Source organism: Schistocerca serialis, chromosome 7, assembly GCF_023864345.2.
Source record: "Schistocerca serialis cubense isolate TAMUIC-IGC-003099 chromosome 7, iqSchSeri2.2, whole genome shotgun sequence".
Lineage (NCBI taxonomy): Eukaryota > Metazoa > Arthropoda > Insecta > Orthoptera > Acrididae > Schistocerca > Schistocerca serialis.
The window spans coordinates 376,909,167-377,053,345 of NC_064644.1; positions in this window are offsets into that span (position 1 = coordinate 376,909,167).

A 144,179-nucleotide genomic window follows, 5' to 3' on the forward strand; every position below is an offset into this window, starting at 1 on the left:
TTTCCAGTACGCGCAAGATGGAGCACGTATATCCACGTAGTCTAAGTGTCAGAATAGATAAAAAGGAGAGGGATGGGTTGGGGGACATAGCTCACTATTAATGTTAAGCAAGCCTCATGTATCTTGACGAAGAGGAATCTTCAGATGTAAATGTAACTTCGGACGTAACCCAAGGGAGTCTTATAGGATCATTAAAAACAAAACTCCGTCCGAACAGGGATTCGAAAGCCCAACAGTACCGACCGGCCGCCGTGTCATCCTCGGCACACAGGCGTCACTGGATTCGAATATGGAAGGGCATGTGGTCAGCACAACGTTCTCCCAGCCGTACGTCAGTTTGCGAGACTCAGTCAAGTAGCTCCTCAGTTTGCCTCGAAAGGGTTGAGTGCACCCCGCCTGTCAACAGCGCGCGGCAGACCGGATGGTCACCAAGCCCGACAGCACTTAACTTCGGTGATCTGACGGGAACCGGTGTTACCACTGCGTGAACGCCGTTGGATAGGACCAGTACTTTTCAGAATATTAACAAATCCCCTACAGAAATGAGGTCTGTCGCGAATGATGCTGTTATATACAGAGACCTCGCAACGCTAGAAAGATGTAGCTAAAATCAAGTACTCCTGCAGGGCATCAACGAACGCTTGGTGCAGGGCTTGGCAGTTGACAGTCAAACACATGTGCATAAGCAGGTACAAATATCCATTATTGTATGAGTACACAACTGTAGAACAATCACTGGAAACAGTTACATACATTAAATAACTAGAAGTGTGCGTACACTGCGATATAAAGTGTGACGACCACATACAATTAGTCGCAGCTAAGACAGATTCCAGATTCAACCATCACTGAACAACTGTCAGTGTCATCCTCAATAAGGGAGATACAAAACCATAGGTTGATCAATACCTAAATAATGCTCGTCAGTCTGGGAACCATGCCACACAGAATAGATGCAAGCAGCAGAGAAGGTCCAAAGAACAGTTGCAAGTTTCTTTACAGGTTTAAATGGTAAGCGCGGAAGCGTCACAGCTGTGCTCGTCTAGCTACAAGTAGCAGAAGCTATAGGAGTCATGCAGTATATTACTTTCATCTCGCAGAAATACGATTAGGGTAATATTAGATAGAGTTTGAAGGGCGGCTTCCCATCAGTTGTTTTACACGCGTGCTATTTGCAACTTGACGAGAACACATTCCACCAAACGAGAGACCAGTTTGTTGATTCCGTCGTTGTAGAAGCTACGCTTTTTTGACGAAGCCACACCACCACCTCTGCTTGCACTGCTTCACTGCTTCATCACTATCAAAATGAAATGAAGTCATTTTGGAAACGATGAAAATAGGACATGGCCAAGTCAGGATGGAATGGAGAATGATCGATGACAGTGATGCGAAGGCGTCGATGCATTACAAACGTCGCTGACCACGTGTGTGGTTTGTCACTGTTTTGCTGCTAAAAATGGAGCTCTAAATCTAGATGCTTAGAAACTCGATTACAACACACTGTTTCTCACGCGACTGTATTACTCATCCCCATTTTACGTGATATAATTACGTGGAACAACTCTTGTAAAGAAATATACAAATTCCGTTTATTCTCTGGGTTGTGATGAATTATTCATGCTATAAATGAGTTATGTCGTGGAAGATATATGTAATGGTAATCTGAGAAGAGAAAATATAAATTTAAATTCACTGACTGTATTGTTGTTGTTGTGGTCTTCAGTCCTGAGACTGGTTTGACGCAGCTCTCCATGCTACTCTATCCTGTGCAAGCTTCTTCATCTCCCAGTGCCTACTGCAACCTACATCCTTCTGAATCTGCTTAGTGTATTCATCTCTTGGTCTCCCTCTACGATTTTTACCCTCCATGCTGCCCTCCATACTAAGTTGGTGATCCCTTGATGCCTCAGAACATGTCCTGCTAACCGGTCCCTTCTTCTAGTCAAGTTGTGCCACAAACTTCTCTTCTCCCCAATCCTATTCAGTACTACCTCATTAGTTATGTGATCTACCCATCTAATCTTCAGCATTCATCTGTAGCACCACATTTTGAAAGCTTCTATTCTCGTCTTGCCCAAACTATTTACCGTCCATGTTTCACTTCCATACATGGCTACACTCCATACAAATACTTTGGGAAATGACTTCCTGACACTTAAACCTATACTCGATGTTAACAAATTTCTCTTCTTCAGAAATGCTTTCCTTGCCATTGCCAGTCTACATTTTATATAATCTCTACTTCGACCATCATCAGTTACTTTGCTCCCCAAATAGCAAAACACCGTTACTACTTTAAGTGTCTCATTTCCTAATCTAATTCCCGCAGCATCACCCGATTTAATTCGACTACATTCCATTATCCTCGTTTTGCTTTTGTTGATGTTCATCTTATACCCTCCTTTCATGACACTGTCCATTTCGTTCAACTGCTCTTCCATGCCCATAGCTGTCTCTGACAGAATTACAATGTCATCGGCGAACCTCAAAGTTTTTATTTCTTCTCCATGGATTTTAATACTTACTCCGAATTTTTCTTTTGTTGCCTTTACTGCTTGCTCAATATACAGATTGAATAACAATGGGGAGAGGCAACAAACTTGTTAGACTCCCTTCCCAACCACTGCTCCCTTTTCTTTTCCCTCGACTCTTATAACTGCCATCTGGTTTCTATATAAGTTGTTAATAGCCTTTCGCTCCCTGTATTTTACCCCTGACACCTTCATAATTTGAAAGAGAGTATTCCAGTCAACATTGTCAAAAGCTTTCTCTAAGTCTACAACTGCTAGGACCGTAGGTTTGCCTTTCCTTAATCTAGCTTCTAAGATAAGTCGTAGGGTCAGTATTGCCTCACGTGTTCCATGATTTCTACGGAAAACAAACTGATCTTCCCCGAGGTCGGCTTCTACTAGTTTTTCCATTCGTCTGTAAAGAATTCGTGTTAGTATTTTGCAGTTGTGACTTACTAAACTGATAGTTCGGTAATTTTCACATCTGTCAAAACCTGCTTCCTTTGGGATTGGAATTATTATATTCTTCTTGAAGTCTGAGGGTACTTCGCCTGTCACATACATCTTGCTCACCAGATGTTAGAGTTTTGTCAGGACTGGCTCTCCCAAGGCTGTCAGTAGTTCTAATGGAATGTTGTCTACTCCCGGTGCTTTGTTGCGACTCAGGTCTTTCAGTGCTCTGTCAAACTCTTCACGCAGTATCATATCTCCCATTTCATCTTCATCTACATCCTCTTCCATTTCCATAATATTGTCCTCAAGAACATTGCCCTTGTATAGACCCTCTATACACTCCTTCCACCTTTCTGCTTTCCCTTCTTTGCTTAGAACTGGGTTTCCATCTGAGCTCTTGATATTCATACAAGTGGCTCTCTTTTCTCCAAAGGTCTCTTTAATTTTCCTGTATGCAGCATCTATCTTACCCCTAGTGAGATAAGCCTCTACATCCTTACATTGGTCCTCTAGCCATCCCTGCTTAGCCATTTTACACTTCCTGTCGATCTCATTTTTGAGACGTTTGTATTCCTTTTTCTTGCTTCATTTACTGAATTTTTTTATTTTTTCCTTTCATCAATTAAATTCAATATTTCTTCAGTTACCCAAGTATTTCTACTAGCCCTCGTCTTTTTACCTACTTGATCCTCTGCTGCCTTCACCACTTCATCCCTCAAAGCTACCCATTCTTCTACTACTGTATTTCTTTCCCCCATTCTTGTCAATTTTTCCCTTATGCTCTCCCTGAAACTCTGTACAACCTCTGGTTTAGTCAGTTTATACAGGTCCCGTCTCCTTAAATTCCCACTTTTTTGCAGTTTCTTCAGTTTTAATCTTCAGTTCATAACCAATAGATTGTGGTCAGAGTCCACATCTGCACCTGGAAATGTCTTACAATTTAAAACCTGGTTCCTAAATCTCTGTCTTAGCATTATATAATCTATCTGAAACCTGTCAGTATCTCCAGGCTTCTTCCATGTATACAGTCCTCTTTTATGATTCTTGAACCAAGTGTTAGCTATGATTAGGTTGTGCTCCGTGCCAAATTCTAGCAGGCGGCTTCGTCTTTCGTTTCTTACCCCCAATCCATATTCACCTACTACGTTTCTTTCTCTCCCTTTTCCTACTGACGAATTACTGTCATCCATGCCTATTAAATTTTCATCTCCCTTCACTATCTGAATAATTTCTTTTATTTCATCATAAATTTCTTCAATTTCTTCAACATCTGCAGAGCTAGTTGGCATATAAACTTGTACTACTGCGGTAGGCGTGGGCTTCGTATCTATCTTGGCCACAATAATGCGTTCACTATGCTGTTTGTAGTAGCTTACCCGCATTCCTATTTTTTTTATTCCTTGTTAAACCTACTCCTGCTTACCCGTATTTGAGTTTGTATTTATAACCCTGTATTCACCGGACTAGAAGCCTTGTTCCTCCTGCCACCGAACTTGACTAATTCCGACTATATCTAACTTTACCCTACTCATTCCCCTTTTTAAATTTTCTAACCTACCTGCTCGATTAAGAGATCTGACTTTCCACGCTCCGACCCGTAGAACGCCAGTTTTCTTTCTCCTGATAACGACATCCTCTCGAGTAGTCCCCGCCCGGAGATCCGAATGGGGGACTATTTTACCTCCGTAATGTTTTACCCAAGAGGACGCCATCATCATTTAACCATACAGTAAAGCTGCAGGCCCTTGGGGAAAATTACGGCCGCAGTTTCCCCTTGCTTTCAGCCGTTCGCAGTACCAGCACAGCAAGGCCGTTTTGGTTAATGTTACAAGTCAGATCAGTCAGACTGTATACCAAACAACAATAAAAGGCTATACTTAAATTTTCTCCATTCTGTAAAACAAAAGAAAGAAAGGGTAATCTTCCTCTTCTGATGTAGACTATGTCTGGTGGTTCCTTAGCGAACGGAAGTATGTGTATTTACTGAGGGTATTTTTTATTATTAAATAAGAAGTTAATTCCTTACAAATGTGTCTGCAGTCATTTGAAGAGTCCTTTGGAACCACATATTTTAATCGGGTTTAGAGTTTAACATTTAAGATGTGTGTACCAGGATAGTGTACGCATTGTTTTTAAGTAAAATGGCCGATAGCTTACCGCGTTGGTTCGTACTACCATTACGTATATGAAAAGTAGAAGCTTCGCATCATTTTTCTGCAAAGTCCGATTTCATATATGTTGTCCATGGAAGTCAGTATAATACAGGGTGATTCAAAAAAAATACCACAACTTTAGGAATTTAAAACTCTGCAACGACAAAAGGCAGAGCTAAGCACTATCTGTCGGCGAATTAAGGGAGCTATAAAGTTTCATTTAGTTGTACATTTGTTCGCTTGAGGCGCTGTTGACTAGGCGTCAGCGTCAGTTGATGCTAAGATGGCGACCGCTCAACAGAAAGTTTTTTGTGTTATTGAGTATGGCAGAAGTGAATCGACGACAGTTGTTCAGCGTGCATTTCGAACGAAGTATGGTGTTAAACCTCCTGATAGGTGGTGTATTAAACGTTGGTATAAACAGTTTAAAGAGAATGGGTGTTTGTGCAAACGGAAAAGTTCTGGACGGCCGAGAACGAGTGATGAAAATGTAGCACGCATCCAGCAAGCATTTGTTCGCAGCCCAGGAAAATCGACTCGCAGAGCTAGCAGAGACCTGCAAATTCCACAATCAACTGTATGGAGAGTCCTACGAAAAGGGTTAGTTATGAAACCTTATCGTCTGAAATTGGTTCAAGCACTGTCTGCAGCTGATAAGATTAAAAGAATCGATTTCTATGATTTTATCCTTGCTCAAATGGAAACAGATGCATCTTTCGTTTCAAAGATTGTGTTTAGTAATGAAGCAACTTTCCATACTAACGGGAAAGTCAACCGTCACAATGTCTGTATATGGGGCACTCAGAATCCGCGGGAAACAGTATGAACGTGACTCGCCTAAGGTGAACGTTTTCTGTGCCATTTCAGCCAATAAAGTTTTTGGTCCCTTTTTCTTCGAAGGTGCTACTGTAACTGGACTACAGTATCTGGAGGTGTTAGAGAATTGGCTGTTCCCTCAGCTCGAACAAGAAGCACAACAATTAATATTTCAGCAGGATGGAGCGCCACCACATTGGCACTTATCTGTCCGTAACTACCTGAACGTCAACTACCCGAGGCGATGGATCGGCCGCCAGGCAGCCCGTGACACAGCACTTCATCACTGGCCTCCAAGAAGCCCTGATCTTACCCCCTGCGATTTTTTCTTATGGGGGTATGTTAAGGATATGGTGTTTCGGCCACCTCTCCCAGCCACCATTGATGATTTGAAACGAGAAATAACAGCTGCTATCCAAACTGTTACGCCTGATATGCTACAGAGAGTGTGGAACGAGTTGGAGTATCGGGTTGATATTGCTCGAGTGTCTGGAGGGGGCCATATTGAACATCTCTGAACTTGTTTTTGAGTGAAAAAAAACCTTTTTATATACTCTTTGTAATGATGTATAACAGAAGGTTATATTATGTTTCTTTCATTAAATATACATTTTTAAAGTTGTGGTATTCTTTTTGAGTCGCCCTGTATATTCTCTCGGTCAATGGTATCAAAAAATGACTATGTACAATGGCGACCAGGACCTGGTACATCGGGAGGACATCAAAATCGCGATGCCTGAAATAAGGTAGTAACGTAATATAAGGTAAAAAAATATCAAATTTTGTAACTGTATCGTGCCATCGCAGCTGTGACGTGTATTATCTAAGCAACTGCATTATATACATTTTGGTAACAACTATTTTTGTCCAAATTTTATTCTGCCAATAATGAAAGATAATTAAAACTGGCAACGTGCATTACATACATTTTGGTAAGAACTATTTTTGTCCAAATTTTATTCTACCAGTAATGAAGGATAGTTAAAACTGGCGACGTGCGATTGGATTAATTGTATGTACATGCGATACAAATATTTTCTGTGTTACTTTTGACAAGGCAACAATTTGTGCGTACTGGAATTTAAAGAAGAGAATATCCAATATTACGATAACATTTTGCATTCATCGCTACAAAAACAAAAATGACAGGTGAGGATATCCTTTAATGTTTCGAATTTTGCGATTATACCGTAGACGTATCACACCCATGAATAATTGTTCCAATGGGTAATTCAAAAAAATTTGTAATTGTACTAATTGTTGTATGTTCAAGGTTCGTAGCACTAAGATGGCCACTATAGTAGAGCACGTAATTAAAATGCCGGCGTGGACTTTGTTTTGTATTGTGGCGCTCTTCAACTGCTAAGTTCCGTTAGAAAATTCATTATTGGTAACGACACAGCTCACACGCAACCTTGAGTAAAGTTATTGACCTTAAAATTTAGAATATTTGTTTTTATTGTGAGGAAAATTAATAGAATGGATACAATAGGGCACGTAGAGGATATACCAACCCAAGAACGTGTATGTCGAAAACTAAGATATGGCGGAATCTAACGTCGAAATTACAGACACGGCCGCCATTGGAACTGAAGTACAGCTAAACCGGCCACCACCCGAAGCAGTTAGACAACCTCCTACTGTAACAGATCCATTCACGATGTTAGGAACGTGATTACAAAATATGATGAAGATTAATACTGGACGTATTTCACAGGATCTTGACACGAAACTAACTGATCGTTCGATAGACAAGACGCCCACATATAAACTAATTTCGGAAATTTAGCAAATAGCTTCGATACGTGTTTGACAGAACATTTTGTCCGAGTATCCAGAGAACAGTCAGATCAGATTAAATTAACATTAGATCAAGTATCCATAGAACTATCAGAGCAGATAAAATTCAGTCTGGATCAGTTAGCAAAAGAACAGGCAGATCACATTAACGGAAATCTTACAGACATATGTTTTTGAAGTAACCGAGTTGAAAAACGTGTAAATAGTATACCGGAGACAGTACAGCAATTTTTCTTCGAAGTCCTTGAGTTAAAGATAGCATAGTCCGTGATGGAAACCTCTGTGCCTCAACTTTCAGGCCAAGACACGAACGCTGGACCTTTTTCGCGGGTAAATGCTCTGCCACCTGGGATACTTAAGCACACCTCAAAACTCGTCGTCACAGAAATTTCCTGGCAGATTAAGGTAGGAGACGAGGTACTAGCAGAATTGAAGCTGTGAGGGCGAATCGTGAGTCATGCTTGGGTAACTCAGATGGTAGAGCACTTGCCCGTGAGAGGCAAAGGTCGCCAGTTCGAGTCTCGGTCCGCCAACAGTTTTAATCTGCCAGTAAGTTTCATAACAGCCCACACTGCGCTGCAGAGTGAAAATCTCATTCTCGCCGTCACAGCGTTGTTTCCTCCAGTACCTCGTATCCTACTTTCCAAACTTTACAGAAGCTGTTCTGCGAAGGCCGGCTGGAGTGGCCGAGCGGTTCTAGGCGCTTCAGTGTGGAACCGCGCGACCGCTACCGTCGCAGGTTCGATTCCTGCCTCGGGCATGGATGTGTGTGATGTCCTTAGGTTAGTTAGGTTTAAGTAGTTCTAAGTTCTAGGGGACTGATGACCTCAGATGTTAAGTCCCATAGTGCTCAGAGCCACTTTTTTGCTCTGCAAAACTTCAGAGTCTAATCCTCATGGAGGAAAAGGTATCGCAGAGAAAATGCGGAATCATCAAGAAGCCTCATATCAGTGCACACCGTGCCACAATGAGAACATTTGACAGTGGAAACGTCCCGAGGTCGGAGACGACGTACCAACGGAAGTAAAGGTGTGAGAACGGGTCATGAGAGGTGCTTGGATAGATCAGTAAGCAGTCTTTCTTCAAGCAGCTGTCAGGCAGTACGCCTTGTTTCGCCCGGACTGTCGTGCAACGTGCGTAAGAGACTCGTCTTTACCTTCCCGCAGCACCAAGTACATCGCGTCCTTCTTTCGTGACGGCAATACCCTCGTGCTGCCATACCTGAATTAATTATTTTTTATTCTGGACGATGTTCATATAGTAGCTCATGCTACGCCACAATCTCACATTAACAACATTGTTAGTAAGATTAATATTCATATCTTAGGTCATGATCCCTGTGTTCCTCGGACCAAATTATGTTTGTGCGGATTATGACTTTTTTACATCAGGAAACTGTGGGCAGAATCATCCCATGTAGGCTTTCACGGCCGGCGTCTTCATCAGTAAACACTTCCGGGCAAAGTTGCCGTGGTCGATCTGTAGAACTTCTTCTCCCTGACGTTTCGTTCTCAACTATGGAGAACGTCTTCCGAGGTGAGTCAACGACTGGCTGCTAGGAGCTGGGGCCACAGCTTATATGGGTATCGTAGGGGGCGCCACCGCATCACGTGTCGTCGACGTGCAGCTATCTCTGGCTATCGTCTGTTCTCTCGATTGCAGGCAATCGATTGTCACGTGATTGATGCAGCGTCGACTGCCATACCTTATCCAATTTTAATCCTTCTTCTTTACGATTAAAATTGTACTGGTGTTTGTGGATTTCAATTGCCTCTCTATACATACGTGTATAATAGTGCGACGTCCTCGCTAGCACGCTTGTTTCACCAAATTTTATTTTGGTGATCTCCATCCTTAAAAACATGTTCCGCTACTGCCGATTTGTCGCTATGTCCCAAGCAACCGTGTATTGATGCTTCTTTTTGTAGTTCCTATGTAAACCCTGCCACAACTACACGGAATTTTATATACTCCTGGGGTGGCTAGGGGGTGACGAGCATCTTTTGTTGATCTTAGGCATTCACTAATTTTCTTAGTAGGTCTAAAAATGGTCTCTACCTGAAACTTGGCTAGTACTTTCCCAATGCGATCCGTGATATTATGGATGAACGGAAGAAATACTTTTCCAGCTGATGGTTGTTGCTGCCTCCTATTTTTAGGCATTTTTCTATTTGGGTGAAGTGCTGGGTTAATCTCGTTTTTCGTATAACCATTTTTCACAAAGGCCATTAGTAAATGATTTACTTCTTCTTGTAAGTAGCCTGGTTCACAAATATTATTGGCCCTATCCACTACTGTTTTTATGACCCCCCTCTTTTGCCTAGGGTGGTGGTTTGAGTTCTTATGGAGGTAGCGATCAGTATGTGTACCTTTCCTGTAGACCTTATGACCTAACGTCCCATCCGCTCGTTTGATAACTGATACATCCAAGAAGTTATGTTGTCCATTCTTCTCCTTCTCCATAGTAAATTTAATCTTTGGGTTGATGCTATTTAAGTGTACCAGGAAATCATTCAAGTCTTCTTCCTCATGATTCCATATTACAAAGGTATCATCCACATACCCATACCACTTCGAGGGGCTCTTTTTTGGCCGACTGCAGTGCTTGATGTTCAAAATATTCCATGAATAAATTCGCAATTGCGGGACTTAGGGGGCTTCCCATGGCTACCCCATCGATCTGTTCATAAAATTCACCATTGTACTGAAAATATGTCGAGGATAGACAGTGTTGGAACAAGGCTACTATATCAGTAGGGAACATATCGGCTATATGGGAGAGAGCTTAATCAACTGGAATCATCGTGATGTGGGCAGAATGTTCTTAAAACTGCATGTGTGTCGTGTAGAGAACTTGTATTCGAGGGGCCTTAGTGGAGGCGACAGAGAACAGGGAGAGAGATCGATTGGGGTCTACAGATTTTGAGTGCAACCATCAGGCTGTGTGGAGTGATTCTGGGAAGCAGCACTCAGTGAATCGTACCTGCAGAGGGACTTCTGGCCGTAGCACTCCCTTCCTTCCGCTTTGGGCGCCATTTTGCAAAACATTTGACCAGGGCCAGGCGGCAGTCCACTGCGAAGGCAGCCAGTTGGCGGAAAGTGTGTGGAGGAAGCCAGTTAAGAGAGACTGCTGTAAATGTAGCCGCTGTGCAAACAGTGGAAAGGTCACAAAACTCCATGCATTCTCATGTTAGAAGCTGGGACTATACAGACAGAGTGGCTGTTGCATGTGTTTAGTGGAGGCAAGACTGTAGCACCGCCGACGCCAAGAAGTCGTCAGGTTCGTCTGTGGTCCCATCTAGATAGGTGATATTTTTGCCCACACACAGCCATGCTTATCGTAGAATGACGCCTCCCTAGTCTAAAATCTTCTTTTTTCAGACAAGATAGATTAGGAGTCGCTTATTAGCTCCTGTCAGGATTTACAAGGTGGAGGCTTGCTCCCCCAGCGTGGGAACCCCGGTGCTGTGTCAGGATTGGCTACCAGGCTAACAGAACAATAAAGAGGATAGATTCAATGAATAGAGGATTGTTCGTTTGGTTTGTGCAATGTGACGGCAGTTTCATTTTGGCTAATTTTTCTCCCGTACCGAGGCTTTGTGAAAGTGGTAGTCGATCTCCGCCTTCTATGTCTTCTGGTGCTACCCTGGTGGAGAAGTTAGGGTCTTTCCCTAGTGGGTGAGACTTGTGGTCTTCATCTTGTGAAGCACTAAGGGCCACTGGGAGTTTCCAACTGCACCGACAGTAGAATAGCGTATCACCTCGGACACTTTGTGTGTCACAAGGGTGAATTTATTCGTCCTGAGTCGGTGGTCTTTCCATTTTTATCTTATTTATTTATTTATTTATTTAATCATCGGTCTTCTGACAGGCTTGATGCGACCCGCTACAATTTCTTTCCTGTATCAACCTCTTCATCTCAGAGTATCACTAGCGGTCTCAAACGCTGCAGTCATGGACTGTGCGACTGGTCCCGGAGGAGGTTCGAGTCCTCCTTCGGACGTGGGTGTGTGTGTTATCCTTAGGATAATTTCAGATAAGTAGTGTGGAAGCCTTAAGTCCCATGATATTTCACACACATCTGAACATTTCAGAGTAGCACTTACAACCTACATACTCAATTATTTACTGAATATTCCAGTCTCTGTCTTCTTGTAGCTTTTGCCCTCTACAGCTGCCTCTAGTACCATGGAAATCATTCCCTGATGTCTTTACACATATCCTGCATCCCGTCCCTTCTCCTTGTCAATGTTTACCACATATTCCTTTCCTTTCCGACTCTGCGCATACCTCCTTATTCCTTACCATATCAATCCACCAAATTTTCAACATTCGTACGTAGCACTCATCACAGATTCCTCGATTCTCTTGTGTTCCGATTCTACCACAGCCTATGCTGTGCTCCAAATGTACAGTCTCAGAAACTTCTTCCTCAAGTTAAGGCCTCTTTAAGACACTAGTAGACTTCTCCTGGCCATAAACGCCCTTTTTGCCAGTGCTAGTCTGCTTGTGATGTCTTCCTTGCTCCGTCCATCATTGGTTATTTTGCTGCCTAGGTACTAGAATTTCTTAACTTCAACTACTTCGTGACCATCAATCCTAACGGTAAGTTTCTCGCTGTTCTCATTTCTGCTACTTCTCATTACTTTCATCTTTTTTAGATTTACTCTCCATCCATATTCTGTATCATTAGACTATTCATTCCATTCAGCAGATCAAGTAATTTTTCTTCACTTTCACTGAGGACAGCAATGTTATCAGCGAATCTTTTCATTGATATCCTTTCGCATTGAACTTTAATTCCACTCCTGAACCTTTCTTTTATTTCCATCATTGCTTCTTCGATGTATAGATTGAACAGTAGGGCCGAAAGGCTACACGCCTGACTTGCACCCTTTTTGAACCGAGCTCTTGGCTCTTGGATGTCCACTATTATTATTCCCTCTTGGCTCTTGAACATATCGTACACTCCTGGAAATTGAAATAAGAACACCGTGAATTCATTGTCCCAGGAAGGGGAAACTTTATTGACACATTCCTGGGGTCAGATACATCACATGATCACACTGACAGACCCACAGGCACATAGACACAGGCAACAGAGCATGCACAATGTCGGCACTAGTACAGTGTATATCCACCTTTCGCAGCAATGCAGGCTGCTATTCTCCCATGGAGACGATCGTAGAGATGCTGGATGTAGTCCTGTTGAACGGCTTGCCATGCCATTTCCACCTGGCGCCTCAGTTGGACCAGCGTTCGTGCTGGACGTGCAGACCGCGTGAGACGACGCTTCATCCAGTCCCAAACATGCTCAATGGGGGACAGATCCGGAGATCTTGCTGGCCAGGGTAGTTGACTTACACCTTCTAGAGCACGTTGGGTGGCACGGGATACATGCGGACGTGCATTGTCCTGTTGGAACAGCAAGTTCCCTTGCCGGTCTAGGAATGGTAGAACGATGGGTTCGATGACGGTTTGGATGTACCGTGCACTATTCAGTGTCCCCTCGACGATCACCAGTGGTGTACGGCCAGTGTAGGAGATCTCTCCCCACACCATGATGCCGGGTGTTGGCCCTGTGTGCCTCGGTCGTATGCAGTCCTGATTGTGGCGCTCACCTGCACGGTGCCAAACACGCATACGACCATCATTGGCACCAAGGCAGAAGCGACTCTCATCGCTGAAGACGACACGTCTCCATTCGTCCCTCCATTCACGCCTGTCGCGACACCACTGGAGGCGGGCTGCACGATGTTGGGGCGTGAGCGGAAGACGGCCTAACGGTGTGCGGGACCGTAGCCCAGCTTCATGGAGACGGTTGCGAATGGTCCTCGCCGATACCCCAGGAGCAACAGTGTCCCTAATTTGCTGGGAAGTGGCGGTGCGGTCCCCTACGGCACTGCGTAGGATCCTACGGTCTTGGCGTGCATCCGTGCGTCGCTGCGGTCCGGTCCCAGGTCGACGGGGACGTGCACCTTCCGCCGACCACTGCCGACAACATCGATGTACTGTGGAGACCTCACGCCCCACGTGTTGAGCAATTCGGCGGTACGTCCAGCCGGCCTCCCGCATGCCCACTATACGCCCTCGCTCAAAGTCCGTCAACTGCACATACGGTTCACGTCCACGCTGTCGCGGCATGCTACCAGTGTTAAAGACTGCGATGGAGCTCCGTATGCCACGGCAAACTGGCTGACACTGACGGCGGCGGTGCACAAATGCTGCGCAGCTAGCGCCATTCGACGGCCAACACCGCGGTTCCTGTTGTGTCCGCTGTGCCGTGCGTGTGATCATTGCTTGTACAGCCCTCTCGCAGTGTCCGGAGCAAGTATGGTGGGTCTGACACACCGGTGTCAATGTGTTCTTTTTTCTATTTCCAGGAGTGTATATTACCCGTCTCTCCGTATAGCTTACCCGTATTTTTATCAGAATTTCCACATCTTGCTCAATTTTACATTGTCAAACGCTTTTCCAGTTCAACAAATCGTATGATTGTATCTTAAATTTTTTTTAGTCTCGCTCCCATAATCAACCGCAACGTCAGAATTGCCTTTCTCGTGCCAATACCTTATACAAAGCCAAACTGATCGTCATCTAACACATCATCAATTTTCTTTCCCATTCTTCTGTATATTATTTTTGTCAGCAACTGGGATCCATATACTGTTAAGCTGATTGTGCGATAATTATCGCACTTTTCAGCTCTTAAAATCAGATGTTATGTCGCCAGACTCATACATTCTACACACCAACGTGAATAGTCGTTTTGTTGCCACTTCTCTCAAACAGTTTAGAAAATCTGATTGAATGTTACCTATCCCAAAAGTCTTATTTGATCTTAAGTCATCAAAAGCTCTCTTAAATTCTGATTCTAATACTCGATCCCGTATCTCTTTTAAATCGACTCCTGTGTCTTCTTCCATCAAATGGGACGTATCTTCTCCCCCATAGAGGTCTTCAATGTACTCTTTCCATCTATCCGCTCTCTCTTCTGCATTTAACGATGAAATTACCATTGAACTCTTAATGTTACCAACCTTGCTTTTAATTTCAGGAAAGGATGTTTTGACTTTTCTGTATGCTAAGTCTGTTCTTCCGACAATCATTCATTTTTAGATTTCTTCAAATTTTCCATGCAGCCCTTTAGTCTCAGCTTCCCTGCATTTCTTATTTATTTCATTATTCAGCGACTTGCGTATTTCTATTACTAAAATTCCCTGAACATTTTTGTGTTTCCTTCTTTCATCGACCAGCTGAAGTACTTGTGTTACCCATGGTTTCCTCGCGGTTACCTTCTTTGTACGTATGCTTTTCTTTCCACCTTCTCTGATTGACCTTTTTAGAAATGTCCAATCCTCTTCAACTGTACTATCTACTGAGATATTCCTCGTTTCTGTGTCTAAAGCATTAGAGAACTTCAAGCGTGTCTAGTCATTCCTTAGTACTTCCGTATCCCACTTCTTTGCGAACTGATTCTTTCTAACTAATCTCTTAAACCTGAAGCTACTCTTCATAACTACTAAATGGTAATCTGGGTGTATATCTGCTCCTGGGTAAGCCTTACAGTCCAGTATCTGATTTCGGAATCCCTGTCTTACTATGATGTAATCCAAAGCAAATCTTTCCGTATAACCAGGTCTTTTCCAAGTATACCTCCTTCTCTTGTGATTCCTGAACAGAGTATTCGCTATTACTAGCTGAAATTTATTACACGACTCAATTAATCTTTCTTCTCTCTCATTCCTTGCCCCAGGCCCATATTCTTGCGTAACCTTATCTTTTACTCCTTGCCTTAGAACGACATTCCAGTCCCCCGTGACTGTTATATTCTCATCTCCCTTTACATAGTTGTATTATATTTTCAATATCCTCATACACATTCTCTATCTCTTCATCTTGAGCTCTCGACCTCTTCAGGTACACCTTTACTATCGTTGTCTGTGTTGGTTTGCTGTCGATTCTGACGACAAGAATTCTGTCACTGAACTGTTCACAGTAACTCACTTTCTGCCCTACCTTCCTATCCACATTGAGTCCTACTCCAGTTATGTCATTTTTTGCCGCGGTTGATATTACCCTACATGCATCCTACCAGAAATTCTTGTCTTCTTTTCACTTCACTTCACTGACCGCTACTGTATCTAGATAGAGCCTTTGGATTTCCCTTTTCAGATATCTATCCCTTTTGTGTGTTGTGTGTCTTATTTTTTGTGTAAGATTTATCAGATGGCTGTGGTTACAAAATGATTAATAAAAGTTGTAATCATTTTAAAACTTAAATACGCCACTGTTTTCATTCATACTCCATCAACCACTCACTGTTTATACAGTGTGTTACAAAAAGGTACGGCCAAACTTTCAGGAAACATTCCTCACACACAAAGAAAGAAAATATGTTATGTGGACATGTGTCCGGAAACGCTTACTTTCCACGTTAGAGCTCATTTTATTACTTCTCTTCAAATGACATTAATCATGGAATGGAAACACTCAGCAACAGAACGTACCAGCGTGACTTCGAACACTTTGTTACAGGAAATGTTCAAAATATCCTCCGTTAGCGAGGATACATGCTTCCACCCTCCGTCGCATGGAATCCCTGATGCGCTGATGCAGCCCTAGAGAATGACGTATTGTATCACAGCCGTCTACAATACGAGCGCGAAGAGTCTCTACATTTGGTACCGGGGTTGCGTAGACAAGAGCTTTCAAATGCCCCCATAAATGAAAGAGGGTTGAGGTCAGGAGAGCGTGGAGGCCATGGAATTGGTCCGCCTCTACCAATCCATCGGTCACCGAATCTGTTGTTGAGAAGCGTACGAACACTTCGACTGAAATGTGCAGGAGCTCCATCGTGCATGAACCACATGTGTCGTACTTGTAAAGGCACATGTTCTAGCAGCACAGGTAGAGTATTCCGTAAGAAATCATGATAACGTGCTCCATTGAGCGTAGGTGGAAGAACATGGGGCCCAATCAAGACATCACCAACAATGCCTGCACAGACGTTCAGAGAAAATCTGTGTTGATGACGTGATTGCACAATTGCGTGCGGATTCTCGTCAGCCCACACATGTGACGGTGAATCGAGGAAGTACAGTACATACTGACGAAACTAAAATGAGCTCTAACACGGAAAGTAAGCGTTTCCGGACACATGTCCACATAACATCTTTTCTTTATTTGTGTGTGAGGAATGTTTCCTGAAAGTCTGGCAGTACCTTTTTGTAACACCCTGTATTTTATTGTGGCGGTACATAGGTACAGCAGAAATTTAAGGTACAATCTCATTAAATTAATTTATTTAATCATTGAACTATGTTCTGAAACTGAGCATAGGCGTAGGCAACAAAAGTGCCATGAGTAAATTCACTGATATATGATGTATGTATCTCACGATTTGAAGGTTACTGAGAAGATGCCGGCCGCAGTGGAGGAGCGGTTCTAAGCACTTCAGTCCGGAACCGAGCGACGGCTATGGTCACAGGTTCGAATCCTGCCTCGGGCATGGAAGTGTGTGATGTCCTTAGATTAGTTAGGTTCAAATAGTTCTGAGTTCTAGAGGACTGATGACCTCAGATGTTAAGTCCCATAGTACTCAGAGCCATCTGAACCATTTTCGAACTCAGAAGATAATACTGTCCTTTGTGTAAAAATGATAACATTTAGCACCACTCAGACGTATATTTGTAATTATAGCAAGCGATGTCTTGCACTTGGCGTCCCTTGGCCAGGTAGTTAGTGCGTTATCCTGCGGAACAGGCACGTGATTTTTTTTTTTTTTTTTTTTTTTTTTTTGTTTTCGAAGTGGGACTGTGGTGTATTGCGAACATTTAGACTCAGATTTGGGGCTATGCGTCGTATCTCAGCAATTTTTAAATTCTGTAGTCATTTTATTTCAGGGTGTGTATTGTATGCGTCATTTAGTTTATTGTGCTTGTTCTCACTGTGTCTTGCCAGTGACTTCTGCATCTCTTCTTGTCTCATGTTGGGTAGTTGCTAACAGCGTTGTGCAAGCTTTTGTGTAATAGATTTTTTTATAGAGATGTGTACGACATTTGCGGGTGTTTCATTTTCATGGGCTTAGGCATAAATCTCCGCATTACTTGAAAGAAGATTAGAGTAGATATGTGGCGTGCAATGTTTTAGTGTCGGAAACTTGCGGAAATAGGAATTTATTTGAATGTTTACGAGTGGAAAAGCTCGTGAGTATAGTGAGAAAGGCTGCCCACTAATGTCGTCGAAAATGGAACACGAGCCAGCCACTGATGGCGAACAAGACAGAACGGTGGAAGAAGTTCATTTAAATAACTCTGCAAACACCGCACAAATGTCAAACGCAGAATACTCCGAGGGTTCTGTTCACTCAGGAAAGGAAAGTGAAAATTATGTCGAGGTGGCAGATCAAGTAGGTTCTGTAAATACAAAAAGATGTACAGACAGAGAAGGTAACAGTCCGATTACATGGACAAGGCGTCACAGAGCAGTTGAATCGCGTGTGTTTAGTCCTGGGTACGTTACTGCAAGTGCGCAGTTTAAGCAAGAGGCAGAGAAGAGGCGACAGGAAAGGGAAGAGAAGAGAATAGGAGCAGGGGAAACAGAGCAAGGAATGGGAAGAAAAGAGACGGCAGGAAGAATATCAAAGACAGTAGACCCTCATCAATTAAATTAGGTAAATTAGAGGAGGCGACAGGAAAGGGAAGAGAAGAGAATAGGAGCAGGAAACACAGACCAAGGAATTGGAAGAAAAGAGACGGAAGGAAGAAGATCAAATACAATAGGTCCTGATCAATTAGATTAGGTAAATTCAGAAGCGACAAGGTAAGTAGGAAAAGGGCAGAACGAAGTCATGAAAGAAATTAAGGAAATTGGAAGGTGGGCTGATGTTTGTCGAAACTATAAATCAGATCACGGTGTAAAATCAGAGGCTGAAGGCATTAGGAAAACGTCAGATCAGGCACGAGAAGTAGTGATGGATCCAAAGATGAGGCTAGTACGGCCAGATTAGTAGCACGTGGTGCTCGAAAGAAACGCCTAATTGGCGCGAGATCAGGCAGCGTAGGCAAAGGTCGAAGTGAGGAAAACCAAGAAGGTGATTTCAGCTCTTAAACAGCGGGGACAGAGCGTAGTTGAAAAAACCTGGGAAGAAATGTTAAAAATCAAATGCGAGAAAACACGTATTACCACCCAGCAGAATGAGCTGGCGTATGAGATGAGATAATTGTGCAAACAGCTTACTCGTGTAGAAATTCAGGCAGAAGCAATAGCACGTCGCTGTGAGTTCGTTGGTCACCAGGAATGTTAAAGAAATTTTTGCAACCCGATCTGGAGCCACATCCCCTGCAAAGGCACATAAGGGGGAGAAGCGCCCGCATAACGGTGTACGGCGCTCGGCCGAGCGAGCGTAGTCAGTGGCCGATAGTGTACCAAGTGCGGAACTGGACCACAATTACGCACCACCCTGACAGTTGGAATTATTACTGCATGACTCTGGTGACACGAAACGAGAGTACAACAGCATTCAGGGATCGGTCGGCCATAAAATCGTGGGCCCACGCACGCCAGAAATTAGAGAAAGTCCAGGGGAGCAAAATTATGAATAATTTGATTCCAAACTTTTTCTCTCATTTCAGAATTTTCAAGACATGGATTGCTCAGTACGACAGTGTATCAGTATGAGTGGGTACTACCCTAGTCATGGCCACTAGTATACAAATTGTAATAGGTTCAATAGCAGAACACATGCGTAGCGTTGCAGCAAAATGTAGCAGTTATGGTGAATTCAGAGAGGCTTTCCTAAATACCTACTGACCACAGGAAACCCAAGAACGGATTAAACAGGAGATTATGCTAGGGAAGGATTACGGAGCGTCGTGGTCCCGCAGTCCGATAAAGTTTTCCAAGACGTTTTTCAACAAGAACTATTACCTGGACCAACCATATAGTGATAAGGAGATAATGCGACACTGCTACATGAAACTGCCATTGAGGTACCAGGAACTTCTCATTGGCAAATGTAATTACATGATAGAGTCATTAAAAAGGACTCTATCAGAGTCAGTCTTTGCCAAGTAAACACTAAACTCTGGGGACCGAATGAGACACATTGAACGAAACGATAACCAAATCTAAAGAGTCCAGTACAGATAGAAAATGTTCCACGTTGTCTTCAGGAATGTGAAACAATTTCTCCTTTAGATCACGCGGTAACTTCTCCTTTAATATCTTTAAACATCACACTCAGGAATTGGTGTGGATAAATATTTCACTTTGACCAGATACTTTTCGAAATATTTCCGCAAAGTACCGCCTTTTCTATTAAATGGCTCAGGACTATAAACTTCTTTTCTTAATCGTTCTTGTACCCCACGTGACCAATACTTGTTTAGAAAAGCTTGTTCAAATTCATCGAAGGAGCTGCATTGTTCAGCTTTCTCAGTCGCGAACAACGCTGGCTCACCTTGAATATGGGTAATGGTAAAGACAATTTTCTCCCTTTCGTTCCAACGTTTTTGTCATTATTCCGCGGATCCATTTGATAAACACAATTGGATGGGGTCCGTTCTTATCATTGGTAAACTTCTGAAACTGTGAATTCTACACTAAAGCATCCTGAGTCACCAATGATTGTGTATGGTCCTGATAAACGGATGTTACTCCACGTGTTGGATTGAAATTATTGAGCGTCTGCCGCCTACTTTCAGTTAAAGGAGTTTCATAATGATCAGGGTGTGTTTCTGTGATACTAACACACTCTGGTGAACTGTTATGAGATGTTTGCATACGTGTTTCATTAAGCACTTTCTGCAGGTTTTGTAATTCAGTCAGGAGTTCATGAATCTTTGTGTTGTTTTCATGTATCAGTTGTGTTCGTGCTCGTTGTAACATCACAGGTAGACCTCTTTAACTTTCCTATAGGCAGTATCTATCTTACTCCTAGTGACATACGCCTCCAAATTCTTACATGTGTCGTCTAGCCATTCCTGCTTAGCCATTTTGCACTTCCTGTCGATCTCATTTTTGAGGCGCTTGTATTTCTTTTTCCTGTTTCATTTACTGCATTTTTTATTTTCTCCTTCCATCAATTAAATTCAATATCTCTTCTGTTACCCAAGGATTTCTATTATCCCTCGTCTTTTTACCTACTCGATCCTGTGCTGTTTTCACTATTTCATGTCTCAACGCTACCCGGTCTTCTTCTACTGTATTATTTTCCCCCATTGTTGTCAATCGTTCCCTAAAGGAAGAGAAGGAAACGTAGTAGGTTAATATGGATTGGGGGGAAGAAATGAAAGAGGAAGCCGTCTGGTAGAGTTTTGTACAGAGCATAACTTACTCTTAGCTAACACTTGGTTCTACAATCATAAAAGAAGATTGTATAAATGAAAGAATCCTGGAGATACTGATGGGTTTCAGATAGACTATATATAGGTAAGACAGAGATTTAAGATCCAGGTTTTAAATTGTAAGACATTTCCAGGGGCAGATGTGGACTCTGACTACAATCTGTTGGCTATCGAAGAGGACAGACACTATTTTGGGAATAATTCGTCGAATAATGCTAATGGTAATGGCAACGGGCGAAACCACAAGAACAATAGTAATATAAACACCTACTATGGGAATCAAAATCATTGGAATAGTCCGAATTACAGGATGGCAGACCCACAATATGAACACAAACGGACAGTACAGTAATGCACGGAATCATAAGTCGAAACAAGGCCCCGGGAGTAGACAACTTTCCATTACAACTATTGACAGCCTTGGGAGAGCCAGGCCTAACAAAACTCTACTATCTGGTGAGGAAGAAGTATGAGACACGCGAAATACCCTCAGACTTCAAGAACGATATAATAATTGCAATACCAAAGAAAGCAGGTGCTCAAAAATGGTTCAAATGGCTCTGAGCACTATGGGACTTAACTACTGAGGTCATCAGTCCCCTAGAACTTAGAACTACTTAAACCTAACTAACCTAAGGACATCACACACATCCATGCACGAGGCAGGATTCGAACCTGCGGCCGTAGCGGTCGCGCGGTTCCAGACTAAGCATGTGCTGACAGATGTGAAAATTACTGAACAATCAGTTTAGTAAGTCACGGATGCAAAATACTAAATCGAATTCTTTACAGACGAATGGAAAAACTGGTAGAAGCTGACCTCGGGGAAGATCAAGTTGGATTCCATAGAAAAGTTGGAACACATCAGACAATACTGACCCTACGACTTATGTTAGAAAATAGATTAAGGAAAGGCAAACCTACGTTTCTAGCATTTATAGACTTAGAGAAAGCTTTTGACAATGTTGACTGGAATACTCTCTCTCCAATTCTGGAGGTAGCAGTGGTAAAATACAGGGAGCGAAAGGCTATTTACAATTTCAACAGAAACCAGATGTAAGTTATAAGAGTCGAGTGGCATGAACGGGAAGCAGTGGTTGGGAAGGGAGTCAGACAGGGTTGTAGCTTCTCCCCGATATTATTCAATCTGTATATTGAGCAAGCAGTAAAGGAAACAAAAGAAAAATTCGGAGTAGGAATTAGATTTCATAAAATTTTTGAGGTTCGCCGATGGCATTGTAATTCTGTGTCAGACAGCAAAGGACCTGGAAGAGCAGATGATCGGAATGGACATTGTCTTGAAAGGAGGATATAAGATGAACATCAACAAAAGCAAAACGAGGATAATGGAATATAGTCGAATTAAATCGGGTGATGCTGAGGAAATTTGATTAGGAAATGAGACGCTTAAAATAGTAAATGAGTCTTGTTATTTGGGGAGCAAAATAACTCATGATCGTCGAAGCAGAGATGATATAAAACGTAGACTGGCAATGGCAAGAAATGCGTTTCTGAAGAAGAGAGATATGTTAACATCAAGTATACATTTAAGTGCCAGGAAGACGTTTCAAAATGATTCAAATGGCTCTGAGCACTATGGGATTTAACATCTGAGGTCATTAGTCCCCTAGAACTTAGAACTACTTAAATGTAACTAACCAAAGCACATCACACACATTCATGCTCGAGGCAGGATTCGAACCTGCATCCGTAGCAGTCGCGCGGTTCCGGACTGAATTGCCTAGAACAGCTCGGCAACCCGTCCGTCTCGGTAAGTCGTTTCTCAAAGTATTTGTATGGAGTGTAGCCATGTACGGAAGTGAAACGTGGACGATAAATAATTTAGACAAGAAGAGAATAGAAGCTTTCGAAATGTGGTGCTACAGAAGAATGCTTAAGATTACGTGGGTAGATCACATAACTAATGAGGAGGTATTGAATAGAATTGGGGAGAAGAGGAGCTTGTGGCGCAACTTGACTAGAAGAAGGGATCGGTTGGTAGGACATGTTCTGAGACTTCGAAGGATCACCAATTTAGTATTGGAGGGCAGCGTGGAGGGTAAAAATAGTAGAGATGAATACACTAAGCAGATTCAGAAGGATGTAGGCTGTAGTAGGTACTGGGAGATGAAGAAGCTTGCACAGGATAGAGTAACATAGAGAGCTGCATCAAACCAGTCTCAGGACTGAAGACCACAACAACACAACAGGTTCTAGGGGACTGATGACCTCAGCAGCTAAGTCCCATAGTGCTCAGAGAGATTTGAACCATTTGCAAATGTTTATGTTCGGCTAAAAATAGACCATTTGCAGCCATACATGGACTTTATGTTCCCAAACAACTATGTAACTTCTATTGATTACAATGCCTTATGTCAGTGTGCCACAACTGTTCACGACTGGTTTGAAGAACATTCTGAACAGTTCGAGTGAAACATTTGGCCGCTCAGATCACCGAAATGATTTCCATCGAAAATTTAAGGAACATAATCGGGAGGTCAGTTCGTGCACAAAAGTCGAGCACCGGCAACACTCTCGCAGTCATGGGTGGCTATAGAGGCAGCATGGCTCAATATTTCTGCAGGGGACTTCCAACGACTTGTTGACTCCCAGCCACGTCGAGATGCTCAAAATGGCTCTGAGCACTATGGGACTTAACATCTGAGGTCATCAGTCCCCCAGAACTTAGAACTAATTAAACCTAACTAACCTAAGGACATCGCACACATTCATGCGAGAGGCAGGATTCGAACCTGCGACCGAAGAAGTCACGCGGTTCCAGACTGAAGCCCTTAGAACCGCTCGGCCACACCGGTCAGCGTCGAAATGCTGCTGTACGCCATGCAAAAGGAGGTTCAACACGATATTAGCAGCTATTATATGATTTTTGCCACTTCAGTGTATTATGCATACTGAAATTCACATAGCGAAATGAAATTCCCATTTATTAACACGGGTAGAGTAATGCAGGCATATAGAAGCAAACACACTAAACTATTGTTAAATAAAGATCTACTTGTTGCAACTACTGTTTTTCCCTCTGAACGGTAAGATTCACTATGTAATACAGGGAACTAGTACTGCCTTACAGTTGTTTCATGTAACCAACGAAAGAGTGGTAGTTCAACCTGATGGAGACGAGCAAGCGTACGATTCAGTCAGCAGTGGAGCATGGCTCCACTGTACTTGTCAACACGAACCTATGATAGCAAGAACTTATACTGCAAGCGCAATATTTGTCTAAATAAAAATTAAATGCCGAATTGAAAAAATATATTTTAGTAAATCTTGTTGGTAAAAAGTATAAAAACATAATACCAGCAATAGACAGTCAATTGGAATTGATACACGTGAACACTGAAATGCAATTAAATTTGTTAATATACTATTAAAACCTAAGCAAGAAATAATGAAGACGTTTAATAACCAGACTATTTAAACCATTCTCTATATTCAAAAAGCTGAGAAGTTATTCAGAATTGTTCATCATTTTATACAGTTATATCAGTTGTAAAAGAACGTTTGATTTCAGAATTTTAAGGGAATATGGGAGCCTGAAGGTTCAGATTGTAGTTTTTTGTCCGTTTTCCCTAATCCCGCGCCTCAATAAGTGAATGAAGCAAACATTCGATCGGACCACAGCTAAAACATTAATGTGACGACCAATCATAATCCTGAATAACCACCTGTTGGAGCGTGTTTCTGGTGCGAGATGTGTAGGAAGAGAGTCACCGACATTCTGGAAGATGCTGACAGAGATGTGAAGCCATGCCGAGTCTAGTGCCGCGGCTGGCTGCGCTAGGTTCCTCGCATGAGGATGCGTGACGCGAACAGCCCGATCGAGGTGGTCCCACAGATTCTCGATTAGCTTTAAATTCGGAGACTCTGGCGGCCAAGGAGTACGATAAACTCATGCTGCTGCTCTTCGAATCACGCACGTACACTGTGAACTGTGCGGTTCGTTGTATTGTGTTGCTGGTGAATGCCTTCGTGCTGAGGAAAAACAAACCGAATGTAGAGATGGACGTGGTCCCCAAGTATAGATACATGCTTCTGTTGATCCATTGTGCCTTCCAGAACGGAGAGATCACCCAGGAATGCCACGACAACTTTCCCCAGACCATAAGATCCCCTCCATCGGCCTGAACCGTTCCGAAAATTGTGCCAGGGTGTTTCCTTTCAGACGTTTCACTCCGTACACGCCAACGGCTATCTGTTCGACAGAGCATCAGATGTGATTTATCTGAAAAATGGTATAAATTTTTAAAAGAAAAGAAAGGAACGGTAGTGATCCTCTTCGATGTGGCCTGCTCCTTGTGTTTCCTTAGCGAGCAGAGGTAAGTGTATTTGCTCGATGTGTTTAGTACTGAATACCGCAGTCATTTGTGGGGTCAGTTGGAACCATATACTTTAATCTGCTTTACAGATGTAACTTTTCAGATCTATGTATCGGGATTTTGCACGCGTTGTTTGGGAGAAAAATGGCTGATAGCTTATCGCGTCGGGTCGTTTTACCATTACGTTCATACAAAGTCGAACTTTCACATTATCTTCCTACAAAGTCAGATTTCGTACTTCTTGCCACTTTGTGAACGGAAGTCAATACACTATATTTTCACAGTCAATGTTTTCAACCAATGACCATGCACAATAGCCACCACGGCCTGAAACATCGAGAAGGCACGAAAATCATATCAGAATTAAGATAGTAAAGTTGATGAAAGTTAACAAAATAAAATTAAAGTTTGTGATATGCGTAAAACTAGTAACCGCATCGTTCCATCGCATTTGTGACGTGTCTTTCGAGGCTAACGTTTCGTAGCTACTAATTTTTTTCCAAATTTTTTCTGCCAGTAAGAAAACATGCGCTACAACCGAAAATACGTAGACTCGAAGAATAAAGATGTAGAATTTTAATAACGTTTGTTTTATTTAAAAAGCCGTAAGTTTTCAGATAAAAAAATCGGAACAATTTTTCAGCACGCCCTCCTACATAGATGGTATTCGTCTAGCATGCTGAAATAATGATCTTTCGTACGTGATTTCGCAACGATTTTCTTGTAGGTGTTTTGTCATTGGTGCAATCTCGAATAACTGTACTTGTCGAAATACGTAGTTTCGAAATTTGGGTGTTACTCTAGTGTATGCCCGTTGATAAGCACAAATTCAGTTAATCTCTCTCGCTACTTCGTCACATAATCACTACAATCCATGTTGCACGTAACACTGGCTTTGCATGCCCGACCTGCGTCGTTGCCCGCCAAATACAGAATTTATAAATTCGAAAAAATTGACTAAATGGTATTAAAGATATTCTGGCAGCCCACTAAAAGTTGGCTGAGTTGCCTTTAGGTCCGATAATACACATTTGTTGGACTAACTTTCAACATGCTGTAGTGTTACGTCAGCTTTCAGCAGGTTGAAGCAGGTTAAAGCAAGGATACCCTGCCACTAACGATACAGCCCAAACAGGAAAGCCTTTAGACAATAGTTACACGTGCTTCAAATTTTCTTCGGTGAAGCTCTTCAGGGAATGCGACGTCATCCAAGAAACACAGGCGAACACTTCGTAAAGGAGCACGTTTACTTGATGGCCGCAGGAGAGCCAAGACCTACATTTTATTTTTATGTAGTCAATTTTACTGCACGCACGTGGGGCGATATACTGGAAGTACTACATGTTTCTTGCTTCTTCACACCTATTTTTGTTTTAATTTTGTCAAAATTATGGCCACACATTATGTTCATTATGGTCATTGAGTTCGAAAATTGATTTTCATGGTTCCCGCACTTGAATCGTAACATGTATAATGGCAAGTGGGTACTTCGGCAAATGGTAATGTCACAAGGACGTTCTTGGTTCCCATATTCTTTCTTTGTAGGATTTTGCGCTCTTTCTCGATGTCTTTTTCAGTAATTTTTATAATTACAACAGTGCATGAACTTGCAAGGCTTGCGTGGTCGACCATTTTGATCCATTACTACAGTATTTGACCATGTACACGCATACATTTCCTGTTATTGGAAACCCTGTTGTTTTTGCTAGTTTCCTCAGATAATAATCTACCTGACAGAAAAAGAATAAGAAATGCCCGTAGGAGGAGGATAGTAAATGGAAGTTCAGGCATTGAGAGAATATGTGACGTTATTTCTATTATTTCAAAACACCGTCAAATTTGTAATGAATTTAGCAGTATGACCGCAGTTATCAGTATGAAGTTACACAGTGCTATAAATTAGTGTACCAATTTCTCTCTCAAAGATCTGATTATTTTTTGGATCTTTATTAATGTTTAGCAATCTCTTGTTATTTCTTTTGTCATCAGTCCGCCTTCATGTAAGGCAGCATTTTCTCTATTAATAACAATGATAGTTTTTAACATTACTTATGGTAAAAATACATTGACTAATAACGCATTCAGAATATGTTTGTCTTTCAGCTAACTAAACACGTTGGGAAGCGATTGGTTTGATGACGTTTCGATTTCACACTATTATTGCGAGATCATACGCATATTTGCGTTTCCTGCTGGTCGAAATACGTAATCTAATTTTTCCATTACGAAGTCCGATTACTGATTTTGCATTATGCATTTCATTTGAGTACCTTAACTCCCATATTATGACGGTCTACCGTCACAAACTTTTCTGTTCCTTCCCAATAACGAGTCTGCACGTGAAACTAAAAGAAAATCCGAAAAATGCAGGTAAATGATCCGTCTTTGACCAACTGAGAGTTATAGTAGAATCGAATACGGAAATTCTAAGTATTGTCCACAAATTTTAATGTGCTCCTGCTATGGTCACTATGAAGGATCGCACTTACGAACAATTAGCTTTCGGTAGATTATAAGTTCAATCGTTTCATGACACATTTATTCCTTTTCATGGGATGCGTTATAACCGCATCTGAATTGGTTATACTTATAAGTATATAATGATTCGATCGGGAAGGCCGAGAAAGCCGTTGTCTCCTGTGCTGAGGGAAACTGGGCACAACTATTGCAATTGGTGCCTGATGTCCTGAATATCCTGAATGTGAACTTGGACTTGACGCCAGAGTCGGTCCCAAATTAAGTATCAGGGACAGATTTTCGGATCCTGCTGCTCACGGGAGTACCTCATCATCACTCAGACCGTAGACACACGTACCATGTTACAATATCTCTCTCTTTACCGAAATACAAATGGATGTATGTGTCTAATTATTTATTAGTTTGTTGTTTGGTAAACGAACTTTAGCCATCTATTACATTTGATGCGTGGGGGCATTAGACAGCGTAATCTAATGAGTTAGGACTATACAGCCCACACTCATACAGATCGCACCAATCTAATCTTGAGAAAATTAAGAAGTCTGAAGTAGCTGGACATTCAAACCCTTAAATCAATATGTCAGTAAGCGGTACTGGCAGATAACAGATTTGACCTTTAAAGTATCTCTTGAGTGTGAACTTGGCCTTTAAGTGATAGCAACCATTTTTATGAGTCACGTATAATTTCACTGAATGTTCAAAGATAAAATTCTGATCTGATGTAAATCTCCAATTATCGACCTTCAATTAAGAGCGAAAGAATGATATATCTGCATAATATGTAGATATAGTTTTCACTCATGGACATTCACAGTATACACACAATTTTCATTAACCTTATGACATTCAGTCACCTTTTACGTTGATCTGAGGAAGATGCTGCGTCCTCTGAAATTCCTTAGCACGTCACACACGAACAGTTTCTGCGCCATGCAGATAGCTCACGGACTCATGTACGTGTACCAGTGAACTGTCACACATAAATTCGGAGTTCACGGAGGAGTGAATGCGATTTATAATTTAGATTTTCCAACTATGTCAAGAGGAATATTATGGACATGTACAATTTGTACGTCCATCTACGCAACCGAATTATACGTATCCCCAGTTTGTAGCGTAGCAGTCATTCAATGATAACGTAAGTGACGGTAATTGGTAACTCAAAAATTAGTTTTGAAGACCCACCTTAATTTCATACATGTACTGAGTAATGTTACAGCACTCTCCGTACATCTGTCATCACACTTTCATTTCCACTTAACTTCAAACATTAAAATGCACGACAATTAAAGAAATACTCCAGTGTAGAACACGTCAGTCTTCATGAAAAGCCAGTCCATTTTCTGAGCCTTATTACACTTAGAAATTACGTAAAAACTAGAATAGTGAAGACGTCACAAACAGTATTGCTCGGAGGAGCTTCTGAGTAAGTATATCGTCTCTGTAGCTTGCAGTTTACAGTTCGCATTCCACTGCTCAGTCGCGCGTTAGGCAAGAACACGAAACGCAGCACTCAGCGTCACATATCGCACCTAAGTCCAGTGTTATTTGCACTTGTTATAAGTTTACCCATGAAATAATAAAATACTGCACATTATGTGGACGAACATAATTTTGTTGAAAAATGACACCACCAAACTCACTCATGAGAGGTAACACAAGTAGCCGCAGAATGTCGGCGACGTAGCGTTGTAACACCAGAGTGCCCTCAGTCACTAGCAGCCGTGAGTAATACCCGATGGTTTAAAAAAATGGTTCAAATGGCTCTGAGTACTATGGGACTCAACATCTGAGGTCATCAGTCCCCTAGAACTTAGAACTACTTAAATCTAACTAACTTAAGGACATCATACACAACCATGCCCGAGGCAGGATTCGAATACTCGATGGTACCATGACGCAGGAAGTAACACCGATGTGCCTGTTCAAAACGTTGGAAGAAAGGTATGGGTCTTCATGTCGCTGCTATACTCAGTGTCGATGCTCATGTAGGGTAGGGCAGAAGTGCGATTCACCTCTGAACACGATCTGAAGCCGTTCATCAGCTGTACATGCTTGTCAGTCACGGCACCACTCCAAAAGCAGCCGTTTGATATGGGGATACGTCGCCGTCTCGTCCGTAAAGGACTAGGTGAGAGGACTGCACTTTGGGGGGGGGGGGGGAGCTTCATTCACCTTCTATTGCACATAAAGTTTCATTCATATAAACAATTAAGGCAAATAATGATTATAAGGGAAGTTTTGCCAAATGAGTGGTTACCAGAAATCCAAACAGGCACAAGTTTGTCCTTGAGACAGTAATTCTCGTGCAGATACAGTCAGTAAAAGCAAGAAACTAGGATTAAATAATAATTCTCAAAACAGCTTGTCATTATAGTGATTACTACATCAGTAGGCAGCATCCGTTTTACGCTAATGGAACTTGCATGGGATTATGTACCATGATGTACCATGCTTAACAGTAGAATGATAGGGAACAATCATTGCAGCTCAAACGATAGAAATCGATTTGCTTTAACGCAAATTACATGGGATTGCAGTAATGAGATTGCGATAAAGTGCTTTCAGTGTTAAGTATCTCTAGGTCTAGACTGATGGCAAACTGAACAGTGGTAAAATTGACTTATAGACAGTAAATGTGACGCTTGCAAAATACATTCGTAACCGAATAAACACAGTAAGAAACTTTAAACATGTACTCTCTTTCATCTGAAACACAACTTAGTTAAAGCCTGAAAAAGACACGCAGTAATTGCTTATACAGATATTCTTTATAGGTTTCTGAAACCTGGACCAGAAATCGACACTTACCTGATACATATATCTGAGCTCCAGGCGCCAACCAGATGCAGGCACGAGCGCCGTACACAACAGGTAGCGTGGACAAATGTCCCACTCAACAACCAATTGTCGGCCCGGCCAACGGCGCGAGGCCGACCGATGTTATCTCACATAAACTCCCTCAAACAGTATTAACTTCAAAACCGGCGACTGTTATTGGGCGCACCTGGAGCATAAACGGAACGTCATAATCTACTAAACAAGAAAAGCACGCAAGGTCCTGAAGGCGTAGGTGAAACCCACAACCCAGACTCAGAGGTACAACAAGTCGTAAGAAATTACGATCCAATTAATCGTGCGCCCCAATACGATAACGAAGACGCTACAACTTAAACTCCTTAAATAAACAATCCTATCCTAAAAAACCCAATGCAGTGCACTCAGAATAATATCCTATAATACAATATCAAATTAATACCAAAACACGATAAACAAATTTTCACTGCCTGCAAGCAATAACCCTATTACACTCAAACTCTAGTTATTTTAAACAAGGAATTAAATCCACGCTTACATAAGATTACCTCAAGGAAATGCATAAAATTATAAATTAGCCTTACAATAATTACACGCCTATGATGGATCCAAACATTCAAGACTCCGCAAAAATACCTGGCGGAAGGATCATACCCATGGAGCATCGGTCTGATCAGAGATACAGGGTACGCTCTGAAACAGACTAAACGCTAAGATAAAGAAATAATACCCACCAAGCCCCACAGGTTCAAATGGTAAACCGGAATATTGACGGAGTCAAATGCGAACACGAATTACTACAGTCAGAATGGCGCAGCAAGTTCTCAGCGACGAACCACAAGATAAAACTTCGTGATTGAGAATCAATCTTTCTCAGGTTTATCTCACTTGCAACACGGGGGGGGGGGGGGGGCGGGGGGACATAAAACGAATGACATAAATACAATGATACCACCCTTTTACGCCAGTTGAGTTCCGTGTGCAACAGTATCGGGAAGGCAGGTCGCGAGTCAGGACCCGCAACAACATATTATAATCCGATAATGACCACCAAACTTCTTCGCTACGCAGTCCACCCCAAAACACACCCAATAGAGCCTGCCCTGAATGTTTTCATAGTGACAGTCTTCGCCGCCAAGGATGCCTATCATGCCCACTACCAACCACACCTTGTTACTAACTGCTTCTCACTCCGCACATTTGCTTGGTCGATCACCTCTCTCGCGCGACCGCATCACTCATTGAGGTTCCTGTCCAACAGCATCGAGAGTGTAGGTCGCGAGTCAGGACCCGCAACAACATATAATTGGCTAACGACCACGTCACGAGTACCGAAAGTGTACCATCTCCGGAGGAGAATCGATAGGACGGAAGCTGGCACAACTCACAGTTTGTGTTGTAGTGTTAAAGACAACTTACCCATGGGACGGTAATCCCCTAATCTGGATGCTGTTAGTCTCTGACTGGTGGTGCGTGACCTCGCAGAATGTTACAGACAGAGAGTATCATTTATTCATGGATAGCAGTCACAGATTACGTGGTTACGACTTTCTTGGCACACAATGCAGCCATCCTTCATTTTGGGGGTCAGACACTGTTCACCGGAACCTTGACGACGGTTCTGCCTGCCCCTATGCATCCATGCAATCCAACATCAGACCAGTGTCACATTTCAATGGCCAAAACATCTGGATATTGCAGAATTTGAGCCGTCAGTTAAATGGAGACCGAAAATAAAACACCTTTGCAACTCCGTCAAGCGCTGATAATGCATGTTTACGCTAGTATACAGCATCTATGTTTCTTTCGCAGGGATCGCTCAATATCTGACGCTGGTCACATCACATATACACTCTACCACGTTTGGTAACAAAACTAAATGCTAACAGCACTAATGCCCTCTGATAGCCTCTCTACCTGTTACATAGAATCACAACGCTAACCTTTCACAATCCAACCGATGATGTGTAGCTGTATAAAGTTATATCGACAGCCAACCATTTCATCTGGGTGATTCACTTTTTTGTCAGGCGGTGTAGGTTTATTCGAAAATGTTGTCACTGATTTTACACACGCTTAGCACAATCTTCCCTAATTCTCAGCCTGTCTTTCCCAAGGTCACGGTCACAACTTTTTGTAGCAGACTGAGTTACGCACTGTGCACACACAGTTACATAGATGTGTTGCCTCTCAGTATTTTGTGTACGAGCCCAGACAATAGCCTCGTTCTTCTTCCTCTCGTTGCTCATTTTCTTTCTTCAAGTGTTATTCGTCTGGCTATTACGGCGTCTTGTTCAGTGACTCTGATGAAAGAGGCCTCCCCTAGGAGCGCTCCGCAGGCGCTAGCGCTCCGTCCGCGCTCCACTCTGGCGCCCCGAGCGCAGCAGCAAGAGGGGCTGGCAGTGAGGGCAGAGCAGGGAAAGAGTGCTACGTACGAGCATAAGGTCGTGCTCATACGACAGATGTAAACAGGCCCTATATTGTGTTTGTGGGGCGTCGTCTCCATGTGGTGATTTGTTTATGCTGTTGACAAAACTTGTACTTTTAAAAAAGACACTTTTTACCTTATCACACGATGGTTCTCTTTTACTACCGTTACTGGCTTGTTGTGGAGTGTTACCACAATATCGTAAGCATTCAGTAGGTATGAGCTGCGAGCATCGGCATGGTTCCTTATTTTAGCATCATACATGCACTTGGTCCATTCTTTCGTGGGTGTAATTTTATACGTTTGGCTCCTAATTTCATGAGAAGATTGTTTACCAAACGTTCGATTGTCTGAAGATGCCTTTCGATAGAGGCGAAACGCATCGTAAATGAAGAACTAATAAATCCTGCTCTATTGCAACCAGGAGAGTGAATTCTCTCTATACGAAGCACTTGTCATCTGACAAACGAGACTGAATGGTGACTGAGCTGAAGGCGGCAATTATAGAAATAAATCTGGGTTAAGGATCAGTATGGCAATGACAAAATCTTTCATGGTCAACATCACCAACTATTTGAATTCATTAAGTCTCTTAATGCAAATGGTGAATCATTTAGTAACAGACATGGTGGACGGGATTGATGTCGCGAAACGAAAATTACATCCATGGGAATATAAATTTCACCTTCATCACATGGAACACTTCCCAGGACTCATGGCAGTCATTTCTAGAACAGACATGATTGAATAATTTTTAGTAATGAAAAGAATTCATTATGAGCTGTGAAAGAAATTTCAAGTGCTTGCATGAATTACCACTGATTGCGATTATTTGCTAGACTGTTTACGGTTTCTGCTCATTCCTTCCAATGCGAGGTGATGGACGTACAGTGTAGCACCCGGGCAACGACCTTTTTATCCACTCCACGAATTTTCAACGTTTTTATAAAGTCTACTCCAAAACAATATCCTCGATTGACAAATTGCTAAGGTTATGTCAATGTCTGGTTCAACATGAGTGCCAACGCTTCTTTTTTTCTGTTATGAAATGGACGAAGTCCCACCAACGTTCTGGAGTAACAAATTTAAATCTACGTAAGTCCGTGTGTTTGTCTTTATAACGATCCAGACTTTCACATAGAGTATACATTACACAAACGAAATTTTCTAGCACCACAACTTTAATTTATACAACGAGCTCCTCTCTAGCCCATGAAGAGCCGACGGTTGTCTATTGGCCACTGTAACATCCTCTGCACGGAAGCGTCATGCGGGCGCTGATCACAGGAGTTTGTGGCCGAAACACCGCTCTCCCGGCCGTTTTGCAGAATTTCCAAACAGTGGACCCGCTGCAGCTCGATCAAGCAGCTCCTCAAATAGCATAACGAGGCTGAGTGGGCCCTTCACCAGTCCTCTAACCAAAGAATAATCCTTAGTGGTAGCAGGAATCGAACCCGGATCCTCCAAATGGCAGCCATTCATGTTCATCACTCAGCTTCAGGCGCAGACTTCATATAAATTGCCTTTATGTGAAGGTTTTTGTAGTTCCATTCACTCTATTAACACTATCTAACACACTTATTTATTCAAATACTGAAGGTTTTGTTTTGGAAGAAAAAGGAGAAGTTGGGAATAAACACCACAGACAAAATCTTGTTTATGAAAGTGTGCTGCAAATAATGACATCTTTAAAGTTATCAACTGCGTTGCAGAGCCGTGTGCCTCAGTTTCCCATGTGTTTAGAATACAACATATATCCGTCACATTCACACACCTGCTTGGAGTAGCGCATTGGTGTCGGAAGCCGGAATGCTTAGCAGCCAGGGCTGCGCTTGCAGAACGCGAGCGCAAATCGGGACCAGGCATGGTCTAGCGCAGTAACTGTTCAGGGGGCGGCTAAGCGACCACGAACGCTCACGGTCGCTCGTGCAAGTGCAGTGAGAGGACGTGATAAAATATAGCTCTCAGAAGTCATTACGTAGCGCAGGAGAAGTGCAGTCTGTGCGCTGTTCTCAGGAGAATGACATTAGGTTAAAGTTGCTGCAGTTTTAAATGCATCCAAAATGATGATAAATTAAAACATATATACGTAATGGTGCAGTGCTTAATGTATGCAATTAGTTCTTCTAAATTCGATTAAAAACGGTACTATATCCGGGGAGGGGTGGGGGCAAATTCATGAAAAACTGATCAAAAATATCATTTTCACTTGATTTTTTATTTAAGAATGGAACACAAGGACAATAATTTCCCAAAGTTTCAATCATGACATCGTATCCGAAATGCCTGAAAAATAATTAAATATGTGATATGACATTCCTCCCATGCCCACTTTTTAATGGAACACTTCAACACTAACTCGGTGAACAACAATTCCGTGGGTGACTTGGAAGAAAAAGAAGAAGTTGGGAATAAACACCACAGACAAAATCTTGTTTATGAAAGTGTGCTGCAAATAATGACATCTTTAAAGTTATCAACTGCGTTGATAACCCACGGGCATTCTTTCCAGACAGAAGTGATATCGGTACCAAGTTTGGATGAGATCTGACTTGTGGTTTACTGCGAGATGTATATCGTACTTTATGTATGTATGATTCACATCTCCCCCTAAATTACTACACTAAACTCAACCAAACTTACATATTGTATACATACATCCATTTTTCTAATACGTAGGGAGTACGAATTAAACATAGGATCACTACACGTCAATAAATACCAATTAGTTTGCTTTTCACTCAAGCATCAATGTCTGGCAAACGTTCTTAGAAAGATAAGCTTTTAAACTGAAGTCCGTCAGGGAGCTTCCGTGTATACATTCTGTTCTCTTCAGAGTGAAAAAAAGTTTCTCGCACAATTATGTAGATTGAAACATCGACGTAATCGTAGCAGCAAACTTGTGAAGCTGTGGAAATTGGTGTTAAAGAGAATTTTCATACGAGTCTACAGTACTCATTTTATTATGAAACATATCAATCAACTTTCTGTCACGCTGCAGTTATACTGTAGCCGGCACGGTAGCTCAGCGTGTTCGGTCAGAGGGTTATGTGCCCTCTGTAATAAAAGAAAAACTGAGTTAATCGATCAACAACGAACTTAAACGGATGTCTTACGACGTCCGCCCCGAGCAGACACACACACACAAAAAAAAAAAACTACTGTAGTTGGGCATTTTGCATTGTCTTCTTATAAACCGACTCTGTGTGTCTGACCTTTACTTGAAGTTCAAGGACGGATATCCACGAAACAATACCATTTAAAGGATCCACCAACTCCACAATTTTGAATATACAGCAATGAAATTTTGTACAATGCTTTACATGAAATTAACACATTTTCTGTAAATTACCCTGGATTGCATTGATTTAACTTGTTTATGGAATTTAAGAACTATATTTTGGGAAAACAATATGTGTACCTATTTCCCAAAAACTATGAAGAGAATTCTACAAAACTTTCCCTGTTTAATCTCTTTGCAAATGGTAAGTTTCAATAATGAGGTTTCCTGAATATGTAGAGTAGGAGAACGTTTTGTAAGTTTTTAATTATGATTCTGTAAGTATAATATTAAATTAATGCAAAATTCCAAGCACTTCTCCCTGTATCTCAACTTATATTGCGAATTTCCAAATTTGCTCTTGAGACAATATTTGTTGGATTTATAGAAATAAGTGTACATAATTTCATAATTACAGCCTTCATAGATTCTGAGAAAAAGGTCCACACATTTTAAAAACATAATTTTCGGGAAATGCAATTTAAAGTTCAACCTAACGTTTCATGTTACTTGATCTCTTCAGAAAACTTCAGATTTGTACTCGGGGTCCACTTATCTTTCAAACTTTCTGGTCTGGTATCTGGTTTTCTCCTTTTTTCCTCTTCCATGTCTTAAACTGACTTTTCAGCTGCACAAAGGCGCTGTAAATTTATTTTCCTCGAGACGTCTTGAGTGACATTTCCCATCTCAAAACCCGTTCCCTTTACTACCTTCATATTCCCATGTTCCCACCATAAATACAAGAACTGCATCCTAAGTTGTTATTCTGACCATCGGTAGCGAATGAAAATGTGGTATTATGCCATCGTTTATATATGAGTGAAATTAGAGACACAGCGACACGAGACGGAGACACAGCTGGTTTATAAAACCAAAGAGTATGTATCACATTATTCTTGATGTATCCCATACAAGTTTACTCCATACATATTAGAAAAATGGATGTATGTATACAATATGTAAGTTTAGTTGAGTTTAGTCTAGTAATTTAGGGGCAGATGTGAATCATGCATACACAAAGTACGATATACATCTCGCAGTAAACCACAGGTCAGATCTCATCCAAACTTGGTACCGATATCACTTACTGTCTGGAAAGAATGCCCGTGGGCGGGGTAACAAACACCTGTCTATCACACAGGTTAGGATGGAGGTGAAAGTGCAATGTAGTCCACGACACACGAATATCCACACTTTATTTATCCATTATTTGACATTGAGAGAACTTAGCGACTTGCAACAAACATCACACAGATTGAAACACTTACGAAACTTTTACGTGCTGATGATACCCATAAAATGATAAAAGGAGAAAAGATTACCACTTACTACATTTTTGCTGTTCATTCTGTAAAACTCCAGCATAAAGCATTAATGTATTACTTCTTTACTACCAACTGTATTCGTAACACATTTTATAGACAGTACTGACATTTACTCGGAAGAATTGCTAGTCTCATAGGGAGTTGCTAGTCTCCTACCGATAACCTGCCCAGTTGGCGGATAGGGGGATTCTCAACAGATGTGGTGGGTACCAGGGAAATAAAATACCCAGGGTGGACCATAACCAGCACCAAGGGCACGGCGGTTCCACATGTCAGTGGCGGTACCTCAACAGCGTCTGTTCCACGTGTTAGTGGCGGCTGATAAAATATCCCTCAAGGCTAAAAACCATGAACGTTAACTTCGTCACACACTAGGGTGACCCCATACACACACTCGTTGGACTCAACATGAAGAGAAATATCAACAGGAATAATACCACAGGTGGTAACCAATCCACCCCCAGTCATGATGCATGGTGGAGCAATCAGGTCATCGGATTATGGGGAGCTTGCACCTTCATGTACACCACCACAACTGACCTCACATAAACAAGAACATAAATAGGAAAGGAACATCACTTGCCTAGCTACAGTGACCATGAACTCCCTGTTAATGGTTGGCAAACTCAAACACACTCTTGATGTGTTGAAGAGTATAACATCAAGATAGCGGCACTACAAGATACTTGGTTCCCAGATGAGAATCCAATGGAATTCCGAGGAAACTGGATCTATAAAGGAAAACCAAGTGAAACAGTGATGAAGACGGTACCAACCTGGGTACTAGCTTCGCTGTACATCATAGAATGCACGTCCATGTTTTAAGATCCTCAACCCCCAATGGCAGAACTTCCTCGTCATCTTTAAGGTCCTGCAATAGAGCATACACAATGGTTAAGTTCCATGCACCTACAAATGACACTAATAGGAAAGATCTCGAAGCAGTAAAATACTACTGGAACACCCTTGAAGAGACCTTAGACAAGATCCCCAACCACCACACCATAATACTCATGGGTGACTTCAACGCACAGGTTGGCAAGGAAAATAAGTACCACAGGATAGCAGGCGGTTATCCAACCCACAAGAGGACCAACAGAAATGACAAGCGTCCAATAGACCTTTGTGACAACTACAACCTGGTCCTAAAATCAACTGCGTTCAAGCGACTACCAACGGAGGCAATGATCGGGAGGAATCCCAATCACATGCTGGGTGAACTTCAGATAGACCATGTGACTATTGACAGGAGATGCCACAAGGAAATACAAAATGTCAAGGTATTGAGGGGAGCAAAACTCGACTCTGACCACTATCTCTCCCTGGTTAAGATCAACCTACAACTTTTGAGAAGAGCTAACAATACCCCAAAGGTTCCGTGAATACCATGGCTTAACACCCACTGGCGGAGTGATAAGGATCGCGACTTCCAGACCATCGTTGAGAAGAACACACAGAAACAAGGGTGGCCTACTCTTCAAAAGGCCCTACTGGATGCCGCTCATGAAACTATACCCGCTTCATCGAAGAAAGTCAAGCTATCTGATCAAGCTATAGACGACGGGTGTAGATCCTGGATCAAGTGGAATCAGCGCAAAGATGAGCCCAACCATCAGGCTTTCATGGCGCAAAGAAAAACAACAGCAAGCATCATCTGCCAAACCAGGAGGAACTGCAACAGGCCTCAAATAGTACTGGCAGACGAAGACTTCAAGAAAAACAATTCAAGAGATCTCTAAAAGTGACTCAATAAACAGACTACTTTATAATTGGCCCCAACCCCACACGTCAGAGGGCCAGGTGGGAAACTCCAAATGAATAACAGGGACTGCACAAAAACCTTTGCCGAATACTTCCAGAAACTACTCAGTGCAGAATAACCGAAAGAGAGATTGCTTTTGCCAAGTCCGCTGTCCGGAGCCAGGACTCTATACCACCCAACAGGCAAGAAATAAAGACCTTAAGAACAACAAGGTCCCAAGTGAAGATGGTATAGTTGCACAAATATGGAAGTACATAGATGACCATTCCCTGCAGAGTATCACCCAGATCATTCAGGACATTTGGAGAACGGAGGTCTCGCACAGAAGGATGGACCTCAGCCGTGATCCATCCACTACACAAGAGAGGAAGTAAGACTGACCTCAAGAACTACAGAGGCATCTCTTTGTTGCTTATAACCTATAAGATCTTCTCAAAAGCCCTTCAAAAAAGAGTCACCAAACAGCTACACTCCCAACTAGGTGAGCACCAGGCTGGTTTCTCCTGCACAGATGTTCTAACCCCCCCCCCCCCCCCAAAAAAAATGGTTCAAATGGCTCTGAGCACTATGGGGCTTAACTTCTGAGGTCATCAGTCCCCTAGAACTTAGAACTACTTAAACATAACTAATTTAAGGACATCACACACATCCATGCCCGAGGCAGGATTCGAACCTGCGACCATAGCGCCTAGAACCGCTCGGCCACTACGGCAGGCCAAAAATTCAAGACCATCCTCTCATATAGGAGTCGAGGGGGTAGGTTTCCAAAAGGCACATGAGTCAATAGATAGACAGACCCTCTTCTCTACCCTGTGGGAATTAGGCGTAGAAGGGAAGACTACCTGACTGGTCCAAGCTACCCTGAAGAAAACCCCCTGCAAATTCAAGTTCAGGGGTGAGCTCTGTGTGAGCTTTCCCATCCACACAGGAGTCAGGCAGAGAGATGGCCTCTCTTGCATCCTCTTCAACTGTGTTCTGGAGAAAATCATCACAGAATTGTCGCCAGAAGCAGGGCTGAAGCTTGGGTATAAGAAAGACAACCTCAGTGTACCCTGTCTATCCTTTGGTGATGATCTCACCCTACTGGCCAACAGCATGGAGAAGGCTACTCACCAACCACGGAGCCTCTACAGTATTATAGCAAAAACTGGCTTGAGGGTCAATATACAGAAGACTGAGTTCATCACCAATATCAAGCAGGCTACTTTCACAATCCCACTAAGAAACAGTGCCATCTGTAAAGTTCTGGTAGTCGAGTACTTGGGAGAATCGATCTCAGTAAGCAAGAGCGAAACCTTGACCAGGTGCACCATGTTAGAGAGGGCCTATCATTCCTTTAAGAACATCTATACCTCCAAGTACCTATCCAAGAACATAAAGTTGAAGCACTACAACTCGGTAGTAAAACTCTCTGCATTCTATGCCTCTGAGTGCCTCTTGATGAATCGAAAGGGCCCACTCAGGAAACTAGAACTTAATGAGAGGAAGATCCTGAGGAGAACACTGGGACCCATAAGAGAGGGAGACGGTACCTACAGAATAAGGCAAAATAACGAGCTCTACGAATGTCAGGAAGACTCAGTCACATGTACAAGGAAAAGACGACTGACTTTTTATGGGCACATGACCCGCTTGAATCACTCCAGGCTCACCAACAGGATCCTTACAGTGACATGCAGGGGAAAGGCGTTCAAAGCCAAGTGGATCACCTCTGTTAAATCAGACTTAGAGGAACTACAGATCCCATAAAGACAAACGAGAACCGAACACAATACGGACAGGCCATCCCGCAAGGAATAGCAGACCTAAGTGGTCCCTAGTTGGCCGAAAAGAAATAAAAAAGAAAAAAAATATGTACATATATAGTATTCAGTGTATCAGAAAAATTGTATCACTGAGCGAAACTTAGATTAAGAGCTATTACTTCATAAAGAACCGCAAGCCATCAGTAGCTTTAATCATAAATATTGGTCTGAGTGATGCTAAATATTATTATTATTACATAAAGAGAAGTATTATCTTTTCAATAACCTTCAAATTGTGAGCTACACCGTTAATTTTTGTATATGAAATTAATGAAGTTACTCTTGGCATTTCTGTTGCTTATGCCTGCAGCCACTATCAGAACTCTAATAATCAAATTAATTCATTTAATTAGATTGAATCTTAAGTTGCTGGTGTACCCATGTACTACCAAAATAAAAATAAAAACAATGAATATTTGAGGGAGTGAGAATGAAAACAGTGGCGTATTTAAGTTTAAAGAATAATGACAAGTTTTTATTAATCCTTTTGTAACTACAATGATGTGATAAACCATACACAAAAATGACAGTCACATAACAGAAAAGGGATGGTGCTTGATTGAGAAATCACACTTTAGGGTGGCAGCTATATAATTTCCTTTTGCAATGCAAACCACTGCAAGGCGTAAGTCTGTTCCAATGGAATCGACAACGACGAAAAACTATGGTTCACCTGAGAACAGGAAGCTGTGACTGTCATTTAAAAATCCTCCGCCGGCGTAGCAATACTTTACCCTTTCACCTTGATGTAGGTGGCAGGAGAAGAAGGCGCGCTGTGGGTGACGAGTGCGCGCTGCAGCAACTGTAATGTTCTGGTGCGTTCACGAAAACTTGTAAACTAAGCGGACTGGAGTTCTGATTATTAGACTGCAGCGAACGTCTCTCTCAGAGCCCTGAAATCCCGCAAATATCAGTGTGAGGTGCAACTGTTCGCTGGTCTGGCCACACCAATTTGACTCATAGGCACGACAGTCCATGCTGAAATTGTCGAACGTCAGACGGCCGACTCAGGGTGAATAAGTTCACCTCACGACAAACGATATCCGAGATGATACACAGTTCCACTGTCAGTACATTCGTAAACTGGAGATATGGAGGTGGAAAATATTTTTTTTTAATTTGTCACTATCACATTTGCACCATATCCGCCATCTTGAATTATATTAATACAGTGTTATTTTGGCTGGAGCTAATGAGAGCGAAGAGGAAGCGATCAGGAACGTGGCCTTCCTCTGATAAGGATGACGACGTCACTAATAATAGCTAACACATCACTATTAAGAAAGGTAATGTCACTGACCTCGATGGGACAGAGTCGCCCATGTAAGCAGAGTAAAGCAAATAGAAACCGGTTACACTGCCATAGATTGTTAGAGTAACCGTAGAACATAATACTGGAAAGGGTTGATAAAAGTAAATCAGATCATAGTGCTAAGAGAGCCACCCTAATACTTGTTCACTCCTATATGGTATAACCAAAAGCTGCTAAGACTTGATTGATGCATACCAGTGAAAATTATGAGCTGAGATACTTTGTTGGTACCAATTACTACAGAAGCAATGAAGAAAGTGTAAATAGCATCACATCAAAGTTACAAATGCTAAACTGAAAATTGAATATAGGCATACTGATGTAATAGATATACAATGAATGTCCAAAAACGCGTCAAGAGACCAAGTATAGAGAACCATCTATGTCGTACCAAACACTGAATATGTAGAACTCAAGATAAGGTTCAGGATGAACAACATCTAAACATCTGTGAGAAACTAGCTGTTGCTGAAAGACAACCTCAACAAAATCGAAATATCAGTACAGTCAGCTGTCAAAATGACAATACAAATATATGTATGTGTCGTGCCAAAGTATAAAATGCTGAGGTATATAACGCTGAGGGGCATTCTTATCATATACATAAAATGAATGTCCAAGAAGTGTCAAACGTAAAGATAGTACACCATCTAGAATCATATTACATATAGAACATATGAAAAACCTCCAGAAGAAACTATTCATGGTAAACAACATTCATGTTCTAACGCATCCTTATATCATGTACTGCCATGAAACAATGACACACAAGGCACTATCTAACTAGCCCGCAAGGATGCAGTGCACGATAAAAGCTAACTCAACAGTATCTGTTCATGAAGTATCAGAAAAGCTTTCTGAGCAGCAAACCACTATAAAAGTACTCATACATATTAGACACAAGTGAAAACAAAAAATAAAATGAAATCTAAAATTACATGTACCTATGAATAACTGTACCGTAACATTACCGTACATTAAAACCAAAAGCCATATTTAATTCATGCAATAAACATTTCAAAAGAAACATACCGGCCATACAAACGTCTAAAAGACAAACCACACAACGAGCCAGTAGTTAAATCACAAGTAAGTATAAAACGTCTGTTTAATGTAGGACTATGAACACCTGACAGCAGTCTGTAAGTGCACAACACGTACACTGTTTCAGCAAAACCACTGGCAATACCACAAGTCGTGTCCAACTTAACTTACGTTAGGTTAATGGAAATTCATGTAAAACTGAAAGGAGTAAAAGCACTAAATGTGTCACATACGACTTAAATAATTGCATATTAAAGAAAAGGAGACATTCAAAGATACCCTGTTATAATTCCGGGGTTAAGATACGTAGTTCTACCACCAAGCACCTAATTAGCGGCGATGGCAACAACGTTCACGTCGGCTAGCTCCCTGACTAGCAAACCACTCAGTAAGTTCTCAGATGTATTAGACACAAGTGAACATACAAAAGAATAAAATAAAATTTAAAATTGCAGTACTCTTCCGTACAATTGTTTGACACTTTAAAATGGTTACCACAAATGAGAACTAAAAAACACTGCCCTTTGCTAAAGTAAATGCATATGTAAATTAAAACCACGATACCACTAATATCACGGAACAACTTGTTAGAGACAAGTCCTTACAGATCGTGAACTCAAATTTATTGTAATAAGTTATATTTCAAAAATGTTATTACTCGTATTGGTGTCTGAGACAACTAATCCCCGCAACTGAACACATACATAATTCCTTAGCCGTTTCTCAAAATTAAACGTTTCTTTCGAATAAGACATTTTCCAAGAAAACGTGAACTCTCAAATTTCGATGATGATTCGAAGTATATTTACCTTTTAAAAGGATTTCCAACCGCCCATTTTCCACCGTTGCATAACGTAGTTAATGAACTAAGCGATTAGAAAACCGCGATTAACAGCTTCAGGTGCTTTACGGAAACCTCACCATCAACAACGTTTCACTTACAGTTCCGCTATATTCGTGATGTCACGTGGATCTTTGTGCACTCGTAAACTCACATATCTCCCTTGTTATTAGCACGAAGTGATCTTAAAAATTCTAAAGCAGTTACGCACACGTGAGAACTTTAAAAGATATGGACAAATGTTACGTTCTGGGTATGGAGTCCAACACAGTGTGTATGGGCAATGAAAATTAAGCAAAGCCTAACCGAGACACGAACACATTGCTGATCAGTTGCAAAGAAATGTTATATACTTCATTTCTAACTAATAGTAGTAAGTCTGAACCTTAAAATACACGACAAAAACCTTTGTGGAATGTTTGTAACAAACCACGATATATGTTAAATATGCTTTCATTCAGAAGTAACCATCTTGAAATTGGGAGACGTGAAATTATGTGTTGGCCGTGGATTCGAACGCAGCACCTAATCGGATTGTTAACTAAGCACAATCAGATGTTAGATACAGAACTTTTTCTACTGCGGCGAGATGTATGAAAATGTTATGACGAGATGAATGAATAACTTTTGCCTTCACTGGATTCAAACTCTCGCCGCTGTTTTCCAGAGAAAATGGACGTTCTACAGCATGTCCTAAAGAAACACCGACAACATATCTGCTCGGCTTAATCGCTGCAGAGCGTCAGTGTCTGATATGGGTGTGCGTTCCACATTACGTTTATAAACCCAACATGAGTAGCACGTCGGGCCGGCTTCATCAGTAACGGAATTCGAACTGTGTACTTCAAAGCGTACTTCAAAGCAGAGCCCACGGTGGTGGTTCTGATCACCACGCACCTGAGCCAATATGTGCAGTTGTCTCTGAACTACTGCAAACGCTCCGTGGTCTCGAGCAATAAGGTTCTTCCGTGACAGGTGTATCATACACCATACTCCTCATATTATACCACAGAAAATAGACCAGAGGTGTCAGATCTCGCGACCGTGCTGGCCATGGAACTGGTCCATCCCTAGAAATCGACAGATTGGGGAATGCAATGTTGAAGTGATTCCACACATCGACATCAAAGTGTGCTAGAGATCCATCGTGTTGCAGCCAAATTTTCGTCCACATACTGAGTGGCATTACATCCAATAGGTTGGCAAAACTTCGTCAGTAAATGTGAGACAGATCGGTCCTCTTAGTTACATTGGCAGTAGATACGGCCCAGTTATGTGGTCACCAATTATACCAGCCCATATGTTAATATCGATCCAGTGTTGCTGATTTTGAATCACCTGCACTCGCAGATTTTCGTCCGCCTTAGCATGTATGGTGTGCAAGGGTAATACGCTGTCTCTAGCAATCCTGCATCCATTCATGAACAGCACCAAGCTTGGAATTGTGACTGGAGTATACATTGTTTTAAATTCCACTTCACAGACAGTTCCTGTCGTGGGCAGCCCTCTTCCCATAATGCGTGGACTATCTGTAGATGATATGAATGAAACTGGTGATCGTGGATAACACGTCACACGTCACTTCGGCTCGCATGCAGCCCCTAATACCACCTTCCGACTGCTGGTGGTTGGCTGCTCTTCGAACATTGGCAGCACCTCCTCCTCCACCTGTAGTGTCCGATTCGAGCGTGGACAACCCGAATCGTTTTTCAGCACCTACCAGTACACTGTGAATAATAATCACAACTACCAAGCCACAGTGTACTTTACTGTACAGTGGACACACCTCTGGGGCGCCTCTAGATGGCCGCGAATGCGGAATGATGTGAGATACGTTTGTCTGGGAAACGTTCACCATACAGTCTTGCAGCAGCTCTCCCACCGAAATCCACTTTGCCGTATACAAGCAGCATGTCGGTCATTTCTGTAACGGTGTACGGGTACAGGTCGCACCGCTGTCAACAACGATACTGCACGGCCGCATTAGGAAGCACACTAAGGCAGGGTCGAAGAATTTATCGCATGCACACGAACATTATTAGGCTCATTCGGAAAAAGAATTGCTATGGCGACAAAGGGAAACCAATGACCATAGAAGAATTGGAATATACGGCTTTCGAACATAAGAATAAAAAAAAACAGAGATTACAGGTAATGGATCAAACTTATATGACTGATAAAGAGTAGGAATGTAATAAGAATAAAACCATAACTGTAGCAAAGGTCGTAATAGGGGAATCTAGAAGACTTAGAAATAAGGAATGTTATGACGATGAATGTAGACATGTGGCGCAACAGAAGAAAGACGTGAGATTAAAATGTCCCGAAGGAGAAAAGGAATCTAACCAGGTTACCTTTAAGAGAAGAGGATAGTGGCGGCAAGAGCATGCAGAAAAAAAAGAAGGATAAAAAAGGAAAACTGACGATATGAAAGAGCGTTATGATAGGAGTTAGACGTGGTAATGCTCTTTCCATAATGGTTCTTGTTTTGACCTTAGAAGCAATTATAAGAAAACTGCAAATACCTGGGCACACAGGTATAAAGACCACATAGTTTACTGCAAATGCTGATAACGTTGGAGTTATTAGTAGACAAAGAATATCATTAGAAAAAGAGAGTATTGATGGAACTGAAAGAAGACACACAGAATAGGCGACTGGAAATTAACAGATAAAAAACTAAATATACGTACCTCTATGGAAGAGGGACAAAACCTTGATAACTGCTCAGTAGCAGGTTTTAATTTTGAGAATTTAGACGGTTTTAAATTCCTAGGGGCTAATGTTAATAACGTAAATTCCATGTCCACAGTAATAAAAGCTACCCTTTTAAGTGATAAATGGGTGTTATCACAAATTTAAGATGCTAATGGCATCTTCTTTTTTAGCTTATGCCTTTGTCCCGCAGTTTTCGCAGTGTCGGCATTGCATGGTTAATCTGAGGGGGTGATTGGATGCCCTTCCTCTCGTCAATGTCTGTGTCAAATGTCTGAGAATCGTGTAACTGAGACGGAAATTGGGGACCATCCCGGGATTCACCTACTGGGATTTGGAAAACTGCCTAAAAGTCACATGCAGGTTGGCCGGCGCGCCTACCCGAGTCCAGAAAGCAGTGCATTAGCTCTCTCGGCTAACCTGGTGAGTAAGAAGCTAATGGCACCTAGGATAGCAAATCGACAGCTCAAAGTGAGTATATCTAAAGTACTGATTAGGCCTTTGGTTACATGTGGATGTGAAACATGGATGCTAAGTAGAATTGATCAAGAGCAACTCAAAATGTCTAACGAACAATGCAAGGAAAAAATTATGGAGGGATCAGAAATAATGATGGTACCGGAGCGCAAGGATCAATTATGAATCCGATCGTCTCATACAACGAGTTGATATTTTAGGGCAAATTAAAAGTGAAAGAATAGCCTGGCTAGGGCTTTTCCTTTGGATGGACGACACAAGAACTAAAGAGAGGAGCGAATAAAAGTGGCCAGGACGAGTGGATAGGATTGAATGAATGTATGCATATGACTACATCCCGTGACGGGCACAGCACTGTATGTCAGCCACGTGATCTACACTGATTCACAGCATAGTGTGGAGTGCGAAGGGGACGATGGTACTCATAATGGAGCAGCGGGCGTTCGTTGTGGAAAGTTACGTGACAACAAAGTCGTGATCAGTTGTTTAGTGAGAAGTTTAATGGTGTCAAAGTGCCAACAAAGAGTGCCATGCAAGCTTAGTCGGAAACGGCGTCGGACAGGATGTGTTTTGAACAAGTCTAAAAGTGTTCCCAAACGGGCCTACACACCAGAAAATGTGGCTGCACTTCACCAGAAAATTCTTCAGAGTCCTACGAAGTCAAACCAACATCTGTCGCAAGAGTCCAGCATATCAAGTCGATCGTGTGGACGAATACCCCATCTGACCTGCACATGCATCCCTACCGCATTAAAACCACAAGGTGCTCCTCAGCGTCTCCAGTTTTGTGAGTGACTGTTCACTTAGGTGACAATGAATGACTTGGACATGGATGTTTTCTTTATGTGTGGCGAAGCCTGGTTTCACATGACTGAATATGTCAACTTACGGAATCACAGGCTCTGGGCAGTGGAGAATCCGTATATCTTCCACGAAACACGATTGCATGATCAGATGATTGGGGTTTTGTGTGCAGTCCCCGCACGCCGCACTATTAGTCCCATGTTCCTTCGTCAGACGCTGACATTCGGTGCGTTACATTCTCAACATTTTGAAACCATTTGTGGCAGCGTTAAAGGAGGAGGAAAAGATGTACAGCCTGTTCTCCACCCTAGCTTTCCACCGAGATCATCTGATCCGTTAGTGTGCGATTACTTTGTGTGGGGAGCCCTCAAGTCTACGATGTATCGCCACAACTATCAAGGTCTCCAAGGACTGCAGCAGAACATTTCGGATGATATTGTGGAGTCCAATTTCGATCCGGCTTCAGCAGCTTACTGACCAGGACCCAAAAATGCCAAGAGATGAATGGTGGTCACTTTCAACATCCGATATAATCAGGTTAGTACCGAATTTTCTTTCCTCTGCTGTGTTTATTTGTAACTTGGAAACCGACAGGAAAATATTAAAACGAAGACAATGTTCATGAAAGCTAGACAACGTGCTAGAAAACGTAAGAACGCTGGGATTCGGATGATAGAGAAGGAAAGTAAACGACAGGGCAGAACGGAAGCATACTGTTAAGGAGGCAAAGATCCACGCAGCATTGTAAAGCCACAAGAAAAGGAGGAAGAAGGAGAAAAGGAAGAAAAAGAAGAAGAAGAAGTAGTTATTTGAGTGATAGGTGTTGCACTTTGATTGTTGTTAATTTGTACATGGGGTAAAGCCATCACAAAACAATGACAGTTCTGAATGACGATAAAGTCTTATTAGACAGGCGTTAGAATAATGTTTGCAAATAACTTATGTCGTCTCAAAGAACAATTAAATTGAGCCACAAGTTGGATTACAGTTTTTCCTTCCTTTTCTGAAATAAGACTACGTGAATCTATAGTGGTTCAAAAAATTAAAAAAAAGTGCAATTTGTCGTGTTAAAATAATTCTTGTGTAGCAACGTGTCTACAGCAACTGAAACGTTGGTGTTAGTTTTTTAGTGGTAGCTCATCCTCTATGAACTGTCCCAATAGGATAATACCAAAAGTAACGCCTCCTATTTTCTTATAAGTACATAGACCTGTTTATTTCTACGATGATTTACATCAGTTTACAGCTTGAACATTTAGCTACTTTTCGACATAATCACCATTTCTGTCTACGCATTTTTGTAGACGCTGTGGCAGTTTTTGTATGCCCATATCATACCAGCTCGCCGCTATGCTGTTCAGAAAGTTATGAACCTCTTCTTTCACCTCGTCGTCGGAGCTGAATCGCTTTCCGGCCAAATGTTCTTTTAACTTAGGGAACAGGTAATAGTCACTGGGCGCCACGTCAGGACTATAGGGTGGGTGGGTGATTATGTTCCACTGAAACTGTTGCAGGAGAGCAGCGGTTTGCCGAGCGATGTGTGGGCGAGCGTTGTCATGGAGAATGTGTAAGCCCTTGCTCAACATTCCTCTTCTCCGGTTCTGAATTGCCTGTTTGAGTTTTCTCAGAGTCTCATAGTACCTGTCAGCGTTAATTGTTGTCCCAGTGGGCATAAAGTTGACCAACAATTCCCCTTTCCGATCCCAAAAAACAGTTGTCATGACCTTACCGGCAGACTGTTTGAATTTCCGCGGCTTTGGCGAAGAAGGAAGCCGGCACTGGCTTGATTGTTGTTTGGTCTCAGGTGTAAAGTGGTATGCCCAGGTTTCGTCACCAGAGACAATTGAGTCCAGAAAGTTGCCCTGTTCGACGGCAAGCCGGTGAAGAAATACGCGGGAAGCATCAACTCGTTGCCGCATGTGGTCCTCAGTCAGCATGCGTGGCACCCATCTTGCACACACCTTCCGGTAGTTCAAAGTTTCCGTTAAGATTCTGTGAGTGGTGCTTCGGGAAACCTCAGGCACCAAAGTGCAGGATCATCCAGGGAGATCCGCCGATCTTCACGCATGCTTTGCTCAACCTTCAACTCTCGCTCCTCAGAAACTGACGGTCTCCCGCTTCTTTGTTCGTCGTGAATTTCCGTCCGACCAGCTGCAAACTCTCTACACCACTTACAAACATTTTTGACATCCATGCACGACTCAGTCTACACTTCCGTCAATTGGCGATGGATTACAATCGGCGCAGTGCCCTTTGTGTTAAAATACCGTATAATAGCGCGCAATTCGCACTTGGTGGTAACATCCGGCGGGAGCTCCATTCTCAACGGCTGCCAAGCCAAGACCGAGTGCCTCAGCGCGGCGTGCGCGTGAAGCACTCTTCGTAACACTCTGACCAACTGCCACACAAACAGAGTTCTGTACTTATAAAAAAAATAGGAGACCTTACTTTTGGGATTACCCTCGTATAATGCAATTTTTCAAATCTAATAAATCACTTTCTGCCTGTGATACTCTTGTTACGAGGTAGAATCGATGTAATATATTCCGTAGGTACGAGGAATAAAATTTTCCCTAAAATTGGTGTCTCGTAAACCGAAGGTCTAGCAAGATTTGTATAGCTGCACTAGTGTTAGATTTTGAAAGCCACACAAAATTATATTCCTACTGCTGGGGAAGCTGAGGCTTCGAGAGATCACAAGGTTGTGTGGCAAGGCTGTGATGGTAAACATTTTTTCAAGATTGGAGCTGAATTATCCTTCCATTTTCATTGGATTTTTATTATGAAATATTTTGAACTATTCGTATGTACTAAGTTACAATGAGGGAGTTAAATATGCCATTTAATTCGCAAAATTACATTAATATCTCTCACGTTTCACTTTGTGAGCAATCTGTTATTCATTCTGCATTAGCTGCTACTACAGCAGTAAGACAATATTCCTGGTGTCGGGGCAGCACCAGCACTTTGCTATCACGCTCGTTTACTGATGATATTTCCTTTGCTATCATAGGGCCGAGTACAGCTTTGAAAGTGTTATATGCAAGGTCAGTTGTTTTCTTCCTTCTCTAATGCAGCCGTACAGGAACGTACTGAAATTAAGTAACGCCATCTTAAGGTAAACTCTGAGTTCGTGTTGCATAGACTGAATAGGAACTTTTGATAGTCAACTGAGTGATGGAATGCCGTAACTTTTTTGGGAGGTGGGGGGTGGGATGGGGTGATCATCAGTCTTCTGACTGGTTTGAAGCGGCCCGCCACGAATTCCTCTCCTGCGCTTAACTTTTCAACTCATAGTAGCACTTGAAAACTATGTCCTCAGTTATTCGCTAGGTGTATTCCAGTTTCTGTCTTCCTCCACAGTTTTTACACTACACAGCTCTCTCTAGTACCGTGGAAGTTATTCCTTGATGTCTTAACAGATGTCCTATCATCCTGACCCTTCTTCTTGTCAGTGTCTGAGTATATTCCTTACCTCGCCAATTTTGTGGAGATACCCATTCCTTACCTTATTAGTCCACAGAATCTTCCTGTAGCACCACATCTAAAATTTTGGTCTTTCCAAAGCCCATGTTTCACAATCGTGCAGTGCTGTGCTCCAAACGTACAAACATATGCAGAAATAACTGCTCATTATTTTTAATTTCACTTCGTAACAATGGCGATTGATGACTTGGGAGGTGCACATAGATGCCGTGTACAGAGCTAGGTGTCGCAGTGATTAGCACACTGGACTCATATTCGGGAGAACGACAGTTCAAACTCGCAGCCGGCCATCCAGATTTAGGTTTTGCGTTATTTCCCTAAATTGATTCAGCCAAATTCCGGGATGGTTCCTTTAAAAGTGCACGGCCTGTTTCTTTCCTTCCCCATCCTTGACAAAGTCCGAACTTGTGCTCCTTCTCTAATGACCTCCATGTCGACGGGACGTTAAACCCAATCTTCCTTCTATCAGATACCGTGCTATCATGAATATAGTGTCCAGTTGTTGATGGTGAAGTTTCCACAGAGCACGTCACGCTATTAGTAGAGGATATCAAACTAGTTACTTCAGTAGTTAATTTATACATACGGTTAATAGGTCGCTGGAAAACATTTTAGAAAACAGGAATACTTCGAACTGTCACTCAAATTTGAGAATCCAGATACTCTGGAAATATGTTAATTTTCGAAGACATTTAATTTTGGGATACTATAGCTGAAAGATTTATGTGTTTGATTTACGGGCATTAGTTAACTCAGATACTAATAAGGAGGGTTCCCTTTCAGAAACGCCACTTACCGTAATAAATTTTAGTTTATAAAAGTTATTGATTATTTCATCTCTAACAAGGTATCCTCCCATATCTACAGTATCGTAGTAATTTACGTCTAAAGTTATGGCCTTGCTAGGGATTGTCCTCTGGTGATCAGTTGTAATAACCATTTTGCGTAGTAAAACGACTGTATGAAAGTAGATAAGACGACCTGCAAGACAGTTACGTTTAGTGGGCTGCTTGAAAATCAGGTTGAACGCAATTCTGGAGGTTCCAATACTTTTTAGCATTCCATACTTGTGCTCCAACTCTAAAGAATTTGTCCTTGACGCTGCGCTAAGCTCTACTCAACCTCCTTACTTTTCAGTAGTCGATCAGTGTTTGTGAAGTTGAGAGATTTTCATATTTACAATTACTTAAGTGTAAAGGAGTTATATTTTCAGATAGACCCTGCTGCTGGAATTTTGTTGATACTGACATGCCTTAGCACATAATTTTAGTTTACTTCGCAATTTCTTAGAAATAGGTGTCAACAGGAATAAACACTTCATATTCGAAGCCGTTAATGCCAACTCGTTAACATGTTTCAAAAGGAAGTAGCCCGCTCTGCCTCTCCACCCACACCCGAATCAAAAATTAATCAATTGTCTCATCCAAGGCCACAGAAATGTTTGTATGAATACAATTGTACATGCTGTCAGAAAAATGTGTTATTAACTATGTTCAGCAGATTAGATAACCGGATATCGTCAATCTATAAGGGAGCTGTAACCTTTCTATCTATGCTGGCACTTGAGCGTTCAGATTACAAAAACAGGAAAACCACTCTTCAGACGTAGATGGTTGATAATGTATATTTCCCGTCGCACTTTACAAAGACGTCAACTAAGGTACTCGTATAACGGATGCTGTGTACTGAAAGATAAAATGGCACCTAGGAGAGGTTAAACACAAACATGTTAAATTTCCACACTTAGAGTGAAAACTACCATTAGGCACAGAACGTTCGTGGGCAGTGAACGGTGAATGTTCTCGGAGAAGACTTTCCCTCAAGAGAATTACGGTATGTTCATAATTTTTATTTTGGAACCGTCTAATTACAACTGACAGAGAAACAGTCTTTGTGCCATATATGTTTCACCTCTATTCTTTACAAGCCTCTTAAATGGCCTGCAAAATGTAGATATTTCTGTTTATAATTTTTAGTTTACATTTTGGACACTGTATGTATAGATAATAAACAATTCTGACAAGTTTGCCTTTCTGTCATGCTGTAATAATTTATATTTCTTGGATGTTATTATACGTGTTGTGTTTTTCATCCTGTCTTATAGCTGTGCTGCTCTTTATAAATACCATCTGAAATTCTATTTTCAGATTTCGCAGCAGTTAGAATTGAACACTCGTTCTGTGTACTGTTTCGGTTGGTGCTGCATACCGTTGAATGGTATTGCCAACTCTGGAATGTTATTGTCAGCCAGTGAATCTGCGGTCTGTGTATGTGTGAGTATTTATGTCTCCATCTGGAAAGGGGGGAGGGGCAGAGATGTATAATTGTTTTGATAGGGCTGCATGTACAAATGGAATGACTTTTATCTTCTTTTTTCCCTGTTATTAAGTTTAGGACGGAGTCTACACAGATGTGTGTTTGGTCGTTTAACACATTTATCTCAGCAAAGGCTTTCTGGATGTAATAGTTTTCCTGCATTTGCATATTTGCCATGGTTGTGTATTTTTATTATTTTCATATTTTTTGCTGTGTTTGAAGTATAGTAGCCATGGTGTTTTGTCTAGTAATGTGGAATGATTTGTTGCTACTTCCAACAGTTAATGTGTTCTTTGTATAGTATTATTGTTTTATTCCAATTAAAGTAACTATGATACTTATTTCACTAACTCATCAGCTACTGAGTACCTGATAGGATAGTAAATATCTAAGTTTCATGCTTAAATTTGACCGCTTTAAAGACATTCATTAATATTCGGCTTACAGAAACACAGCATTGCTTACTGAAGAGTAATTTATTTCAGTCTGAATTACATGCAGTACCCTGTACACGCTAGAGTCCTTTGTACTCATTACTATCTAACTGTGACAGTAAATAAACTGTCCTGCTCAATGAGCGAAGAAAGCTGTCTTGACATTTCGAACCAAATACACACTGTACTACGGAGCATTCACATCACTGTGAGCAAATACTGTTTATTAGGGTACGTTCCGTATCAAAAGAATACGGATCATGGAAACGATCTGTGGTGTATAGAACTGCTATACTAAGAGAAACTGTATATTAGAAAATAGAACAGATGCGTATCTACGAAATATGTTTGTTAGTATCATGATATTAATCATAATACTTTGAAAGGGACAGATACGAACGACAAGCTAACAGCGTCACCAACGGCGAGAAACTGGCCAACGAAAGATACAGGACATGTACATTAGTATATTCTGCAGAAATTATTAGCATTTCAGTCACCTCGATTCAGCAAGTGTCCTGTTGCTTACTAGGCACACTGCCCGCGTCCGCCGTGAGCCCGCGCAACAGCATCGACGCGCATACGGTGCGAATGGCGTCCTGTGGTGTGGCCACCCATGCTGCATTCACCTGGTTCCAAAAAAAGGTTCGTCTGTGGTGATTGACACTGGGTCACTGCGCTGTACCTGCCGTTTCATCTTATCCCACGTATTTCCGACTGCGGATAAATCTGATGTCTGATGATTGGGGAGGGGGTGAGGGGGAGGCTGACATTCTGTGACAACAAGAAGGCACGTGTTCGTGCAGCAGCATGTGGTCGTGCAATGTCTTTCTGGGAAATGGCACCCATGGTGTTGTGCAGAAGGGTATGGCTATTGGTCGCAGGATATTAACATAGGTCACACCGATCACAGTGCCCTCGACACGCAGCAACTGTGATTTGTGGTTGTACAGTATAGCACGTTGTACCATAAGGCATTGAGCTGGCGCTGTACGTCTTGCACGAATTCTGTTACTGTGTTACCCTTCCCCCTGTCTGCGGAGAACCAAAATGCGGTCATTATTTTCAAACAAACAGAAACCGGATTCGTCCGAAAACACTATCTGATGCCATTCCTGTCCCCAGCAACGTCGTTCCATAAACCATTGGCGTGTAGCATTTTTCTGCACTTTCGTCAGTGGTAGGCGGAGAAGAGGAAGACGCCCAAGTAACCTCTACCGAGATAAACGGCGACGGACTGTCACCCCTCATAGCGTACGATGTGTTCCAGTGTTCCACTGTTGTGCCAGCGCCGAGGAGAACGCAGATCTGTCCTGCAATGCTACTCGCATGAGGGTTCAATCTTCTCGATGGGTGATGAGGGTGGCGCGACCTAGCCGGCCAGTGTGGCCGAGAGGTTCTAGGCGCTTCAGTCTGGAACCACGTGACCACTACGGTCGCAGGTTCGAATCCTGCTTCGGGCATGGATGTGTGTGATGTCCTTAGGTTAGTTAGGTTTAAATAGTTCTAAGTTCTAGGGTACTGATGACCTCAGATGTTAAGTCCCATAGTGCTCAGAGCATTTCAACCATTTGGTGCGACCTAACCAATGTTATCGTATTCTACGACATTCCGTGAACCATTCTGCACACACACGTTGCACTGCCGAAACACTTCGTCCCGCATGAACAGCAGTTTCTCTCATGGATGAATCACATTCTCTCATGGCAACAACACGCCCTATTTCAATCTCACTGATTTGACGTGACGGTTCGCTCATACGTCTGTCAGGCATCCTGCACGTCTGCTCACGTCACATTGATCCTTTACAACGAGAGTCGCAGGCACATTTACCGGCCCGTGGCGTTGCACCGCGCTATCGATGTTGACGTTGAAGCCGCGGATCGAAATGTTAATCATTTGTACAGAACATACTAGTAATGTACATGTCCTGTGAATATGAACGTCCTATCTCTTATCGTCCAACGTGTTCTATTTGTTCTGAACACAAGTGTATTTCATTTATGGTATTTTTCTCTGTAACTTACAAAATAATAAATGAAAATAATATATATAAGGTGCAATCAAAAATTTTTCGTTAGAAGATCGTACAGTCCAGAATTGGATACCTATCAGGCAAAATCGCTGTGAGCGTTGAGGCAGTTATCCTACCAACACACTAGCCTGAAGATACCCGTCTGGTAAGTCACCGTGTCCTGCTGCGTGAGGAAGTCTACCACACATCCTCGCCCGACTGGAAATCATCTACCCCTCAAGCACTTTTTTTAAGGGATCGATAGCTTGACAACAGGTTGAGAGCAAGACTATTGGGAGCGTGCTCGGATGCCTCACACTTGCGTTGATGTAACTTCTGGTTAGCCTCCCAGATGGACCAGCGCCTTGTGTCAAATAACAACCAGCACGGAACCTGGAACACAATTTCACAACGTAGGTTTTCCACGGATGTGTGTCGGTTTCTGTCCTTTGGCAGCCAAGGAAACAATAACAAGACGTTGGTCCGGTTTGGACGCATTTGGTAACTACTTCGCAATAGTTCACGTTTCCGCATATACTGCACACGCGTTGGAAAGATACGAATGGTACACTATCCCTTGACTACATGTCTTTGCTTATATATCCACACTGAAGTCGCTCCATGTTCATTATACGCTGCAGCAACGCCATCAAACCGAAAACTTTTGAACGCTCCTCATACGTATTTAGACAGGTATACATAGGAAATGTAACTCTTTCTGCGGAATTATGAATATATTTACTGTCCAGAGAGTTACAGTAACGAGTTGTAAATTGTTAAATGTAAAGTTAATTTATTCTGTAATATAGATGATATGTGTAAAGAAATTATGTACAATCAATTTAAATAAAATTTTTATCAGTTTTAGGCAGAGAACTTAGACAACTGATGGTTTTTTGATTAATGCGGCATGCTGTAGTAATAAGCTGAGTTGAGAACGATGCACTGATGTCGAAATATTTAGTGAAGTGAGGTGTTCAAATGAGTGCCCGTTTTCGTGATAAAACTACCTGTTCTAAAACGACCTGTTGGTGTCATGTAGCTACTAGCTTCTCTTTGACAAACCGTTGGCGAAAAGAGGACGAGTCATCATACCGGATCTGTTAGGTAGCCATTGCTGATAATTTATATTTCTACTCATAATGTAAGCTGGGATCGAACCCACACTCGGTGACTGAGAAGCGCTATTGAAAGACTATCCACTTACTGACCACCATTCCTTTGTATTTGGTGCGCTCTATTTAAGTCTCCTTTTAGATCCTATGTCGTTGATAATTTGGCGACAGGCATTCAGCTTTTGGAATATTTTCCGGAAAAAAATACGATTCTCTACTACAAAATTAGTACTTATAGTTTCTCGTACATGTTGCAGTTCCTTTGTAAGGATTTCCCACAACAGTCATCGTTGCTCCGTTTGTATACCTCATTTACATCCTGATATTCATTTGCAACCATATGTAAGAAATTTTCTGTAGTAGGATTTTTCATATATTCTTCATCATGTTTTAGGTACGTTGCCGAAATTCTTTTCTTTGCATGTAACATCTGTGCTCTTCCGCAAGTGGTTCAGTTACAGGTCCGTATCTGTAACACATCGATTAATCATTACCGTGATTTTATAGCAGGGTATCTTACAGGTCATTTATGCTGGATGTCCATGTTTACCAAGTGGTCTAAGCTGTTTTTCGAGCTTCAGAAGATGTTCTTTTTCACATCAACGGATGTTCGTATCGAGGACATTCTGTTAACGTTCCAGTCATAAATTCAGAAACAGTAGACTGCCTCAGATGAATATCCATTTTTCGCTTGAGGACTGGCTTCTGTGGTATACTGACACGAACTGTACTGCAAGTTGCAGATCTGGTGTACGCACAGTCTGCAGTTTCCCTCCATGTTTGTCTATCTGGAAGGACCCATGATCACATAGACGACCAAAAAGAGCTTGAAACGGTGCCCGTGAGGGTAATTGTTTTGGTTCAGCCATGCAGATTATCAACCATTTCCATCTAATTGTCCATGCACAAATATCACCTTGGCTTGTTCCTGACATGAATACTGGACCATTCTACTGCTTACAGCATGCTATATCAATCACACAGCCTGCAACACACAAGGAATACATGACAACTGCTCAGAGCAACTGTCATTCATTAGCATCATCAACCATGGCAACAATGCATTTCCAGACAAATCATCCTATTAATAAATAAGATGAACATCAATAAGACCGACAAACTGCAGGGACGGATTTGTGACTATAAATGGTACATACTGCAAGACTACATGTGTGGAAGGTGAAATATGACTCAGAGTTACCATGTTGACAGCAACCACTTTAACTAGTAAACCTTCCACTGCCCGTCCTGTGCATTTGCTAAATTGATTTTGCCTGTTAATTTTTGTTGTTGTTGATAGCTTGCATTAGAGATTATCCCAGTTATCAGAATCTAAGTGAACCTGACTGTTGAAATAGTGTTAATCATATGGCGACCCTGCTATTATTTAAACTTCATTGACCCATTATGGACCGTGGCACAACGGCTGGCATGTATTTCTTGATGCAATAATTTACCAACAGCCATATGTATTGTAGAAACTTATTTTATGAACTTCTTACGTGCTACCAGATTCGGCATTATATTTATGCCATCTTCAGGTTCCACACGCCATAGTCGTAAAAACGCTATACACGGAAGGAGGCATATAACTGGATCCGTGAATCAAATCGTTATGCAACTGCTCGTGGTGGCCAGGTGGCAATTGGTAGTGGGTGATTAATATATCAGCACTGGACTGAGATTTTATAAAAGTTATGACACTAGCGCATTGATTAAAATTGGTCAATAATACACCTTAAGCATTATGACAAAAATAAAATATGATCTGATGGCAGCACAAATGTCCAATGAGCATTTAACGATCCTGTGTGGCAGCTTGTTGGCAAAGACTAAGGTTTGACTGACCTTACTATTTACTCCGAATCAAAATATGGATATCACACTGAATAGACCTTCCTGGTTTCATTCTACACAAGTTATACTACGTTGGTGCAACTGAGAACAAGTGGCGAGTTTGTGATCTGTTTCCCCTAACAAGCTGGAGCAGCAATACAATACTCCTTTACTCATAGCAAAAGACAAGACCAGTTTCGTCTCCTGACCGAAGTCTGCATCTGACGCTTCCTTCCAGAGAGCAGTCGGGATCAGAAGACCAAGTACTAACTCTCCTCCTTTTCCACCAAACCTCACTAAATTCCTAAATGCACTCCTGCAATCCACCCCACAACTGTCTTGTGCCAATCACAAGACTTCACCACTAGCTCCACGTCTCAACTCGTCTGCTATACTCACTGGCCAATCCTACTCAATGTTGACAACATTCTTCTCTTTTCTGGAGAAGCAGCCAATCTCTAACTCGCAAATTCCCCCATAGAGATGGAGGTGGTGTGCTTCCAACATGCTTTTTTTTCGTGGCCACATGAGGCAGCGCATTTTTTTGAGTTTCTGTAAAGCTGTAATGTGAACAACACATTTGCCATGGTGAACATTGTCAGGACAGCCTGGACTTTACAGTGTATCAGACCAGGGGCCCAGCTAAACCAAGAGAAGTGCTTTTGTGTCCCAACATAAATCGTTTCAGAGCTGCCATAAATCTTGCGTTCCCTCTAAAAAAGTTTTGCAGGACTGAGGCACAACAAAAAACTCTACAGGCCATGGGACAGCGCCACTTGACAGCTTCCTCGATGGCATCATGTCCGCGGTGAACTTGGAAACTCACTAATTTTTATTGTTGACATCCCTCTTCACAAAGGCCATTTAAGACACTATCGTAATGCATTGGCTGGCCGACCTACATTTCTCTTGCACCCCTGGCCTCTGCTGCGGCAGGGGGCACCTAACAGGTAGGACCACGTAAGCTGTTTTTCTGCCCCTTCGCCCCAGCATTCTGTACCAGCAAATGCCTCATGATTTTCCTTCTCTTAATAGCTGTATGTGGCTTTCAAGCCCCAAACGATCACCGCAAAATTTACTGTTAAATGACACTCTGCCTGTTTTTTATCAGCTCCAGAAAAATGCTATTCGATGGAGAGTCACCTTGAAGACACCACAGGCTGATAACTTCCTGTCGTCTCACAAACATGATGTATTGGGTGAAAAATCGATATTAAGTTGTACCCTTGAATGTGGAGAATAGTGAAAGAGTGACTTGTACTCAATGTCCAATGTGTCTGCAAATGCATTGTTGTCATGGTACGACAGCAGGAGTCCTATCAAACTTTCTTCGGTACCCCAAATTTACCACTTCATCTGTCGATTTTGTTCAGTTAAGAGCGTTGTTTTGAGTTCTATCTACAAGGAAGTCTTGAATCCATTCCCAAATCTAGTCTGATACGTGACAAGCTCATTTTTCATTTTCCAGTGAAAATGAATGGCATTGCGTGACTGTATCAAATGCTTTCCTGAAGTTTAGGAACATGGCATCAACAAGAGCACCAGTGCCTCCAGTGCTGTGGATCTCTAGGAGGAATAAAGCAGGTTGAGTTTTGCAAGATATCTGTTTGGGAATCCACGTTCATTTTCATAGAGAATACTTGAACACAAAACATGTTTTGTAATTCTACAATTTATTGACACCTACGCTATAGATCTATAATTATGTGGATCTATCCTACGCCTGTTCTAGAAATCTGTGCATTTTTCCAGTCGCTAGGTACCCATCACTGCTCCAACGAGCTACGATAAACTACTGATGAAAGGGAGACAACTATTACGCGCTCATTCACCTCTATATTTGAACATCTGCCATTTCAATGTTCGTGCGTTAGTTAAAATGAGGGACTGAGTTATGATCTTCCTTGGTGAAACAGTTTCGAAAAAACGAATTCAGCATTTCGGACTACTGTCTGTTATTTTCCTTTTCGGTACCATTGCGGTCACTTAGTGACTGAAGAGATGATTTCAAACCGCTTTATAATTTTATGTTTGGCGAAAACCTCTTACGATTTTTAGGCAAATCGGTTGACAAAATTTTACTTATGAAGTCACTGAACGCTTCTTTCATTGCTCTCCTTACATTCATTTTCGCTTCGTTCGTCTTCAGCTTGTCACCTAGGTTGTGACTTCTCTCGAATCCGTGATGAAGCTTTCTTTGTTTACGTAACAGTACTCTAAAACAGCTACTAAACCATGAATGTTGTTTTTATTTTAATTTTTTGCATTTGGGCTCCACATCATAGTTCCCAGCACTGAATATTTGATGTTGACTACTCAGATATTCTGCAGTTTGTATCCTTTAACGAAGTACAGGAACACAGTAATCAATCAAAATACCACTGGATTATTATTATTCTTGAATATCCAGATTTCAGCTACAAATAACCATCTTCAGTGTTAAAATACAGGGAAATCACAGTATCAGAACTGATTTACGTAAAACTCTAAAACACCACGTACAATTGCAATGATCCTTTTTAGTCAACATACCATTTGAGTGAGGTATCATCCAATAAATTCGCAGCACTACTTGTTACCACATGACTTTACTGATGGACAGGCAGGAGGAAAATGAAGTTGTTGTTGTTTGCAACAAACACAGCAGTATCAGTTTGTGACATCATTATAAGTAACATCCTCTTCATTAAAAAAAAATAACTAACCCAGTTTCATTCCAATAAGCAGTTTAAAACCCTTTTTCAATAAATAAAATCATCAAATGTATTTCCGTATCCCCTTTAAAATACATTAAGAAATGTAGATTTACAATGTGTATGTTCATGCATTAGCGGTGAAGCCGTCCACCGAATTATACGGAAAAGATCATTAATAGGTTCGTATAACTGTCCTATACAGAGTTGTTACATAAAATTAGAAATTCTTTTAAAGATCGTCATGATAAAACATAGTTCCATACAAATCTGAAAATCGTTAAAAGCTAGAATTTAGCGTAGTCGCTCGTATCATAGTGGTTTAGTGATCCACTAAATAATTTATACAAAAGAAACTTAAAAAATTCAGACAGATCTTATTTATGAAGATCTATTAACATCATAGTGAAATATGAAGATCAAGGCAAATTTAACCAGTTACATTTAATACGAACGTACACACGTCTTCCACTGATGTAAATTTCTTACGAAACTTGATGTAACTCAAACTGCAGTACGCTAACTGCTTTGTGTCTAGCCCCTACTGCTAATAGTACAACAAAGTTTCACTTGTTTGATGGTATATTTCTTGTATTTTAGCACTGAAGATCACTTTTTTAGCTGAGATCTGGATATGCAAGAACATAAAAACCCAATGGGACTGCGACTGATTGCTGTGTTCCTGTCCGTTCTTAACTGATCAAAATTCCTTAATTTGTGTCCTGTCACTCCTACTAAGAAAAAATATTTGCTACTTTTCTTAATATTCCTTATAATACCCGTTGTCATAGATTCAATGAACTTTGACACCACCCTCTATGTTAACTGAACCGAAATGTTCCGGTTTATTTAATGCTAAGAAGCCTAGAGCATTACTTTTATGAGTTAGTTCTCTGAGCATCTGTTTGAAGTGATTTTCGGACAAGGTATTCAGAATAATGTCACACCAATCCCTGTCTTTGGCACCACTTTTGATTCCATGACTCTCCCAGTCTATACCTGGCAAACAAGTCACCCACTATTACAACAGCATGATCGAGGAACTTATTCATTATATTCTACAAGTTCTCTGAATTACTTTGTCAGTTTAGCTCCTGAGCAGATGGTCTATAAAACACCTGATTATCATTATTGACCCTTCCTTGATGGTCAATTTAACCCAGTTTCATTCATATTCGGAACCCGCGAAAACCTCGCTAGATATCAGCGAATTCTTTACTGCAATAAATACGTACCACCATTGTTGACTGTCCTATCCTTACGACAAATAATCTAATCTGAATTTATGTGTTCGTTGCTGTTCACTTCCAGTTCAACCAACATTCTGTTCCTAATAGTATCTTGGCATTATAACCTTCAATAAGCGATACTAATTCTGGGCTCTTAGAATAGACGCTCCTGCAATTTATTGATATCATATTCATCTTTTACTATTTCTAATATGTGAGGGTGACCGTTCCCTGAAAACAATGTGATATCTGTATCTTCGATTTACACAGGCAGTTCGTCTCTGATACCAGTGAGGGCTTCCTCTAACCTAAATAACCCTCATGTGCACGCCACACGTAATCTGTTACCCAAATAGCTGTTTCCTGTGTAGGGAAACCTTTACCTATTAAGGGAAACCCCACAACTCTCAGCCGAAAGCAACGGTCAAGAAATCCGCATCCCATACTATCGCAGAATGGCCTAAGTATCTAGCTAAGACCTTCCACTCTGCTCCAAACCACAGCATGGGTACGATGCTATAAATGGTGAGCTTATCCTGGCTACGTGTGAGATACTAGATTTCATCATATCAGCCACCCGCCTGTAGAAACAGAGGACAATATAGAATCCAAGCGGCAGACGTAATTCGTGACGAGATAGCCACGATCTGCACCCAGTTGCACCCCATGTGCTCGATAGCCGCTGGCAGACCCCCCTGCACTGGTCGGGCGAGACCCTCTAGTAAACATAACGACTGCACACTGACATTATTTCTCCAATGGACTCCAATACATGCCTTATGACGGCCGGGGTGGCCGAGCGGTTCTAGGCGCTACAGTCTGGAACCCCTCGGGCATGGGTGTGTGTGATGTCCTTAGGTTAGTTAGGTTTAAGTTGTTGTAAGTTCTAGGGGACTGATGACCTCAGAAGTTAAGTGCCATAGTGCTCAGAGCCATTTGAACAATTTTGAACATGCCTTATGCTCGCGCTCCCCTTGACTAGCATAACCGCCATTTGCCCTTGTCCGGACTGGCTAGTGGAAATCGGCTGCTGGCCCAACAGGAGAGGCACTTCGTACTGACTCAGTAGTATTATCATCACTGGGTAGCACCACGTGCCTGTTGGTAAGGTGTTGAGAGCCACCTGTACGGTCTCTTTCCACTTTCGTCCTCCGCCCAGGGACACGTGAACCCACCACTGTCTGCCACTCACTATAGAGTGATAACAGACCAAGTTATACCGGTAAGCTCGTATGTTGCTTATCGAAAGTCGAAGCGACAGCCGGATCACCGTGGGATTGCAATGGCACCAAAGGTTTCGCCGGTCTCGTCTCCGGTGCCCTGATGTCGCCGCTACTGTGAGCAGCAGCCAGAAACCTGTTGACCAGGGTCAACGCAGCTTGCAGTGGTTTACGGATACTGCCCATATGTCTGTACCTACACACAATATGCACATCCCTGTCCATATTATCCACATTATACTGTGTAAAAAACTGCATAAGATCTCAAAAAATAATAACAAGACAACCTGGGTTAACTGAGAAAGAACAAGGAGGCTACCACGGACAAAAAAGAAATTCATACCTGACAGCGGGGTGACTGAAGTAGGGATGTATGCAAAATATAAACGAGAATAGTAAACAACCAGTATGATATGTGCTGAAGAAATTCAAGAATTTACATTAAAATGCACACAGTAAACGAGAATTAGTCGCTCCTTGTCAGCAGTCCGTTATAGGTCACAAATTAGACGCTCTACACCGATGTCCTGCTGCGGAGGTGGAAGCTACCCCTTCCCCTTCCACAACTGACGAGTTGTACGACTAACTGTAGACGGAAATATAGACTATCCCCATTCAAAGGGTGAAAATATGCATTGCACAGTAATTAAAATGCGATACTGTGGTGCCTACTAGAAAGCTTTGCATGGTAGAATCCTCTCAGTTGGATGTTAGTCCCCTCTATAAAATGATAATATTTTACTTATAGTTGTACCTTGTGTCTATGGGCAGTATCTAATCCTCCACCGTAACCCGGCCGTTTCGTATCTTCTCCGCAGCTGTATCTTTGTAAGCCACTAGTTCTCAGCTAAAAATTTTAATTCTTCTTTTCTTCAGCGCACAAGTTTTAACTCGTTCGAGGTACGACTTGGACTCCGGACCAGATAGTAGCTGAAGACGAAAGCTGAAACATAAGAATATACATTTACTCGGTCCAAAAGACAATCTCAAAGTTTAATAGTAGATAGTACATACCGTACGCCATTGCTATTGTTTACTCCCTGCCATCATTTGATGCAATACAGACAATTTGGAACTTCCTGGCAGATTAAAACTGTGTGCCAGACCGAGACTCGAAACCTCTGGCTTTCGCCCGCAAGTGCTGTACCAACTGTGCTACCCAAGCACGAGTTACGATCCCACCCTCGCAGCTTAAATTCTGACAGTTTTAATCTGCCAGGGAGTTTCAAATCGGCGTACACTGCGCTGCAGAGTGAAAATCTCATTCTGGAGACAGTCAGTTTGAAAAATAAATATTTGGAACAGTATTCCATCTCTTACTAATTTCCTTTTAGCTTAATTGGGAGTTTGGACAGGCTTTCCTGATAGCATTGATAATTAGATCACTAGGTATTAAACGTCACGAAATCGAAAATGGTGAATGAAAAGTTTTGAAAGAAACATAAAGCAAAAAAGAGATAAATAAATCTGAGTTCACTAGTAAGCAACTGCCTAAGTCTGCTGAATTTAAACATCGCTCGAAAAATTAGAATTTTGGGGATATATGATTATCCCAAATCACTTCATGTCAACACTGCATAGGATCATCCAAAAAGATCATGGACTGTTTCACCAGTTGTTCTCAGTGCAAAGCCAGTCGTCGTAATACAGATTATAACACACAGTTAGCATGTAAGTAAACATTGCTACACAAGTGTTTCCTGAATTATGTAATTTACAAAAAATTTTCAAATGTGTGTTAATTACGAAGGGACCAAACTGCGTAGGTCATCGGTCCCTAGACTTACACACTACTTAAACTAACTTATGCGAAGAACAACACACACACCCATGCCGGAGGGAAGACTCAAACCTCCGGCGGGAGGGGCCGCGCAATTCGTGACATGGCGCCTCAAACCGCGCGGCCACTCTGCACAGCTGTAATTTTCACTTTTTTATGATATTCTGTAGTTTCACCAGGATAACTACGCCTGTAAGAGCAGATGCGAGACAGTAATGCATTTGGGAAAATAATAATGGTAATGCAAATTTTGGTTGATATACTTTAATATCTGTAATGGTTAGTAGCTGGCAGGCATCAAGTTCATAAACGTTTTATGGTTCCCGAGAGCATTTCACCATATTTAAATGGTTCAAATGGCTCTGAGCACTATGGGACTTAACAGCTATGGTCATCAGTCCCCTACAACTTAGAACTACTTAAACCTAACTAACCTAAGGACATCACACACATCCATGCCCGAGGCAGGATTCAAACCTGCGATCGTAGCAGTCGCGCGGTCGCCATATTTAATTTACACATGCACACACATTTACAATTTCCGTTTTCTTCTAGGACCGTTAACAATAAAGTCCCAAAAGCCAATTAAAAAAAGATAAAAGGTACTTAGGAAGTTTTCCTCAATTACTAGGTGAGCAGACGGACCCGCCCGTGAGGTAGTGGACAGTTTCGTTTAGATACGCCATTATGAGAATGTGGTGTACTCTAGCTTCTAGAACTGTTCTAGTTCTGTGTCATCTACTTTGTATATCACATGTGTATGATTGGTCTAGTTCTGTGTACTGTGTTATTTAATGTCCATTAGCTATTAACTCCTTGAGTTACTTAGAAAAATGACTGTCATGATTCCAAGGAGCTAATCTGTAATTTCAATTCATAAGTCTATATGTGCTCTGCAATCAAGTTCACTGGAAGAGCATTATTGGATTGTGGCCGTGGTAGGAATCAAAAGCGACCAAGTTCGCACAGCTTATCATTACCTGAAACAGTACAGCGTATTCGTAAAACTGCTGAATCCTGTGTTATAGGAACGATTACTGACGAAGCATGGAGACAGAACTGAATTTTAGCATCGCAAAGGAACTGTATGTAGCTACAATCACTATTTCCAGTGGAGATGTTGATTATAACGTTGTTCGTTTAACCTCCCACCTGAAGCCGTAAACTGCTATCTGAGGGAAGTGGTAACTGTTATGCCGGAGCCAAGGTAGACCCTGTCGGCCGGCAACCCATATCACACCACAGAGGACGGGGTTGTCTATGTCCAAGGCGTACCAAAAGCACCATAGCAAACACCGGCTATTTACACAGAAGATAGTGGAAATAGATATTCCAAGCACTACTTCCCCTCAGGGGGAGCTCGAGCCACGGCCTGCAGGAAGCATCACTACGCCAAAATCCGATTGGCTGGAGACAGCTATTTCGGGGTTGGAACCAGCTTTGAAGTTCAGTTGACTCCGGATGCCGACCTCGTGGTCTTCGACCGCTGAAGATTTCGTCTTCGTCTCTGAATTGAACTTTTGTTAGTGTGTGTATGGTACCACGAACCTTTGCGGAAAATTAGAAGTGAACTTTGGTTTGCCTCAATTAGGAGACTTTTGCTGGCGTCGTTATTGTTACCTTTCTTTTGTTGTTAAGTCATCAACCTTGTAACTTACATAAATAAAAGTAGTATTTGTGAAAAATTGCAAATTTTCAGTCACAACAGTAACAAAGTATAGTGAAGTTAAAAACATTATGCATGAATTCTGGTCCAGTCAACACAGATGAAAAATGCAGGTAAAAGTCAATACTCCGCCGCAGACCGTGCTTGCAGTATACAAGGTGTAGGTTTCATACTTAGGCCAGGCCTTAATGTCTTTTATATGTAAGGAAAGAGGTCGTCTTCGTTAAGATTCCCCGAAAAGTGTTTTCATTATAAAAATCTCCTTGCAACAGTTGAAAAAATCAACTTCTGCAGAGGTCGTATATGAAATTCAAGCATGTGATAAACTATCTGGAGTCGAGAAAAAATGTGGTATATTACGTGACAAATATTTTCGATCGATAGCAAGCAGACCCGATGTACAGGGAGAGGGGGGAGGGGGCGAAGGAATCAAGCCAGGCACTCACATACAACGTCATGGGGTCCAAACTACACCTGATCCCTGGTGTACTATCACCATAAACTGCGCGGAAGTAAAAAGTCACTGAAATGACACCCCTTAATAAGAATGCTATCTACAGCAATTATGTGCACTTATGGGAAAGAAAGGAAACAGTACTAAATAAAGTGAAGTGCAACAAAATAACACAGCAGACCACAATGGCTGCTATTGTACAACTATCGGCTGAAGCCCTCCTATTTTTAACTACTTCTACTGATTCAGGACTAAGGGATGGTCTGTCAACAGAAAGTTAACACACTATACAACAGTTCATGCCAAAAATTTTTGCCTCAGCGACACCTCATAAGAGATGATGAACATAGAAAGCAAACAGTTCTACGACAGCATTACAGAAACAGGACATTTATTCAAAATGGACACTCGAATCCCTGCGTCTAATGCAGTTTTAGATAATAAAGTCGCCAGTAGCTCCATAACTCAGGCTTTCAACCAGCAACGAGAAAGATAACATGAAGTGGAGCCCACACTTCCCTCGTGAATTTCCCCATACAAATAGAAACAAATCACATGAGGAAAGAAATGTATGAAGGAGACTAGTGACTGTAAACAAAAACCCTCGTGCCAGCCTAGAGGAAGTCACGGATCCGACAGTGCAAACGACACCCGGTTGGAATGGTCCCAGGACCAAAAATAGCCAGGTGGAACGTAAAGCAAGCTAACTAAGTAATGTCGCAGGCGAACATTGTTGTTACCATGAACATTAATCAAATTATATCCAATTTCTAAAAAGAAAAGAATTAGCACTTCAGCAGTTCACCTTTGAGCTTCGAGTGTTATCTGTGGCTGACAAAGTCCCTGAGCCAGATGCTCGCCTTGTTCCGGAGGAAACCTCTCTGCCCGCATTGTCTACGCATTCACAGAGGGTGGGATTGCTGGTAGTCGTGAGCGCCAACGTTGGCGGAAAATGAGGACCCTCAGGGAAATGGCTGCCAAGAAGGGGAAGGAACTATGGGGACACTGGGAGGAGTCTTTCCGGATGTGGAAAGTCTTTCTCTGGTTGCCATCAAGAGTATAGTGTGCAGCCAGCTGCAGGTAATTGCTCATATTGACACTAACGCTTTTCTTTCTTGTTTCATGCGGCTAGCTGGTGTGGTAAAGGCTGCCAGTTTTGAACGGAAGCTCACCATCTGCAGCAGCGTCGGCGAATTGACTGTGGTCCTTTGGTACGGAGCCGAATAGAGAGTCTGAATCAGAATCTCATTTGATTCTACGACTTTGTAGGCTGATGATTCCTCGACATGTGGCATAGTGTGATGGGTTTTCAGGTTATGCTTAATAGGTCAGGGGGTCCGCTACATACAGGAAGCGGTTACACCTGTAGCGGGTACTCTATGGAACGGACTTGGTGGTTCTTTATGTTAAAGAGCCTCGTGAAAGTATAGAAAGGGCGCCAGTCTAAAAGAGTGCCGGACAAACAAAGGAAGGTAGACCTAGCGGCATTCGATATTGTGGATGTTGGGAAAGGGCGAGAGCTTCATGTGCTAATAGAACGCACTGAAGCTCAAATCGTTATAGGTACCGAAATGTGGCTAACGTGAGAAATAAGTTGAGTAGAAATTTTTACAAGTGACCTAACTGTCTTCAGAAATGATGGATTCAATACAGTAAGTAATGGAGTGTTTACTGCTGTCAGAAGTAATTTACTATTTTACTTTGCAGTGAAATTGACGTTAATAGTTCCAGTGAACTACTACGGGTGAAGGTTGTACTTGACAACCGAATAATGATTGGTTCCGTTTACTCAACCGCCTACTCAGATGATACAATTGCTGAACAATTGAAAGGAAAGGTGAGTCTCATTGCAAATAGTTACCAAACTCACAAAATTGTAGTTGATGGTGACTTCAAACTACCCTCGAAATGTGGACGAAAAAACATACTTAAAGTCGGTGGTAGGCATAAAACGCCTTCCGAAATCGTATTGAATGCTTTCTCAGAAAATCGTTTTGAACATTCAGTTTATGAGCCTGCGCGACGGTAGTTGATGGTTGGAGACGCAACATATTTGTTACAGGTAGACTGCGAAAATCAGTTAGCCATTGAGTAATCGTGTATTCGATTGGAGTTAACCTCCTCAGCCTCAGTTAAAACTGAAGATGATGCACTGAAGCATCGAAACTGGTAGCCCAATAACAAATAACGCCGTAAGGATGGCTGTAGGTGCTCTATTCTATTACATAAGTGAACGGCCGAAGTCCCTCAAACCTTCAATCAGAAGGATGGATATACGGAAACGAAGTGTAAATGGATGCCAAAACATACTTGGCCTCATAGCAATAAATAATTCTGAGCAAATAGGAAGCATCTCGAAAGATTCAGAATTTACCGACCATAAAGTCGTTGCAGCACGAGTGAATATCATAACGTCCAAATTCACCAAAAATAAGGGCAATATGGTGGAATGGAACGTGGTAGTAGGGAAAGAAACGGAATAAAGAATTACTGGAGAATAGGGGATTCGTGTTAGGAATGGTAGATGAAGAAGACTAACAGTGTTCTGAAAAATCACAGAAGGACGAGATATCCTTGGGTACACTTAGAAAAGTCCTGGACGTACTAGGTTACGTTCGGAAATCAGAACTGAGCTGTGAGCAGCAGACAAAGGCTCGGATGGTGATCTAGTAACGATGAAGCCTAGTCTGAAGTTTGACAGACTCATCCGGAAGAACCAGAGTGCAAACAGTTGGGATAATTAACTAGTGAGGAATGTCGAGATACGTTTGAAATTCACTGTGGCTATAGATACCGCAGTTGTGAATGGGACTACCACGGGAGGCGGTTCAGTCCTAAAGGGATGGACACCCCTAAAATTGGGCAATCAGAGAAGGTGAACAGGCAAAAATTAGGTACAAGGAAGGTAGCTATGAAGACATATTTCAGATGATGGATGAAAGAAGGAACTTCAGCACTGTTCAGGAAATTCAGGGATATAGAAACAGGAGTGAAATAAACCAGAAGTGCCGGAAAGCCAAACGTATTTGGCTGCACGAAAAATGTGAGGAAATCGAAAAGGAAATACGGTATCGCAGTGTCTATGTTATTCCGAATTACGATCCAAAGTTCCTTCGGACAAGCATACATGGAGTCTACATCGTAATTCGAAGTAACACAAAGGCGGCAATATTGTATTTTTCTGCCGACAACGGGCAAGCGACTTTCAAGTAAAATGTCTCCCAAGTACCAGAATATACAAAAGGGATGTACGAGTAATGGTTGTAGACACACGGTTGACGACATATAGAACTTTGGTTCCGGACATGAGTCGTGCTTGGATAACCAAATCGAAAGACGACCGCTGGCGATAAGCCGGAAATCCGGGTTCGAGTCCCGATCCGCGATAAATTTTCACCATTGTCAATCCAATATACACCTGATGGTTGTCGATATTCGTAATTGCCAATACATTTCTTGTATCGAAAAACAAGTGGTTATCTGGTGGATTGATTCAACATGAATAAAAGTCAAAGGAACCTTCAGTGAAATGAAAAGCAATGGTGTGAATACAAAAGGTGCACTGGCAATTCCACTGTTAAGTGCAGTGGAGAGTGCAGATTGGTGGAAAGTGTACACGGGAGACGTCCGCGAAGTGGAAGACTTGTCTGACGGTGTCACTGAGGAGGAAATCTGAGCCTAAATGGGAGGCATAGGAGATCCAGTATTAGAATCAGAATTTAATAGAGTTTCGGGAGAATGGAAAGCAAATTAGGCAGAACGGAAAGGTAACATTTCTTTGGAATTTGAGGAAGCGTTGGGAGAAGTGGCAACCAAGCGACCATTGAAGTTGTTCTGTGGAATCTGTGAGTCCACACATATACCGTAAGACTCCCTCAAAAATATCATCGACACAATCCTGAAGATGGCAAGGGAAGACAAGAACGAGAACTGTCACGCAATCAGATTAACAGATCATGCTGACATGAATAATACAGAATGAGTTTTCTTTATGGAGTGGAGTGTGCTTCCTCGAAGATTAAAACTGTGTGCCGCGTCGGGTATCGAAGATGGCACTTCTGACTTTCAAGGGTGATCCTCAGACCGTGGCTAAACCACATTTCCGCCATATCTTTTCTTCCTGGAGTGCTAGTCCCGCGCTGTCTGTGAAGTTTGGTGGGTAGGAGATGAGGTACAGGAGAGACTGTCGTAAGTAGTCCATGGATAGACGGTAGAGCACTTACCTGCGAAAGGCAAAGGTGCCATGTCCAAGTCCACGTCGTGAACACACTTTTAAAAAACACAGAAGAGCGGAAATGAGAACTGGGGATCTGTTAGACGACAGTGAGTTTGGCTTTCGAAAAGTTAATATCAACAGAGAAGTTAGTTTGACATTGGGAATGATACTGGGTGGAAGGGTTAAGAAATATAAAGACACATTCAAAGGACTTGATATGAAAAAGGACGTCAGAAGCTGTCAAACAAACAACTGAAGATGTAGAGTGCAAGTGCTACTATATAATGAAGAGGTTGGTTCATACAAGAGGCGCGCGGCATCGCTCCAGCCAGAAGGCTGATGACAAATAATAAAACAAATCTAAATGCCGCCTCCACGAATATTTAGGAACACTTTCCCCCAACCCACTTGTGACGGAATTTGGTTGAAGAGGTCGAAATCCTATAAATGCCTATCCTGTCCTCATGTACAGGACGCAACAAGACAACATTTAAAGAGAAGCCTGTAATTTATCGTTTCTCCCGTTGCCCAATCGTCCTAGAAGCCTCAACAATATCTGATTGTTTCAGCAGATTCAGGTCCGTTCTCTTTAGTTTCCTAGGCAGTTGAAATGGATTTAGTTTTAGAATACTCTTCATAGTGATACATTATGTTCAGTGTCCATGTCTGTGGCAAGAAATAGCTTGCATTTTAAAACGTGACATCTCTGTCCTACCGTTACATAATCTGCCTGAAATCTGGTATTTTCAGGCTGTTCCACATATGAAACTTTCGTTCTTAAAGCAATGGTTTTTAAGATGTAAGTTGTGTTATATGAACATTGTACCGGACTGAATCCTTCTGCATTCTCCTACCGTTTTCCTATGTTGTGTTGCCTACTATCCTATTCGACTCAATGTCCAAAATTAAATTTTCGTCTCTCTTAACGCACCGAAAAATTTCTTCCATCTCACTTTTCCTATCTCCGAGCTTTTTATCAACTGTGTATATTTGTACCAGTGTGGTGGGTTGTGGCTTTGTATCTGTCTTGATGTGTCCTGAGATTTATTACCATGATAATTACTAATTAATTACAAATATTTTAACAGTAAAAATAATGGGTCGTTTATGGTGGACAAATTACGAAAAACGGCAAAATTGTTCTCTCACACCGATTTCTCAATCTTTGATACTTTTCTTCGGATAACTCATGGTAAAAAGTAAAAGGTTGAGCCATATTGCAATCAGTTTTATCTATAAATGTTGGTGAAACTGGAACACGCTTATCGTTGAACTGGAAACAAAGCCAAATTTATCTGCATAAGTAAATAAAGTTATAACTCACTGAACAAAATGCTATTTGGCATATGGCAGAGTCACTTTGAAACCAAGAACAGTTATTAAGACCAGTTTTTCAACCTTCTTTGCAGCCATCCTCTTCAGGGCGGCTAAACGGCTGCTTTTTGGTGGTGGCCTATACACGTTTCTAGGGGTTGCAGAGGGAACTTAAAGAGAGGTTCTAATAGAGAACAAGTGCCCAGAAATGTGGTGTTTGGATGTAAGATAACTTTGATGATCTGACGACGTTGAAGTATCCCGTTTCACATTACGCATACAACTAAGAAGAGGGCACCATTATTTACTCCTGCTGTCATTGTGATACCTTATATCATTTTCGCTAGACTACAAAAACTGCTGCGAGACATTGTTACGTTCACTACTAGGAGAGTTGTCTGTGGTGTTCCACGGACGCACCACACTCTCGACATCTACCAAGACTTACTTCGTCACGTAAAGGAGAATCCGACGACGTGTACTCGAAACATAGGCCGTGCCATGGGGTTCTGTAGAGAACATTCAGTAGGACGAATTTCTTTTGTTTATGCTGTGTACGTATCGTGAAGCGGGAGAATTGAAACTAATCCGATCTACAAACTTATTTTACATCCAAACGATGCTTTTCCTTACGCCGTGTTAATGCTCACTAATAGGTGTCTGTATGCCACTGATCAGATAAGTAAGTAAATATTTCGATGTCAAACAGATATATTCCTGTTACATACCTACAGCAATCGCTGGCGTGCTTTACGACTTTCTTTTGTAAATAAGAGACGCACGATTCGTCTCCTACGTTTTGTCACCACTTCTTCGTTAGCACTCTCCCTTGCTGCATCTTAGTATATACGTTTCAGTGTAGTTATATTTAAGGAATCAGGCAATAATAATTATAATCTCTACTTTTGTCTATATTTCACTTAAAAACCACTGTCATTGCATTTGACACTAATTATATAGAAGGGATCAATTTTCCAGCGTAACTAGAGTTGATAGAGAATCAGTTTGGTGACATGTCGGTTTGCGCGCCGACCACGTGGCATTACGTGCAGATCTACACACCCTAGAAAAGTCGAACCTTCGCACTCTAAATTTATTACACAAAGTCCGATCTATGTTACTCTACGTAATATAACATTATTAGTTGCATCGCATTTAATACAAACATGGTCCACCTTCACCAAACTTTGAATGTCTGTTCTTCAACAGTGATTCGGTACCTCATTACCTTTATAGTAGATAACAAAATTTCTAACAGACCACTCGCAGTAGAAATGGTGATGCATTGGCCTTACTTGGTTAAGTTTCGATTTTCATATTTGATTACTTCTGTTATCACTATGAATCATCCCAACTTCCGAATAATTAAGATTCAGAACAATTCTACTTCGCCAGTTTCATCAAGTTTTCAATTTCACCTCATCTCTACCTTTTCTCGCGGATAAGTTACATAAGGTAATGAGAAGTAGTAGAAATGAGAACAGCGAGAAACTTAACATCAGGATTGATGGTCACGAAGTCTATGAAGTTAAGGAATTCTGCTACCTAGGCAGTAAAATAACCAATGACGGACGGAGCAAGCAGTACATCAAAAGCAGACTCGCTATGGCAAAAAAGGCATTTCTGGCCAAGAGACGTCTACTAATATCAAATACCGGCCTTAATTTGAGGAAGAAATTTCTGAGGATGTACGTCTGGAGTACTGCATTGTATGGTAGTGAAACATGGACTGTGGGAAAACCGGAACAAAAGAGAATCGAAGCATTTGAGATGCGGTGCTATAGACGAATGTTGAAAATTAGGTGGACTGATAAGGTAAGGAATGAAGAGGTTCTACGCAGAATCGGAGAGGAAAGGAATATATGGAAAACACTGACAAGGAGAAGGGACAGGATGATAGGACATCTGCTAAGACATGAGGGAATGACTTCCATGGTACTAGAGGGAGCTGTAGAGGGCAAAGCTGTAGAGGAAGACAGAGATTGGAATACGTCAAGCAAATAATTGAGGACGTAGGTTGCAAGTGCTACTCTGAGATGAAGAGGTTAGCACAGGAAAGGAATTCGTGGCGGGCCACATCAAACCAGTCAGTAGACTGTTGAGCAAAAAAAAAAAAAAAGTTACATTGGCTAAGCTGTAAAAGGACCTTTTTTTACAGGACCACCATAAATTATAAAAAATAAACTTTTATCGCACATTGTTATACTTATTCCTTATTTGTTTTCATGAAAACAAGATACAGAATACGATGACAGTACACAGTATACTCAAAAAGAATATAGTGATAATAATGAAACAACAACAAAAAAGCCAGACATTGAAACACAAATATAATATTGGAAAATTTTTCAGTGCCCACACGTCTTTCTGAAACAGCATTTAAGGAAGACCTTGAGTATTAATCATCTTAAGCATAGTGTTCCTCGTCCTCCTCTCTCTCCCAAATGTAGAGTACTCATATAGAATTTGCCTTTTGTTTTAAATTTTGAATAGTATTTTGGCGTAACAATAATCATTAGCTTAGTTGAGCAATATGGCTCAAATCATAAAACACAGGCGCGCAATTGCGCATTTTGTTGGCGCCGTATTCGAGAAAATTCTGGTTTCCTTTACTTATTCAGTTGTTTGTCGGTATAATTCTGTTTATGTGACTTCGCATACTTTACATAAGTCATATTGAAAATGTTATGGTAAAGATAGGGAACTTCACTATGATAGAGAATTCCAGGAGATAGAAATTACAGGTAAGAGTGAAAATACTGAAATGCTTATATATGATACAGACGCTTCAGCACGCGAACATGAAGTGTCCACTGAAAGCGAGACCATTAATGCTAGTGTTAGTTTCATCAATAACTATATACATGGTTTGAGTACCACAACACTCAACAGTTGAGTAGAAACTTTTAACCAGATGTCAGCTGGAATACGTGATATTAATGATGAAATAAGCACCTTACGTAATGAACTGTGTACTGAAGATGAAATAAGCATCTTACGTAATTAAACAGTTACTAAAAATAATTTAGCAGCTTTCCGTGCTGAAATGTCAATCACGCACAATGAAATATTAAGTAGTTTTGGTAAGACGTCCATCATAACCTGTAAGGATCCCTCAATTTACAGTAATGAGAAAACAGAATACAAACAAACATAGTACAACTTTCCACTGTTTGGCGTACATTTCAGAATGACATTACCAAAAAGGTCATTGAGTTCGAAGTGGATTTATCAGAGGGTGTATTAAGCAAGATTGTACAATCGTAATGACACAGTATAGATCAGTAATGTACAGCTGGAGCAATCCGATGCAAAACAAGCAGCACAGGACACAGTGTTAGCAACCGCTACATCGCTTAGTAAAAATGCTAATACCCACTACACGGTAAAACATCAAGTAGATAGATAGAAAAAGCAAGTATGTCACCAAAACGTAAGTTTTACAGGGTTGGAACCCTGCCGCATTTACATCCAGTTTTCATAGGTGAATATCTGTCTGATGAAGAACAACGGCTGGTACTCAGGAAAACAATAATAACAATAAAAAAAGACTACATCAACAGCAACGGTGGAGAACCAGTGTTACCAACCTGAAACAAGACAAGTATCGTACCAGGGGCGTAAATTTATCGTAAATAGACCGAATTTAAGCAAAATTATCATACTTATCAACATCGTGACCGTGATACATACTACTGAGTGTCAAATCTGTTTGTAGTTACTTTATCTCTTATGAAGTATACTACCGACTTACAATCAGCAGAGATTTTCTTGGAATTAAAATCAATGTTTTATGCGTGGCATATAAAACGGTTCCATGAAAAGTTGTGCGATGGCCTCCCGCTTACGTTTCGTCACATGTAGTTTCCATCCCGAATACTCTGCGACCCCTCTCTTCTTTTTCCTATTGCTGCCTACGCCAGCGACCTAACAATTGTGACGTAATAGTTCCAAGAAGGAAATAGGTGCTGTATTCCTTGCTACTAAGCGGTTATGCATTTGTAGGTGATTGTCTGGATAATACTTTTTCATTAGTCATTGTTAGTTCAGTGTAAATCTAATCCTTAAGTCCGATCGGTGCGAGACGCACTAGGTCACTAGGCGAACGAGTCGCACGCAAGCTGTGGATTGGCAGCGCCGACCCTATATTCTTCAACGTTTTCTCTCACACTTTTCCCCAAACGCAGCAACAAGTAGAAGACGTGACCTTTACCTGTGGTCTTCGGTTACGATGTATGAAACGAGATGAAAGGGAAAAACAAATGCCGGCGAGAGGCACGGCACGTGAAGGGGCGAAGAACTCCATCAGGCTGAGGAACTTAACCGCTGTTCCTATGTCGCACTAAACATTTGCTGTCTCTCTTCTATGCCCTTAAGTTTGAGGAAATTCAGCAGAGCTTTTATTTCAATGACTTAATTCACTTTCTTCCAAAAATACAAATTAACATGCTGTTGGATACTAATGCAAAAACCAAAATGCGCTTCGCAGTGTTGGATCGCGAATATTGGCTACGCTCCAAGGTGCACGAAACTTTCTGAGATCAGCAGAACTACGATCGGAACTACGAAGTGGAGGGCCACACAGAAAGTGAGCACCTTATATTTACCACCTTCTCGCCATACCGATCGGCGAAGAATAAGACACATGTAGCCGAAGCTATTCTCTCTCCACTACTGACATTTAAAATGTATACACCGAGCATAAAAAACACATCATTTTCCCCCATTTTGAATTTAATGAATGAGGAAACATTTTTAAAGGCACACTTATTGAAAAATCTGTACGTAGGGGCTAACATTTTCAGTTTATGTAGAAATGAAAAGGAAAGGGCAGTGACAAATGAAACATTCACAAAATATAAACATTTATGCAAACAACATCATACAAGCTACGAAACTTTGGCAACAATAGGAACAGTTATAGAATAAACATTCTTCGAATTATATATCGGTCACTCTTATTATCACATTGTCACTATTTTAAAATTTTAAATTCGTTATCTTTTAATATGCTATCAAATTCTTCCACGTCTATGCTACAGCACAAACTGTGAGTTTTATGGAAGATGCGTTGAACTGACATTTTCTTTCTTTTCAATACTGCTAGGTTATTGCTACGATACCCACTCTGTTATGCACTTTGCATTTCTGTCTTTCACTTCTTCTTCGGCTAAGAGTATATAGTTCACAGTCGAATTCACCGTTTTATGTCGTGGTTTCGTTTTCATTAAATTTATTTGGCTGAATGCGTATTCACAATCAGCATTCTAGTGCGGAAACGAAATAACATCGAACAAAAATCTAGACAATTTTATAAAAGCCATCCACTAGTCATTTTCTTCGTATGCTATCAATTTTGACCAAAAAATATCCATTGAACTTTTTATTTTAGTACCTGCCGGCAGATCCAACGATGGTACCCGGCGCCAGTCACCTTTGATTATTTTGTATTTGTTAGTAGATATAACAAAAGGCAAATCTTCCATCAACGACAGCAAACTTGGTACGGTGTCTCTTGTCTTTCTTAACATTTCTTTGGCAAGCTTCAGATTTGTCAATAGTTTAAGAACAAGAGCCGAAAAATTGAAGTGCTTCTTAATTTTCTTACTTCCTTCCATTATAAATTCGACACAGTTTATTGAAAAATCTGATTTCAACTTCTCATTATTGTCAGCCTCAACTTGGTCTAACGTTTAGATAAACTCCAAAGTACATATTTTTCGGTCCTAAACGATGCATCTCGTTGCGTGGATCAAGTTTGTCCAAATCAATTTCATAAATATAATTCCTGGACGTGTACGATTCCAACAGGTCTTCAGCGTTTGTAGAAATTCTTTCATGGAGATTCGTACCGACTACGGAAGATGAATAGAAGAGATTATTCAGCTTGGCGAATTTGGGCAGAATATAATAGAGGAAAAAGGTAGAATAGTTTTATTATAGGATTTCTGAGAGAATACACAAACTGTTCAACAGATAACACTCCGACTGTCAGCATTTGGTGTGTAAAACACAATTCTAGCGCAGCTCGCTGTTCAGCTGTCTTAGAACCACCTGCTTTGAAAGTTAACCAACGCGCTTGTGGTGGGTGAAGCATTTTGCGGCTGTCATTTTCCAAAAATGTTTGAAACTTTGCAAAAAAAAAAATTTGTCGTTTTGCGCCGTTCTTCAATTTATCGTAAAGATTACATTAGATTAGATTAGATTACTATTTGTTCCATAGATTATGAATACGACACTTCGTAATGATGTGGAACCTTTCAGGTAAGTAAAAGGTGTCTATGCAAGATATTACATCACACAATATAATACATGACCCTCAATATTTTTTGGGGTGGGGGTGGGTAAATTACCCATTTACTATGTCCTAAAATAAATCTAATGAGTAGAAGGAGTAGCCACTCAGAAATTCTTTTAATTTCCTTTTAAATGATATTTGGCTAACTGTCAGACTTTTGATGCTATTAGGTAAGTGACCAAAGACTTTTGTGGCAGCATAAATTACCCCCATCTGAGCCAAAGTTAGATTTAACCTTGAGTAGTGAAGATCATCCTTTCTCCTAGTGTTGTAGCCATGTACACTGCTATTGCTTTTGAATTCGTTCGGATTGTTAATAACAAATTTCATAAGTGAATATATATATACACTCCTGGAAATGGAAAAAAGAACACATTGACACCAGTGTGTCAGACCCACCATACTTGCTCCGGACACTGCGAGAGGGCTGTACAAGCAATGATCACACGCACGGCACAGCGGACACACCAGGAACCGCGGTGTTGGCCGTCGAATGGCGCTAGCTGCGCAGCATTTGTGCACCGCCGCCATCAGTGTCAGCCAGTTTGCCGTGGCATACGGAGCTCCATCGCAGTCTTTAACACTGGTAGCATGCCGCGACAGCGTGGACGTGAACCGTATGTGCAGTTGACGGACTTTGAGCGAGGGCGTATAGTGGGCATGCGGGAGGCCGGATGGACGTACCGCCGAATTGCTCAACACGTGGGGCGTGAGGTCTCCACAGTACATCGATGTTGCCGCCAGTGGTCGGCGGAAGGTGCACGTGCCCGTCGACCTGGGACCGGACCGCAGCGACGTACGGATGCACGCCAAGACCGTAGGATCTTACGCAGTGCCGTAGGGGACCGCACCGCCACTTCCCAGCAAATTAGGGACACTGTTGCTCCTGGGGTATCTGCGAGGACCATTCGCAACCGTCTCCATGAAGCTGGGCTACGGTCACGCACACCGTTAGGCCGTCTTCCGCTCACGCCCCAACATCGTGCAGCCCGCCTCCAGTGGTGTCGCGACAGGCGTGAATGGAGGGACGAGTGGAGACGTGTCGTCTTCAGCGATGAGAGTCGCTTCTGCCTTGGTGCCAATGATGGTCGTATGCGTGTTTGGCGCCGTGCAGGTGAGCGCCACAATCAGGACTGCATACGACCGAGGCACACAGGGCCAACACCCGGCATCATGGTATGGGGAGCGATCTCCTACACTGGCCATACACCACTGGTGATCGTCGAGGGGACACTGAATAGTGCACGGTACATCCAAACCGTCATCGAACCTATCGTTCTACCATTCCTAGACCGGCAAGGGAACTTGCTGTTCCAACAGGACAATGCACGTCCGCATGTATCCCGTGCCACCCAACGTGCTCTAGAAGGTGTAAGTCAACTACCCTGGCCAGCAAGATCTCCGGATCTGTCCCCCATTGAGCATGTTTGGGACTGGATGAAGCGTCGTCTCACGCGGTCTGCACGTCCAGCACGAACGCTGGTCCAACTGATGCGCCAGGTGGAAATGGCATGGCAAGCCGTTCCACAGGACTACATCCAGCATCTCTACGATCGTCTCCATGGGAGAATAGCAGCCTGCATTGCTGCGAAAGGTGGATATACACTGTACTAGTGCCGACATTGTGCATGCTCTGTTGCCTGTGTCTATGTGCCTGTGGTTCTGTCAGTGTGATCATGTGATGTATCTGACCCCAGGAATGTGTCAATAAAGTTTCCCCTTCCTGGGACAATGAATTCACGGTGTTCTTATTTCAATTTCCAGGAGTGTATATATAGTTTGTGAGGCTACAGTGAAGATCCCTAGCTCTTTAAATAAGTGTCAGCAGGATGATCATGGATGAGTTCTAGCAATTATTCTGATTACACGTTTTTGTGCAATGAACACTCTTTTACTCAATGATGAGTTACACCAGAATATGATGCCATACGAAAGCAGAGAATGAAAATAGGTGTGGTAAGCTAATTTACTGAAATGTATATCGACAAAGTTAGCAATGACCCTAGTAGCATAATTAGCTGAACTCAAACATTTAAGCAGATCTTCAGTGAGTTTTTTCCAGATCAACCCCTCATCAAAGCATATACCTAGAAATTTTGAATATTCTACCTTAGCTACCGATTTCTGATCGAGGTCTATATTTGTTAATGGTGGCAGTCCACTTACTGTGTAGAACTGTATATACTGCGTTTTGCCAAAGTTTAATGAGAGCCCATTTGCAGAGAACCACTTAATGATTTTCTGAAAAAAATTGTTCGCAATTTCATCAGTTAATTCTTGTCTCCCCCCGATGAACCATGACCTTGCGTTGGTGGGAAGGCTTGCGTGCCTCAACGATACAGATAGGAGTACCATAGGTGCAACCATAATGGAGGGGTATCTGTTGAGAGGCCAGACAAACGTGTGGTTCCTTAAGAGGTGCAGCAGCCTTTTCAGTAGTTGCATGGGCAACGGTCTGGATGATTGACTGATCTGGCCCTGTAACACTAATCAAAACGGCCTTGCTGTTGTGGTACTGTGAACGTCTGAAGGCAAGGGGAAACTACAGCCATTATTTTTCCCGAGGGCATGCAGCTTTACTGTATGATTAAATGATGATGGCGTCCTCTTGGGTAAAATATTCCGGAGGTAAAATAGTCCCCCATTCGGATCTTCGGGCGGGGACTACTCAAGAGGACGTCGTTATCAAGCTAAAGAAAACTGGCGTTCTGCGGATCGGAGCGTGGAATGTCAGATCCCTTAATCGGGCAGGTAGGTTAGAAAATTTAAAAAAGGGAAATGGATAGGTTAAAGTTAGATATAGTGGGAATTAGTGAAATTCGGTGACAGGAGGAACAAGAGTTTTGGTCAAGTGAATACAGGGTTATAAATACAAAATCAAATAGGGGTAATGCAGGAGTAGGTTTAATAATGAATAAAAAATAGGAGTGCGGGTAAGCTACTACAAACAGCATAGTGAACGCATTATTGTGGCCCAGATAGACACGAAACCCACGCCTGCTACGGTAGTACAAGTTTATATGCCAACTAGCTCTGATGATGATGAAGAAATTGATGAAATATATGATGAAATAAAAGAAATTATTCAGGTAGTGAAGGGAGACAAAAATTTAATAGTCATGTGTGACTGGAAATCGAGTGTAGGAAAAGGGAGAGAAGGAAACATAGTAGGTGAATATGGATTGGGGGCAAGAAATGAAAGAGGAATCCGTCTGGTAGAATTTTGCGCAGAGCATAACTAAATCACAGCTAACACTTGGTTCAAGAATCATAAAAGAATGTTGTATACATGGAAGAATCCTGGAGATAAGAGAAGGTATCGGATAGATTATATAATGGTAAGACAGAGATTTAGGAACCAGGTTTTAAATTCTAAGACATTTCCAGGGACAGATGTGGACTCTGAGCACAATATATTGGTTATGAACTGTAAATTAAAACTGAAAATACTGCAAAAAGGTGGGAATTTAAGGAGATGGGACCTGGATAAACTGAAAGAACCAGAGGTTGTACAGAGTTTCAGGGAGAGCATAAGGGAACAATTGACAGGAATGGAGGAAAGAAATAGAGTAGAAGAAGAATGGGTAGCTCTGAGGGATGAAGTAGTGAAGGCAGCAGAGGATCAGGTAGGTAAAAAGACGAGGGCTAGTAGAAATCCTTGGGTAACAGAAGAGACACTGAATTTAATTGATGGAAGGAAACAATACAAAAATGCTGTAAGTGAAGCAGGCAGGAATACAAAAGTCTCAAAAATGAGATCGACAGAAAGTGCAAAATGGCTAAGGATGGATGGCTAGAGGACAAATGTAAGGATGTAAAGGCTTATCTCACGAGTGTTAAGATAGATAGTGCCTACAGGAAAATTAAAGAGACCTTTGGAAAAAAGAGAACCACTTGCATGAATATCAAGAGCTCAGATGGAAACCCAGTTCTAAGCAAAGAAGGGAAAGCAGAAAGGTGGGAGGTGTATTTGGAGGGTCTATACAGGGGCGATGTTCTTGAGGACAATATCAAGAAAATGGAAGAGGAGGTGGATGAAGATGAAATGGGAGATAGGATACTGCGTGAAGAGTTTGACAGAGCACTTAAAGACCTAAGTCGAAACAAGGCCCCGGGAGTAGACAACATTCCATTAGAACTACTGACAGCCTTGGGAGAGCCAGTCCTGACAAGACTGTACCATCTGGTGAGCAAGATGTATGAGACAGGCGAAATTCCCTCAGACTTCAAGAAGAATATAATAATTACAATCCCAAAGAAAGCAGGTGTTGACAGATGTGAAAATTACCGAACTAACAGTTTAATAAGTCACAGCTGCAAAATACTAACGCGAATTCTTTACAGACGAATGGAAATACCTGTGGAAGCCGACTTCGGGGAAGATCAGTTTGGATTCCATAGAAATGTTGGAACACGTGAGGCAATACTGACCCTACGACTTACCTTAGAAGAAAGATTAAGGAAAGACAAACCTACGTTTCTAGTATTTGTAGACTTAGAGAAAGCTTTTGACAATGTTGACTGGAATACTCTCTTTAAAATTCTGGCGGTGGCAGGGGTAGAATACAGGGAGCGAAAGGCTATTTACAATTTGTACAGAAACCAGATGGCAGTTATAAGAGTCGAGGGGCATGAAAGGAGGCTCTGGTTGGGAAGGGAGTGAGACAGGGTTGTAGCCTCTCCCCGATGCTATTCAATCTGTATATTGAGCAAGCAGTAAAGGAAACAAAAGAAAAGTTCGGAGTAGGTATTAAAATCCATGGAGAAGAAATAAAAACTTTGAGGTTCGCCAATGACATTGTAATTCTGTCAGAGACAGCAAAGGACTTGGAAGAGCAGTTAAAGGGAATGGAAAGTGTCTTGAAAGGAGAAGATGAACATCAACAAAAGCAAAACGAGGATAATGGAATGTAGTCTAATTATGTCGGGTGATGGTGAGGGAATTATATTAGGAAATAAGACACTTAAAGTAGTAAAGGAGTTTTGCTATTTGGGGAGCAAAATAACTGATGATGGTCGAAGTAGTGAGGATATAAAAGGTAGACTTGCAATGGCAACGAAAGCGTTTCTGAAGAAGAGAAATTTGTTAACATAGAGTATTGATTTAAGTGTCAGGAAGTCGTTCTGTAAGTATTTGTATGGAGTGTAGCCATGTATGGAAGTGAAACATGGACGATAAATAGTTTAGACCAGAAGAGAATAGAAGCTTTCGAAATGTGGTGCTACAGAAGAATGCTGAAGATTAGATGGGTAGATCGGATAACTAATGATGAGGTACTGAACAGAATTTGGGGAGAAGAGGAGTTTGTGCCACAACTTGACTAGAAGAAGGGATCGGTTGGTAGGACATGTTCTGAGGCATCAAGGGATCACCAATTTAGTACTGGAGGGCAGCGTGGAAGGGAAACATCGTAGAGGGAGACCAAGAGATGAATACACTAAGTAGATTCAGAAGGATGTAGGCTGCAGTAGGTACTGCGAGGTGAAGAAGCTTGCACAGGCTAGAGTAGCATGGAGAGCTGCATCAAACCAGTCTCAGGACTGAAGACCACAACAACAACAACAATTCTTGTCTTTTGGGTGTGATACCTATACTTGTATCATCGGCTAAACGTGCCAGCTTTGCATCTTCGTGAATATGGAATGGCAAGTCATTAATATGTATTATGAACAGCAGAGTACCCAAGACCGATCCTTGCAGCACCCCATTCTTGATTGTTCCCCAGTTTAAGAAATCACCAGTTTTTTGCATATTATGTGAACTGCTTATTTCAACTTTCTGCACTCTCCCAGTTAGGTATGATTTAAACCATTTGAGCACTGTCCCATACATACCACAGTACTTGAGCTTATCTAGAAGTGTTCCACTATTTACACAATCAAAAGCCTTTGAGAAGTCACAAAAAATCCCGACGAGTGACTTCTGGTTACTCAGAGCATTTAATATGTCATTCGTGAAAGTATATACAGCATTTTCCGCTGAAAAACCTCTCTGGAAACTAAATTGACATTTTGTTAAAACTTTATTTTTACAAAGGTTTGAAACTACTGTGCAATACATTACTTTTTCAAGAATTTTGGATAAGGCAGTCAGAGTAGAGATTGGGGAGTAGTTGTTGACATCAGACATATCCCCTTTTTTATGCTGTGGTTTAACAATGGCATACTTCTGTCTATCTGGGAAAATAACCTGCTTCAGAGTGCTATTACATATGTGGCTAAGAATCCCACTTATCTCTTGGGAACAAGCTTTTATTTTCCTGCTAGAAATGCCATCGCCGGCCTCGGTGGCCGTGCGGTTCTAGGCGCTTCAGTCCGGTACCGCGTGACTGCTACGGTCGCAGATTCGAATCCTACCTCGGGCATGGGTGTGTGTGATGTCCTTAGGTTAGTTAGGTTTAAGTAGTTCTAAGTTCTAGGGGCTGATGACCTCAGATGTTAAGTCCCATAGTGCTCAAAGCCATTTGGAAATGCCATCAGTACCATGTGAGCTTTTATTCTTGAGAGAGTTTATTATCTTCCTAATTCCAGAATGGGAGGTGGGTGGAATTTCATTTGTATCAAATTGTGTGGGTAAGGCCTCTTCCATTAACTGCCTTGCTTCTTCTAATGAACATTTAGATCCTATTTTCTCTACAACATTTAAAAAATGATTATTCAAAATGTTTTCGACTTCCGGTTTGTTGTTTGTCAAGTTTCCATTCGCTTTGATGGTAATGCCATCATCCTGTACTGTTGGATGTCCTGTCTCCCCTGTAACAATATTCCAAATTATTTTGATTTAGTTATCAGAGTTATTAATCTCAGACATGATGCACGTGCTTCTGGACTTTTTAATAACCTTTCTTAATGTAGCGCTGTAGTTCTTATAATGTTTGGCTGTTTCTGGGTCATTACTTTTTCTTGTTGTTAGATACAGTTCCCTTTTGTGGTTACAAGATATTTTTATTCCTTCACTAAGCTAGGGTTTTTTGCATGGTTCCTTGTAATTAGATTTAACTACTCTCTTGGGGAAACAGTTTTCAAATTCTCTTACAAGTGTATCATGAAGTAAGTTATATTTTAAATTAGCATTGGGTTCCTTCTATACCTCATCCCAGTCTAACTGCTGAAGATTTTCCCTGACATTTGTAATTGTTGTGTCATTAATTGAATGCACAAATTTGGAGGGTAGTTTCGAATTACTGAATGGAGCTATATCATATAGTGTAACTATCTGAGTACCATGATCAGAAAGTCAATTCTACGGGACAAGTGTTTATGTTTTCAAACTTACCTTGGTGTGCTGCTGTCCTTTACTACCCAAGTAGGAAAATCAATGACAGATGTCAAATTGAAAGAACCGAGCAAGACTTCCAGGTTACACTCTTTCAGTGAAACAACATTGAAGTCCCAACATATAATAATTTGCTTTCCCCTATCTGACAGATAGCACAACAAGGCATCCAAGTTTTCCAGGAATAAATGAAAGTTTCCTGAAGGGGGACTATATACTGTTACAATTATAAAAGAGCCCTCCTTCAGTTTGACGGTCACATGGTTCTATATGTTGCTCTAGACAAAACTTTTTAGTATCCAAGCTTTCTGCATAGTGATAACTTTTGACACATATGGCGACTCCTCCCTCACCTTAGTCTCTCTACTCATATGATATTTACCTCTTCTATGTCAGACACAATGTGATTCTCAGACAGGCATAGTGTATCTATTGAATTATCAGATTGAATGTCATCTTAACAAACCAGGAGCTCATCTACTTTATTCTTCAATCCCGGAATCTTTTGGTGAAAAATTGTAACATTATTTTTTACTTTACTTTTGTGAGAATCTACTTTTTTCTTTAATCCACCAATATTTTGGTTAAATATGGTAACATTATTATTTAATTGACTGTTGTGAGAATCTTGTGAGTTTTGGACCTCTTTAACACCTGCTTGCCTGGACTTCTCCTTGGACACTGATATTTGGCTAAAAAAGAGGTACATCCATGAGTACTAGTGTCCCCCCTTATGGATTTTGCTAACACACCTGCCACTTTGCCCTTCCCTTTCCTATAGAGATGTAGGCCATGCCTTGTGAAATCCCCCCTATCAAAAGCCTCGACAGGACCAATCCAATGTCTGACAGAGTGGCTGCCCTACGCAACTTTCGTGCTAGAGCTTCGCAGCTTCTTCGTAATTTCTTACATGCATTGTTAGCATAAATATCCACTGAGTGACATAGGCACATAAAAATGCAAGTGACAACGCAACTTTCGAGGAGTCTTCTAGCTAAAGAGTTTCCCATTGTTGTACTGGCTCCAGACGATATGAATTCGATGATGTTTTCAAATGGAATATCATAATTAAAATTTAAATTTTAAAACAGTCGTGATCGCAATCGTGTTAAAATATATTTTTATTGGAGTGATTTTTTTTAACAAAATTGCAATCAAAACTGTTTTAAAATTTTAATTTTAACTACTTTTAAGATCGCTGACTATGTTTTCAAAAATCTTATGAATTTAATAATCTCCATGGAATTTTCTCATAATACCGAAGGTATGTTCCGCCATAGCACATTCCACGTCCGAATTTTTCTCAAAAACTTAGCAGAGATCAGAAAATTTTCTCCCTTTCTACCATCTGCATCAAAAAAAGCTGTCGTACGCGCTGCGAGATATAAAAATACAACATGTACAATTATAAGCAATAAGTACAATGACAAAAATTATTACCTCACAATGACACATATCTGTGAATTCGTCTGTTAAGACGGTAAACTGACTGCTGGTCTGCAATTTTTGTTGTAGTAGTTGTTTTTCGGCGATGGCGATGATCTTGTTTACATTATTGCTGTTCCTTATATTGCCTTTAATTGCATGTTTCTAATAATTTCAGAATCAGACACGGCGCTCTTCAACAGTGTTGTCTGGTGAGTCAAATTAGTGAAGGAAATATTGTGTTCAACTAAAAAACCACGTAATTTTATTTCAAGAGCTTGAGTTACTTTGGTTTCTGCGGTGATTTCATCAATGTTTATAATGAAAGATGATATCATTGACGGTACTTGTACGAAATTGCGAAAACGAGTTTTCGATGTCATACGATTTTTAATGCCAGTTCACTCTGCTTTAATTATTACGCTGCATATACGACACTTAGTTTGGTACTGATATTCAGGCATCTTTTATTTATATTTACCCAACGAACTTACAGACAACTGTTTATAATTACGCAACAAACACACACACACACACACACACACAAGGCTCACGAAAACATACTCGGTGGAGAAAAATTATGTCACGACATTTTTAACCCTGGATAGCTGATGCCAGTAGGAACCAAAATTACTAATGTTGTGTAGGTCGACAACGCACCATTTTTGAACCACGAAAACTTGGTGCCAAGCGCTCCGCTTGGCTGTGGGATTGCCCTGTTGCCGTTGACGGTTCGTCGGTTGGCGGGCAGCGCTATCGTTGTCGGTTCACTCGTATAGTAAAGTTTAGATTGGAATTACCAAGAGGAGCGTAAATACGCGGCTACAAGAGCATAAAAGTCTTTGCTGACTAAGAAAAATAGAGAAATCAGCTGTAGCAGACCATGCTCTCCTGTCAGGAAATCACGAAGTGAAGTTCTTTGAAACAGAAATTTTATCTACCACGACTATATACAGAAGCTATTGAAATTTAGAAGCATAAGGATAATTTTAATAGGAAAGAGGCGGCTAGACCATTTTATCTTTGACAAGACGACAATCGTTATTTATGATTTATCTCTGACAAGGATCATCTCTGCTCATCACGTGTTAGTTTGACCACTTCCCCTTTCCTACAGTGCTTATGTCGTTCTCGGACGTCCGGCCGCTCAGTCGGCAAGACTCAGCGGAGGAATACCTCTGAGGATGTCCAGCGCAGTCCTGGACGAAACTTCAAGAACGGAAGAGTTTCCTGGACCACAATCTCATATCCCGAAAGGTTTACCAGCAGCTATGTCATCCGTTCGCGAAAGCCTTCATTCTATGATATGTGTCGTACAACAATATAAATTTGTACCTACGTGCTGTGGTATGTTGGCTATAGCTTGTGAAATGTGTTGTGGATAGAGTTAGCTGTAAACAAGTAACAAATGAAGACGTCATCCACGATGACGCAGTTTTTCGCGCATCTAATGTTTATGACACTGTATCCTGCACCCTGGTGTCGTACAGTAATAAATTTTGTCTGGTGTATTCAGTGATACATGTGAATACAGTCTGCAAAATGTGTTGTGAATACTGCTTGTAGTAAAGAAGCAATAAATTGAAACGTTATGCTTCATATGGCAGTTTTACTGAATGAACAGCGAAAACGTAGTAACCTTTGTCCTGTCGTCATTTTGGGGGGTCGTTAGCAGGAAAAAGTTTCGTAAGGGTTTGAAATTATGTATAAAGTTTGTTGCAAGTCTCTAAGTGTCGTCACTCTCAAGTACTGCATGACTCAACTATGAGTATATGCGCGTGGTGGGCTACAATACTCTTTAAAATCCACCACCGTCCCTTTCAGGGACGAATGATTCTTACTCCAACAACAATGATTTCCAGACGTTAAAAGATAAGTACAGAGTTTGATTAAAACTAGTCCTGTGGTTTAGAAGGAGAAGTGGAAAATACATACCTACATCCAATTCCATATTATTTATGGATTTAGCCTCCGTCTATCTGCGCTCGCAAACCTCGTAAAGTAGCTGATCGATTGTTGGAAATTTTGTCACAACGTTCCATTAGAAAGCCCATGTCTTTATATACCTACTGGCCCGCCGTATATAATATAGCTTACTCTCTAGAAATCATAATTGTGTGGTAAGAACAATCTACCTATGAAAGAGGTGGGAGTGAGCGTGAGAAAGTAGTGTAAGACATGAAGCGCAAACACCCACGCTTCAGTGAGCCAGTGTTTGAGAATAAGAGCGTTTAATCACTTGCAACGAGCTTTACACATACTTTCGAACTTTGAGAAGTTTTTCTCGCTGACGTCTCCCACAAAACAACGAAAGGAAAAAAAAAAGTGTCATACTACATTTTCGCTGGGGATGCAGTTAAGCTGCTACATGAAACAATAAGTTTTAGTTTATGGCTACTAACCATAATCGCGACACATTTTGCTTACATATTCACATGTAACACTAAAATTAACAGCAAAATTATATCATTGTATTACACGTAGTTCAGGAAATATGACATCGTGACCATGGAAGGGGAGCTGGAACGATGAAAATGACAAAATTGACGTTTTTTGTTTTTTATTATAAAATTATTTGGAGTTTTCTGAAGAAAACAAATCAAGTTTCACCCTTCTAAGTGAATTCTAAGAGTGTTTTTTATCGTTGCAAAGTTGACGCGTCAAGTAAACGGTTGTAGCGACATGGTGTGTCACCTCTGATGGCGCCGCTCGCTGGATGCAAGCAGGGTATCTTTGCGGAATTAGACAGAGTTTTGTTTTCCAACGTTGCACGGCTTTATCTCCGTGCAAGTGAGTCTTCATATCGGTAAACATAAACGCTGTACCTTGTGTGTTGATTTGTGTAGTTTTCTTTGTGCTGTTTAGCTGTTCAATTTTGCGTATATGACGAATTTTGCTAATACCTGTTTTGCTTATTTGGTTTGTGGGTATCGATATGTCCCGTTTCAGCAACAGAGTTTTTAAGAAAGGCACAATGAGTGGAAGAATAAATTTTTTGCTGTTCCGAAGGGAGATGCTGCTCAGACTGCTTCACTCACCACTCCAAATGAATGATAGAACTTCCTCCAGCAAGTAAATTTGTGACAGGAAAAAAAATTTGAAAACTATGAGTGTGACAGTAATGATGTGAATGAAATAATTAACATTTCCTTGCTCTTCAATATTTTGAAACATAACGTATTAAGCCAAGTTTGCAAAGAAAGAGACTAGATTTAAAAATAACTTCACACATTGGTTTGGCATGTAAAATTTTATTGAAGTGTAACAAATGTGCTGAAGAAGTTTCGTTTTCTAATTCTAACAGTATTCCTCGTAGTGGTAATAGTGGAAAGAAGGTTTATGATATAAATGTTAGTCTAATGTATGGCTTGCGTTGCACTGGCAATGGCAGTGCTGCAGGGGCAATGTTATGTGGAATTATGAACTTGCCAAAACCACCAACCAAATTAGGATTTTATAATGAATTGGTGAGATCTTCTGCTGAAGATATTGCTCAAGCAGCAATGACAAAAACAGTTGAAGAAGCTGTGACAGATAATGGGAATTGTAGAGATTTAACTGATGGTTTAGATGGAACATGGCAATGTAGAAGTCATAAATCCCTAAATGGAGTTCTGATAGCAACCAGTGGAGACAGTTGCAAAGTAATTGATGTTGCTATTCTCTCAAAACGTTGTAGATGTAAGGGCCATACCAAGAACGAACTAATGACAGTTGTGAAGCAAATTTTCACAGCAGGAGTGGAGCGATGGACATAGATGGAGTGAAAGCAATTTTTCCAGATCACAGGAGTGGTATAATGTACGTTACACTAACTATCTAGGAGATGGTGATTCTAAGGGTTATAAAGCTGTAGAGGAACTCACACCTTATGGCAATGAAATTCACATTAAAAATCAGGAGTGCATTGGACATGTGCAGAAGCGCATGGGGGCTCACTTGGGCATAGTAAAGCAGACATTAGGATCCCAGAAGCTTTATGATCGTAAGACCCTTGGAGGAAGAGGAATATTGACAGATGAAGCAACTTACAGATTGCAGAGGTATTATGGGTGTGAAATTAGGCAAAATACAAGAAGCAGTGAGCATATGAGGAGGACAGTATGGGCATAATTTTTTCATACTGCATCAACAAATGAGCACCCACAACATGCATTGTGCCCCCACTCATGGTGTAAGTACCAATCAGGAAAGGAATATGCCCACACAAACAGTTTGACAAAATTTGTAATTGATGTAATTAAGCCCATATTCAGAGATTTATCACAGCCATGTTTATTGGAAGAGTGTTTACATGGGAAAACACAAAATCCAGATGAATGTGTAAATAATTTAATTGGGATTAGGATTCCCAAAAGAGTGTTTGTACAGATAAAACATTGCATTTTGCGGTGTATGATGCAGTGGCAACATACAATGAAGGAAACATTATCAAATGTGATGTACTGAAACGTTTAGGTTTCCAACCTAGAGACAACAGCATTTCCACAACGCGCCTAATTGATTAAGAAAGAGCAAGAAGTGCAGGAAGAAGAGACAAAAGCCTACAAGATGCAGCAAAAGGGAAGAAAAGGCCAGTGAAAAGGAATCTAATAATGGAAAAAAGAAGAGGATGCTGATAATCCATCATATGGGGCAGGAATGTATTAAATATCTTTGGAAGTCGTTTCCTGTAACTTTAAAATTTTCATCTTTGAGGAACATTTTCCCAAAAACTACTAAGAGTATATCAATAAAATTTACATACAATACTGTTTGCTTCTTTTCCTTCATTTTTATAACAAATTGTAAAAAAATACTGTATAATAAAGAGTTATAGAAGAAAAAGTGCAAAATTTTAGAGAAATAAGTAAGCATCTGTTTAAAAAAACTTGTAAAACAAAAGCCAATAAATATTTCTTAACATGGCATTATAACTTTGTAGAGAAATATTCACTGAAAATGTTGTCCAATTTTAAGAGCAATATGTTTAATGGTTTTAGATAAAATGTTCCTTCTATTTGCTAAAATTAACGTAAAGGAGATGGATCCTGCCGGCTCCCCTGAACTCCATGAAAATGAAACGGCGGATGAAATTTGCAAGAGATGCAGGTGACATACGTGTAGGAATAAGTGTGATATACGTTTAAAATGTGTGATATAGATTAGAAAAATGTTGTACGTGAGGAAAACCATGGGTAAAATACTCGTCCTACACCCCAGGAACAATTTCAACCAAATCTGGTACACATACTACTTAGTGTCTGGTAAGGAATACTTCGAGGGTAAGATCCACCAGCCATCTACTGGGGTCGATGCAATAATGTGTAGAGAGAAGGTGGACGAGGCAATGAACACAGAGCGAGGGGAAAGGAGGAGATGGGGACAGACAGGCGGGAGTAGGAATGGACCAAAGGGGAGGGAGAGATGTTCAGAGGGGGAAGGACCAGGTGGGTAGAGGGGAAAGGGGTAGGTGGACAGAGGGAGGGGCAGGAGAGGTTAGAGGTGGTGGACGAAGCGAGTGGTAGGAGGTAGTAGACAGACACATGGTAAAGAAGGAGATGAACCGATGAACAGAGAGAGGTGGAAGGAGGTGATGGACCAGTAGAAGATCGGAATAAATAGAGACACCAGAGATATATAAGGTGAAAATGTTGCTACTAAAATTCTCGAAAAGTTCTTGACTGACCCACTTGAAAGTTTTACATGATACACTAACAAACATTCATATTTACATAATTTACATAAGCCACACATTTTAAAGGAAGGGGAATAGTATTTACGGCTTATCTCCTCATGATTATAATGCAACAGCTAAAGAAAATTAATGGCCAAAAACTTTGTAGCCCTCTCCATTCAGAGATTAGAACTATGCTAAATATTGTCATCGAAACTACTGTCCTCACAGATACAGCTGCCAGAGGGGTCTCTCTCAGACCGTAAACCAATTATCTCAACCTGTTAATCGTTCATTTTAAGCAACTTCAACTCCAAATCAAGATTTCGTTTGCAATAACAATGAGCTAAGGTCAAAGACAGAGAGGCGAGGGAAGAAGAACTGGATAGAGAGGGAAGGGGAGGGGGAGGAAATAGACACAGAGAGGTCAGAGGAGAAGCTGGGCAGCGAGTGAGGGGGAGAAAGGACTTATGATGCATATCCAATACCCAAACACATTTAGCAATTGCGAATCATTTCCCAGTTCCAGGCAATCGCTCCATCTGCTGCTATTATGCCTGCACAAGAGCTAGCATTTTGAAATTAAACATTTTAAAAACCTGTGGTTCTTTTTCTATTTCTATTAATCAGAATGAGCCATAGCAAATTGTGATTGGGTAAAGCTAAATGAAATCAATGCTTACACATCAAAATCTGTAAAAATGAAGATACTAATTTCTTTTCTACTAACAGTTTATCGTGAAAGGTACTTCCACGAACATAAATAGATATGGGATAGCCCCAAGTGAGAAAATCTAGTTACACAGCCAATTCTGAGACCACAGTACAGGATGAAACCTTCCTGTCTCCTCTATACCTCTTTTGTTAATGATAACCCTCCCTTTTACAATAAACTATGAATCCTTTCCTTAGGATTTCTATCTCTTGCTTAATAATAACAATTGAAATCTTCCCTTTGAAATTTATTCTCTTTCTCTATCTTCGCATACAAATTTAATTGCTGCTTATTAAAAGTGATTTTCTGATTATTTCGACGAAACGTAGAATGTGTCATCGTCGTGGCCCTCAGTCGTTATCTGCAATAACCCAAAACTGTTCCTTACCTTTTTTACTGTTACTGGATGGCCATCTGACCGCTACATCGAACTGCGACATGGATATACTCACTCTGTTTTACTATACTCTATTAGATGCTGGTGGGCTTTCATGATAAGTGGCTGTACTTATTACCAAAGCTGACGTTATTCTTTAATAGCAAATCTGACGTTATTCTTTAATTAATTTGACTGAAATTACGTAATTCATAGTTAAACTTTTTTTTGACAACAATATAATTTTGCTAAGTTTTACGTTGATGGGTTTTTGGGATGGATTATAATTAGAAATGCAATATTGCTGGCAAAAGTTAATTATATTCTGAATGAAATGTTTTACAAACGTTCAAATGGGACTTACTTTTTACAATAATCTTACAACTAGCAATGCGCAAACATACCTTCAGTAGTCTTGAGTTTCTCAAAAAATTAATTCAATAATATTACTTCCTCTTATTATAATAGTTAGCTGATGTCTCTGTACATCCGTTTATAATCTCTTGTAAATCATAGCTAGTGGCTGGCAGGCACACCGCTCCTCTCAACCTCTCGCTTCAGACCTGCTACCGATTCGCTTCACATCTCGCTTATTACCGTCATCCTACGAAAGCTAAAGTGCGGTGTCTCCTGCCAACAATGCTTTCTGGTGCAGACAATCCCTGCTACCATTACAAAATGTATCAATGCGTGGTCTTTCCCGCTCTTTTCTTAAAATGTATCCATACGCGGTCTCTCCCGCCCTTTTAAAAATTATATCAATTTGCGGTCTCTCTTGTCAACAATACTTTGGTGCTGACGTTCCCTGATACCACAATTATTTCCAACATGACAAATATTAATTATTCCTACTTAGTCCTATTAATAAAATATGAACTTCTTTCATAAATTGTGATTTGATGGCTCTGAGCGCTATGGGACTTAACATCTATGGTCATCAGTCCCCTAGAACTTGGAACTACTTAAACCTAACTAAGCTAAGGACAGCACACACATCCATGCCCGAGGCAGGATTCGAACCTGCGACCGTAGCAGTCACGCGGTTCCGGACTAAGCGCCTAGAACCGCACGGCCACCGCGGCCGGCAAATTGTGATTTGACAATAAACAATTCCTTAAAATTTTCCTACGTCGTTAAGTCATTTGGACTTGACATGGGGAGAAAATTTCATTATAGAAATATGTGTAGTAATAAGTAAGTTAATGATAGAATATTTCTTTCAGCAAAGCACATACATATACTGTCATAAGAATTTGTTTTCCTAAGCCTGACAAATAGAATATTTGGATGAGTATACATCAAAATATACAAATAATATGAGTCAGTAAGTTGGAAGTGTACATCAGGCAGTAAAAGTTATTTATATTTCTAATAGTAATGGATGGCAAAAATTAGAACATAGTTTATGTTTCATTACAAATTGGCATCTATTAGTACCGTATTTAAGGAAGGGAAAAAAAGGAATTGGATAGCATGGTCAAAGCACTGGCAACTGTCTGTGAATGCACTCAAAAGTCCGTTTCTTTCCCTCACATAGCACAACACCAGGATTCACCATGTGATTTCGTCGTCTCTTTGATCCATAGTTTTAGTGTAGCCAAACACTAAGTTAACCGTAGAATTGCCTGAGTTGCCGCAGCTACATCAGGTACAATTTCCAACTCCAATTGCCCATTAGTAGTGATGGTGTGCATCTTGGTATGCAAGCACCTGTTGACGTACATCATGACTGTGGTGTGCATCTTGGTATGGCGACACCTCATAGAAAACATCGTAGATTGAAGTAACGTGGTTCATTATTCACTTTGTTTGTGCTCCATAACCATGGGGATGCACAGGAATTGAGGTACAGGTACAATCATTTTTTCAAAAGGTTCACGGACATGGTTGATACCGTTATTACCAAATTTTACATCATCTCTTTCCTCTGTGCTCATAAAATTATTTATTTTACGTTTAAAATGACAAAATATTTCACCTTGTGTGACTGTCGATACAGTTTATCGTTTTAAACAATTACATAAAAAACACATCTTCCATCTGTAGTGAATTCAGCCTACAATACGTATTACATTACGTGACAGTCAATAACATAAACAAATATTTCTTTTAGTGGAATTTAGTAGTACATTTAGGCATCAACATTTTAAATAAAATAGACAAGTACCTTTATACAAACTGTGTCACTTTCTGTGACTATGAATAAATCATAATCTGGTGCTCATATAAATAATTACATAAAGACACTGTCGTATTACTTCACAGGTTGTGAATTCAAAATTTTTGAAATATGAAAGTACATTTTGACAGAATATGTCAGTTTCTGTGACTTCAGTATGTTCGGTAATGTGTTCGTCAGTTTCGAGTCATATTGTCATTCGACTATATATTATGTTTGAGTTGTGTAACACACATCGTCGTTGTTATTTAAGAGAAAACATTTGCATTTTACATAGAGTGCGACTCGGTATGTTGACATTTGGTGTGATCTGTTTTTCCTATGTATGTATCTGATGTAAAAGATATCATGTTCAATGCAGAAAAATTTTTTCGAGTAACAATATGTATAAAGTAAGCAATTTAATGTGGTTTCTCCATCGGTAGTGCTGCGCTGCGCTGTGTCACCTGTTATCAAAATAAACCATTACTAAATTATATTCCTTACATACTAACATCTTCATTCTCCCCTCTCCTTTGTACCTCGTGTCATATCTCTGCATAGCCAATAATAAAATATTCATTGTTAATAATCATCAGCGCACGATATGACACCAATATCTCTCTGTATTACCTATAACAAAATATTCATGGTTAAAAATCGTCAGCGCACGACATGACTTCAACATCTCTCTGCATCTGGAAAATTGCGTCAGCTCTCGGCATGACCTGTAAAGCATTTATCCACATTTCTCCATATTCAATACTTATATTATAATTAGAACTACGTTTATTTTGGTGACCTATGACAACAATGCTGCATCCACGGGTTAAAGAATACATCTAATTGCTACTACTGTATGAAAATTATTTGTACGTGTTATACATTTACTTTTAAAGTTGCCCTGTTAATTGCTTCACTTACCTTACATAATGTGAAATAAATGTCCTGCGAGAACGCTTCTAAGACTGCTATTATTGTTCAGTGTACTTATCTGCGGTCGAATCGAGGTGACCTGTTGTGCACGTAAATAACCCATTAGTAGCTCACTGTATTCGGGCTTGCTGGAATGTGTCAAAAAGCTCAATGTTATACTCTGTCTATATGTATACCTGTAAGAAGGTTTTTCTATTTTAAGAATTTCTTTATGTTTGACATATGATGGTTTCCTCTCGATTTTTTTGTTCTGAGTGTCTCAATGTGTACTACATTAGCGTGCGGAATAATTCGAATTCTGTACGGTCCTGCGTATAGAAGTTCAAATTTGTTGCATCGTTTCTTCCCTTTGTGAGACAGATAATGAGTACGAACTAGTACCTTATTCCCAATCTTGTACTTGCGTAATCTACTTACCTGCTTCTGCTGTCTCTTCCGACGATCTGCAGCTCGTTTAATGTTTGCTAGTGCCATGTCTGTTACCTCACAATGACGAAGTCTATGTTTCTTTGGAAAAGTAATCATTTCAGTAAGTTTATTCGATGGGTCTTTTTTCGTCAGATTTACAGTTGGTGAGAGCATCGTTGACTCATTAGGTATTGCATTTATTACTTCCTGAAACTGTGAAATGTATTCGTCCCATGTTGTATGCTTTCTGTGGCAATAAATTCTACAAAGTTTCCCGATCTCTTTCATTATTCTTCTGAAAGGTTAGAAGAACTGTGATATCTTGATATGTAAATTGGTGTTATGTTCTTACTCTCTAACATTTGTTTCCATATGTCTGACCTAAACTGCAGTCCGTTATCTGAAATAACCTTCTGTACATGTCCTACTATTGATAGAAAATCTCTTACAAATGCTCTTGATACTGATCTAGCTGTTGCTTTCCTTAGTGGAGAAAATGTTACGAATTTGGATGTCAGTTCTATACCTACTACAATGTAACTATAACCTTTACTTGTTATGGGGATTTGACCGAAAAGATCTACTGCTGCCATGTGTCTTAACTTACCCGGTATGATAGGATACAGTGGTGTAATATGTGATACTGTAGATGATTTAGCTTTCTGACATATCTTGCAGGATGCTATAACTTTGCGAATGTGTTTTTCCATATTGCTGAAGTGACAATTTTGTCGAAGAATTAGAAAGCATTTCCTAACTCCGTAATTTGCATAGCGTAGGCGTGTATACCACATCAATTTGTTTCTGATCCCTTTTGGAATGCATAAAAGCCAATTGTTGCCGTCTGGGTACGAGCGAATAAACTGAATATTTTGACGTGTAGTGTAATTATGTCTGATTTTTGCGTTGCTCTTGTCTCGCCAAAGCGTTAAAATCTCTTTTAGTGTTTCATCTTTCTGCTGTTCTCTCTCTATGTCCTGTAATACTGATGATATAAAGTTTTCGAAAGCTACTTGTTTGATATACATAATACTATGGTTGTTGTAGCAGAAGGTATTTTCTTTCTCTAGTCGTTTATGCTGAATAGATCTCGATAGTGCGTCGGCTACAATATTCTGCGTGTCTGGAATGTGTACAATAGTAAAGTCGAACTCTTGTAGATATAATTTCCAACGGCTAAATCTATCATGCGTAAATTTTGCTGATAATAAAAACTGGATTGCTCAGTGATCGGTATATACTGTGGTGTGTCTTCCATATAGATTATGACGGAATCTCTTAAATGCCGATACTACACATAGCGTCTCTAATTCTGTTACACAGTAATTGAGCTCTGCTGGAGAAAGTATCCTGCTTGCAAACGCAATACGTTTAACGATTGTCTTACCATTCTCCTCTACTTCCTGGAAAATATGTACTCCTAGTGCTGTAGTTGAACTATCTGTTGCAATGGAAAAGTTTTGTTTTGGGTCAGGATGCGATAACAAAGGTTCCCTTCGTAAAGCTTGTTTCAAATTCTCGAATTCAGCTTCAGCGTCTTCATTCCATGACCAAATTGTGTTTTTACTTGTGAGCTGGTATAGCAAGGGTGTGTCTAATGCTTTATAATGAATGAATTTTCTAAAATAATTAATAAGGCCTAAAAAGCTCCGAAGTTCCTTCTTATTTGTTGGCACGTCAATATCTTTCAATTCTTGCAATTTGTCGGAGTCTGGTGCAATGCCTGTTTGTAAAATGATATGACCTAGAAATTTTATTGAGGCTTTTCGAAATTCAGATTTACGGAGGTTTATAGTTACACCGTCTTGCTCGAATGTATTCAGTAATTGTTGAAGGGTGTGGTTGTGCTGTTCCCAGTTTTCTGCTTCGATTAGAATGTCATCTACATACTCAGTAATTTTGTTTTTAAGATCCTGTGGGAGAATTGTATTCATGCCTCGTATAAAGGCTGCAGACGAAATCGTTAGTCCAAACGGAAATTTACAAAATTGGTAACATTCACCAAAGCAAAGGAACGCCGTATACTTTCGGCAATTTGGATGCAACTGGATTTGCCAAAATACTGATTTGAGATTGAGGGTGGTATATATAGAGGTGCCATGAAACTTTTGCAGTAACTCTTCTAACGTCTGTGGTCGGTCAGTTTCTGTAATGATTATTTTATTAACCTCAAGTGAATCTAAAACTAAACGGAGTGATCCATCCTTCTTTTCAACGATGTGTAATGGATTTATATATTGGCTTGCTGCTGGTTCAATTATACACTGATCAGTCACTGCTCGTAACTCTTTCTTAACTGCTTCTGTGTATATATGCGGGATTGGATAGTGTTATGGTTTGAAATTCTCGTGTGTATTCGTGTATAGTGTGGGATAACAATCGTTATCTTTAGAATCTGCAATAATCTCGATCCTGTAAATATTTTGTTCTTCTGAGGATACTGTGTTTTGAAATCTCACTACCACTTCACTGTCTTCCTTCTGTAATGTTAGGTATGACGATTTAAAGTCAATCTTTGCGTCGTACTGTACGAGAAAATTCATTCCTAATATTATATCAGTTGTTAAATGTGGAACTATCCAACATTTGCTGTGGGAAGTTTGCCCTGCAAAAGCAAACGTTAATTGTGTCTGTCTTTTGACTTCAATGATTTTTCCTGGAAATGCTCGCTTAACTTTAGTTTTGTGTAACGGGAATACTGGATAATCATTATCGCTGTTGCATCTGTTAAATGTGTCTTCGTTAATTACGAACATTGGTGAGCCCGAATCAATTATTGCTAAAATATTTTGTGAATTTAAATTTATCTGGATTATTGGGTGGCATATAGTTTTCTGCAGGACCAGTTTTTCTTGTAACAATGTGTCTCTTACGTCGTCGTATGTAATGGCATTCTCAACCTTTTTTTTTTCTCTGTCCTTATGCATAGTGTCGTCATTTAGAGATTCATCACAGGTTATCTCTAGTCATAAATGTTCTGACATTTCATTTTCTGTTGGAGAGTGTTGTGTGTTTTCTATGAGCTATACTGTTCTACCGTTTTGATTATTAGCGGTAGGTGGCGGATGAAATCATGTGTCTGGTACATTCATACGATAACCTGGTTGTTGTGCACTGTTTGAATTTCTATGAAAATTATCATTGTAGAATGTCCTTTGTTGTCAGTGTTCGTTTTCTCTCCTTCTGTCGTCATAACTGTGGTTGTACAGTGAGGCACGCGTGTTTGAAAAGGCTGTCTTTGCTCGTTTTGTGTATTTTGCGACTGACTCATGTAATTGTATGCACCTGTCACCTTTTCTTGGTGATGAGTCATGTGAAAGTTTGACCGGTTCGGCATTTCCTGTCGTATATGTGTCGTGTTATTTGGATGGCTTTGTTGTTGTCTTGAATTGTAATGTACATTGTTATTATACTGCTGTTCATTGAATCCCTGTGTGTATTCTCGATTAAAGTTTTCATTTTCGCTGCGAAAGCGTTTATTATGATTGTTATTGCCAAATCATGTTTGCTCAAAATTATTATGTTTGTCTGGTTTACATTAGGTCATGAAAAGTTCTTATTAACAAACGCATAATCTGCCTGGTGTACCTCTAGCAATTGCAGGATGTCTCTAAATGCGTACACGCTGTCATTTTGCTGGCCTGTTAATAAGGACACTTTCAATGCTCTGGGGAGTTTTGAAATACACAGCTGTATTAATGCGGATTGACTGTATGGCTCATTGAGGTATTGGTTTTGTTCAACCATATACTCGAAAAATTGTGTGATTGTTGGGAAAGTAGAATCCTCGAAATTTGGTAGACCAATTATCAGATCTTTAATGCTACTCTGTGTGGTATCTGACCAATACCCTGCTAGAAATGCTTCCTGGAATGCTTCTACTGAAAAACGCTGTCTAGCAATTGGTCGCATTCTTCTGGCTGGTTCCCCTTCAAGAAAACTAATAATAAATTCTAGCTTATGTTGAACTGGCCATGATGGTGCCGCATTGAATTGTTGGATCCAGTCCAGTGGATGTATTTGCGTCCTGTCGTTTTTAAATGTTTTAAACTTTCTCACTGAAAGGAAATGCTTGTAGTCGAAACCGTCATGTCTGTCTGTGTAATTATTTTCGTAATGTTGTGAATATGAATTTGTGTGTCTTTCTGCCCGGTTAAGATCTCCTACTTTCTGAAGTCTACCGACATTATATGTATTGTGCATCTGAGGCATGTCGTAATGGTGTGTGTTCTGTTGGAAATGATTGTTTGCAGTAGTTTCTTGTGGGTCAGCTATCCTTTGCTGTAAAGAATTGATTTTCGGATGTAACAAATTATTACGTGATTCTAGGTCTACGATTGTTTATTGCACATTTGTAATTTGCGTATCTTTACTATTAAAAATCTGTTGATCTGAGACTGGTGTAGTGTCATCTGATTTACTCTCACTGGTAGTATCTAACAGGTCTATTCTTGTAGTGACTTCGTTGATCTTTTCTGTCAATTCGTTTCGTAATTTACGATTACTTTTGGTTACTTTCTTAAAATCTGCTTTCAAATTTTCTGATTCTTGATTGATTTCTGTGTGTTGCATTTTGTCAGTTAGTGTCAGAACTTCTTCTGTTAATTTATCCCTAATATTCTGGATTTCAGTGTGTGTAGAAATTTTCGCCTCAGTTGTGTGGGACTGGATTTCGGTGAGCCTCTCATGTATTTGAATATTTGTCTCCTTAGCCGTTTCGATTTCCTCCGAAATAGAGTGTATGTGATTGTCCACGTAAGATTTTCCCTGAGCAAACACTTTCTTTTTGTCGTCCTGTCGCTGTTTATTAATTGTTTGTGATAGTTCTTTTCGTTCTTTATTCTGCGATCGCACCAGTTTGCGGTGACGTATGAAACAGTTTTCTGTGATTGTTAAAACGTTCATCAATGTGAGCTTTTTGTTTAGAAAAGTTCTCTGTCATTGTTTCTCGTATGCCTACCGCGAATGCGTGTAATTCTTGGTTTGATTTTTCAGAGACTGCTTGAATTTCGACATTGATTTCGTGTTTTCGATTTTGGTACATTTTGTCTAATTTCTGATCTGTGTGTGTGCGTTCTGCCTTTATTTCATTTTTTTAGGTCTACTGATTCTTGTGCCCTTCTGTTAAAGTTTTGATTCATGTCTTGTCTCATTTGTAGAAAAAATGCCATTACTGGATCCGTTTCGGATTGACTTCTGTGTGTATCTGTATTCGTTGTTAAAGGTTGTACATCTGTGTTCATTTGTACATCCTCAGACGATTGTAATCGTGTCACCTCTTCCATGGTTTCGGAATTTTTGTCAATAAAACTGTGGTGTCTGTTACGCAGATTGTGTAGCTGTGTACCTTTTGAATCTGTTTCGGCACTGTTTGACTGCATTATATTGGTTTCGTTACTGAAACTATTATGTCTTCTACACGTAATTTGTGACTGTGTAGCGTCTGTTGTATTTAAAAACAAATTAATTTACACTAATGTCTCATTATCAGTTGGCATTTCCGAAGTTGATTGTTCGTCAAAAGAATCCATATTATTACTGCTCTCGAACGTCTGTTCACCTAATGTTTCACCGAGCGAGGTGGCGCAGTCGTTAGACACTGGACTCGCATTCAGGAGGACGACGGTTCAATCCCGCGTCCGGCCATCCTGATTTAGGTTTTCCGTGATTTCCCTAAATCGCTCCAGGCAAATGCCGGGATGGTTCCTTTCAAAGGGCACGGCCGACTTCCTTCCCCGTCCTTCCCTAATCCGATGAGACCGATGACCTCGCTGTCTGGTCTCCTTCCCCCAAAAACCAACCAACCTAATGTTTCACTACCGCATTTTTCTGTCTATTTCTGAAAAGAATTTCTCGTCACTATTTTCTACACTTTTATCGCTTTGAGAACGAGTAATCATTCTGCGGGACGTTGCCTATAATTAACACACGCAACAAAATATATCACTGTTCAAAGCGGATTTAACACTGAACAAACACTTTCCAAAGCAGAATCAATAGAGCAAACAGAATTGCCGATGGGCTGTGAATTAAAGGTATAGAGTTTAGTATAAGTGTTGCGACACTTATCACTAGCTAATTCATACAATTGTCAGAGTCAGTACATTCATTTTCACAGTAAATTCACAAAAGAGTCTTACCGATTGGATGTCGCCAAGTGAAACCTTCCCGTCTTCTCTATATCTCTTTTGTTATTGATAACCTTCCCTTTTACAATAAACTATGAAAGTTTTCCTTAGGATTTCTATCTCTTGCTTAATAATAACAAATGAAATCTTCCCTTTGAAACTTATTCTCTTTCTCTATCTTCGCATACAAATTTAATTGCTGCTTATTAAAAGTGATTCTCTGATTATTTCGACGAAACATAGAATGTGTCGTCGTCGTGGCCCTCAGTCGTTATCTGCAATAACCCAAAACTGTTCCTTACCTTTTTTACTGTTACTGGATGGCCATCTGACTGCTACATCGAACTGCGACATGAATATACTTACTCTGTTTTACTACACTCTATTAGCTGCTGGTGGGCTTTCATAATAAGTGGCTGTATTTATTATCAAAGCTGACATTATTCTTTAATAGCAAAGCTGACGTTATTCTTTAATTAATTTGGCTGACAGTACGTAATTCATAGTTAAACTTTTTTTGACAACAATATAATTTTGCTAAGTTTTACGTTGATGGGTTCTTGGGATGGATTATAATTAGAAATGCAATATTGCTGGCAAAAGTTAATTATATTCTGAATGAAATGTTTTTACAAACGTTCAAATGGGACTTACTTTTCACAATAATCTTACAACTAGCAATGCGCAAACATACCTTCAGTAGTCTTCAGTTTCTCAACAAATTAATTCAATAATTTTAGTTCCTCTTATTATAATAGTTAATTGATGTACATCCGTTTATAATCTCTTGTAAATCATAGCTAGTGGCTGGCAGGCACACCGCTCCTCTCAACCTCTCGCTTCAGACCTGCTACCGACTCGCTTCGCATCTCGCTTACTACTGACATCCTACGAAAGCTAAAGTGCGGTCTCTCCTGCCAACAATGCTTTCTGGTGCAGACAATCCCTGCTACCATTACAAAATGTATCAATGCGCGGTCTTTCCCGCTCTTTTCTTAAAATGTATCCATACGCGGTCTCTCCCGCCCTCTTAAAAATTATATCAATTTGCGGTCTCTCTTGTCAACAATACTTTGGTGCTGACGTTCCCTGATACCACAATTATTTCCAACATGACAAATATTAATTATTCCTACTTAATCCTATAAATAAAATATAAACTTCTTTCATAAATTGTGATTGGACAATAAACAACAGAAATATACACGTCTTACAAGGGTAAACATTGTTAAACTTTCTCTACCTGTGAATGCCGCTATGAACAACGAGTGATCGTAGTACAATGGAAAATTATAAAAACATTTGTAAGAACATGCGGAAGAGAAATAACTTATAAACCATTGAAAGAAACCATTGAAAGAAACATGATTTAGTTTCCACATGAGAGGTTGATGGTTGTTAGTGGCATAATATATTTACGTTCTAGGTCGAGGATTCTCAGTAGTGGTAACAGTGATATCTTCAGCATTTTGTGGGGCAGTTCCCAACTTGCTATTTAATTCGGACTTCCGAATGATGTTCTTCAGCTCCGGCGGTTAAGAGTTCCTCTCTATACTCCTTTAATGTTTCGATACTCGTGAAGAGAAGCAACATTATTGCTGTTGTCTTCATAAAATTGCTCAAAGAGTAAAGCGCTGCTTACCTTGTCCACACCCACGCTAACGGTCTGCAATTGCAGCGCATGCTAATGATGCTTGTGTTTCAGTAATTAGTCGCCAAATCAGTAGCAGCGCCTAGCGGCAGTCATGACACTAGCACTATTAACAACGCATGTCCTGCAGTGCACAGTCTGAACTTCATTCCTATAAATTTGGGTACCCATAGGGTAAATAGTTTTCAACGTGTACCGGCTCAGTAGCGACCGTTTTATTATTTTTATTGCACAAAGCCAGATAAAGCCAAGTCAGACTAAACCTGCGATTAGGTGGATCACGTAAGACGTGCTTGAAATGAACGAAAATAGTTTAATGTAAACAGTATGTACTCCAGATAACAGAGCACAATACCATTTCTCCTTCCGCATGCCCCCTCTAAAGAAGCCAATCTTTGTTGGTTGGTCGGTTTAAGAAAGGGGGGAGGGTCAAAACTACGAAGTCATCAGTCCCGCCAATCTTTGTAATTTGTTACCGTTGCTGTCGTTGTTGTGCTTATAGTTGTGAAGCTCTTAGATGAACTAACTTCATTAAACTCATATCAGCAGAAGGCATTTTGCATGGTGAGCTATAGAAAATGAGCGTGCCAAGTGATACTGAGTTTAAGGCACTTGTGTTTCATACGTGAAGAACGGCGTTCAAATACCCGTTCAGGCATCTAGATATAGTTTTTTCCTGAGATCCTTAACTCTTTTAACGTGAATACTGGGACGATTCTGATTTCAAAACGACGCGGCCAGTACTAGTTGCAATCGTTATTGAATCCGAGCCCTGTCCTCCACATCTGATGTCAACTTAGTCGACAGGACGTTAACACCAAATCTTCGATTGTGAGTAATTCACGAGAGTGATTTAGGTTTTTATGATCGTATTTGTAGATTTGTATGAAATAAATCACTTAAAGTTGAAAGATTTTCGTAAGAATCTTTACGTAGGGAACTGTGGAACGTTAGTTCCCAAGGATCTGGTTGTAGTGACAGCGAGTAGATGTTCACTGTATGTATTTCGCTACATACTGAATGGTGCAGCAACTCACTGATATCCTGTGAAAGCTGTAATTATCATATATCAGCGAAACTTGTTACATACGCCAATGAATTAATGTGGAACCGATATGCGCTGAACAAAGGTTAGATCCTGTTTTGGCCACCAGGTGCCTACCTCGCATTGTACAGCATCTCGTCGACGTGTCTGGTGTTCATATTGCACATATCTTGTAAGCAGCTATTAATAATAAATTCAACGTTATGTCTTCCTTATATTTTTCGTATTTTCCACCCATGTCCAGTTTCTAATCAGTTATTTATGGAATCATTTCTACACTTCTTTCTTGAATGAACAGCGCCAGATTTGCACTTGATGGCCAAAATTGGAAATATTTTTTTCCAGCGTAAATCGGTTCAGCATTAACACATTAGAACATTGAGACAGGTGTTACGATTAATCAAGGAAAACCCCCAGTTGAGAAACGGAGCCAAAATTAATTGGTTACTGTCGGGTTGCAATTTACAATTTCTGTAGTGATTACTTCAACCATTAAAAGTCATTTCTTTACCACTTGACCAGGAACAGATAAAAAAAAAACTAGCAGGCACGAGTGCCTATTCAAAACAATTTACTTTACAGTTAATGGCCAAGCCATTTTACTTAAAACCGGCTTTGATAAAACATTTGATAACAAATCAGAAGTTTCCAAGTAATGACATTAAAAACTTTACTTTACCGTTAACAGCCAAGCCATTTTACTTAAAACAGACTTTGATAAAGCATTTAATAACAAAATTAAAACTTTGCAAGTAATGAAACAAAACACCATTTTGCATACAATTTCGCTAACCGAACATGTATGGAGCCGCTTCTTTAAATTTTTGCACAACAAGATATTAAATTACAAGGGCTCGCTAACAGGGAGGCAGAACTAGCATTTTCAAAGGATGCCAAGTAGATTAAAACAATCAAAGTAAAGATACAGTCATTCACCTTTCACAATAACTAACAATTTTAAAGCCACGTAATTTTAAAAAACCCACCAATGAAAGGCAAACTTAACCTTTTTAAACAGTGGCCAAAACAATCAGAGTAAAATACCACCATTTGACATTTTACAAAAACTAACAACTTTAATACCATGTCCTGCCACCAAAATGACCTGGGATAGAAATAATTAACCGACTGGGTGTAAGTGCGGCCACAATTGTCTCCCGAAGGATGCTCAGGCTACAAGCGGACTAACAGACCCACAACACCTCACATTCAGCAATCACATCGACCTCACGCGAGGCCAGGGGAGGAGGAGGAATCAAATCAGGAACAATAATCCCTGCCCAAAAATACACTTCCTCCCAGGAAGTACTAATAAGAAGTCAAAAAATCACTATCTATAATTACACCGGCGACAGGGACAGGAGGCCACAAGGGACAGGAGGCCACAAGGCAGAAAAAATGTAATCTAAAACAATAATCCCTTCCCAAAAATACACTTCCCATCGGGCTGTACTAATAAGAAGCAATTTTTTTTCCTTATTGTGATTTCATTCCCCTGCCCCATATGGGCAGGGGAGGGCCATCAGCGGCACAATCAGCCGCTCTTCAGCTGAGTGGCATGACAACTTAGAAGAAGAATAAAATGTTACATACATAAGGCGATAAAGGGGAACTTAAAACAGAATAACAGGAGAAAATAGAGGTAAGAAATATAGACTAACACAGAGACGTTCATTGAGGACAGTTAAAAAAAAAGGTCACCAGAAAATTAAAAAACACAGTTGGCGTTTCTTCAGAACTCAGAGAAGGCACTGAATGGACATGCTTACATTAAAAGTCGGCCACAGTAGTAAAAACACTCCGGAACAACACACTTAAAACCCACTTGGAGTACACACAATGAAGAATAAAACTGCCAGGTGGGACCTGCCGAGGGAAAGGGCAGAGAGGGTGGAAGAGGGGCAGCAGGGGAAGCGGTGGGATGAAGAGAGGAGGGGCATCAGTGGGTACACGAAGAGGTGGGAGACACGTGGGGTGGGAGATGAAGAGGGAAGACAGGGCAGGAGGGAGTGCAGAGACACTGAAAAGAGGCACAAAGGATGGAGGGGGAGTAGGAGGGGGAAGCCGCTCAGGAGGAGGGAGGGGAAGGAGAGGAAGCTCTGAGGAGGAGGCAGGAAGATGGGGTTAGAGTTTGTAGGAAGGATAGATGTCAGGGTGAAGCTCATCATCCAGGAGGGGTAGACGGTGGAAGTTACATTGGGAAAGGAGATGAAGGGTGTGGAGATGGAGAGAGGGTGGGACACAACGGTAAAGGCCCAGTAACTGGTTGGGGGTGGAGAGGATGGGAGACACAGGGGGTGAGGGGATCAAGGCAGCTTACAATATATAGTGTGCGGATGTGTTCAAGGAAAAGGAGAAGGTGGGGGAAGGGGATGAGGTCTTAGAGGATGTGCTTGGGGGACGGAAGGCGGATGCAGAAGGCGAGGCAGAGCACTTGGTGCTTGAGGATTTGGAAGGCTTTATAGAACCGGGGAGGGGCGGAAATCTAAGCTATGCTGGCATAACATAGGATGGGGCGGATCAAGGATTTGTAGGTGTGAAGGATGGTGGAGAAAGCAGACTCCACGTCTGGCTGGACAGGAGTTTCAGGAGGCAGAGGCGGTTGTGAGCTTTGTTTTGGATGGTAAGGTGATGAGGAGTCCACGTGAGGTGGCGGTCGAGTGTGAGGCCAAGGTATTTGAGGGTAGGAGTGAGGTGGACAGGATGGCCATAAATGGTGAGGTAGAAATCATGGAGGCGGAAGGAGTGGGTGGTGCGGCCTATGATGATCGCTTGGGTCTTGGAGGGATTAACACGGAGAAGCCACTGGTGGCACCAAGAGGTGAATTGGTCAAGGTGGGTTTGGGGGGTATGGTGGGAGCGTTGAAGGGTAGGATAAAGAGCTAGGAAGGCGGTGTCATCAGCGAACTGGAGAAGATGAACAGGAGGGGGAGGTTTGGGCATATCAGCAGTGTACAGGAGGTAGAGGAGAGGGGAAAGGACAGAACCTTGGGGCATGCCGGCAGATGGATAGAAAGTACAGGATTTGGAATTGTAGATAGTCACATAGGAGGGACAATGGGAGAGGAAGGAAGCAACAAGACAGACGAAGTTGATGGGGAGAGCATAGGTCTGGAGTTTGAAGAGGAGCCCAGGATGCTATAGACACGGTCATAGGCGTTCTGGAGATCAAGGGAAACAAAGATAGCGGGGCGACGGAAGTTAAGTTGGAGGGAAAGAAGATTGGTAACGTTAAGGAGCTAGTCGTCGGCGGAGAAGGAAGGCCGGAAGCCACATTGGGTTGGTGGTGGTGGCGGTGAATATGGCGAGAGAGGATGGCCACAAAGACCTTACTGAACACGGAGGTGAGGCAGATTCGACGATAGGAAGAGGTATCAGAGGGGGGTTTGTTAGGTTTAGGGAACAGCAGGACACGGGAAGTCATCCACAGGTCGGGGTAAAATCCAGTGGAGAGGAGGACATTGTACAGGGTAGCAAGGACAGACAGGAAGGACTGAGGGGATTCTTTGAGGTGACGGTAGGTGACGCCACCATGACCAGGGGGGGTGTTGCGTTTGGAGCAGAGGACGAGTGTGATGTCTTGTGCAGTCATGGGAGTGTTGATGTCTGAGAGGGGTAACCGATCCAAGTACTGGAAGCTAGGGGCGAGCGAGGGGACAGAGGTGTCAGTGCGGTCAAGGACGGTGAGAAGACGGGAGTAATCAAAATGGGGATCGTCAGGAATGGAGAAGACCTCGGATAGGTGGGAAGCAAAATGGTTAGCCTTACTGAGGTTGTCAACAAGAAACGGAAAAGATCTCTGTCTATAAATACACCTGCGGCAGGGACAGGAAACCCGACGCAGGAGGCCACAAGGCAGAAAAGACGCTGGTTGCACAGACCTAAATTCTTCAATTAACATATAAACCTTTAACCAACTTAACTTACAGTTTATCAGAGGAACAGCAGGTGAACTCTGATGCAAAGGTTCCTCACACCCGACCGTGTCCACGTCGCCAGCGTACCCAACTGGGCACAGTCACGCAGCCACGTGCTCTGTCACCGGAGCCCTCGTCTTCTCTGCACCCACGGCGGCAAAATACCACTCCTCAGATTAGGCGAGTTAGCAGTCCATCATTCCCGCCTCCAGACGGACAATTTAAAGACATCCGTTGCCGCTCCCACCAAGTAGTGACTCGGAACCACAGCCGTGGCCCCCGGGTGTTCACAGCAAGAGCTTACAGCCTTGTCCTGTCAACTCGTCCCTCACGTCTCACACCGCCAGGATAGACCACGCGGCTTCCAGGAACAACAGGCAACTCTCCACCGCCACGCCACCCCGCGGTCTCATCGTACGACATTCTTAAATTCCCAATTTTAAAAACCGACCGACCGACTCGTCACCGCTAGGCAACCAAACGGCCATCCCCCAAAAGATCTTATTCCCTTACACAAGGCTAAGAGGAAGCAACGACTCGAAGATCGATAAGACCAGACACGCCGTCAGAGGGGAATCTCAACAGAATCGTACGCAGCATAACGATAAATATGAAAGAATCAATTAACGATGGAATGGAAGGACTCAGAACAATCTTAAAAGCGTGATATATGTTGAGAGCCGATACATGGCTCAAACATCTTCCAAGTTTCGCTACCATATAACAAACACAGTTCACACTGTACCTCTTTGAGTAGCTGCACTTTGATTATAACCACCCGACTCTATACAGTGCAGCAATTACAACATCCAGTATGCAATATTTCAAAAATTCCGGTCGACCATGAAGTCCCTTTTCTGTGCTCGACTGGTTGTCATAGTTTTGAGAACACTTATACCTCGTGGAATACGATCGCCAGGAAACAGAACGTGAGCAGATAACAGCACAGCGGGATATGTTCCAGCGGCATCCCCTGTGTAACCGTAGCTCACGTCAGCCAACGCCCACATATCGACCACACGTAATTTACGAATAGAGTGGCAGCCATGCGTCTCAGTGTTTACTGGAGCGCAAACGCTGATGGAAAGCCAGTGTTCGCTAAAAAGACTGAATGTGATTGAAACCGAAGCCCATTGTATCCAGTAACTGACTCTTTCGCACCGATGGAGCTTATGCGTCCCGTCCCCACGAATACTTCGCCCAGCGTGCACATACACAAAGAAGCATGACTCAGCTAATCGAGTACACAGCGGTGAGAAGTTCTTCGGTGAAGAGCTTGTGTGCATTGTTACTCGCTCTCTCTCTCTCTCTCTCTCTCTGTATCTCTCTCTCTCTGTCTCTCTCTCCCCCCATGCATGAGTGCGTCTGTGTGTGTGGGTGGCTGGATGGGCGGTTGGCAGTGGATGCGTGTATTTAGAGTGCTCAGAACGAGGTTAACAGCACCCTACAGTGAAGCCAGAAACAGTAAATGGAAGAACAGCTGAATGATGTCAAAATTAATGTATGTTCTTATGAAACATGTACGATGTTGATTTTTCACTCACCAATAATGATTATAAAAACTGTCACGGGAATGGAGTTCACAGAACAATTGAAGTATATGCGAATTTAGACTTTGTCGGCCAATCTTGATGATTAAGTCTTCTCGGGTTATCAACCGAGTCACGGCTTTGTACTGTGGCAACGTTTCAACATGTTTCCTACTTGTCATCTTCAGGCAATGTGTGGGGTTCATGTTCTGTCTGTGGGGAGGGGGCGGGAGACGCAGCCTGTGATGGTGGAGGCTCTCTGCGTGCTGGCGGGTGCGGTTGTCGCTTCCTGTTGGGGACTGTCCATTCCATCCGCTACTTTCGCCGGTTTCGCACCGGAGCGTTCTTGTAGTATTTTTGCTATCGCAACCTCCCATGCATTGCTACATGGGAAAACGCTATCTCGGTTGACAAGGTTATCGGTGACTCATATCTACACAGCCTCTTTAAAGATCGAATCCCAAAAACCGTTCGACCTACACAGCAGCTGTGTTTGTTCGAAATCAACACATGGTTTTCGTTGGGACAGTGTTCCGCCGCTGCAGATTTCTTCGCTTGGCCTAGGCGAACGTTCCTTACATGTTTTGAGCAGATTGTTGTCTGAGTCCTGTTTGCCACACTCGCATCTGATGATGCAGACTCCAGTTTATCCTTCACTGAGCCCAGCATATCATTGATTTTAGCCGTTGAGTGTAAGATAGTTTTATTGCTGTAAACAGCTTCCTTCATACCAGTGTAGAATGGAGCACGCGATATTTCCTGATAACCCAAGTTTCGTTAATGCCTTAACCATTTCCTCTGTATCAAAAATGGAAATTTGTGATAGCTACCAATAGCTGCAGTTTCAAACGATTTTTGACTCGTAACTGGTTTTTGATAATTCGATTTCGCTTACTAATTATTGGCATGCAATAGACTATTAATGTTACATGTACACTACTGAACGCAGTGCTAACGAAGTTAATCGACTGCATAACATTTAAATATATTATTTGATCCGAAGTACGAGTAGCATTCAGTTTTTTCCTCGGCCAATTTCAGTTGAAAAAAAACGTGGAATTTTTGAGACTTCACCGAACGTTTCCGCTTTAGCTCCAACAGTTCTATTAAATTCCGATTGGTGGCGACGCTATATGTAGTTTTCAAAATGGTGTCTATAACGGAGATGCGATCGAAACAGAAGAACGTTGCTGAGTTCCTCTTGGTGGAAAGCAAGAGCAGCACAGATATTCGTAGGCGCTTTCGGAATGTCTACAGAGGCGAGGCAGTGAACAAAAGCACAGTGAGTCGTTGGGCGAGGCAACCGTCTGGCGTGTGCGGATGCAGCAAGGCGTTGGCTCCGACGTTAACCTGTAGAGTGGTATTATGTGAGCATACGGACCCTCCGAGTAAGGCGACGTAAGGTCCACGCATTGGACGGAGGTTATGTTGAAGTACAGGATTTTTTAGCCAAAAGAGTGGGTAATAGTATGGTGTATTGGAAGAGTGGACGAAAGCAACCTACCTTAAAAAAAAAAAAGTTGTACCCTGAAAGAGCTTTTCGAATTTAGAAAAACTTTACTTTTCCGGAGTAACGCAGCACACACAAATAGGATGCTATCATTTCAAAGTGGGTAATGTTGATTTCACAACTCTTCCCACAAATGGGACAGCACGATCGGCTATTGACGCGTCGACAAAAAAAAATGAATCTTATTGTTGATGTGAATCGATGGATTCACTTGCAGCAGTTTAAGTTGTCCTCTTAGGTTCCTGCCAACCACAAGCTCGGAAGTCGCCAAATATTCGAAAATAAAGAGCCAAATATTTGTGTCAAGGCAGTATAAGAATTTTATTGCTGCTTGTTTTAGTCGCAGCAATGAAAGCCGTACTGTCAGATTCCTGCCTACCCATACAGTCGGAAATCGCCACACATTCGTAAATAAATAGCCAAATATTTTTAGCAAGGAAAAACATGAATTTTATTGTTGTTTGTTTCAGTCGAAGAAATTTAAGTTGTCCTCTTGGGTGCCTGCTTAGCCACAAACTCGGAAATCGCTAAATATTTATTTCATCCTTTGTTCTCTGAAGGTAAACGACGTCGAAAATTGAGGAACATACTTGTACAGCATTCATAAGAAAGTCCTAGAACGTGTTAGGAACGCAAATATGAAAAACAAAACATTATCTGAGAGGACTCGAAACCACAATTTTCAACTCCAGAAACCACGAAGTTATTCCTTATGATAGCACTTCATCTTGTGATGTTGGTCTCCTGTCTTGATTATCATATTCTCTCTTGACGAGTATTATCATTGATGCTTTATTAAGTGACATTGAATGATAATCATGCCGTGTTTGTAATGAATTTTCATTACTTCGTTAAGGTAAAACGGCAAATTGCAAATTATAATTCAGGCGTCTTTCATGTCTAATTTGTAAGTTATTTACGATAATAATTCGCTCCTGAAAGAGTCCTCTTATGTGAAAGCATTAATAGTCAATAGATCATTATGTGACATTTTGTTGTAACAACAATTATGATAAATCATTTCAAGAATCATTTGTTTTTGTAAATCTCCGGAACACGCGCCTGTAGTCTTGTGAGAGGCCGGTATCGAACGTTAACGAAAATCATTAACCGATCATGCGGTCGTCGATACTGTGAGTGACGTCACAATGACGCCACGGTTGCGGAAAGTGTTGTGAAACAAACGTTACCCATTCAAAATGGAATAAGAACATTAAAGTTTCTTTGCAGAGCTGGCTACAGGCGAAGGTCTCACAAGTGCACCAAGGTACAACACTCTCTCCTACGTTGCTATCAACGTCAGTTGATATTTGATCTGCTTTAATTCTACGATAAAAAATACTTATAGACACATTGTGATCCCTGTATATGTTATTGCTCAATTTTAAATTGATTGGCCAGCCGGGGTGGCCGAGCGGTTCTAGGCGCTTCAGTCCGGATCCGCGCGACCACTAAGGTCGCAGGTTCGAATCCTGCCTCGGGCATGGATGTGTGTGATGTCCTTAGGTTAGTTAGGTTTAAGTAGTTCTAATTTCTAGGGGACTGATGACCACAGAAGTTAAGTCCCATAGTGCTCAGAGCCACTTGAACCATTTTTTAAAATTTGTTTCAACGAAAAAATTAATCCTGATTTCTTTATATTAGAGTAACATTGCATTGAACTTGTGAAATACTTATAAGATTCTATTTTCTTTGCCAACAGATAGGCTAAATAGTTTAATGACACACAAATAACTCTGAAATCTTTTTCCATATCAAAGGCTCTTCGGTCAAACCCCTAGCATCTTTGTCAATGGAAGGAAAAAAATGGAACAAAGACCAGGTTTTAATCATCCCATCACGACGAAATGATTGGAATCGCAGCTAAAGCTCAAACTGGAGAAGAAAATCCGTCGCATTCTTTCAAGAGAGCTAGCCGGGCGTTGTCTGGAAAAAACCACAAGGGACTAAACCCTTATGGCTGAATAGGTCCTTGAACCGTAGTGTCGTCTCGCTTGGTTTTATCTACGGTAATTTTCTCCTTACGGCTGGAGAGAAACGGAGGTGCTGAATGTAAGTTTCGAACTGAGTAGTCCCTGCTGACATCTTTCCGAGAACTAGACTGACCAAGAGATGGCGTGATAGTTCCCTAAAAAATTACTGGGCTGGTTTGCTTTTCCATGCCTCCATTCCTCGAAGATTATTCGTGAAGAGAGAACTATGAATTTTTTATGTAGAGGCTGATTTCTTTTGCAAAGTAAAGATGTTTATTTGCGTAACAATTACCGATGTTAATGAATCGCTCCTGCACTTCCCATTCGTAAACTTCGTCAACGTTATCAAAGTAATTGCGCTTTTCGTTGATAAGAAATAAAGTTCAGCATACATGGTGCTAATTTTCATACGGAAACCTATCAGGATCGGCTGACACGTTAAGGCCGCTACGACTATAAAGCTGATTCAGAAAATAAGCGTATTTAATCGCACCGTGATCGCACATACACAGTTACATTTTTAAACACTAGAACAAAGTATCCCCTTCACATTAACTCATTACGTCAACGTCGGAAGTCACTGCTTGTCGGTAATTATGTTTAAAATAATTTATCGGCCCGACAGCTGTGAAAGAAGGGCCGTTATCAAGTCGCTGGATGCGAAAAATGTTCGACCTTGTGAAATGTATTCTCAGTTAAGTGAAACTTAATAAAATAAAGTGATGAGTGAAGATACGGTGAGTAAGTGGGTTAGGAATCTTAACGAAGGAACGGTAAGTGTCCACGACAAAGAGTGCAGTGAATGCCTGTCGTTGATCACGGCAGAACTAGTGTGCTGCATCGACGAACCATCTAAAAGAGTATATCATGAAGGTAAACAGTACTGTAATTTCCTTAGTGCAATGCGTTTTACAGATAGCAGGAAGTCTACTTATACCGAGCCCGGCGTAATCCATGCATAGTCTAAAAATTGATGTACTCATACACTCCTGGAAATGGAAAAAAGAACACATTGACACCGGTGTGTCAGACCCACCGTACTTGCTCCGGACACTGCGAGAGGGCTGTACAAGCAATGATCACAAAGACGGCACAGCGGACACACCAGAAACCGCGGTGTTGGCCGTCGAATGGCGCTAGCTGCGCAGCATTTGTGCACCGCCGCCGTCAGTGTCAGCCAGTTTGCCGTGGCATACGGAGCTCCATCGCAGTCTTTAACACTGGTAGCATGCCGCGACAGCGTGGACGTGAACCGTATGTGCAGTTGACGGACTTTGAGCGAGGGTGTATAGTGGGCATGCGGGAGGTCGGGTGGACGTACCGCCGAATTGCTCAACACGTGGGGCGTGAGGTCTCCACAGTACATCGATGTTGTCGCCAGTGGTCGGCGGAAGGTGCACGTGCCCGTCGACCTGGGACCGGACCGCAGCGACGCACGGATGCACGCCAAGACCGTAGGATCCTACGCAGTGCCGTAGGGGACCGCACCGCCACTTCCCAGCAAATTAGGGACACTGTTGCTCCTGGGGTATCGGCGAGGACCATTCGCAACCGTCTCCATGAAGCTGGGCTACGGTCCCGCACACCGTTAGGCCGTCTTCCACTCACGCCCCAACATCGTGCAGCCCGCCTCCAGTGGTGTCGCGACAGGCGTGAATGGAGGGACGAATGGAGACGTGTCGTCTTCAGCGATGAGAGTCGCTTCTGCCTTGGTGCCAATGATGGTCGTATGCGTGTTTGGCGCCGTGCAGGTGAGCGCCACAATCAGGACTGCATACGACCGAGGCACACAGGGCCAACACCCGGCATCATGGTGTGGAGAGCGATCTCCTACACTGGCCGTACACCACTAGTGATCGTCGAGGGGACACTGAATAGTGCACGGTACATCCAAACCGTCATCGAACCCATCGTTCTACCATTCCTAGACCGCCAAGGGAACTTGCTGTTCCAACAGGACAATGCACGTCCGCATGTATCCCGTGCCACCCAACGTGCTCTAGAAGGTGTAAGTCAACTACCCTGGCCAGCAAGATCTCCAGATCTGTCCCCCATTGAGCATGTTTGGATGAAGCGTCGTCTCACGCGGTCTGCACGTCCAGCACGAACGCTGGTCCAACTGAGGCGCCAGGTGGAAATGGCATGGCAAGCCGTTCCACAGGACTACATCCAGCATCTCTACGATCGTCTCCATGAGAGAATAGCAGCCTGCATTGCTGCGAAAGGTGGATATACACTGTACTAGTGCCGACATTGTGCATGCTCTGTTGCCTGTGTCTATGTGCCTGTGGTTCTGTCAGTGTGATCATGTGATGTATCTGACCCCAGGAATGTGTCAATAAAGTTTCCCCTTCCTGGGACAATGAATTCACGGTGTTCTTATTTCAATTTCCAGGAGTGTAGATACGTATGTATGTATGTAAGTTCCACATCTCCTTCTAAACCGATGGACCGATTTCAGCCAAACTTGGTATACAAATCACTAACTGTCTGGAAAAGAAGAACTGGCTACATGTCAAAAGCGTGCAGATGGCGGTGAAAGGATGCGCATGGTAACCGCTCGGTCTCGTGCGCCTTGCTCGGTTTGCGCGGCGCCCCCATTCGGAGGTTCAAGTCTTCGCTCGGGCATGGGTGTGTGTGTTGTACTTAGCGTAAGTTAGTTTAAGTAGGATTAAGTAGTGTGTAAGCCTAGGGACAAATGACCTCAGCAGTTAGGTCACACAGGATCTTACCACAAATGGTGGTGAAAAAGCATTGTAGCACGTAACGAGGAAATACTCATACTTCATTCATCCAGTATTCGGGAATTAGAGCATTTATGTACTTGAAACAAACAGTACACGTAATTTCAAACATTTGTGAAACTTTTTTCTTGGGTAGGACTCCCACAAAATGATGAAACTAGAAAATATTTATCATATTTCTGCTGTTCATGGCCGGCCGTTGTGGCCGAGCGGTTCTAGGCGCTTCAGTCTAGAACCGCGCAACTGCTACGGTCGCAGGTTCGAATCCTGCCTCGGTCATGGATATGTGTGATGTCCATAGGTTAGTTAGGTTTAAGTAGTTCTAAGTTCTAGGGGACTGATGACCTGAGAAGTTAAGAAGCATAGTGCTCAGAGACATTTGAACCATTTTTTGCTGTTCATGTAGTAAAGGTGCCGCATGAAGCTAACATTTTAATTTATTACTTCTGTACTACTAACTCTGTTCGTAGCACTTTTCGGAGATAGTATCCACTTCTGCTGCTGAATATATCTACGAAAATATATCATTTTTGACTTGACTCATAGTTTTCAAATACTGAAACGCGTGAAAAAATCTCGCACCATGCATGACGTTTAAGTTTATTCCTTTTTTACTACTGACTTTGTCCAAAACACTTTTCACAGGTGGTAGCAACTTATACCACTGGATATATCTGCAAAATAATCATTGTACAGCACATACTTTAGGGCATACGACGTTATAAACATTGAGCCGCTTGAAAAGGAAACGGCGAAGTTCACTAGAAGTATGGGTGAAACATAAGTACAAATAACTGTGAAATATGGTAGATATATTTGAAAATGTTTGAGATGTGTGTAAGTGGGCAAATTTAAGGGTAACAATCTTATACTAAACCACAGAACGATTTCAACCAAATTTGGTAGTCATATTGGTTCCGATCTCGAAAGAAATATCGTGGGGTTACGAACCACTAGCATCCTGTTGGGGTGAGCGTGATAATGTGGAGAGAGAAAGGGGAACGGGAGGTAGACAGAGAGAAGGAGGAGATGAGCACAGATACAGGGAGGAGAAGATGGACAGAGAGGGGGGACTGGGTAGAGAGAGGGGAGAGGGGAAATGAACAGAGAAAAGAAAGAGAGCGAAGAGGACAGAGATAGGGACAGGAAGACACAGCAGAAATAGATAGGAGGAGATGAACAGTGAGAGAGAGAGAGGCTGGGGGCGGGGGGAAAAGTGGACAAAGCAAGGAAAGATTAGGTAATGGTCAGAGAGAGGGGTGAGGAGGAGATGTGTGGAGAAATGAAAGAAGAGGAGATGAACAGGGAGAGGGCGGAGAAGGAGATGGGTAGAGAGGGGATGGAGGAGTGGGCAGAGAGAGGGTATGTAGGACAGAGAGACGAGCAGGTGAAGATGGATGGGATGTGGAGGGAGAGGAGAAGATGGACAGAGAGTGGAGGGTGGAGGAGGTGGAGAGTGAGGGGTTAAGGAGGAAATGGATAGGGAGGAGCTGAAGATGGATTAATAGAAGACTGGAATAAATACACACTCAGGCTACACCAGGTACTCAGACAGTTTAATGCGAAGTGCACTGATGAGCTAAACATTATAACCGCTACTCATCGTCAAACTGAATGCAGCCTAGTGGTATGTGGGGACATGACACAGTAAGGAAAGTCTAAACGGAGAAGTGACGAATAGGGAATCATTCTAAGAGCCACATACGTGGAAACCCACTGACGTAAGGGACTTTTTCACAGGGTTCATTATTAAGGCCCAGCAGCTTAGAATGAGAATTCTGAAACGACGATGCTAGTAAGCTGTTCGCATACTGGTGTAAGCACTATTTCCGGAAAGTGGTTGAAGAATGGTGAAAACACAGATAGCCTACAAAATGTTAGGGTTCCACGCATCGACACAGAACGTCGAGGTCATAGGTTTGCACGGTGTTCAGCAGGGAAGAAGGCGGCCTGTGGATGTTCTGAAGACGGAGTAAAATATTTGTGTAGGTGCCACTGTTTCGCAGTACGCCACTCAACGCACACTCTTCCGCATCAGGCGTCACCTATGTGCTGTGCTATCGTGTTGATGTAACGACATCGTCAAAAACGATTTCATTGGGCGCGAAATCAATGGAAACGTGTCACCTGGTCGAATGAATCAGGCTTCTTATAAACAGTCTCATCCGTTGTCATTTCACGCGAACGGCTGCTCGAAACTTGGGCTGTTCCATGGACGCAGGATAGTGGCGACAGTAACATACTGTGGAGGACATTCACCTGCGCTCCAGTGAGAGCTGTAGTTCTAATGAAACGTACCATGGCAACTTTATAATACGTGAACTTTAATACGGACCAGCAGCGTCTATTCAAGCTTTATGTCTTCCCCGACAGAGATGGCATCTGCGAGCAGCACAACTGTCCATGTCACAAGGATAGAATCTCTCCACAATGGTTTGAGGAGCGTGATAGTAAATTTATATTGAATTCACGGTCTCTAAATTAATCTGTCTGAAGGCAACGGAAAACATCTGTGATGGTATCGGGTACAAGTTCCGCGCCCACAAACCTCCGTTCCATAATTTATGGGAGCTGCGTGAGCCGTACGAAGACATCTGTTGCCACATACATCTTCATAGCTTCAACAAACAGAAAAAAGTAAAATACATACAACTCGGTGTCATTTTGTTGAAGCCTGAGTAAGCGTTCACCAGTTCGCAAATTCATTCTCAAGTTAAAACTCTACTGTCTTCTCTTTCGCGCCATACTTGGTGAAAGTCGACCCACATTTTGCGCTTCCGTCGGTTCACCAATAAATAAATCCCAATGACTTTTCTCGGAGCTCGACAGAAGTCGAAACGCTGCCTCACATGCTGGCTGCCTGTTGTTTAGGGACGGCCGGGGTGACCGAGCGGTTCTAGGAGCGACAGTCTGGAACCGTGCGACCGCTACGGTCGCAGGTTCGAATCCTGCCTCGGGCTTGGATGTGTGTGATATCCTTAGGTTAGTTAGGTTTAAGTAGTTCTAAGTTCTAGGGGACTGATGACCGCAGAAGTAAAGTCCCATAGTGCTCCGAGCCATTTGACCCATTTTTTGTTGTTGTTTAGGTTGTTGTGATGCACACATTTGTTTAGTATCAAGTGAGTCTTCCTCAGCAACAGTAAAATGAGTCGCAATTTCGATAAAGTAAACATCTGTTAAGTGTGGTTTAAATGACTCTAAGCGCTATGGGATTTAACATCTGAGGTCATCAGTCCCCTAGACTTAGAACTACTGAAACCTAACTAACCTAAAGACATCATACACATCCATTCCCGAGGCAGGATTCGAACCTGCGACCGTAGCAGCAGCGTGGTTCCGGACTGAAGCGCTTAGAACCGCTCGTCCATTGCGGCCTGCTGTTAAGTATTTACTCTTACTTAGCACATTGAAGTGTTAAGTAATAATAAATCTATTCGACACAGCTTGTTCATCGCAAGAAACTGAAATGTTGAACAAATGTAATGAGGTAAACTGAGAAATGCTTGATACTTCAGCAGTTTACATGTCTTTGCACCCTAAATCTTAAAACTTACAAGTGACATATTTTAAGTGCTAAAACTAGGTTTTATTTCTGCAAAGCGATGTGTCACATCGACAGTGCCGCTTTTCGTACTATCACTGTTTACAGGAAATTCAGAACACAGCCTTATCTTGTGTACCGACCTCTTCACATTCGTAACTTTCTTATCATCTGCTGGTAGTGTTAAGTAGATGTGGACGGTTCCTCTTCTTGTTGCATACACTGCAGTTTCTTTCCTCAGCAGATGATTGGGAACACTTGTTAGATTCTACACCATGCGTTAGTGCATTTCACACGTTAAAGTTCTCCAGGACTGACTCAGTGGCACAGACGGCAAATAGTCAACCAAACTCCAATAAAAATTACTTGGTCATTAACATTTCAACGAATCCATGCTTACGTCAATTTACCTGCTGTTAATACTTCGAACTTTCTCGGAGATCTGTTGACAGCTTGAGGTATCGGATATTCTACCGTACATCAGCAGCGTTCTTGCACGATATTTCGACAGCGTGACTCGGTATCTCCATCAGGTAGTACCCTTGTGAATTCGGATGTTTTCATCTTCGAAATATCTGCAGTATATTCATCGTAAAAAATTTATAAAAAAGAGCAACACTGGATCGCCGAGAGTGTTGAATTAAAACTCTCAGTTCACGTTCACGGAAACTAAAATGAGTAATCATGGTAAGAGAAACACTCCCAAAACTGTCTCAGAACCATCTACGTCGCGAATTTCATCCCCCACATACTGTTGGTCAAGGGTAGAAATTAGGCCTACCTCGAAAATGATGAAAATATGACATTTGTTTTTATTGGTTATTGTGATCGTTTGAAGCATTCTTTGAGCGAATATACAAGTATTTTGAACCAAATCCTCATCTGACGGTCAGAAATGTCAGATTAAATGGCAGTTTGCGGAGTGACTTACGCCAACTTGTCACTCTGTGAGCACTCTTTTTGAACTCATGTGCCTCATGCCAAGATCGACACCTGAAACTATCGAACTAAGTCCTATATCGCCTGTAAGAATGTAATACGAACAGTAAAAGATTTTGTTTGTCATGCATACGGTTGAAAAGGGGTTAACAGCAGGTAAGACCTTATCTGCCATTCTGAAATTACCAAGCTTTCCTGCAAGAGATCAGAACATAATTCTTTACTGCATGCGCATGCAAAACAGTGGCAGAGTAATCTATGACAGATGTAATAAAGGAAGGTGTGAATTTAAATGACGAGTGCGCAGCAGGAATGTTTTAAAGACCCCCTGTGTTTGCAATAAGACATTAACGCTAACGGCTACAACGTATTTTCAATTACGTGCACTACTAACGGTGGGGGAGGAGTGCGTACTTTATGCTCACCACAAAAAAGTATGAAAAAATTAATATCATTCCTATCTGTCAACATACACTTTCTAAATAGGCAATGATGTTTAAGTAGGTTTCAGAACCGGAAATTATCTTTTAGAACAATCTAAGCTATACCAACGTATTTTCCAAAACTTTATGACCGGAACAAAAAAATTTAATAAATACAAATTTCGTTAACTGTCCTTAACTTGTCCTCACGACATCAATTTTAAAGGTAATTTGATGTGTAAAGAAAGTTCCGGAAGCTAAAGATATGAATATGACGTTTGTCGTGGGAAGCCATCTTTTAAATTAAGAATTACATTTTTGTGTTCATTTTTACTGAAAAATTTAAAATAAGTACACAGTGATAGAAAAAATCGTTAACAATAATAACAACTTTTTCAAAATTTTGAAATGTACGCTACATGAGTAGATAGCAATATTTTTCAAAAGAAGCCCACCCCACTTTGCGATTATGGGGGTTGAACTTGATTTCCCGTAACTTTTGTTTTTTACAGTCCACTGTACCTTTCCTTTGAAACCATCTGTCCAAGAGCGACGAAATTCTAACAGTCAATTACCAAAGAACACGTTCTTGAAGTGACTTTTTTTTAGATTTCTAGCTGTTTTGTAAGGGAAGCTAAGAACGTTTTTACTTTAAAAATTGGTCCGAAAGCGGGAATTATTATAATATTATTCCAAATTACAATTTTAATACATTAATATTAAAAAATGTCAGCAAATGGTGTAAGTGTATAAGAAAAAAATTCAGTGATCTACTGTCACTACTTCCTGGCAAAGGGGACACTGAAAATCGTCAATTTAACATGTCGAAGATATAAGGTACTTTCTCCCCCCAAAGGACTCATTGTACTGTTGGTGCTCCCCCGTTGAAAGAATGCAAAATTGCGACTTGTCGGAACACACTACTGGTTGTCAGCCATCTAACGTGCAGTTTATGAGTTGAAGACATGCAGATGTATTTGCTACTTCGAGAAATCTCGTTTGGCTGTGTACTGGAGTCCGGATGTTCAGTACTTTTCCTTTCACAACGTTCGCTCAGAAACTTGACTAATATATTCTTGCATCAACTGACAAGAATGATTTATTTCGGGTTTATAACCAATGGACACTGACATTCGTGAAACTTACCTCCAATCCCAGTCGGTTAGAATCACTTTACGACCATTGTTCCTACATCTATTTCATGGATTTGAGTAGTACCTACCTTTAAAGTCACGTTGGATAGTCTACGTTGACATCCCAATCAAGGGGACAAATTCGTTCACGGTGTGGTCATGGACATGGCCAAACACTATAGCTCCGTTCTGCCATTCTGTCACGTCGGCATGTTTCACTTCGCTGATTACAGAAATTTTCTACATAGTGCTTTGTGTGAAGCCGCAGTGATTAAGCGTGATTAATTTCGTTTAAACGTTTTTCTCAGTTAATAACTATTTTATGAAATGTTTGTCTTCCTTTTTAATATACAGTTGGTGAAACATGTTCTCATTACTTAGAACTTTTGTGGTGAGGTATAAGTTGTTTTCTATTGCACGATCGTTTCTGTAAATATACGGTGCAGCAAAACAAGCTAACAATAAATTACAGAATTGACTGGCACTTTGTGTGTGTGTGTGTGTGTGTGTGTGTGTGTGTGTGTGTGTGCATGGTGTATGTCTACTTTGGTTAGTAGAAAGAGGGATTGTTCAGTCTGCTACTCCACCAAACTGCAGATTTAGCTCTGCCAACTGCTAAGAGACATACTACAACCTTAGCAATTAGTATGCAGTGTGATTCCATGATAATGCTACAAACATTTAGCTGTAATGGAAAGAGATAAATATATCAATTTGAGATAAGGAACCCTCGTCCAGAAACAACCAAGTCGACTGATGTAAGCGAAAGTTGTTATGAGACTGTCTGCCAGTCTGTCTGTTCATCTGTTAATTCCCCTTTTTCTGTTGCTCACGTTAGAAGCAGCAAATTGAAATTTATGTCACGTACTAAGATCTACCGTCCCTTGGCTTCTAAGTCAATGTTATCAGGAGATAGAGTCACTTACGTCACATATTTTGATACAACTCGCTCATAAAAACCTTTAGGGTACTTCCCGTTGGACTAGATTCACAATAATTTGCAAGAGATAAGGTTCCACAAACGGCTGAAAGCAAGGGGAAACTACAGCCGTAATTTTTCCCGAGGGCATGCAGCTTTACTGTATGATGAAATGATGATAGCGTGCTCTTGGGTAAAATATTCCGGAGGTAAAATAGTCCCCCATTCGGATCTCTGGGCGGGGACTACTCAAGAGGACGTCGTTATCAGGAGAAAGAAAACTGGCGTCCTACGGATCGGAGTGTGGAATGTCAGATCCCTTAATCGGGCTGGTAGGTTAGAAAATTTAAAAAGGGCAATGGATAAGTTAAAGTTAGATATAGTGGGAATTAGTGAAATTCGGTGGCAGGAGGAACAAGACGTATAGTAAGGTGAATACAGGGCTATAAATACAAAATCAACTTGGGGTAATGCGGGAGTAGGTTTAATTATGAATAAAAAAATAGGAGGGCGGGTAAGGTACTACAAGCAGCATAGTGAACGCATTATTGTGGCCGAGATAGACACGAAGCCCACACCTACTACAGTAGTACAAGTTTATATGCCAACTAGCTCTGCAGATGATGAAGAAATTGATGAAATGTATGATGAGATAAAAGAAATTATTCAGGTAGTGAAGGGAAACGAAAATTTAATAGTCATGGGTGACTGGAATTCGACAGTAGGAAAAGGAAGAGAACGTAGTAGGTGAATATGGACTCGGGCTAAGAAATGAAAGAGGAAGCCGCCTGGTACGTAGAAGTATGCACAGAGCATAACTTAATCATAGCTAACACTTGGTTCGAGAATCATGAAAGAAGGTTGTATACATGGAAGAACCCTGAAGATACTAGAAGGTTTCAGATATATTATATAATGGTAGGACAGAGATTTAGGACCTAGATTTTAAATTGTAAGACATTTCCAGGGGCAGATGAGGACTCTGGTTTTGAACTGTAGATTCAAACTGCAAAAAGGTGGGAATTTAAGGAGATGAGACCTGGATAAACTGAAAGAACTGGAGGTTGTTCAGAGTTTCAGGGAGGGCATAAGGAAACAATTGACATGAATGGGGGAAATAAATACAGTAGAAGAAGAATTGGTAGCTTTGAGGAATCAAATAGTGAAGGCAGTAGAGGATCGAGTAGGTAAGAAGACGAGGGCTAGCAGAAATCCTTGGGTAACAGAAGAGATACTGAATTTAATTGATGAAAGGAGAAAATATAAAAATGCAGTAAATGAATCAGGCAAAAAGGAATACAAACGACTCAAAAATGAGATCGACAGGAAGTGGAAAATAGCTAAGCAGGGACAAATGTAAGGATGTAGAGGCTTATCTCACAAGGGGTAAGATAGATTCTGCCTACAGGAAAATTAAAGAGACCTTTGTAGAAAAGAGAACCACTTGCATGAATATCAAGAGCTCAGATGGAAACCCAGTTCTAAGCAAAGAAGGGAAAGCAGGAAGATGGAAGGAGTATATAGAAGGTCTATACAGGGAAGATGTTCTTGAGGACAATATTATGGAAATGGAAGAGGAGGTAGATGACGAGGAAATGGCAGATATGATACTGCGTGAAGAGTTTGACAGAGCACTGACAGACCTAAGTCGAAACCAGGCCCCGGAAGTAGATATCATTCCATTAGAACTACTGACAGCCTTGGGAGAGCCAGTCCTGACAAAACTCTACCATCTAGTGAGCAAGATGTACGAGACAGGCGAAATTCCCTCAGACTTCAAGAAGAATATAATAATTGCAATCTAAAAGAAAGCAGGTGTTGACAGATGTGTAACTTGCCGAACTATCAGTTTAATAAGTCACAACTGCAAAATACTAACGCGAATTCTTTACAGACGAATCGAAAAACTGGCAGAAGCCAACCTCGGGGAAGATCAGTTTGGATTCCATAGAAAAGTTGGAATACGTGAGGCAATACTGACCCTACGACTTATCTTAGAAGATAGATTAAGGAAAGGCAAACCTACATTTCTATCATTTGTAGACTCAGAGAAAGCTTTTGACAAAATTGACTGGAATATTCTCTTTCAAATTCTGAAGGTGGGAGGGGTAAAATACAGGGAGCGAAAGGCTATTTACAATTTGTACAGAAAGAAGTGTTGTGACCACAACAAGAACAACAGAAAGAAGGTGGCAGTTATAACAGTCGAGGGACATGAAAGGGAAGCAGTGGTTGGGAAGGGGGTGAGACAGGGTTGTAGCCTCTCCCCGATGCTATACAACCTGTATATTGAGCAAGCAGTAAAGGAAACAAAAGAAAAGGTCGGAGTTGGTATTAAAATCCATGGAGAAGAAATAAAAACTCTGAGGTTCACCGATGACATTGTAATTCAGTCAGAGACAGCATAGGACTTGGAAGAGCAGTTGAACCGAATGGACAGTGTCTTGAAAGGAGGGTATATGATGAACATCAACAAAAGAAAAACGAGGATAATGGAATGTAGTCGAATTTAAGTCGGGTGATGCTGAAGGAATTAGATTAGGGAGTGAGACACTTAAAGTAGTAAAAGGTGTTTCTATTTTGGGAGCAAAATAACTAATGATGTTCGAAGTAGAGAGGATATAAAATGTAGACCGGCAAGGGCGAGGAAAGCGTTTCTGAAAAGAGAAATTTAATAAGATCGAGTATTGATTTAAGTGTCAGGAAGTCGATTCTGAAAGTATTTGTATGGAGTGTAGCCATGTATGGAAGTGAAACATGGACGATAAATAGTTTAGATAAGAAGGAATAGAAGCTTTCGAAAGGAGGTGCCACAGAAGAATGCTGAAGATTAGATGGGTAGATCACGTAACTAATGAGGGGATATTGAACAGAATTGGGGAGAAGAGGAGTTTGTGGCACAACGTGACTATTAGAAGGGATCGATTGATAGGACATGTTCTGAGGCATCAAGGGATCACCAATTTAGTACTGGAGGGCAGCGTGGAGGGCAAAAATCGTAGAGGAAGAGCAAGAGATGAATACACTAAGCAGATTCAGAAGGATGTAGGCTGCAGTAGGTACTGGGAGATGAAGAAGCTTGCACAGAATAGGGTAGCATGGAGAGCTGCATCAAACATTTTCAGGACTGAAGACCACAACAACAACAAGGTTCCACAGTATAGGTACAGGTAAATACAAAAAATTGTTAATTTTTAATTATCTCACACAAAAAACTTAACATTTTTTCATCTGACTGCCTCTGTCTATTACGACTCCTTTCTCTGATGAATGGGCTGCAGGTAACAAGTTGAAATTCATGTGACATAAAAAGGTCTATGGTCCCCTGGTGCTGTAGAAAAGCTAAGTTTGTAAGTTAATGCAGTCAAAAGATACTGCCATTTATGTAATATATTTTGATAATCCTAAATTGATTCATTAATACCTAGACTCACGAAGCTCGTTAGAAGCAAGGTTTCACAATACAATTAAAGAAAATAAAATCAGAAAACTGTTAATCTGTAATTATATCACAGGCGAATAAATATTTCTTGTGTTTCTAGTTATCCGACTTCAAACTGAAAACACTCTCGAAACTTTTGGGAATCCCGGGACGAACATCTTACCAATATCAATGTCGATAACAGGCAAATAATGTCGAGACTCTCGATTCCCTGGAGGGTTGAACTGTGCTACATGCTTAATAAAGTTCGTACGGATACCTCAGAGCGCAAGTTGTACTCATACCTAGCCAGTTTTTCACTAAAGTCAACGTGTTTTTCAATAAATTTGATACATCGCTTCAGAAGCTTTGCAATACTGTCAGCAACAAAGTTCTCTTATAGAGCAGCCAGCGATATATACACCGTTTCATTCATCAGAGGTGGTCGATGGCCTCTTAAACCATTTTTGAGTGGACCCAAGGAAGAAAAAACCGGTAGGGTGGGATGAAGATTGTATGCAGGATGCCCCAAGATATCGAAATGCATACACCGAATTGTGGGCGGCGATATGCGAACGCGCGTTGCCGTGGAAAATGGCATCATCTCGTTGCAAAGTCTACAGTCCTACTCTGCGCAGGTGCAACACGATTTATGAAAACTCGCGATGCTCGTAACGTAGAGACCCGCCGAACGAAACAGGCCGTTCTGGAGGTAAATGACAGGGGACATCAAGAAGTGAACCAGTACAGAAAGTACCAAAGTCGTCTTAAGCGTATACAACAATCCTGAGAGTATTTTGCCAAAGTACATCAGAGAAGGTCAAAGACTCTACTACTTAATGACATGTAAGTAAAGGTTAGCGAGAGATTGGTCAGCAATGGCCGGAGCACGGTGTTTAGCCGTGAGCACTAGGGTTGGGAGAAACCGTCCGGATGAAACCGATATTGCTTATTTATTTATGAAGAACCGGTATTTGTCGGTATTTAAGTGGTCTGGGTTATAACAAGTGCTCTTTCTATTTTCTACTAATAACCGGGAAAAAAAGCGAAATATCAACTAGCCACAGCAGCATTGGTGAAATTTTTGGTTTTGAAATAAAACTTTTTTAAAGACGAGTAAATTTTATTCGTAAAAGTTCAATTGCTTTGAAATGCTGGACTATTATAGAAAATCCGAAAAGCGAACAGTGCTATTTTAGTAACAACGCCGACAGAAGCGAGCAACGGACACATGGATTAAAAACTGATACAGCTATTATGAGGCAATAATGTCCCCCTTGTTGTGTGTTCTGACAAGGTATGTGTGTAACTGCATTGTGCAAAACTTGCCTCAACCTATTCTATACGCTAGTTTCTCGCTGTCGTCAACTAACTCCTTTGTATTATACAATGACACCAAACTTAGTTTGGATATACTTCTACGAAGTGGCGTAGCAATGAAGTACAATGTTTAAATTCCTTTAACAGATTAAAGATTTCTCTAGTCATTTCTTTGAAATAACAAAAGAAGAATGAAAATATGGTAGCAGTAATAAATTAAAAACATAACGATTCATTCATAGTATACAATAAAAATAGAATGTTGCTGATCTGCTGCTCGTTTCTGCATGATATGCATTTATCTGCTTGTAGCCCTTCAAAACGGACAAATTAAGACTAAATACACAGTCATTTAACCGCGCTTAGTACTGGCACTACATGTACATCAACATACATACTCCGCAATCCATCATACGGTGCGTGGCGGAGGGTACTTCGTACCACAACTAGCATCTTCTCTCCCTGTTCGACTCCCAAACAGAGCGAGGGAAAAATGACTGCCTACATGCCTCTGTAAGAGCCCCAATCTCTCTTATCTCATCTTTATGGTCCTTCCGCGAAATATAACTTGGCGGCAGTAAAATTGTACTGCAGTCAGCCTCAAATGCTGGTGCTCTAACTTTCTTCAGAAGCGATTCACGAAAAGAACGCCTCCTTTCCTCTAGAGACTCCCATCCGAGTTCCTGAAGCATTTCCGTTACACTCGCGTTATGATCAAACCTACCAGTAACAAATCTAGCAGCCCGCTTCTGAATTGCTTCTCTGTCCTCCCTCAATCCGACCTGATAGGGATCCCAAACGCTCGGGCAGTACTCAAGAATAGGTCGTATTAGTGTTTTATAAGCGCTATCCTTTACAGATGATCCACATCTTCCCAAAATTCTTCCAATGAACCGAAGACGACTGTCCGCCTTCCCCACAACTGCCTTTACATGCTGTTGGCTGTTTGTAATGCCCAAATAGCGATATGGTCCCGGATGACAAGGTGATTACGGAGCATACTTTCAAAACATTGGAATGACATGACAGTAATGGCTATTTGTTGTAGTACCACTAGTTCCCACCTTCTGAGGAAAACAACAAATCGCGAATGGACTGAGTTCTCTTTTACTTCCCTATTTTATTTAATATTTGGATTCTATCTATCTAGAAACTGAAAGAGTCAAAATATTTCAATCCTTGTTCGGTTTCTACTTTTATTATAGGAAATAATGGGTATAAGTAACTGAAATTCGGTTATTTCAGAAACCGACTGCTCTGAACGGTTTTAACAGTCAGTTTAAGCTGCCGTGAAAGAATAACGATGTAAACGAAAACCAGTTGTTTCAGTGATAACTGTTGTCCGTACCTCAGGACACGTGATTGCTGTGGCTGCAGCTGCGCCCTGCGTCTGCGAATGCTGCGGCTGTTGCCTGGAGTTCGAGGTACAGTATCTCTTACGTGTTCTCCGTGTCAATTAATACATGGGATAGACGGAGAATCCAAATCACCGCCGGACACTGCAGCACTAATTCACTCCTGACCTCTTTTCCGGGTAATGTTCCAGAGTTCGCCCTTGTGCATCCCAAAAATTGTGCTCGTTACTTCTTGCGTAGAAGTTAGACTCATATCTTTCCTTTTGGCTGGAGATCCGGTTTGTTTTCATTCTATGCCCTGTCCTTTGCTCTCTGTGTCAAAGTGACAAAGCCTTACTAAGAGGCAAACTAGTACAAAGCAACATGGAGAGAACACGCACGTCGTGTGCCACCTCAAACACTTCCTGAACTACGAGTTGATTATAAAACGTGGCGCAAGAGGGGTGTTGGAAAGACCGAGAAAGAGATGGTAAGACCGGAATCGGCTTGGAGTGGCAGCAAAACGAGAAGAAGAAGAATCTACTAGAAAACAAATCCTCGTATTGTGCTGAAAACCGCCTATGCATTTGGGCTCATTGTACATCTTCAAACCTTGAAAAATATATTGTGGAACGCTATTCTTTGCCGAAACTGGCAGAGTCATGTTTGAAGGAGTACAAAGCATACAGATATGACAACTCTGAAACCAGCCATTAACGGAAAGAATGGTTCTATCAAGTGGCTAAGAGCACACTTAACCGTACTACCAAATTAAAGATAGAAAAAACGGGAAAGCAGATACTTATCGTCTATTCCTTGTAGACCTCGGCGAGGAGTGTAACTACCTAATTAATTCCAAGATATTGGTTTAGTCTAAGGAGATCAGCAGATGTCCCTATTCAAATGGTAGGTAAAGTAATAGCAATGGAAATGTCTTCCAGAAACATGATTCTAAACACCATTCTCTGGCCTTAGCTTAATCTCAGTGACAGGATTAGCGATCTTGACACTACAGGAAATCTCCCACTATACAACCCGTCTCTCTAGTGGACAGGCATGTGGGTACCTCTAACGAACATCTGCCTCTCAGTATCTCTAATACACGGAACCACCACTTCAGTGACCACTAATGAGAAAATTATACCCATTGAATTTAAATGCGAATGACTGCAAAGTGTGGCCCGGTGTAGTGAAGGTAAAGAGACATATTGTATATTTTTACTCCAAGGCTACACCTTTTGTTTCCCACATAAGTAAGTAAAATTATTAAAGTGATGAAGCCATCTTGTCTGCTTGAATAACAGATAGATTCAATATCACGACAGATTTAATCACAGCAACATGAATAAAACGGAACATAGTCAACATGGCACAATGTTTATATTCTACCCCGCGTTCTTAATATAAAGTTATACCACAGGTGCTGACTTGACGTAATTTGCTACTTTAAGGAAAACGTGTAACGTGATCTATGTATAAGTACAAAGTGACGAAGGTAATAGCAAGATTTTTGAAAGACGGTGAAAAGTTAGAATTCGGGTAGTCACACAAAAACTATAAAGAAAACATAGTCGTATAATGAACTACAAGTATATTACAGAGAAAATAGTTGTCGTCATTCTGCGACCTCTCTTTAATATACTGAAAGATTATTAAACAAGTTATTATAAAAGTTGTATGAAAACCCGTAGCCCATGACGCAAATTAGGAAATCAGTATCTCCAAGCAAATTTTTAAGTACTTATCCTTCGCACTGCTGCTTAGCAGCAAGCCACCCCGACAAACCCACCAACACCGACCACTTACGAAAGCACTACTGAAAAGAACCACCGCCCAGAATAAGGCATTGTTCCCCTTTCTGCTCGGACTTAAATGCTCTCTGTGATATCCCACACAATTGAATCCAAATTTTATACTTAAACATCGACCACCATTCAGATTTAAAGCTGATTACACATACATTTAACGAACTATATTACAGTGAAAACCGTTGTGGTCAATTTGTGAGCTTTCATTAGTGTATCGACCCAGTATTAAACAAGTTAGAACGGTATTATCAAAGATCACGAATGGATGTCTGTGTCCAGTCATGCAACATGAGAAAACTTACGAAAAACTACAGACTAAATACTTACGAAATAATACATTCCTGTGCAAAACATAACGACGAAACTCACCTTCCCAATTTATGTCACTTCGCCAAGTAAAAAGCTCGATAAAATTTGCGCCGTACATAAGAAGACCTGCTACGGCGTAGTGCACAAAGAAATACGCAATGAGACGAACAGAAATGTTGATTTTATTCAAAGACATTAATTACAGTGTAGTGATCGCAATTCATGACGGCCCCCTGGACATTACAAACCGCAGGACATGGTTCATAATAGGGTGTTTGATCAGTGTGGACAGCAGAGCATGTTCTGCAAGGTGCTTCCATGCTGACCACAAGATTGGTAAGGACTTTTGTGGTAGGCATGAAAATCCTCCATCAGCGTGGCTGAGAATGGCTGGATGGTCATTGGTGCATTTGGACGTGCTTTAATACGTCTCCTCAACGCATCCCACCCTTTCTCTGTGGGATTTAAGTAGGCAGAACGGGCAAGCAATTCCATTCGCAGAATGCCCTCTCGTTTCAAGAGCTCCTCGATCTGCGCTGTTCGTTTCGCTCACTCATTGCCATCCATAAAAATCAAGTAGCATTCCAATCGACCTCTGAACAAACACATACGGGGACAGAGCAGAGTGTGAGATTAATGTTTACTGGCGAATGTACTGTGTTCGAAGATTTGGTGGTCAGAACGCCCATGTAAAGTATGCCTCCGACTCCATCACACCTGGATCACCAAAACCGTCATGATCGACAAATACTGGACGTACCCTCTTAAGACAAGAGGTGACCTCACCCAATACACCGAGGAACATTGTCGATCATGATCGTTTTGGTGGTCCAGGTGTTATGGTAGGCAGAGACGTTTTTTCTGTTGAGCCCAGTGACCTCCAAAAACAACTTACACTTACCAGTCAACGTTACTGTGACATTATACTACTTCTCCAAGCGGTTTTTCAAGTATGTACTCGGCCCTGACTTCACTTTGCATGACCACATCAAACAGTACAGATGAAGAACCTCTTGGAACGAGAGAGTATTCGGCGTATGGGCTGTCTTGCCCGTTCCCAGGATTTAAATCCCGTCGTACACGAGAGGGATGCGTTGACGAGACATATTACACTCACATACACCTACGACCATCGAGCAATTGTTGACCACAATGGTGGAGGAAGGGAACGCCCTACCAGAAGAACGCTTTTAGCAACCATGTGGCTACATGGGTCTACGTTACAGAGCGTGCATTGCCATCCGTGGTCAAAACAAGACTTGTTAAAAACCATGTCCTACCTTCTGTAATGTCCAGTGAACCATCACCAATCGCAGTGACTTCATTGCATCTGGTCGAACAAAGTTCGAGGTTCGACACTCAGTGTTCTACTATGCCAGGAACCATCGCCTACTTAACAGGTTCGTATTGGGAAGTTCAACTTCACGGGGATCTTGGTTTTGTAACTCTGACGGTAAGTGGCGTGCCGAAGCTTGTAATTACTATACGACAGGGATAACTCCTGAATATTTTGTAAAGATGGGATTCTTCACAGCAGGAGAGACAATTTTCCTTCTTTAAAAAGAAATGTTTTCTGTATGCACCTAGGATCGTGGGCAACGGAGTAGTTGTATTGCCGTTTTAACAGGATCCGACTGTCAGCATTTTGCACGTCTGTTGCAGCAGAAGCTATACTTTCTCCCCAACGAATACTGAAATTCCTAGAAGACCGATGGCTCCAAATATGAAAACGCATTACCCTGTTTCTGAGAATAACAGGCGTGTGGCGTAATCGGTTTTCTTCTGTGCTCAGGCAAAAGTTTCAGCTGCACTTTAGAGATGGCTCTCTGTATCTCCGGGAGGCGTAACAAAGAATGTCAACAGCATCAGCTCACAGCTGAAAATAAAGTAGGTAACCAGTACAGAGAACTTATGCAATGAAACACCTCATCAGCGTTTAAAACATTATTTTGTTAACATCGAATGAATGCCTTCTTGTAGCCTGCCAAAAATCAGCGAGTCAACAACATCATCATTTCCTAAATAATGTCTTATAGACAGTGACTCCGAATAGTGACTGAAGAGTTACCTTCTTCACTGTCGCAGATCTTACTGTAAACCTGAAAGTGTGCTTCATATTCCCGCTTAACAATAACACAGAAGAAATGATGTTGCAGCTTTTGAGTAGACAGATTCCTTTGCATAAAGGGCTTTGTGTGACAATAGGAATATGAAACATCGCTGTCATGATTTCCCAGGAGAGTGCTGTAGTATTATCGTTCCTCCGAGATCCGTCAATCGTGAGACGCAGAACGTGCCCAGTGCGCGGTCGTGCACAGGAAACTATGTGCTCAGGCGTCTCCGAAACTAAAGTGTTTCAGGGGAACACCTTTTTCTCTTGATATCAGGCACTCCTGTGTCTGATGTTAAGGATACAGAGTGCAAAATTTCAAACAACGACAGCAAGACAGATAGTCCGCATACCGGTTTGCGAGAACCATATCGATCCTCAGGTCTCGTCAGTCTGACGTGTTCGCAACCAGAAGCTTTACCTGAACGTTCTGGTGAACAGAATATCTTAGTTGACACGAGAAGTAACGTAATAAGTTGGTCTGAGCTTTTAGAGCAACAAGTCTGTGAACCCAAATGATGTAGAGGAGACCCATGTACAATGATCCCCCGGGTTAGTGTGGTACCCCTGCAATATCTCACCAATAGGTGCTGCCATCTTTCGGTGGAATTTTGTACTAGGTCTGCTAATGTTCCTAGCATCAGTTGAATGATGGGTAAGGTGCTTTGTTGTGTTGTTTTGAAGCTAACAGAAAATAATCGATTTTGTAGAGAACTGAAGTAAGGTATGGACAGTTTTATTGTATCATTAAATGCGATTTACTTAGGAGAACTATTGTTTATAGTTACTATTTTGGTTAGCTGCATCTTTAACGAAAGTCGCTTCTATATTTCAATATTTCAGAATGCGTTAGACAGCTTGTACTTGTAACCAGTTTTTCCTAGCCTAAGAGCGTCTGGGCGGAGGTGATTCCTATTTTCTCCAAGGGGACCGCCTTGCCAAAAATATATTGAAACGTATGTCTCAAGTTTTCGCTTTCAGATAACACTTAAATGGTTAGCAAATGACCTCCCAAGACTTTATAACAATGCTGCAATCCAACAAAAATGCGGAAGGCTATTAAAGCAGTAACAAGTGGCGAAATGAGCAGCAAGAAAGCAAGTAAAATATTTGGTATTGCCAAAATGAAATGAAGAAACGAGACAACAGTTTAAATCAAGACACAACCGAAGACGAAAAGTCCCTTTATAAGGGATCCGTGATCCCACGAACATAGATGCTAGTATCCGACGCCCAGGTCGATAGTAGACAGAGTCGATTGTCGAGTGCTGCAGGAGGCAGTGAGACGAGTGTCCAGTGCGGAGTAGTATGGGAGAGTGACGAGTGAGCAGTAGTGTGGGAGAGACGGGCAAGAAGGGTGGTCGAGTGAGTTGTAAACGGTAAAATTCACCGGAGTATGACGAGTGAGCACGTCCCCCTGATCGCCGCGGGGTTGACCCTCACTAATACCGATTCGCGAGTGATATGAAACAGAAAGTGACAAGTGCCAACTTACGTGTTTTGCGTCAACCGCGTCGGCCAGCGACAACCATGGATTGCAGTGAGAATTGTTGTAAATGTTGTAAGAGGTATGCGCTGCCTGCGATATAGAATCGCTGACCAGAGAGCAGTGTGGACTGCAGTATGAACTGTGTAACTGTAGCAGTTAGTTGTTGCTAGTCGCTTGTGTGAGGTTGTCTGCGCTTGTCTCCAGTCTGCTCTGGTCGGGAATCTGGAGATGGAGTATTATTATAAGGTAAAGAAGCAGCGTCACGTGTATCTAGTAATGTATCTGAACTGTCATCCAAATGTTTTAAAAATGTCCTAATAATAATTTTGGTAATATAAAGTAATTTTTTTTAAAAAATGCATTCATTTAAAAAAAAATCAGTTGGTTCCTTTCACAAATCACAAATGTATAAGCCAGCATTGCACGGAGCTGTGCTAAAAAAAATTTTAGGTAAGAGCAGATATATTCGCCGTTTTTTTATTGAGGTAAGAATTTTTGCTTTTTATTCAGAATGATCTTACAGGGCCACGACGCAGCACTGCTGTCGTCCAAATTTTAGCAGGTTACTGAATATATTTTTTTATTATGAGGTTTAAGAATTTTTCTGTTTCGTGCTTACATTAAATGAGAAAAGAATTTTGTGGGTACATTAAATGTGAATGCATTTGTGCACGGAGATTATAAATGGGAACCAGTTTTGTTCTGAGGTTAGACAAAAATTAGAATCATCAACCAAAGAATAATCGATAAAATTTTGTGGGGAGGTTACATTTGGCAACCCCGCCAGGATCGTATTTATTTTTGAATCTCTGAGAAGTAGTCATTTATCTGCTCTTATTACTTAAATGTAGTTTGAATCTGGCACAACACATTTACTAATTTGTCACTCTTTCTTTCACAGATCATCAGCAATATATTGCTCTTTATTGTAATTGTGTTTGTTCCATTTTTGCTTTGTCTTTGTTTCATTTTGTGCTTAATTTTGATCTATGAAAAATGCCACGAAAAACTGTTAACAGCACATTGCGATGTGCAATGAGTGAAATAGTTGACTCGAATAATTTGACTGATAATACTTGCGACATTCAGTGTAATAATGATGATCCCCTAATTACAGATAATCAGTGCCCGCTGACCACTAATAATGATTTGATGCTAATTATGAGCAAACAGATTCAATTCTGTCCTCTGTTAATTTAACGACAATTGATGACGCGGCACATTCTGATACAATGAACGCTGCCCAGTTACACACCCGGTTTGCAAAATTTGAATTGTGAACAGATAAATTTTTCTCACGAAGATGGACAATGTTGTCAAAATATGTCATATTTATTTGGTTCTGAGGTAGTGACCCACAGTGCACATCCGATTGGCCAACCTTTTTGTGAATCAGAGAATGACCAAATGGCTACACAAAACGCGACAAAAGCAGATACACCATCACACAGTACAGAGAATATAGCCGCTAATTTTGGCTGGGATCAAGTTATGGCATTATTACTACAAAATAATGAAAATGTCAAACAACTAAATGAAAAACAGGACAACAATCACAAACAACTTAGTGAAAATCTCAAACAGCAAATTAATTAATCGAACATAGAACTTAGTGAACAGATTGCAGCGTTGCCGTGCAATGTCATGATACTAAAAAACAATTACGTGAGGAAATTAAGGCTTGTGCTAGGAACAGTAGTGAAGAAATTAGATCTGTGGCTCAAGAATTAAGGAATACACATGCAGCCACAACGAAATTACTTAGAGATGAAATTAGTGCAGTCGCTAAACAATGCTCTGAAAACGCAACACAGTTACGTGACGAGTTTAAATTAATGTCAGCAGAACTTTCACGCACACTGGATGCAAAAGTAGACGCGAAATTTGACCAACAGAAAAGCCAAATGGACGAACGTTTTAATCACCACCTACAAAACAGTGAAATGCGTTACCGTAAATTTATACAGGAACAGAATAAAGTAAAGCGACAAGTCATGGAAACAATTACTGCACAGAGACAGGAAGATAAGCGTAAATTGTTTACGAAAGCAAAAACATACGTAGACAATAATATTGCTACAGTATCAGACGAAATTAATGCTATCATACAGTTGAACACCGAATTACATGATGAAATCTCTGATCTTAAAACAAAAACAGACACACACATAGTAGACTTTCAGACAGTGACCGACAGACTTGAACAATTAGAACTAATACAGGATCCCGATGCCATCAAAGCAGACGTTAAAAAATTGAACGAAACCACGTGTAAAATACAAAAACAAATTAATGCTTCTGATAATAAAAACAATGATCAGGTAAAAGCACTGACTGAAATATATGATGAATTGGCCAGTCGTGTTGATGTTATCGAAAGTAATAATGATACCAAATCAGACGATACGTCACCAGTTTCGTTTAATCAAACACCCGAATTCCAAAATTTACAGCAGACAATCAGTGAGATAGGTTCGTCCAATAATACATTACGTAGAAAATTGTCAACTTTACAGCAAGAAGTGACTGAGATGAAAAATGTTTCAGTCACTAACACGTCACAGCATACGCCACTTCGCGAACATTTGTCAGACTCACACAGCCAGTATCATTTAGGTAATTTACAGAGAATACGTGAGTTAGATTCCGAACAGTCAAAGACAAATAGATTCTCATATAATCCTGAACCTGTTCAGACATACAGAGACGATAATTTTGATTACAAGCATTTTCTATCCGTGAGAAAATTTAAAGTAATTAAAAATGACAGAACACAGATTCACCCATTGGGTTGGATACAACAATTTAGCTTTGCTTTTCCACCAGCTTGGCCTGTAACACACAAACTTGAATTTATTTGCAGTTTTTTGGAATGCGAACCGGCAACTCATATGTGACCGATCGCGAGACAATGCTATTCGGTAGAAGAATTTCAGAAAGCTTTTCTGTCAGCGTATTGTTCGAAGACGACACAGCGCGGAATCAAGGATCAATTAATTAGCTTACCGAATTATGAGAACTCAAATTTTTCCACTGTCACGCAATTTTTTGAACACATGGTGCAACAAAACCAGTACTTAAGTGAACCATACAGTGAATCTGCACTTATTCAATTATGTATTTCTAAATTACCACGATCATCAAGATTATCACTTTTAACAGATCATCAGAAAGAAAATATTTCGGCATTCAGAGATCTGTTACAGCTTTTGGAAGTTCAGCAATCAGATTATTCCTTCATAAACAAAAATTTTTCACATAATAACCAAGGTCAACAAGGATACAGTAATTACGATCGGTCACGCTATTTCAATGGCAAAGCTAATAGACGCTCCAGGAACGACAACCACCAGGAACTTTAATAACAGACAAAATTTTTAATTATCAGTATCGTCAAAATTATCAACAACAGGAACCACATTTTGGTAACAATAGAGGTTTTTCCCAACAACAGCAACAAAACCAACCGGTTAGCGTACCTAACCAACAACGTAGTCTGCAAGGTCAACCAAGCTTTAATGTTTCGCCGCCTACGCGTCTAGCGTCGGCTCCACCAAATAGTAACGCACCGCAACAGGGAAATCACTACGTGCAGAAAACACACCATTTCAATTCATATCGGAATGCACCGTATAGGAATGACTATCGTGACAGACGTAATACTAATGAGCACAATTTTCAGCGTACGTTTAATAACAGTCGGTCTTATCAGCAGCAAAATCATCCGCAACAACAAATTAACATGAATGAACCAGACAGTAGATATCATCCCGAACCTAATACGTCAGGACGAAATAACAGAACAGTACAAATAGTGGAAATGCCACAGCATCCTCCCGAAAATAATAGCACGTCAGATAGAATTTGACTAGATACAGTACAGGTTGTATCTTACAGTAACGCAAGCAATGCTTTTGACATGCAGAATCTTGTTCACGAAAATGTTATTACTTTTGACGACATCCGAGACACTCTTTTGCAGGAAAGACCGGTTATTCAAAAAACCATTTCACACCCTGCCATTAAAGTAAAGATTTGATCATCCAAATTTTCAGCAGTAATCGATTCTGGATCACCTATGTCAGTTATAAATGAGGAAACTTTCAACGAATGTAATAAAGAGAATACCTATCCCACGTTACCATTAGGCAAAACTAAAGTAAATGGAGCAGTATCTGGTAAAGGAGTAGATGTAAAATTACAGCCACATTTATCATTTTGTATTGCAGGTCATACATTTCACTCAAATTTTTGGATTGTTCCCTTATTGACAACAGACGTTATTTTAGGTACAATTTTTCTGGTACAACACGACGCAATTATTGACTTTCAAAACTCCTATTTAATGTTAAAGGATGAAAATGTACAACTGGCATTAGAATTTCAGCACTCTTAATCTGCAGAAGAACAAACAATTAATAGTACAGAGGTTAATCCGCATCACGTAACATAGACTGTCATTCCACATTGTTCACAGATACGTACGTACATAACTATAATACTCCAGACGAAGCCGACTATGACTTTATGCAAATGATTTCTGATAAAGTTAAACAGAGCAGTGCAAATACAGACGACGAACGCACGCAACAACGCAAAATTCTTTTACAGCAAGCTCCAGTTTTTGACAACGTTCCTGGTACTATGTCCGGTTTTATGTATGAATTTCAAGTTAAACTGCACGACACATTAAAGCCAAACATTATCCCATTCCGTATATTCACAGAGAACAAGTTCAGAAGGAATTGCAAGCTAAGCTTGACCAAGGTATTATTGAACCGGCAGTTAGTCCGTACATAAATCCACTCCATATTGTTAAGAAAAAGGATGGTTCACTTCGTCTCGTACTTGATTCGCGTCACATCAACGACATTATTATTAATGAAACAGATCGCCCACAGACACTAGAAGAACTTCTACAGAAATTTCATGGTACTGCTATTTATTCCACATTAGATTTGAAATCGGGATTTTGGCAAATTCAGCTCCATCCGAACTGCAGAAAATACACGGCTTTTCTCTGTTTTGGTGACTGTTATCAATTTTGTAAATTACTGTTCGGTTTAACTATTTCTTCAGCAGCATTTATTCGCGGTTTAAATAGTATACTTCCGACAGAACTTAAAGACAGAATCACAACGTATGTAGACGACATTGTTATTGCAGAAGCTAACTGGTCTGAACACAATCTGATTCTTGAACAACTGTTGCAAACTTTTCGTGCACAAGGACTCACAGTTAATCTCAGTAAATCGCACTTTGGCAAAACTTCTATAAAATTTCTTGCACATGTGATTTCAGCAGAAGGCATTGCGCCTGACCCGGAAAAACTTCAAGTTTTACGTGACATTACTGTTCCTACGACGAAGAAACAACTACGCAGCTTTTTGAGTTTAATTAACTTTTT